At 38.6% G+C, this 144,179-nt stretch overlaps 2 protein-coding genes and 1 long non-coding RNA gene across 4 annotated transcripts; 1 reads left to right on the top strand and 2 right to left on the bottom strand.

The window, feature by feature from the left end:
- Window positions 1-46,501: 46,501 nt before the first annotated feature.
- NDUFS4 (NADH:ubiquinone oxidoreductase subunit S4) lies at window positions 46,502-93,858 on the bottom strand. Its single transcript, XM_084503804.1, has 5 exons — window positions 93,703-93,858; window positions 70,772-70,850; window positions 53,782-53,954; window positions 49,989-50,062; window positions 46,502-46,712 (listed from the first exon to the last, which is right to left on the bottom strand). Exons 1-5 carry the CDS (start codon window positions 93,768-93,770, stop codon window positions 46,609-46,611), a joined length of 498 nt encoding a protein of 165 aa, XP_084359930.1. The 5' UTR covers window positions 93,771-93,858; the 3' UTR covers window positions 46,502-46,608.
- A 6,672-nt stretch (window positions 93,859-100,530) lies between these two features.
- Window positions 100,531-109,688, top strand: LOC311427026. The gene is made up of 4 exons (XR_014687178.1): window positions 100,531-100,615; window positions 102,085-102,154; window positions 108,526-108,596; window positions 109,596-109,688. It is a non-coding gene; the product is annotated as an uncharacterized lncRNA (long non-coding RNA).
- An 11,059-nt stretch (window positions 109,689-120,747) lies between these two features.
- On the bottom strand, window positions 120,748-127,456 carry FST (follistatin). 2 transcript variants are annotated; one of them, XM_084503985.1, is made up of 6 exons: window positions 127,183-127,456; window positions 125,012-125,203; window positions 124,469-124,687; window positions 123,884-124,108; window positions 122,586-122,816; window positions 120,748-121,862 (listed from the first exon to the last, which is right to left on the bottom strand). In XM_084503985.1, exons 1-6 carry the CDS (start codon window positions 127,262-127,264, stop codon window positions 121,780-121,782), a joined length of 1,032 nt encoding a protein of 343 aa, XP_084360111.1. In that variant the 5' UTR covers window positions 127,265-127,456; the 3' UTR covers window positions 120,748-121,779. The 2 variants fall into 2 exon arrangements, with proteins under 2 accessions (XP_084360111.1, XP_084360112.1); XM_084503986.1 differs by having other exon boundaries at window positions 120,748-122,105; window positions 127,183-127,448.
- Window positions 127,457-144,179: the final 16,723 nt, after the last annotated feature.

Here is a 144,179-nt window from a genome sequence, read left to right as displayed (position 1 = left end):
GTCTACTTTTAAGACAGTGAAGAACTCTAATTCATTCAATAACTGATCTGTGATGACGGGTTCATCTTTTTGTAATGCAGGAGTTGTGATTGAAACTACAGCTTACAATGCAAATAGTAACTAGAAGATGCTACAGTTAATGGACTGGCTATCATTTCAACTAAAATGATCAGATATGCTTGGACCCAGCTGACTGATGCTGAAAATTGATTCTCATTTGCTAATCCTGGGATTAAATCAGAAAAAGTTGGCTATGCAACTAATGCAGAGGGGAAAGGTAGTTCTACACCACCAAATTGCTTGAACATTCATTCCATTTTCCATGTAGACAAGAGTCATAAATAGACATAGGCTAGTTGAGCAAGAGGGGTGCAGAAGGTTAGCCCAGTGTAATTGGTGACACAGGCCACAACCAGGCACTGACTTCTCTGGCTCTGTGGTGGGAAGTGGGGATAACCATCTGCCTGAGCCTAAGACCTGTAGACGATACGGTTTTTACTGTGTACACCACAGCACTGATGGCAGATGCTGGTTTGAGGAGATACTGGTAGTGATTCCACCTTGCCACCTCACTGAATCATACTGACAAGCTGTTCCTCCAGAGAGGGGCTCCAAAGTCCATGCTGCTCACCTGCAGCACAAGAACTTCTGCCACAAGAACCACACGTAAATTGTTGTGAACCTGTGGGGTTCAATAGCCTCAAGCCGGCCATGCTGGCTTCCCAAGATGAGCCCTTTACAAAACGATGAAAGAAATTATGAAGTGGGAAAAATGGTAATGGTTGCATGCCTCCACACCTGTCATGCTGTGTTACAATGTCAGTCTTTGACTGTTGGTCCCATAAAGGTGTCGTTTTTTTCATGTTATTAAAGCAATTACAGTTATTATACTAAATTTGTCCTTTCTGAAGGGAGCAAGAACAAATGAGGGAGGATTTGCATACAAATTGAGCCTGGGTGTGGGGGGAACTCACAGCAGGCCTGCTCAGCAGACAGGCAAGGCAGTGAGGAGGTATTACAGAGGAGCAGGGCCTGGGGCCACTCTCCCTCATGGCCCTTTGCTGGTGACCCTTTGAGGAATGTCTCCCAGCTGTCTGGTGGATTCATCTGAAGGAGAGGCGGTCTGGCGTACTGTCATCCCGTGCAGATCAAAGCCTGTTCCTCAGTCAGAGGAGATGGGAAGACCTTGTGCTGCCCCAGGGGAAGGCCTGTCCTCTGATGGGTGACTCAGGCTTCAGTGCTGCTTCTGACAGAGAAGTGCCGCCCTGTAGCAGGATAACTGGTACATAACTGTCCCCGTATGTTCTGGGGAGTACCGGCTTGCCTCAGTTATGACAGCAGCCGTGTTTGAGCATGCAGTACACCCCGGTGAGTTGCCAAGCCAGGCAGGTCTTCCACATGAGTTGTCTCCTGGGAATTGTGTCAGGAAGGGCGTCAGATCACCCATGTGAGTGTCTGTGGTTGTGAAGTGATGCTTCAAAGCTGTTTTAAATGGAAATGAGTTGGCTCTTGGGCATGGGAAACCATTTGGGATGTCCTGGTTTCCTGCTGTGCTGTCCCTTGTGACAGGAGGAGGGTGCTACTAACTCATCCAAATGTTAATGAAAACTTAGGAAACTTTTATTTTTCCCTGGGTGAAGTTTTATACCTCAAGTCACTGCTACACAAACTGTGCTGCCATTAAGATCAGTGGAGCAAATGTAATGCAAGCACTTGGTCCCCTTTAATGAACTGGTGATCTCAGAGACATGCCATGAGCATTGTCGCCTACAGCCTTTCTGTTTCTTCCTTGACTTGGAAAGCAAGCATTGATATGGAGGCAAAATACAGATGTGTCATGAATGACCTTTTTTTTAAATATTAGTGCTGTCCCCAGACATTTCTATAATAACAAATTGCTGCTTTGAACATAGGTAAGGTTCATTAACCTTTGTGAAGTGCTCAAATAGGGTTTTCTGGTGTCTATGGGCTCATGCCTTTATTGGCATGTAGAGAAATATGCTATACACTTTGTGCTGGCCATCTCCCACCCAGAGTTTGAGAAATTTTTAAGTACTTTGGATATTCCACAGCTGCTTCAGTACAAGAGCAACAGCTGGGTAACACAGAAACTAAAAGTTTTGCCACTTCAAGCAATCAAATTTGGAAAAGATTTTGATCTGGTTTAAATTGAACCCTTTGTTAAATTGTTACTGTTTTCAGCCCAACAGGCCTGGCAGTAACTAATTGATCTGTAAATTAGCTATCTGATACCACCAGTAACTGAATAATGTATCTGCAAAATACATAATGTGCAAATAAACCTCTGGATCACTAGGTTTTTCACACTGACACTGTTTGCTGTTTAATTACAAAGGATACTGTTGTGCTTTAAATAATGTCATTTACTGCTGAATAAGATGCTTTGAATTCCTATAGATGTAAAAATTGCAGTCTTTCTTTCTTTCTTTCTTTCTTTCTTTCTTTCTTTCTTTCTTTCTTTCTCTCTCTCTCTCTCTCTCTCTCTTTCTCTCTCTCTCTCTTTCTCTCTCTCTTTCTCTCTGTCTCTCTGTCTCTCTGTCTCTCTCTCTTTCTCTCTTTCTCTTTCTCTCTCTTTCTGTCTTTCTCTCTTTTTCTTTCTTTTTTCCTTTTTCTTTCTTTTTTTTTTCTTCTTAGGAAAAAATATTTTTACTTTTTTTTTTTTTTTTAAGTGGAAGAATGTTCTGAAGTGTTGCATCTTTGTTGGTCAGCATTTTCAGCTGTTATAGGGCAAGAAAAAGTTACTTTCCTGACTTAATTTTTACAACCCTTACAATGCCAAAACCACTAAAGGTATGTTGCATTTATTATTAAAATTAAACTTGCAAAAGTCCATCTGCTGGAAGGTACATGCTACTTTTTAAAAAGTATTTAACAGTAATACATGTAGCAAATACCCTAAATTAGAACATGCAGGTGATGTCGGATCATCTCCTTAACTATTTTGAAGAGTTCTTTGTGTTTCAATGCTAGATCTGTTTCAGAAGTAAGTGGTTAGAGTAGGAGTTAAGAGTCATGGCTGTTGCTGAGTACCTGCTCCTTAACCATGATAACTGTTCTGCCTTGCAGTTGTGGTTCAGGGTTGACCCAGAAATACTTATTTCCATGAATAAATAAATAAAGGTTTAGTTATAGTAAAACCAATAGTATAGAAGTTACTGGCTGAGCATTCAAATGCAGGATTTTTAACACGTGGATACCAGTTTTTTACTGCGTTATATTCCTCCATAGTGGAAGGAAGGGAGGGAGGGTAAGAAAGGAAGAAAAAAAATCCTTCACTGTATTATTCACATTTGAGAAACATAACTAAAACAGTAATGAGCCAAGAAAGCTAACTTTCCTCTTCCGGGCAATGAAAATAAAACAGTTGGCAGGTAAGACATCCTTCTTGAGAAATCATGTTGGATTTAATGATTTACAAAGATCTATTCAGTTCTCACTGTTATTAAACTAGAGGTATTAGGCCATCACCAATTGGTCTTAGTCACAGTGCAAGTTATCAGATTTCTCTAACAAACAAACAAACCTTTACTTCTGACCACTCCATGGGTCAGTGACCTAATAATTAAGAAAATAGCTGAGCCTTCTGAATCTCAGAGATGTTTGTGAATATATTTTTCCTTATACAGTATTTGATCTTCTAAGAATGCAGGCATATTTTTCTCTTTTTAAATCACTATTTTAAAATGTTTTACTTGCTATATTCATTGCTAATTTTGCCCCAGTAAGGATTTTTTCATAGATCATTTCCATAAATAGCAACAATGCTAATTTTTGGATTGCAACTGTATGGTCATGTTTAGAAAGCATTTTATGCCATGACCTGTTCCATCAGAAATCCGTTTTGTTTCTCTTTGTCTACATCTGTTGCCCAGTACAAACCCTTATATTATGCCCACTTAAGTATTCCCCTTGTATACAAGGTTCCACAATGCAAACACTTTGAACTATATTCCTGCATTCCTAGTGGAAAACAAACAAACAAACAAACAAAACAAACAAACAAACAAACAAAACAAACAAACAAACAAAAAAACCCATATCTCAGGATGTTCAAATAACATGCAGTATGTTTTCATTTAATGGAAATGCTAAAGTGTGATAGAAGGGAAAAAAAAAAAAAAAAAAAAAAAAAAAGAAACATGTTGACCTCTCTCCAGTAAGTTTTCTCAAGAACATTGCAAAATACATGTGAACTCCCTTGGCCTATTCAACCTTTCCAGATGCATTGTTCTCCTGGGTAGCTAGACAGATGCAGAGTTAAGTGGGAGTGCAGATAAGCATGTTGGATACCATCACTGTACTGAGACACGTAGGCCTCCATATGGTAAGGCAAATGCCATCATTTTTTTCTCCATTGTAGTATCCTTTGAGAAAAGTTTTCTGTTTAGCCATACCTGTGTTTACAGAATAAAGGAAATATTTTTTCTATATGCATTTTATGAAATAACTCATTCATTTAATCATTTATGGGACATAATAGCTAGAATACATAAAATATTACAATATTTATTTATCCTTTAGATTTTTTTCCTCCTCCATGGAAATTATTTATTCTCACTGAGCAGTGTCTAAACTACATGTCTGTATTCCATGGTTAATTAACACTACAATATATCATATTCAGTTTCTTAAACTAGTTAAGTATAGGAAATTCAGAGAAAAAAAAATATTACCAGACTATCTTCATTAAAGAGTTTTGTAGGGAAGGCCAATGTGGAAACTCAAAATGGCACTTGGAGAAAATGTTGTGTTGGAAAACAAAAAATATTACATTGACGTTTCAGAGGATAAAAATATGTGATTCTGCATTATGAGAATTGCTTTTGTGTCAGATATACTTACATATAGTCAATTTTATTTTGAAACTTTGTCATCTATCCTCATTTCTTTATCTGCCTTTGTAATACATCTTTCCCAAACAGTGCTTGGTCAGGATTTCATTCTCAGTGCAATTCTCCATCCTCCTGCAGTTATCCCCAGTGTCAGAGTTAGGACATAGATGTCCTGCTGTCATGCTGAAGTGGTTGATGGCCCTCTTATGGGGACTTACAGCTCTTGTTTTTCAGAGCTATGGGGACTGTGGTGCTGATGGTCTCAAAAAACATTGGGATTGCACCTTTTCCTCTCCATCTCTGAATTCTGTACGTCTGCAGCATTTACTGCAGCATGTAATGAGTCTCCAGTGACATTCAATGGATGAAAAGACAGTAGAAATATTTGGAGCAAGGGATCATTTCCACAGCAGGGAGACAGAGTGTGGGGTGAACTTGGCAAATCCATACAAACTGACTAGAGGGAATGATGGGTATCACCTTCCCTCACTTAGGGGAGGTGTGTTTGATAAACAAAGAATTGGTTTCTCATTCCAGCACTTGCAAAACAACCCTCTGATCCTTGGTCATCGTAACCTGGACTTGTTTCTTGAACCCAAATAGAAGGGGTGAAGTTCTCTCATTGCTGGGCCAGATCTTGCCTCTGTTCCCCAGAGTAGAGAGTTCTACTTTTGTTCTACTTTTTTTTTTTTTTTTTTGCTCATGCAGGACCCATCCGAAAACTTGGACAGGTTCAGAAGAACACTGATCCTCATCTTATCTCATCTGTTCTGCTGAAAATGTAGAAACCCAGTAAACTAACTTCTTCCCTGCTTCCTGGATGTCCTGGCATCCAAAGAACCTTACCCCCTTATCATACAGCCCCAGCAGCTCTGAGAGCTGGGAATGCCTTGAGTAGTGACCTCTGGGTGGCTGCAGATAGCATCTTCTGAATGTGGGGTGTCATTGGTGGCACAGTTCAGTGCAAGGGCTGACTAACATCACAGTTTAACGCACTCCTTTAACAACATGGCACAATGCCAGCAGCTCTGATCAGACCACTGCTGACAATGTCTCAAAATAATTCTGGGAAATGTTAATTTTGTTGGCTGCTTATCTCAGTTTCTCTCTCCCCCTTTCAAGCAATCAGAAAATCTTTCTGGGAAAAAAGGGCATTTTTTTGAGAATTTGACATTGAACTCAGTATTGAGAGTGTTAATAAAGTGCTGTTGTCTTACAAGGCTGCCAGTTATGTCTGGAGCTTCCACAGAATCTCCATTGCCTGTCTGATAGGAGCCGGGACCCATCACGCTGCTGACATCCAGGCCATCATCACACGAACAATTGTTTACGGCATATTAACACATTGAAGTATGCATGTTTTTAGAGGGTGACTGTGACATGACCTGTAGCTAAAATATTTTGCCATCCAGACAGAACAATGGTTAAAAGAGATGAAACCATGTCAATATTTCCCTGGTTTTGTCTAGGTTTTATGCAGTGCCCTTGAATGTGCTGTCTGGGCAGTACAAGCCGCTAGCTGTCTAGAGAAGAGGTTTTGTCTGATAGTTAATCTATTCTGGTAGTTAATCTATTTCTAGCACTTCTCCTCACATCAATACTTAATCAATTATGCCACAGTTTTGTGTGGATGGAACATCCTGACTTATTATAATTCTCCTGCAGCTCTTTCTCCTTTGTTTTCCAAATAGCTTTACAAACTCACCAAATTAAGCCTCACAAAATTCTCTCCTCAATTGAAGACTTCTTTTCCGTTCCATTTTGCAGAGATGGAGTTCAAATACACAGAAATGTTGGCTTGAAGTTCAGCCAGGCTATGAAGCAAAGCTGGTGTTTGAACATTGACTCTCACGGTAGTGCTTTCCCTTTGCAACTAAGGCCTTCCAAAGATGAGACCACCAAATAAAGGCTGTAATCATATAATATGAAGCTTCCCAAAGCACTTTCAGTTTGGTAACCCAGGCAAATTCATCTGGTAACAAGGGGCTCGATTTCACTAATCTCAAGTAGCACATGGTTTTGTGGTACCTTGTAAACAGTTACAGCTCTCTTCTGCAGCAGTTTCAGAGGAGACCTGGTGGAGTCCCAGCATGGCCTGGTTTTTATTTTTTCAGAGACTCCTTTGGGATAAAAGCTAAATTTTGCATCATAGTACTATGGTTTTATGAAGAAAATGTGTGTACAATAGAGCAGTTTCGCCTGATACAGGAATTGTACACTTATATCTTGGCTCACACTAAGAAGATGATTGAACAATGGCTTTCATGAAAGACTAATTTTAAAGAGTCTTTTGTCTAAGCATTTCATAGATCTTGGCATTGTCTTTTTGATGTATTCTATACAAGAAAGGATCTATTGGATATAGTTCGTTTCTTTCAGCTGTAGCTAAACATTCACATGTATCTTCTGAACAATGTGAACCCAAACCCAGACAGCCACAAAGAAAGGGTATCTTCACATTTTAGAGTCTGTTCTGTTACATGTTTCAAAGTCTTGCTATTGGATTAAATTATACTACCAGCTATTCCAGATTTATGGACAGTTCATGTTGTTATTTAAATGTATTATTCATCTTTACTATAATGCACATCAATTAGTTTCTAATTTTCAGACAATCTGAAGTTCAGATTTGCATATAAGCTGAGTTGTGTAATTGCATGCTGTAGTTTTCAAAGTTCAGACTGTTTCTATTTAAACCAAATGGGTCCATGTGGCTATTTCAGCCTCAAATACTCTGTACTGTGTTACATTTATTTAGTCTTAGTGAAAAATTAGTGACAGGGATTAAAAGTTTCTTTAACAATAAGTTATTTAAGACAAAATAACTTATTTTCAAATGGAAATATACTTGCAAATGAGCCACGCTGCCATTCTGTATCTCTTCTGACTGTGATATATCCATCTGTACAGTTATCCCTGACTCACTAGAGCTGAATAGCAATTGAGCAGTGGTAGGACCACACAGCGAATCACTAGTGCCACTTCTTGCGAACCATGCTTGGTTTTTCATTAGATCTCTCTCTACCTATTGGTCTTCAATATATGAAAGATTTGAAAGGCCAGCAGAAAGATCCTTGATTTAGGAAAACATGAGGAGTGTATAAGCCTAGTTTCTTTCTGGTTTCCTTCTGGATTCACTTTCTCCATACTACTTCATACAAGATTAATTTCCATCTGTCATATTTTCCCAGTCCTAATCCTTTCCAATGTAATGTTTTGGGATGACTAACACCCAGGTGAACCTTCATGCTCCATCTGGCTTCTTTGATAGGGGCTTACAGGGAGATATGTATTGCCCATATTGCCTTTCCTCATTTCATCTTCAGACCTTGGTGTTTGTACCCATGCTGCAGTTCCCACTCAGTTTCTGCTGTGGCAATGGGGAGCAGTACCAGGAAACATTAGTTTTGAGTAGTGTAACCCTTTCTCAGAGTAACTCACTCTAAATAACCTACCACACTCTGACATTTTATAAACTTTTGTCCTTCTTCACAGTTTTCAAGCCAAAATAAACTGGTTGACTGATTAAGTGTAGCTTTATTGTAAATCTTCTAGCAGTCATCTGTCTTCTACAGCCTGCACACACCAGGGCAACAGAGCTTCACCAAAAGCAGATATGTTTGCTGCAGATTCTAAACATATGACACAATTTTTGTGCTGTATCATTTCAATTTTGTGCTGCTATCCTTTCAGTTAAGAGACCGCTGTTTCTTTTGTTCCTAAGGACAAAAGGAGAAAAAGCCAATACATAACAGACAGTCTCTGGTCTGCAGTACTGAGACAGATGAAGCATGTTTCACTATCTTGACTGTATCACTGCACTCAAGCTGGATAAACGAACTGAAGAGGCCTATGACCCTAAATAATGATGTTAAAAATGTCTTCTTGAATTATATTGAATAAGAACCAACTCTATTTTTAAGAGGTTGTATCTATTCTCTGTCTCTGTGTTCAGTCCTGTCTTTCCCCCTCCCACCCCTGTCCCTCCCACCCCGCCCTCTGCCTTTCCTTCTTAATTCATTTAAAGAGGGTTTCTTTCAGTTCAATTTGCATTCAAATGACTGTCAGGGGAATTTATGGAAATAATATAAGTGCTTTTATCATTGTGTATTTAGTCACATGTGCTAATTTGCAAAAGACGAACTTGTCTAGCATCTTAGCCAAAAAGAAAAAAAGAGAGTCATGCACCATCCTTGTCATGGCTACAGAGCCAATAAAGCCCAGATCAGCACAGTTTAAAATTAAAAATAAAACTAAATGGCCCAACAAATGATTTCTTGTCTCAAATGATGCATCTTTGTCTGTTTTTATCTTCGTCTGATGTTTGGCCGATCCCATTTATGGCCTAGCAGATCTTTTCTGGTTCTTCTCATTAGTTGCAAGAGCTACCCATCACTAGGCCCACAATACAATGACTACTCTTCTTTGTATTCAGTAATGAAACATAAATTTTCTGATTTTTAGAAATTTCGCTATGATTTTTTTTTTCTTTAATTGGTGTCACGCAATGGTTTTCTCTTAATTAGCAGAAACTCCACAAAGACCATCACGAAATACTAGTGGTTACCTGTGTGTCATTGAGACACTGAAAGCTGACTCTGTTCTCTTTTATTCTCAAAGTGGCAGTCAGCAGGCTTCCCAGTCCTCACTGCATTTGGTAACATCTTCAGCAGTTTCACAGCCAAGATGAACTTGACTTTGACCAACCTGGCAGCAATGGCTTGTCAACTTGAGTATTTTGCTTAGGCAACATGAGGGACTTTTTGGTCTGGCTCATTTCAAAGTAACTTTGCCTGTTCTTTTTGGCACTTGAGTATTTTCTTCTTCCTTTTCATGAAAGCTGCAGAAACTAGCACAAAATAAACGTGTATGAAGCATTTAAGTCCTTAATAAAAAGAATTGGTCGCAGGAGAGTGGTGATTTCTCAGAAAATAGCCAGAGATTTCTTTTCTAAGATTCTTTACTAATCTGTCATCCTGGTACAAGGATGGCAAATTGTCCATAATACTTCTATATATATTCTAAAAGAAAGTGAGAAATTAAGCAGTGTAAGCATGAAAATGAAAACATTTCAAGCCTTTCAACCTAGTGAGCTGAGTTAGATTATATTTGTTACTCTGAACTGCTTATTTAATATTGAATAACTATTATATAATTTCAAAAGACAGCAATTAATTATGGGAGTGCTTGTTAATGATTTATTTGTGAAATTCCTAAAAGGGAGGAGGGGTCAAAGGGGGAGCCACAAATGCTATTGAATCCACATATCAAGAAAAATAATGCTATGTCCAAATATATTTAGTGAATGATAATGCAAACCACAGGAAAATATAGAGAAGAGGAGAAAATACATTCCCTGGCTCAAGCTGGGAATTTATTGAATGCTTAGAGCCAGAGAAACAATAATTTAGAGGGGAGTATTTCGCTGGATTCTGCACTACTAATAAATCATTGCTGGTCATGCAATTTTTAGTGGTCCCAACAATGATTACTTCTTGTATACATTGGTCACACTTAGAAACTAGATATTTTTCTTCCTTCTGCTCTCTGTATCACTAATGCTTTGTGTGCTTTCAGGTACTGAGGAAAAACATTTTCCATATACAAAGAAAGAGGTGTGTTTTTGTCTTTATGCACATATACATATGTTCACACCACCCCTCAGATCTAAGAAAAATATTATATATGATTTTTTTCAGAATTATTATCATAAAACATTATCAAATGTCATAAAAGGTAGAAATCCTAAAATTTAAATGAAATTTTATCTATGAGCATATTTCCCCTGTAAATAGGACTAGAAGCAACAATAACAAAACCTGCCAATCTACTGCAGCTGGTAAGAAAATGGGTTGCTTAAATACCTTGCTCATAAATACCTTAAGATTCTTAGGAGAAAGGCAGTTAACAAACAAAAAGTATTGTATCATTAGACTTTTGATATACGAAGCCTTTATTTTAAGCAATTGTGATTTCGTGGGGTGTCAATGTTGGTAAAGAAAGTGCTGTAGGAAAATGGGGAGAGCAGCTTCCAGAGGAGGTAGGTTACAGCTGGTATATTTCACTGGTATATTACCAGCTGTAAGAGCACAAAGCCTATGAAGTGATGGAGGAGGGAATGAGAGTATCTCACTTACTGAAAGGGAGTGAGGGTAAGTGTAATATAGGCAAGAAACAACTACAAAGCTATATACATCTTCCAAGCCTCCGGGAGAGCTATCAATAATGCAGTTATGGATGAAGTTCATGAAAGGTTGTGATTATTGTTTCTTGAGTCAGAAAACCTTTCTTCCAGAAAGGGCAAAATGTAAAACTACCTGGTATCTGATCAGGTCAAGAATGAAGGAAGTCACAAGAAATCGGGTAGTAGAAAGTTTTAGAAACATCCTTATGAACATCTGTGAAGGACACCAAGTACTTTCTGGAAGGCAGAGGTGTTCCTTCCTCCCTGGGGAGCTGGTGGAAGGACAGCCCAGAGACTGCAGATGAAAATCCTGGCACCAAGTGGTGAGACCGCCATTCAAAGAGAACCTGCCAAGAGGAACAGCAAACCTGCAGCCAAGCCCCAGCAGTGAAGGAGAAAATTTTCTGCAGATTACAGAAGACTGCCAGGTGTGCTGCTACTAGGGAAGCCACTGGATTGACTGGAACAAAGCCTGGAAGCAAGATTTGATCTTCCTTTGAAAATTCACCAAAATGAAAAGTCAAGTCACTTTTACTGCAAAACTGTATCTGACTTAGGTGTTGCCACTGTGTTGAAGAAGTATCATTGATTTAAGTTCCAGCAGAGTAGGTCATGAATGAAAGGAAAAAATATTTTTTCTTAAGTTTGTCTGGTAAGTGGCTCACTAATTTGCGTAAAACATAGACACGGATGAGTGACCTTTTAAGAGCTTCTTCCAGTATTAGCTTCTTCCAGTATAATAGCTATTGATAAGGGGAAAAAAAGGAGATAGTAAAAGTCTAGTAGTCTCCAAGATGAATTGACTAGGTGCAAATCACTAAAGAGTTGAGGAATGATAAATGATCTTTTAAGTCAGAACTGCCTGAGTATAGAGGAATTTCAGTGCCTTTGAGTGAAATGTCCAGTTTCCAGGTTTCTGTGGTACAGCTAAACTGGACTGAAGATTACTCCAGCCCACAATCACCCTATTTGCACCTTTCCCAGACACATGGAAGAATAATCAGGTCCTATGCTTGGATCATGTTTTGTTAAAATGGATAGCCTCATGCAGTTAGTTGAAATGAACTGACAAACGTTGTTCTGATGAATATCAAAATGCTTTTTCTTATAGAAGAAACCCTTAGCTAGGCCAGCTAATAAAGCCAAGTGGAAGATGTATCGTATTTGGGCATCTTGGTGTTAACTAGCTCCCTTGACAACACCCATTTCAGAAATACTGAAGGATTTAGTGTCTCTGAACATCTGGACTTTCTACTTGTTTCATAAGTCTCTAACAAAAAATATCTACACATCATCCATCAATCCATGGCCACATTCTTTTCTCACCCTATCATGATTAGATTCCTAGGGAGGTTTTAGGTTGTTTCTTTCTTTCTTTTTTTTTTTCTTTTTTTTTTTTCTTTTTTTTTTTTTTCCTAATGCTTTTCTCCCAGTTTTTCTTGGACATCTTTGTATTATTAATGGGCTCGATATGTGCTCACTTTGAGCCATTAGGAATTAAGTTAGTGTTCTTAGTAGTCATTATATAAACTGGAAACGGGGGGAGACATTTATCATAGAAAGGAATTATCATCATCTGGGGCCCTGACCTTTTTATTTATCAGCCACACCTGACCATTCTGGCAAAACTGAGACAAATCTCATTCACTGTTTGAGGAAAACCCCCCTTCTCTGGCAATGTGGAGAGCAGTGGTGTCGTGCCTTGTCCAAGGCAATTTTTTTGATAGGAACATCCAGGTCAGATGCTGTGTTGCTAGGGCTGTCCTGCAATTCCTGAACTCTTTCAAAACTCCTAAATAGTACATTTACTCTCTGAGCAAGTGGCTAGCTGCTTGCTGTAGACCAAAATTCTCACAGTCCAAGGATTGGAAAAGGAGCTGCTAAGGACAGCTGGGCCTTTCTTTCCTCACCACATGAGTGGACTGGGGAATGTGGCAAGGAGAGATCAGTGGAAGAAACTCAGTTCTGCCAGACATTTGTGACTAGCAGTGCAACAACAAAGATATCACACATTCAGCCTGGTGTGGGCCTGGTCTCAAGGAACATTAGGTTGGATATTAGGAAGAACTTCTTTACTGAGAGGGTTGTTAGGCATTGGAATGGGCTGCCCAGGAAAGTGGTTGAGTCACCATCCCTGGAGGTCTTTAAAAGATGTTTAGATGTAGAGCTTAGTGATATGGTTTAGTGGAGGACTGGTTAATGTTAGGTCAGAGGTTGGACTTGGTGATCTTGGAGGTCTCTTCCAACCTAGATGATTCTGTGATTCTGTGAACTCATCCTGTACAGCCAGCCGTCGGTATGTACCTGAGCCACTGCTCTCACCCTGCTGCAGCGCCTGTGGAAGTCTGCCCCATCCACACGGGTGTCCCTGGGCAGTATCTCCAGCAGGAGCAGAAGGGCAGCCAGGCAATCGGGTGGCTTTGAGCAGATGCTAGGCCCCGCAGGCCAGCACACCTTCCTCCTAAGCGTGTGCTGATGGGCACGCCACCTCCCTCCACCCCCTGCCCACTGGTGCCAAAGTCTCCTTTTTCCAAGAGAGTTTTCAGCCAGATTAGTTCTCTGACCCATCTCAGTAAGTAATTGCTTGAGTACGATCGGTGCAAGGTAGCTGTAAAATTAGTTAGCTGTAAAATTCCTGAATGGGGAGCAGAAGGGAAGGTGGGGGCAGAGTGATCCCGACTGAGACCACCCTGCTGTGGCAGGGTTTCTCATACCCTGCGCAACTCCTCTGAGCCAGCCAGTTTGCTGCCAGGTAACGTGAGGAGCGGGCTGATAGTGGAGCGTTGTGTGGGGATTGTTTCATCTGTCAGGCTGCCAGTGGATACAGAACAATTGCAATTTCCACCGCTCCTCCCTGCCACAAAGATTAAGGGAGTTAGTCATATAGAGCTGGGCTGGGAGACTGTTAAGAGAGATGATAACAATGCGCAAACATTGGACTGGTGTAAATAGAAGGAGAAAAAGGATGGTTCAAGGATGTGTGTAGTTGAGAATAATAGGTTGAAGAAAGAGCTTCTTTTTTTTCATGTGTCTATTTTTATACAACCTCTGTCTGGAACTCAGCAAATAAAACTAAAGAGGAATACACAGTCTCCTCAAACGATATTGCGAAGTGAGACCTTGCTCCTGAAAATAAATCAGTGTGCCAGACTTCAGCTCATTGATTTTATTTGTCTGAATCTCAGGCTAATTAAGAAAAAACAGTCTGCAGAGCAGACCCTGCTTTCTGATCAGCCTGTGAAATAGTCCTGTAGGGGGAAATTGAGAGATATTTTGTATGGTTAAAAACCCTAGAAACCCTGTTGTGTATCAGATATTTTGTCTATGTTCAGTAATAATCTTCATAATAAAAGTGATCTGAAAAATAGGGTTTGTCCGACAAATAGAGAGAATAATGTGAAATGGTATTTTCCCTTCTGATCTTTTTTTCTGCTAGGCAAGAAATTTCAGGAAAAAAAAAAAAAAGAACATTGGCAACAATACCTGGAGGGAAAAAAAAAAAACAAAAAAAAACAAACAAAAAAAAGCTTAAGCTTTTTATTTTACTATTAATCAATTAATCAGAGACACCTTGTGAGAGCCCAGACCACAGAACCACAGAACCTTGTACCTCTCCCTGACCACAGCCTAGAAGGTAAGAATGAACCCTCTCCATGTGACAGAAGTAAAAGGGGGGAAGATATTGTCGACTTAGGAGGACAGAAGTGTCCTAGGTGTGGCAGATGAGCTCCAGTGCTCCATCCAGGAGCTCTTAACTCATGATGCTGTCTGTTAGCACTCTCCACTGGAAAGCCAGTCTAGCTCTTTAATGAGACACTTGCCTGGTCTCTTGTTTTGTTGGGCACCAGAATGGTGAAATCACCATACACATGTGAAATCCAAATGTGTGCTTCTCCCCATATGTGGTTGCTCTTGGAGATCTGCAACATAGATCTGGGACGTAGGGTCTGAGACATTCTCTGAGGATGTTGGCCGGGGCACAAGGTGTGGAAAAGACAGGGAAAGGGAACAGAGAAGAGGAGGAAAGGTAAAAGAATTATGTAGGGCATGAGAGCAGTGGTCGTGTGTTAGCAAATAAAAAAGAAGGGTGGACAAAGAGAGAAACACATTATGCCAACAGCACACTTCAGGCATATGAGATACTCTCATCCATGCTTTCTACACCAAGTAACTGCTCCTAAGTGCCTTTACCAAGCAAACACTGCAAAGCAGTCAGCTCAGCATGCACTGGGCTTGTATTGCACCAAGGCAGCTGCAGCTACCCTTCCAGACTGCACTGAAAACTTGGGAAAAGGGGAAAAATAAAAAGAAATTGCATTCTGCAAGACCGGATGTTCCAAGTACTTAAGCCAGAAAATAGGTAAGTGTAATAGGGATTTAATATCTTGTCAACGCTAATTAAAGTGATGCCTTTGCCAGCAAAGCCATTACAGACCACCTTTTCAGACACATAGAACTTGGCTACAACAACTTGTTCTGGGAATAACAAATTTTCTTTAGTTATAGAATAAAAAGTCACTGTGGGGCTGTTGAAACAATGGAAGCTGGGAAGGATAAAATGTTAGCATCAGTGGGGGAAGATTTCAAGGTACAGGAAGAGGAATAGTCCCTTCTCACAACACTTTTAAGATATTGAATACTATGTGGAGCGGAGATAAAAAGTTAGGCTCAAACTTAGGCAACTATCTTAAACCGATAAACAATAGGGATTACAGTAAGATTTAGTTAAAAGATAGTATAAACAACTATGATTTTCACTGTCTTCTGAAACCTGATAACCACAGGCTTTGGCACATTACCAGAAGAACCAGTCTCATCAGTGGGGAGCCCAGAACTGCCTTGCTTCTACTTCTGAAAGATAAAACACCATGAACCTTGAAGAAAAACAAATGCAGCAGATTGTGGAAGCTGTGCAATGAGATATAGGAAAAGGGTCTTCCATCAGGTAGGTAACTCTAGGATTACTCAGTGATTGAGAAATGAATAGTCAATACCTTTTATTGTGCCACAAAAATACAGTAGCAAAGGGCTGAGCAAAGGATTTTCTCCTGCCTCAGGTTTTCTTAAACCAAGTTCTATAAGTGAGAGCAGGGAGCTTATCCTTCCAGATTTGTGGAATAGCATGTACTAAGCATAAAACTCATTAACTTCCCTCTGTCTACATCCCCCCTTGGGTAGGGTTGGATCTCAGCTGCTTTCACACTACTGAAAAGAGTCCCATTAAAAATCATATGCTCTAGTTGCAACCTGACACTGAAGTCTATCTAACCTCTGACTTAAAGCTACCTCTTTCTTTGGGGAAGGTGCTCTTTAACAGTAGGAACCTCTTTTTAAGCTGGATAAGACAGATGAGTGACTTGCCACAGAATAACTGAGAACTGACCAATGTGCAGCAGTTGCAGCTGTTTGTCTCAATGAAGAACAGAGTCATACCTTGACCATCGATGTGGGACACTTCAGAACACTTCTGTTGTATTAGTTATGCCACACTATATGAAATTCATGCTAGCCTTATGCTGGCTGCAGAAGGTAATATATACCTCATGTGGCACAAAGCCTGTAGTTACAGCATTAGCACAGTAGCACACTTTAGACAAACTGGACCCAGAAGCATGAGTTTCCACTGCGTCACAGCTTTGCAGCCAGCATGTGGCATTTCTGGTCCAGTATGAGTAGCAGCGCAGCTGGATCCAGGTGGGCCATCGCCTGATCTATCAGCAAAGCTCATGTAATGCTGAAGAAATACACCAGAATAATAAATATACTTATGCATTATATATGTATATGTATACAGGCAGAGAGAGAAAGAGGTTAATGAGTTAAGGATTTTAAAATTAGGCAAGATGTGAATCACTGGCAGATGGCCTCAGTATAGTGGCCAGCCTAATTGTATTATACTGTATCATCAATAATCCATTAAGAGAGTGGCAATAGTTTAAATGCAGCAACAGTTTGCTAAGAGAGTTCCATGTATTTCATAGCAATGGAATTCACGATTATGTTCAGAGGAGAAAACAAACAAACAACCCTTTTAGTTTTGAAGGAAAAAATTAAAAATGCATGGTGTAATCCAGTGCACTGTCATGTGCTTCACTCCAATGAGAATCTGAAACAGTACCCCTGACTTGTGTGAACCGTTCCAAATAATCTTAGTCTTGGTCCCCAGACTCGGCCCCTGTGCTCAGCAAGTAGCATTACAAGTGGCTATGTAATTTGGCATTTCGTCAGGATGCCACCAAATTCAGCATTCCCTCGTGGAATTCCCTATTTTGCTGCAGGCAGTTGCTCAATCTTTTCTTTTCTGTCTCTTGACCTGCCTCTTGCCTTCTCTCCTTTCCCCATGGGGAGGAGGTAATAGGATTACAACGCACGTTCCCTCCACTCTTCCATGGAGCCAGGCAGCAGGGGGTTGGAAAGCAACCATCCAAGCCCAGCCTGTGGCCACGGAGCACAGAGCCAAGTGTATAGGATGGCACACTGGGCCTTGCGGGGTGCTGAGCAGCCGTGGGGAGCTGGGGAAGGACTCCTGAAACTGGCTGCAGATCCCTGCTTCCCTGGCACACACAAGAAAAGAGGTTTGAGTTAGGTTTCCAAGACAACGTCATGGGAACTGAGACCTGGGGTATAGGCTGGGGCCATCAAAAGCACGATGGAAAAAATCCCACCCTTGGGAGTAATGGGGGTGAGGAGGGAGGGGATTTTGAAAAATAATCAAGTGTTGCCAAACCTTAAACCTAGCCAGTAGTCCTCCTCCCCCTCCTCCCAAATCTTGACACAGAATACTATATTTTAGGACACTTACATTGTTGTTTCTTTTTCCACATTTCTTTATCTTTAGAATATACATGCACATGTTTGTGTGTGTGGCAACCCATTAATCGTCTCACAGCTCTCCTGCATGTATGGAGCCAAGTAATTTTTTTGGCTTATGTTGCGAAAAACTTAAGGGCTGCCTGGTAATGCAGAGCCTCCTGTTCTGCCTGAGCCTCCTCCCTTCCAAGTTTTCACTCGTTCCTCCAGCTGACACACACTTGTCCATCCTCCATCTTAGCAGTTAAACAAACAATCCATGGCAACTGTTCTCCCCTCATCCCAGCTCCTCTGGTGCTGCCCACCTGGCTCCATGCAGTGCCGTGTCTTGGCTCCAACATCCATCTTCAGCTGGGGCTGCATCACTCCTCCTGGTCTTGTAACATTAGCCTTCACTTTCACATCAGGGAACAGTACTCTGCTTTGGAAATCCCAAAAACAGCTAGCACATTTTACACTATTCAGTGGATATAAACAGTACTGAGTTTGTGTGAGGATGGAGTACAAGGAAAAAGAATACTTCAGGGTTCTGAAAAGTGTCTAGAGATTGGTAAAATGGAATTTAGCCCCATTTTGCCAAAGGAAGGCTTTTTCTTCTGGAATTCTTGCAACAAAGCCATTCTGAGAAAGAAATTATGATTAACTTCTAGATTGTCATAGCTTTGTGAAACACCATGCTATGAATAGGCTCTTTATGCTCATGACTGTACATTCATATTAGAAAAAAAAAAAAATGTAGTTCTTGCACCACAGTCATTTTCTCTCCATCTCATTTCACTATGACCTAATAAAATTGGAATTGAAGGAATAGGATGGAATCCTGAGGGTCTTCTCATTTCTGCTGCTTCAAACTCAGGTTAATGACAGCTGTTTGCAACTGTATAAGTTTCACCTTTAGATTTACCAAGCACAGGGAGCTTTTAACAGATAGGTTTCAGAATAAACTTCTTAATAGAACTCCTGGACTGAAACAAAACAAAACAAAACAAAGCATATATATATTATACATTCAGAATGTTGTGTCTCTTCTGGGCAGTGGACTGAGGATGTACAGGGGCTGTGAGGTGTGTGTGGATGGTCCAACAAACAGCTCTGTTGTCTTTGCCTGTGTAGCTGTGAAGTCCAACTCAACCTTGAAAGTCTCTTGCTTTTCTGTAGTGATATAAAAGACTAAACAGTTCAAACATTGTTTTGTCTGACACTATAACTTACCGCCAGTCTTGTTCATCTAAGCATTCTTGGTTTGTGATTGCATTTTCATCAGGAATAGCAGCATTTACAACTTACAGAAGGAAAACAAAACTCTCTGGGTTTTGTTTTATGCACGTGTTTGTGTGGATGTTTGTACACGTGAATGGCTATTAGTGGGGTATTGACTCCTAACAAGACTCTAGCATGGCCAAGGCACAGTAAGAACAAATATCACACCTACCAGGGGACTGCGAGTTATGAGAGTGTATGAGAGTGTGCTGTGTCAGTCAGCTATGATATCAGGTGCTTTGAACTGGGCTGCAAATCAGTGCTTGCACTACGTTGCACAAAGCATCCCCAGATAAGAAATTCCCTTTAGTATCCTAATGCAACAGATAACAGTTGTTTTGTATAAATTGCCTAAGGTTTGGCTGCATCTCCTGCTTTGATAAAACGTTGGTATAATGTCAACGAACAATAATTACTCCAGGGAAAATGATATCCATTTAATTAGCAGAAATTGCCTGTTACTCCTAACCCTTAAAAAGAATGGGATCTCAGTGGGATCTCTCACATAGTTTAGGACATTTTACTTGTAAGATGTGGCTCTTGTGAACATGCTCACCTTCATTTGTGCCAAAGTCTCAGGAACTTAACGGACAAAGTTAAATGCGTGTGTAGAATTTGACCACTGCTCTTAAAAGCCTCAAGCAAGTTTAGCAAACAAAGCCAAATATAGAAAGATTAAGATTTATTCTGACAAGCACAATATATATTTAGTTGGACTGCATCAACAGAAAGAATTTTGTTTAAGTGGTTTCCACAAAATTTAGTAAATGTCTTTAAAGCCCTCTGTATCTTTTAACAGTGCAAATCTTTTGCTTTTGGGGGAGGGAGTGATGTGAGAACCCTTTAATTTCTGGGATGTGTTTTTTCATAATGCATAATATTATAAAAATGTCCTTAGAACATCTTTTTTATTATTAGTAGTAGTGTTTCTTTGTTTGTTTCTGATGTATTTCAACAGAGCATACATTGATAAAGGAATTCATTTCCCATAAATCATCTTACGAAGGCTTGCTTATTCTCTTTAACATTCCCTGCATTTTGCTATAGGAGTAATGTTGAGAAATACATGAAACAATTTTAAAGATCAAATGGGGAATTAACAATCTGAACTGTAAGAAATCTCATATGGTCTTTGTTGAAGTGTATACTTTTAATTACACTTCATTTATTAAAATACAGTTATGAGCCCAAGGCAAAAAAATAAATAAAAAATCAACAGTTGGAGTTTGTCAAGTTTATTAAATAAAGCAAATTTTAAAACATTCTGTAAATGACTTTTTTTAAACCATTAACATAAATTGTACACTCTGAGATTAAGTTGCTGGCCCTTCTCTGCAGCTTTCCTGAAACAAAAACCAATCAGAAAATAACAGCTGCTCATTTAAGAGCTGTAAGGTGTCTGAAAATTTCCTTATTAAAAATAGTAATAAATAAATAAAGTAACATAGCTCTGTGACACTTTCACAGAAGTGATTCATCGTTCAGGTTATGTCTTCTGTCTTCCTCCAAAAGCCATAGAAATTAGTTGGCTGAAAAAAAAAAAAACAGTGAAGTGGCTGCTATTCCCACAGCTTTTTACAAGTCTTTGTGTAAAATCACATTTTCTTCCTTTAAAGTGCCACTTAGATCTGAGAAAAAATGCTTTAAAAAATGCACAGAATGGAGTTTTTTTCCTTTTTTTTTTTTTTTCAAACTGAATAGGTCTACATAATTGGTGAGGGCACAGTCATCTCATAGTATCTGTTTTTTAGGTGTTAGCATTTAAGTATTTGGGTGACAAAATAGTAGTGTTGGTGTTTCGTCTGGGACATTTTTTCTTGCTAGAAGTTTGCATGATACAGTTTAAGCTTTTCAAACATGATTTTTTATTAGAAAAATAAAATATTAGAATACTTTGCAGTAGATACATCCTGTGTCAAGTTGGCTAAGTGTTATCTATTGTAGACAATTTTCTATCATGAGAGAGAAGCTAATCTGTATGGCATCAAAGCACACCTTATTATTTAGATGCTTCGAAGGTTCAAATGTTAATTTCCAGTGTTTTCAAATGTTAACTCCCAGACTGTTGGAGTTCTACTTGGGTTTTTGATTGTAGACTGATTAGCTGTGTTATGCCACCAGTATAGTTAGAAATTATCTTTTTCTTTTCTTTTCTTTTCTTTTCTTTTCTTTTCTTTTCTTTTCTTTTCTTTTCTTTTCTTTTCTTTTCTTTTCTTTTCTTTTCTTTTCTTTTCTTTTCTTTTCTTTTCTTTTCTTTTCTTTTCTTTTCTTTTCTTTTTAATAAAAAAGGGGAAACTCACATTTCATATTTCTAGCATTCAATTTGGGACATGAAGCAAATTTCACAAACTGTTGTGGACTGCTATTTCTGTTTGCTACTATCTCTAGGTTGCCGTAGATGGTACAGCATGGATGAAAGATAAGGAAGAACTCGACTTGAAATTCTGAGATTAAAAAAAGAATCAGATGTCTTTTCCAAGACAGTCACCATATGATTGCACTGCAGATGGAGAAAAAAGTCTTAAGTTTTTGTCTCCCATGCCCCCCTTTATATACTACAAGGGAAAATGTATCATGTTCGCTGAGTGGGAGATGTATTACATTTTTAAAGAGTACGTAAGTTTTTTTTTTCTGCTCAGCAGGGAAAGTATATAACACATAAATTGTTAACTCTCCAACGAATCTTCATCTTGCAAACAGAAATCAATCAATTCAGAGAAAAAAATCAACACAAGCGTCTCACAGACAGTGAGGTGATATTAAATGACAATATTATCTAGCGATGTTTCCATTGGAGTATAAACATGTCTCAGTTTCATGCTCTGGGAAGCAGCTGGAAGAGAGTAAGGGATACTTGCTCCTCCTCACTTTTGGTGTTTAAAGAGTATCCTAACCACGACGGGTTTCGTTGGATGGGGCTACTAATTATTTTGTAGTCAGAAAGTGCTCTATAAAAGGCATAAGAGAGTAATTCAATGCAGTTTCCTTTTATCTGCCTTCCCAATTGATGTCTATACAGAGCAAGCGGGGCTCCCCAAACACGTCAGTCTGTTTCAGATACACAAGATTAAGTAGCAAGTGACATTCAAGAGCAATCGGCCCACCCAGGAGGAGTGAAACCAGCGGAAAAGCTGTCAGATTCCGCCTTTTCTCCATTAATCTTGAAGCTTTTCAATGCTGCCAGGTCGCATCTCCATCAAACAAGCTGGGAAGAGTGTCGTGCTATTTTCTTTTGGCTCACCCCCTCCCCTCCCCATCGCCCCCATTAACCCCTGCAGTGCCAGGGTCGGGTTTGGGAACAGCTCTTGTCTTACCCCCAGTAGGTGGGGCAGCATGTAGGGCTGGGTGGAACCCAGGGTAGACCTTGTCTTAGCTGTAGGCTGATATTTAGGTGGCTGGAGAAGAGACGGGAAGGAATTTCTTCCAAGATGGAACAGTTTTGAACACATGTAAAAGAAGGAGGGAAACAGCAGGTGTGTTTATCTTCTATAGACAGACCATATAATAAAGTTCTCTCTTCCAGGTCTTCCAGGTTTGGGGAATGAGCTGTGTTTTCCATAATGCTAGCTTAGAAGAGAGAGCCAGTTATGCTTTCCTTCACTCAGGGGTAGATTTTTGCCAGTTACAGTTGAGTCAGTTGCATCAGGCAAGACTGAGCTTTTGACCATGACACAAAGGTATAATTCGTTCTTGCCCTGGGTGGTTCCCGCAGTGTGCAGTACACGTTGTGTAGCTGTCACAGAGGAGGCGTTCAGGCTGGCGGCAACCTTCAGAAGTTGAATCATAGAAGCAGAGGGTGGCTGAGTGGCCGGAAAGTGGCACAGATTGTGAAGTGCACATGGCAGGGATAAGTGATAATACACGTTGGAACAGGAGCCAAGTGACTGTGTTCCTCTGATATGAGGGGATGGGTCTGTTTGAAAGGAAAGAGGCCTCTTTCCTTTAGTTCCTAGGGATGGCAGCCTGAGGATGATACTGGAGAGGGTGTGGTGTTGAGAGGCAGGAAACTATGATGGAGGTAAGATCCAGCTCTGAGAAGCTACACACGTGAGCCTAACAGTTGGAGCTGTGAAGCCAATGATCCATGTACACTGTCTCTCAAATCAAGTATCTTGGGAAGATTATATGGATAGATACCATCACAGAGTGATAGCTCCTGGGACAGTCTTCTGTCTTGCAGCTTACAGATAAGGAATTTCCCTAGGCAGAGGTGGCATCTCTCTCTCTCCACCTCCCCCTTTTTCCTGTTTTGTGATTGTATTTGTGATGCTGATGTTTATCTTTTATTTTTGCTCAAGAAACCTCTTATGTTCCTCTTTCTACAAGTGATGTTTGGATTTCTGGTGATAGCAGACATAGAGATTGTGGATTAGTTCTACCCTAAATCAGAGAGTGAGAATTATGAAGAAAGGAAGTCCAATGTGTGCTCTGATACAATTAAGATATTGGTATTCCCTTCCTCATTTTCAGGCATGATCAAAGCCAGAAATGGTCAGAGGCTGCAAACTAAAATGATCTCAAATCTCCAACACCTGAGCTGATGCGCCCCAGGGTGATAGATTATCAGGAGATGATGACAATGGTTCATCTCCAGACCAGAGCCTGCAGCCTTGGATGTGCTTTGAGAGTTTCCACCAAATCTCACCTTGCAGGTTAGAGAAGGAAACCTGTTCTCAGCGATTCACTTGCAAACATACTTTTACCTTTTTTATTTTTTAAGCATTTTATGAAGAGTTCTTTTATTAATGTTATCTAAATCACTACTTTCTCCTTGTTAGCTACTGTCTTACCATATGTATTTTATTTAAACATGCAAAAACTGCGTTATAAAATACATTTTTCAATTTCTGCTTAAATATGCCAGCAGTTAATCTGCTTCAACCTGCATAGTTTCTTAGGCTAAGCTTGGACATAACAGGCCTTCATCATTTTTCTAGTAAGCTGCTTTTGGTGGCTAACTGTGCATAGTTCATCCTGCTCTGGCTCTTTATAAGTCCCATGGCTGAGTAGTTCCATTGAATTTTTACCAATATAAATAAATTGGTCACTCTCCCAATACTGTACAACACTGCCTGGTTAGCAGTCTGTGTAAATTTAGTTAATTTTGTATGCAGACAGCACAATCTTCAGCAAATGGGCTATTAACACCTTTAATGGTTGTGACAGAGGAAGCAGGTTATTGGAAAAGCAGTTGTGTCATTATCAAATGCGCATGCAGAAGAACAAATGGAGTGATGTACAGAATACTGGGGGAAAAAGCAGCCAAAGCTGAGAAAAGCCAAAATGGATACTTAAAAAAAAAGGTGTATTGCATGGAAGTAGTGAGAGCAACACCATCACCCTGACTTTGTTCAGACTGCACTGGGTGAAGGGAAAAGATGCTTCATAAAGCAATATATAAAACAATAAATACCCCTTAGCTACTGTGCTGGCTGCAAGAGCCAAATACCACTGTTCAGTATAACAGCAAAAGGGAGACCTGCTGTCCCATGAAAGAAGGAGACATGAAGAGTTTGGTACATCTAAGAGCACAAAGAGGTTTAAAGACTTAAGACTTTCATGAAGAAGGCTGAAGACTTCTAGATTTGGCAAGCCAACATTAACCTATTAAATACTGAATTTAGGTGGTGTGAATTTGTCTATGTCAGAAGAGATAAAGACCTTAATATTAAACCAGGTTTAATCTCTAATTGACTGCTTGGATCTGTTGTCTGCCTGTTGTCTGTTGTGAACTGGTGTGGTGCAGTTTTGTTAGCAGGTGTGATAACAGAGGTCTTTATGAACAATCATCTGATTAAAGTCAAGCCTCCTCCCCACCCCCTTCACCCCCCTCACTGTTTTGTTGAACATGCAGGCAGAAACATATGGACGTGCTGAGATAGTCACCAATGTACTTCATGTTTACTATTCTTTGGTTTGTACTCAGAAGTCAGAGCAGGAAAAAATAATGACATTACAGTGCCAGTGTAAGAGCTGAATAGCCCAGTTGAATAGGACACCCTTTCCCCATGCTCACTACTCACCCACGCACCTGGCATTCACCAGGCCCACACAGCCAGTATGTCCCACTCCTAATTTTACACAATGGCTAGACATGAAGTTTTTCCATTATGTTCATCTATAATTCAATGACATTTATCTTTACTAACAACTACAGTAGCTGTCTGTTCTCCACAATGGATTACTGCCAATATACAGAATTGAATGACCTTAAAATGTCTCCCTAAATATCTCTCTGCTGTTTCTTTTCCCATGCACAGTCTCCACCATACTCTCCCCTTTCAAACTGCCTCCCCACCCCATACTGAAAAATAACCTGATATCAATTTCTTCCTTCTAAAATAAAATTGTTCTCCCACCTTCCTCTTTCTTTCCATTTTCTAACTTCATAACTCATGTCCTTTTCTCACTCTTTTTTTATTTTTCCCCTCCTGTTGTATCTATTTATTTCTTGTTTTGACTGCCTGGTTCTGCATGCCCACTTAAGATAACTGATCTGTTCTGTAGCCCTTGCGGCATCTATACTCACTTTATGCCACACACCTTTCTGTAGTCATAAGTACTTCTGTACTGCTAATTGCTCAGTCTGCTCTTATTGCCATTTCCATTCAGATCTTTCATCATGTGCCAAGAGCTTTAAGCTCCAAAATGCTTCCTTTCAGTCATTGGAGTTATATTTCTTTGCTTCTTCAGCTTCATTTTTACAGCTATATGTTAAACACAGGGTTTGGGACATTTTGTTTGTGCCTGCTAGGCCATGCTAATTAAGGCCACAAGATCTTCATGATTTGTAACCTCGGTGGTACTTTTGGGTAATCCTATAGGATAGCAGTATATTTTGGAACCAAATTTGTTTCTGAATTTCCACGCAAAATCGCCCCTTAAAAAAGAAAAGAAGGTGGTAGAGGGGTGGCTTTGACATCATCTCCACATAAGTGTCAGTGCTCAGATGTGGTTATTGTCTTTGAAACAGCTCCTTTTCACAGAGTGTAATATGTTCCATTTCCACCAGTTTATCTTCCTGGATAGTCTCAGTGTTCTATAATGAAAAACAACCAGAAATTCCAACGGTCATGAAAAAAAAAGTTCATTACATTCCTGCCTCTGTTTAACTTTCTTCCACCCTTCTTTTTCTTCCTTCTTCTTTAATCTTTTTATTTACAGCATAGTTCATACATGTAGGTTAGCTATATATATATTCATTTAATCTAAAACTGCAATCTGTGAACTGAAAAAGATCTTGCTTTCATCAAAATAGTCTTTTGAAACCTGCACTATTTTTTCCAGAAGCACAAAAGCAGCCTGTAAAGAACCAGATTGCTAATTTATTCTCTGTCCTCTTCTAGTGTTTCCTAAAAGAATCAGACTTCACTGGACCAACAGATTCAGAAATGTGTTTTCCTGACAACATTATTAAGTTACTATCTAATGTATATGACTAGAATAAGTGATGTTCTAAATAATTGCCAGTAATCTCACCTTAGACCAGACTGACTCACAAATAAATATTAGTAGGGCCAATGTGGTATGTTTAACATCTTATCTTGCTATTTATTAAATTCAGCAATGTTTCCCTTGTCATTATCAGGAAAATGTAAGTAAACTTTTGGCAGAGGAAAATATTTAGGAACACTGTGACACTGTTAATAGTTATTTCTGGGGGGAATCATCATGTTCTCACAATGATACTTAGAGCAACATGTTCCAAGAACATTTATTTTCTTGTGGAGAAACTCAAAGGAAGTTCAGCCCTGACTTTCAGACACTTACAGTGTAAAGGAAGGTAAACTGAGCATACTTTGCAACTTCAAAATCAAATAGAAAAAATAGAAGTCGTGAGTCTACTTGAGCAAGTAATATATATATTTTTTTCTTTTTTCTTTTTTTTTTTTCTCATGTGACATAAAGTAACATAATAAACAACTGCACTAAAGCAGTTTTTATCTCTGTTTGGGTAGTAAGTCAGAAATGAACTCCGAGAAAGTGTGTGTAATTTTACTGAAAAAATCTAGATCTAGCAGACAAAAGCTAGGAAAATAAAGTGGAATGTCTGGTAGACTTCTAAATCTCTCCAACCTTATACTCAACAGGATTTAAAAATCATTTTATTATCAAATTTCAAAAATATTTGTGATTTTTTCATAAACTGTTTTATTGTTCTTAGCTCCATTCCAGTTATTGCAGCTGGTTTATATATATTCAGTTATAGTTTAGAGGTTTAAAATATTGTTTGTCAGCCTATATAGAAACGGTTACATTTTCTGTTATTCCACTATAATAGTGATGCAAACAGGAGCTGCCATGGACAACAGAATGTACAAAAAAAAAAGCATAGTCTGGCTGCTGTCTAATGCTGGGAGAAAAAAACTGAAGACTGGTTTTGAAAATGGGTTTTTCCATATAGGTATCATTGATCACTTTGTTTTATGTTTACATTTCTAACCCATCCTCCCTTCTCAGTTTTAAAAGAGAGCTTGTGCAAAGTAATAAAAGAAAGACAACTCAAAGCTACAGCCTCTGGGGTTTCAGAGCAACTGCCATATATTGCATTACAGGAGCCAGGAACCGTGAAAAAACCTCAATTTTTATGTTTGACATACTTTCTAATAGAAGAGTATATTGACACTACTCTCTTAGTAAAGTGGAATTCTCCATGTCACTCTAGCTGGGGACTTGTGATGTGTTCAAGCACCTGCACAGGATTCATATTCTACACACATAGCAAAAGTTTCAACGTCTGACTTTGAAATCATAACTTACTTACAGTAAAGTAGTAATGTAGTAGCAGAGTAGCAGAGTAGCTAAACTGGTAGACCTGAATTGTCTTTTCTTTTTTTTTTTTTTTTTTTTTTTTTTCAGAGGATGACAAAGAAATTCCCCTGGCACCCACTGCCAAAGATATTTTGTGTTCTGATCATGGTCCTTCTTCTTCATCAGTACACATGCTTGCTTTGTTACACACATACAGTCTGACCAAAGAATAAGCACATTTGCAAAGATGTTTTTGGCAGCAGGTTTGCTATTTTCTGAGAAAGTAGTTTTTAATACCAGAAAATGTGACAGGACCTTCACTGTAATGGTGCTGTGCAGTCTTGGGGAACTTAACACAAAATTTTATAGTTGAGGTGTGAGAGAGACTGCATGTGAGTGAGGCAATGGAGGGTTTAAAGAGCGATAATGTAAAAAACAAGAATAGTGCAAATTATTCATTATCAGGATAATAGTTACAAGATCAGTAATTTGTTATTATACATCGGAGCTTAATAAAAATGTCCATTACCTTGTAACTCCTTTCCAAGAGCAGTGCAAGCTGCTGCTTGCTCACTTCTGCAAGCCAAGGGACAGCCACTGAAATCCCCACAGACATCTACGGCACATCAGGATTCTTTCACATTAAGAATGAAACATGTCCAGATTGATCAGTTTATCATCCTGAGGTTCTGCCAGACCTTGAAAGACGGGTATCAGTGAGCAGCTCAGCACTAGATACACCCAACAGCGTAAGATACCAAGTGGGAAAGAACACAGAGGCAGGCAGAACTCAGTTAAGTTGACATCCTTTGGTTTGTTTGTTTGTTTGTGTTGTTTGTTTGCTTGTTTGTTTCTTTGCTTGATTTAAGATAAAATCTGTTGTTTGAGGTCTGGTTTAGTTTTCTAAATCAGCCAGAAAGCTTTACATTCTAGATCTTATTTGAAAAATAGCATCCACTGTGATAAGAGAATTCAGGCAATGGAGTCATGGAGTGATACCCTTACTTGCTTACCACATGGGGTTGAAAGGTTGTGCCTGTTCATAGGAGTGGAGAAGGCACTCACAAGGTGCATTCACTAGTATAATATTACACCATTTTTTCTGGTCTGTGATGTCCTGGCCCACTATCATGAGTTCACGGCACCAACAACTACATTTTTAATCCCACATAGAAAGAAATGCTTGCTGTTGTTGTGTTTTGAAAGGCAGACCTGCCTTGGCTGTTTAGGCCAGATGTTTTTTGAGAAAATGATGCAAGAGCAACAGAATTTACTGTGATGACTGCACTTGCTCCTCCAAGTTCACCAGCTATGGATGCTCTTCAAGATAGCATGTTCAAAAAACAACAGCAGCAACTTTATAATTCAGAAATGAATCAACCATGCAAAACCTGGTTTGGTGATTTCATCTATACTTTCTCTCACTTCTGGAGTCCTTCTGCTTGCTCTTCAGAGTGTCTAGTGTCAGTATGATGAGGCAAAGTTTAGTACCTCACAACCATGGTAACCAAACATTTAATTCCTTGATACAATTTTTTGATCATACACACACAAATGTGTTGCTAATACCATCTGATTGATCAGTAGTTTCCAAACCCACTTTAATGCTAGAACAGAATGGAATTTCTTGTGTCCATAGCCAAGCTTCAGCTCTTCACACACTTCCCTTGCCCCTTCCCTCATCTAAGATATATAAATACACTTGGATATATATGTATCATCTGGCATCTCCCCCTGTACAAAACTTCCTCTAGTCATTACACAGCAATGTATTTAAAGGACTTGTTCTTGAAAGCTGTCTTAGTAAAGCAACTGTCTAATTAAAATAGTTATGTGCTACTCAATAATCTATTCAGCACATCCCTGTTGCCAGTTTTTAAGAACCAGCAAACTCAAAGGATAAATTTTGCCATAGGACTTAGGAGTTTCATGTTAAAGCTCATATTCTGTTTGGCACCTGGACAAAAATTTTTTGCCTGAATAGTGTTGAAAATTTTATAAAAATGAACTTTGTTTACATTCTTTGCTTCTTTTAGAAGAAACTGTTGTTATCCCTGTTGCGGAAGAAAAGAAAATTTTGATCCCCTGGAAAAAGTTAGTCTAATGATTTAACTGAGTTGTTAATATTACTTTCATCCAATCCTACAAATTTATCTTTTTTTTTTTTTTTTTTTCTTTTTCTTTTTTTTTTTTTTAAATCTCTAAAGCTAAATTGCATTTCACTTAGCTTCATCATGAGGGAATATACTTTCAATGGAAGATTTTTGTTGTAAAATCTTAGTTTTTCAGTCCTTAAATGGGGAACAGAATAGAAAAGCTATCTAAAGAATATCTTAACACTTTGCCTTTCCTAAACAATTTGGGCTTAGCAAATCAGCATTTGTTTCAACAGTTGCAATCCTGATATACATTGACCATTGTCACATTCAGTCTGCAATCTTGATGAATAACTTCCCTTTCTCCTTCATCTATCTTATTTGTGACTACACACAAATAATCACCAGATTAGCAAGCTGTGTTGCAAATGGAAGGTAAATACTAGGAGTACAATCACCACCATGAGCACTGCCACTTTAGTAAGAAAACAACTCCCATTTGTTATTTGTTGACTATATTCAGCTGACTTTTCCTTGTTGTTTTAAAGTTTGTAAGTAAGACAAAGTATGTAGGGATAGGTGATAACATTTTTAGGCCACTTGATGATAGATTTCTCTTAAAAAGAAAAAAAAAAAAAAAGAAACTGAAAAGAGAGATTTATCCTCAGTATTTCTTATGCTTCACATTTCTCTGTTTTAAGGTAAGTTTCTATTAGTCTAATCTAGTTCCATGGAAATGTCTCATGTATCAAAATACATTGAAACTGAAAGAGTTTCAAAATTATCAGAAGAAGACAATTAAAAACTACTGGATTAATCAACGTCATGTTAGATTACAATCTACTTCTTAATGAATTAGATGTTATTTCCTTGAAAACACCACCAACAAAATTTAGAGCACAAATTTCTTTTTCCCCAGTGTTTATCTGAAATTTTCAGTGTTTCCATTTGATGAGACTGATATCACAGGTTCCTTACAAGCCAAGTTCAGAGTCTGACTGGTAAGTCACTGCCAACTTTTACACATTTCCTACTTCCAAGAAAATTATTTGACTGTGATGTCTCATACTTACATTATCAAATGCTGGTGTGAGTTAACTGCAATAACACATTTCCTCCACCTCCAGAGCACCATCAACTCTAATGACAACAATCAAATTTCCACTCCTATTTAGAATAATCTTTTTGGCTTTGCATTGGGCAGTATTTATATTTGGAAGCAAACTGGTTGAATAGAAACCTTCAGTTAAGCCTTCCCTTGTCTTCAGACTGAAATGTACTTTTAGTATTGGAAGAGGCTCATTCTTTATGTATGGCCCTGTAAAATAAAATATGTTTTATAGATACACTTATCTTCTAACAACACCTGGAGACAAAGCTATAGAGAATACTCTTGTCAAAAGAAATAGTGCCAGCGGTTAAAATTGGGTATGTTCAACTTGGTGCTGCTTATCTTGTAGCTCTCTGCTAGAGTAGCTGGTCTTAATAATATTGAAGAAAACTATACTCTCTGCCCTGAGATTATTAGTGCTCTGAAAGTGGACAGCATCCAAAGCAAGATAAAGCTTTGTTTAGAATATGTACATTGATTACCACTTATGTTACAAAAGGAATAATTTAAGACAGAAATGGCTATTGTAACTATTTGGGAAATGGAAAAACAGTGACATAGAAAGTGATCAATGTGTTTAGTAATCAAATGCTGAAAAGTAATCTGATAGTTTTATTATTATTGTTGTTAAAACAAAAAATACCAGGAGGAAGTATTGGCTAAATAGGTGTATGAACTGGTTATAGGCCAAATTAGTAAGGTAATTGGAATAGAAAAATCAGTACTTTAGAGGTAAGCCATTCTGGACTGGTATTTGAAATGTCATAAGGATCACAAAGAATATAATGTTTCATGCAAGCAACTCACAAGTGTGTAACTGGGATTTGATGACAGGATAGAAGTCATTCTGATGTTGAAAATTAAAACTTGTGATTTGTATCTTGGGGTGGTTAACTTCTTGTATCTGTAACGGAGGCTTGAAAGGAGACTGCATTTCCATATATGTATTTTGCACTGTATTTTAAATACTTTAATCCTGCCAGCTGTTTACCTGCAGGGGCCAGAGAGATTTACATTTTCCCTCAGTGCATAATTTGGCTTTTGGGGAATGAGGGTAGGCAGGGTTACTTTCTTTTGAAGCATCAGACAACGGCTGCAGAAAGTGATGGGATATTGGGACAGAATTTATTGGTATTTTTTTTAAGCTGGACAAAAACCTTTTCAGCCCTGCTCAGTTGTTTAGGAAAACCCTGACTGCCCAGGTCAATCAAGTTAAGTGCATTATTAAGTATAATACAATATGAAGCATGATCATTAAGTACAATACACATTCCTCTCCGAAGTTCAGCATGTGTTGTCTGACTGTTGACAGTCTTTTCTGTTTTCTGCCTTTCTTTGTGGTATCAAGTAGTGTTCATCTTCTAGGATCCCCTATGCCTTTTCTTAAAACAAATGCCCCATTACTACTAAGGCTGTGATAGGGACATTCGTGACATCTTTTTTTTTTTTTTCCTATTTTATTCTTGCATATTATCGTCCCTCACATTTTTTTGTCTTGATGCTGAAAATTTAGGGTTAGACACAGAGTGGCAGAAACTGTTATATAGGATTTTGAAGTTTCGTGGGGAAGTGCATAGTTACATATTTAGGGCAGTCAGAGTAGATAGTTTTGTAGACAGTTGTGGAATTTGTGGTTGGCTCATATTGTTCCTTAGCCCTTCGATCTCACCAAATAATTGTCAAACCTAAGATTTTTAATTTGCTTTGGGAAAGACTGAAAAAAGAACTGTGTCTGAAATCCAAAGACAGGACTGAATCTCCAAGCAGGCATTTCAGTTCAAGAAAGAATTTGACTGGAACATTAGTCAGAAAGAGTCCTCTTCTGATGGACTAGAGCTATTCCTGTGTGAAGCAGACTGAAGTTAAACATGCTCTGTGACGGTAGCTGTTTAGAATAGGTTTGCTGTCCTAAAAAACGTTAAGTATAGGCAATTGCTCCTTATGTCCTTTAATTGAACATACTGAGAATATACAGTTTACAATCGACACTTAATTTTTTACCTTTTATTATTATTATTATTATTTTATTTTATTTTTTAAAGTAGGCACTCCTATGCCCTTCTCTGTTTCACTGGTTCATCAGCCAGAAGAGTAAGTTCTAGCTTCTGATGATGCAGGAATATAATAATCACTTATCTGTGTTTCCATTCTGACTTCATGGTGTACACAGGTTGGCAGTATAGCAGGATTTTGTCTTTGGACAGTGATGTTAAGAGTCGCAACCTTCTATGCCAAACGACATAAAAAACATCACTGCAACTTACCAATCACTATTTTTGGTACTGTTCCAAAAGCAGCAGAGAAGATTGGACAGCCTATATTAGGTTCCTTGCTCAGTTTTGTAAGGTGTCACTCAACACCTGCTTGACACTTGGAGACTATAGGCCACTTCATTTATTTCTTCCAGATGCATAAAGCCAACTACTAGTTCTACAAGAAGTTTTGTGGTCAATGAGCTATTTTTGCAGGAGGAACTCCTACTGAACCACCTCGGTCTTACATCTACACCTTGATGGTGCAGCAAGGTGCACCCGGATTGCTGTGTATACAGCAATAGTAAACCCTATTCTTCCTAGAAGGGAAGAAATACTGGATAGGGCTAAAATAAAAGTGTTTATCCCATGAATTATGAATTCCCTGATAAACATGCTGACTGGCCAGAACAGATTAGTTATTCGGGAAAGGATCATTCTTGTAAAACCGCCATGATCCAACCTGCTGGAGCTAATTCTGTCTACTCCCTGAGCAGAATTGTGATGATCCCTTAAAAGAAGAAACACCTATATATCCTTAGTTGTTATTGAGTGAGTAAGATATATTTGGAATTACAGCTCAGCTGTAAAGACAGTATAGAATGTAAAGAGAATACCCAGCACTGGTTAACAGTGTGCAGACATCAAACCAGTTGGATGCCCTCAGGGAAACATTTGAACATAAGCTTATTTGATTAAGCAGCATTTCAATCTTTATTTAGCTGGATGGTGAGCATCTCTTTCCTATCACTGGATTAGCATTTGCAAGGGACCAACAGTGAAATACACAAATACTCACTCAAAGGAGACCAAATTGTTTCTTCTCCTACAGTTGCTGTATTATTAAATCTATTTGTGCAACAAATCTTTATCTGTTGTGCATAAGAATACTTAATCCAGAGCTGTTACATGTTCCTCATTTGAGTCTTAGGTATTCCCACATCACATTCAGGGATGTGTAAAGGGACAGATCAAAGCCAAAGGCCTTTTATTTCCTTCCCTTATAAATCTGTTAAAAGCTTTTTAATAGCAGGGCATGAAATATGTGTGTGTGTGTATACACACACACTCACAATACAAAGAACAGTTAATTTGTGGAAGTAATTCAAAGGAAGGAGAAAAAAGTATCATGTATTTTACTCTTGGACATGACTTCAGTGGCGGGAGGTAATTGCTGAGAGTCTGACTGAAGATTAAAGTACCACTCTATCAAAATAAGCATACATCCTAGACTTGTCCCGCAGGGAGCAGTGTTTCATAAATGCATAAACAGGTGGCATAGTGCATACTCCAAAGATGGGAGTATTTCCAAAAGAAGCTGCAGAAGCTTTTATGGAGTAAATCTTTATCTGTCTGGGGAGAAGATTCTCATTTAGCTATCTGTTAACACAGTGTAATTGAGTTAGCAATCCATATGGATTAGTTTGGGAAGAAAATGTGCGGCACTACTTGTAAAAATGGTTTCCTTTTTTACTTTTTCAATGAAACCAGTCACTTCAATTGGGTTATGAATGTTTTGGTAAGATGTAAGTCATCAAAAAGTCTTCTAACATATACAGTATTTGAAGCCTTTTTATAGTATTTAAGTGATTGACATGGAAGGCTTACAAATATTTGAAGAAGAAATTTTTGCTTGAGTATTAAGGTAAAATGGAATTTTATTGGTTTTCAAGAAGCAGAATTAAAATATTCATAAAAGTTCCTATAGCCACACAAAGGCAATTTAATAAACAAAATTAATGAGTCAAAAAACAGCCCCCATTCATTTCACCTCTGATGCTAGAAAGGAAGTGCTCAATAACTGCAAAGTAACCACACAACAATTCTTTTGAGCATCTAAGAAGCTGGATGGATTGCTGTCAAGTACAAAGAAAAGCTGATACTTGATCAGACTCCCTGGGTCTCAGGGAAATAGGAGGAGCACTTATTTGGATGAACATAAGATTGCAAATTTTTATCATCGGCATCACTATAGGTGAAGGTTGTGAGAACAGCCTTATACACAGTAACAGGATCCTTCCACCAGACATGACAGAATGTTTTAGTCTCTGAATCAGGATGTCAGGCCAGAAATTCTTGCATATAACAAAGACAAAATTTGGCTTCAAGAGAAAAGGATGTGCCCAATGGCACGTGACTAAGTAGTCTTAGATCCAGGGTTATTGCTGCCTACGGATTTCTCTAAAATTAAAGCTAGTTTTACTGATTCTTGTTGATGCTCTGAAATCCAGAGTTTGCAAATTCTATTCTGCAGGATGGCATTAGAAATTATATTATTTTTCATTCTAAGCCAAAATTTGGCAGAGATTTGAGAGACAGCATATTCTGCCTGTGATCTGGCAAAGAAGATACCCTAAATTAACTAGAAGTGGGTGGGGAAATATTATCCCTGAGGATCTTGCCTGGAAATAAAACATGGAGCTTTTGAAGTTCCTTGCACAGAAAAAAAAAAAAAAAAAAAAAAAAAAAAAAAAAAAAAAGTTCAACAGAGAAATAAACTAGAGCAACTAATAGTCACACCAGCTTCCTAGGATACATAAAATCTATCCTGAAATTCTGGCTCCAAATCAGACCTAGGTCATTCTCATAGGAGGCAAGTACCCTAACCATATTTAGAGTCATTGCCAGCTTCAGTCCCTTGATTGGAACAGTCCTATTCTATACAGATAACTAGGTATTAGTTGGGCCAGAAAAATGGAAAGGAATTCCTTAGAATTCCTCAGAGTTTGGGAATTCACCTGGGATGCAGCAGCAGCAGGTGCAAGTCCCTCGAGTGTGCCTTCCCAGATAGTATAATTTCCATCTATTGGCTCATCTCATGCAAGTTCACTGATTTGATCTGAAGTGCCTGGGATGCAAAATATTTCAAAACATGTTTACTTAAGCCAGAATTTCCTCATAAATCACAACGATTTCAATGAATCCACATTTCCCAACATTATTTCATTTTTTCAGAGAATATTTTGCAAGCTGCCAAGACTGAGAGCTGTTTATGTTGCTGACAACTCAAACAGCAGGCCTCTAATAGGTTAAAAAAAAATCAAAATGAAGCCTAAAAATAAAACCTTCTTGAGTTACCCTAGTAGTAGATTAATGATATGCCACAGATAAAGAGAGTTAAGTACCTAGACACTACTAGCAATTCTAATCGCAGATGAGACGGTTGGCTATACTGCCATTTTATGCCCTCAGGAGATGGAGAAGGTCATTCAAGTGCACAGATGTGGGATGCTGAGCCTACTGGCCAAAAAAGAAATTCCAAACTCCAAAAAACGTTGTGCCAGGCTGGAATATATATAACCACATCACTCAAAGAATGACTGTGTGTCTTTAAGGCAATGCCTATGGAAAGGAATAAAAGGCCCAACAGGCGCCGGTAAGAACTGGATTTTTGTGTGACACCATTTGTTTTCTATTATGGATATTTGCGTCTTAGGTTAACATTCCTCTGAGATAAGACTTCATACCTGATAACATTCATCCCCAGGCCAGGCCACAGATCTATGTCCCTGGCACCATACAACTATTTCTGTCTGGAATCCAAAATACTCCCAAGAACCACATCACTTTGTCTTTCAGTTTTTGTTGTTGTTGTTGTTGTTTCTTTCCCTCTCCTTTTTTGTTTTTGTTTTTGTTTTTGTTTTGATGTAGAGACCTGGTCAGAAAAATTGCCCGGGAATAGGAAAATGAATCGTGATCCTGGAAAGAGACCCTGAGCACATATGAAAGACCATATGGTAATGATCAAAGTTGAGGAAAAACAAAAAGCTGCCTTCCACCTGCAAAACAGAATTGTCTGAAGATAGTGAAATGGGAATGCTTTGAAGATAAGCCATCATGCAGTGTGGGAAAAGGAGGCAAGAAGTGAAACCTGGTTTTGAGACAATTTCCTAAGGTGCACTCTGTGATTGGTGAGTGGGGGAGCCAGGTGCTGATTATTTTCTACTCTGTTCTAACATGTAAAAGTCAGCAGCAGAAGTGCTAATTGCATTTGTTACCTGCTTTTCCTCATAACCTGCCTTCCAGTGGATAGAAAGCAGGCAAGGGAGAAACTGAAAATGATCTCAGCTCTTTCCCTGAAAAATATTTCAGGTAGTCTGTCATCTCCCCTTCCTGAAATGGGATTCCCATATTGCCTCCCATGTTCTTCTCCTGGAGCTCTTTGGGAAGATAGAGGTTTAAGTTCAAACATGGGCTTTGCATTTTCTCGCTCACATGTTTCTTAGTCTGAAATGTGAAGGTAGGCACTGGTGGGAAGTGAGGATGCTATTTCTGAGGTCACATCCAGAGGAGTATACCTAAATGCACTCCTGTTGCGTTCACTTGTAGCATCTATGCCTCCTTCAGAAAATATGTAGAATCTTCAGACATTGGCAGAACTTCATTACTGAACCAAACTACTAGTGTCAGATAAAAGAAAGGTAAAGAAGGCATTTCTTAGCCCATCTTTGTAGCAGGGGCAGCCGCCTCAGCCATCTTTTTTAAGGGCGGCAGAAAAATACCTGGAACTTGAGAAAATATGACAAAATGAAAATACATCTGTAATTCAGACTTAAGCTGTGCAAGGCAAGGAGAGTCAGATCTAGTGATGTCACTTTGACAGTTTCAACATCCCTCAGTTAGTTAGATAATATTTTACGGAGCAAAAATTAATCATCGCTCAGACAACGAAGAGTGGTACTGATGACTGATCTTGACATGCTTACAGTTGAGATAGCAGCAGCTTAACTAGTCTCTGTTTATAGACATATAAGTGGTTATAGGAACATAAAGGTGGTTACCGTGGCTCCATCTAGCCCACGTCCTGTTTCTGATGGGGAATGAATGTAGGCAGCCGTCTAGGTCTGCAGGGATGCCTGCTGAGTCGTATACCTTCAAGTATTCTCACAGCCTCCAGTCATTTATGCATAAGGGATTTCTAAGCTGGAGGTGGCTTCTATGTATTTAATAACCTTTAATGATCTTTCCCCTCCCCACCCCCCAATAGCTTGTTTAGTCTCTCTTTTGAGACATATAAACACTTAGCATTCACATCACGCCTATGGGAGTAGACAAAAACGTACATCTGAAGCTCAGTGCATCTCAGCTCTTCAGATTTCTACACTAGGCTAAATGGATCAAAACCTACCAGCTATTAAAGGAATACAGTTTAAGTGTGGATATCCGCATTGTGGACAGGTGGGTAGTTCTCACATCACCTCACATAGAAGCAGATACTTTACAAGTTACAGTGATGGGCTGCAGCAAAGTTGTTTCCAATTTACCTTTCTTTTTAAAATTTGGATTATATTGACAGTGGCAGGTTTTGCTTTTTATAGCTACTTAAAGCTTTTTTATAGATACCTAAAAAAAATATTGTTTAAATCATTTGATTTACATAGCTATTACACTTGCACAAGAGCAAAATGTGGAATCTAGTTACTGAATGCTTTCACTGATGTTATTCAGTACTACTCCCTGTTGAGCCAAATGAACCATACTCTCCTCTGAGTTGCTCTATGTATAGCTGCAAAGAGCGATTGCAAACCAGGGATCATGAAAGTGTTAAAGAAAACGTTTACTTGTAGTGGTAAAATATTTAGTAGTTTCTTTTATAGTGTTTTCCTCAGTTCTTTTTTTTTTTTTTTTTTTTTTTTTTTAAACAGATATTATGCCAGTTGTAATTTTGGGGTATTTTATATGTTTAAAGTCCACACTTCAGGATGTTGACTGGTGAAGGAACTTTGCTATCAGTACCCCTATGGTAAACTGGATATCTGTCTTGCCAAAAAGAAAGAAAAAGTGCACCATATAAAGCTAAAAACCTCATGACCTATGCAATATATTAATAAATGAGACAGTCTGCAATGCAAAGGCCATGCAACTGCAACATTTCCTCAGCCATGTCTAACACTCAAAAAGATTTTCTCAAGCACTGTGCAGACACCCCAGATGAGGCAATAAAAGCGGTCAGGTGGGGGTGAGGGGGAAGAAAGCAAAATTACATTTCATTTCTGAGCAGCTCTCTATGTAATTTTGACAAAACACCTACTTGGCAACAACTTATCAGATTGTCTGTAAACCAAAATGGTGAAACATCCAAGCACTGACCGGAGAATATATTAGGGACTGCTTGTGGTAAGTGTTCTGTTCAGATTTTACATTTACAGTATTTCTCAGTTTGATGTTTTACTTCCCTTAGCTGGTTAAAGCAGAAGGCAGCAATGACAAGCCTGCATTTGATTAGAAAAATCATCTCAATAGGCTGACTAGAACTTTGCATACATATTCCTGTAACAGACATCCAAGGCAGCCTAAAAGACAACTGCTTTACTTGATAGACATGCTAAGAATTTTCTCATCTTCTCTACATAATGCAGGAAAATTCAAATATCTTCCAGTATTTATATCTGCAATAGCTGGGTAAACAGTATCTTCAAGTCTTCCTTGCTATTTTTTATATAGTTTTACAGTGATACCTGTGAAGAATAATTGTAGTTACTGTATTGAATACTGTAAAGCCACTGTTTTACTGGGATATTTTAAGAGGGTAAGCTGTACATATATGAAAATACTTAATATTCATTTGAATATTTCTGCAATATCAAAAAATACTTTTGAATCTGGGAAGTTTAGCCACATATGAGTACATGAGTCTGATAACTGGCTTTTGAAAAGCTGATGATCACTACTGTGAAAAAAGAAACACCCTACTTTTTTTTTTTTTTTTTTCCCAAATATCCAGCAGTTCCAGCTCTCCAGAAAATGCACAAACTAGAACACAAGTTTCTTGCAAAGTGACATATGCATGGTTGATCCAGTAGTTCACACACACTAGCAAAATTCTAGGTGTAAATTACACCCCCACATCCAAGCAAGAACTTGACACAGTTTGTATGCAGAGTACACACACACATATATGTGTTTATATTTAACTCTCCACTTAGTAGTTAAGATAGACAAATTTTCTGTTGGTCTGTTGTTACCTTTTCTTGCCTTTTATTTTTAGGTGTTACGCTAATTCAATTCCACACATAATGTGATATTAAAGTATCCAGTGATGAGTTAGGAGTGTCTAGAGCTCCCACAGACATATTAACTGTATACCTCTGTACCTCTCCCAGGTGTCACCTCAGAATTTCAAGAACAATTTGGCAGGTGCAACACCCAAGCAATGTATACCACTGAATACATACTAGTTAAGTTAGTGTGGGAAGCCAAAAAGTTCTTTGCCACTGAATTCCAAAATTTGCTATGTGAAAACCCTCTGTAAAGCCAGACGGATTACTGGAGTCACTTTTTTCACTGACTCCCCTGAAGGACGTGAGAAAGTGGGCTATGAAGATGTTGAAGGGCCCACAGGGAAAGATGTATGAGGAGCAGCTGAAGTCACTGGGCCTGTTCAACGTGGAAAAGAGGAGGCTGAGGGGAGACCTCATTGCAGCCTACAGCTTCCTCACGAGGGGCAGGTGCCAATCTGTTCTCTTTAGTGACCAGCGACAGGACCAGAGGGAATGGAGTCAAGCTGCGACAAGGGAGGTTCACGCTGGAAAAGGTTCTTCACCAAGAGGGTGGTCGCGCACTGGAACAGGCTCCCCAGGGACATAGTCACCGCACCAAGCCTGTTGGAGTTTGAGAAGCGTTTGGATTGTGCTCGTAGTCATATGGTCTGAATTTTTGGGTAGACTTGTGTGGTGCCAGGAGTTGGACTCAGTGATCCTTGTGGGTGATCCTTGTGGGTCTCTTCCAACTCGGGATAGTCTACAATTCTACATGTGTAAAGTGAGTTAGTTTCTTAAACAGCCAAATTGACCCATCCTTTTTATATTGAATCTGTGCATGGCAGTATAGACAGAGACCACTGGAGGGGAATAAAACAAACAAACCTGACATCAGATTTGTCACGTTCTGTTATTCAGGTCAAGAAATAATTTTAAGCAAAATCTTTAAGCTACAGATAATAGTTCCACAATTTCAAGTTTCTGTAGGCCAGACAGCCTTCCTATTTAATCTAATCAACTTCTCCAAAAAGCTTTAATTTATATTTTCTGCACAGAAAAGCTTCAAGGCAGGGACATTTCTATGATCAGTCATGATAAATGTGAAGAATCCTTATTTTAAATCCAACTGAATTCCAGCTTTCAATACAATTTCAAAATATATTTTTTGTTTTTATTATTGTGTTGAGCTGTTGTAGGCACATTTACTTCAGAAATGTTCTGCTGTCGCTGATACTCTCTAGCATTAATCAAGTACTAAAAAAAAAAAAAAATCCTCCTCAGAATGTCAGGAGAAGATGACAAGGACTTACCAAAGAAAGCTACATTGCCAGACATACTGTAACTTATCACACAACTGTCTAAAATTATTTTGTAGGTTACTTCAGATTTATCTGTTGTTTTGTTCTTTTTGGAATAATAAAATATGCTCACATGCCCAGTAACCAAATGTAAGGTCAGATAACTCTATGTCTGGCAAAAACAAACTACACAAATTCCTGGTGTGAAATTACAGGTAAAAGCTAAAATTAGTCCAAATTAACTTTTCCATGACAAAACTTTGCAGATAAGGGTAATTAAATTTTCCATTTCATAATATCACTTAATAGTCTGATTTGTTTTAAATTATCCATCAAACTGCGTAGTTAAGGAATATACTACTAGAAATCTGAAACTGTGCTCTTAGTTTCCTGACAGTCTTTAGGTTCCATTACATCATTGTAATTTTAAGAGTTTTAAATATTTTTAATAAAAATATATTCATAGGAAATATGAATGCTACCCTATCTTCAAAATAATGTGTCCCATAAAAACCTTTAAATTACCTTTTTTTTTTTTTTTTTTTCACAACATAAACATGCAAAATATATCAAAGCATGTGCAGGTACACACCCACATTTAGTAGAGAATCTAATACTGCAAAGAGTATATTAAATGTTTGTATGTGAATTCAGCAACAGAATGGAGAACATTTACTGGCAGCATTTTAATTTTGTTTAGGTATGAGAAAAGACAGTACAGTATACAGATTAGGGTACTTCCGAGCATCCCAAAGACAGATAATGTTGGTTGGTAAGCTAAAATTTATCCAAAATATCCCTGTTTTTAAGCCGAAATTATAGTACTGGGGTGGCCAATCTTCCAAAAATCCATGCATTGAAATTTCCACATGGTCAAGAGGGATAAAATAGAAGAAATGTAAAGAAATGTACCACATACTTTGTAGACCTGATAGGAGTAAAAGTAGTAGCATATCGAAGAAAAAAAATTGACATCTTCCTACATGACCCAGCTTCTACAGACATTGTTGCTGGTTTGTGTCTGTACACGTCTTTGGGACCACTAATACCACATACAGCTCCACCAAGGTGCAGTGGAGATTACCCAACAGACACCAAGATTGATGTGGAAAATTTTGGGAAGTCCTCCCTATGTCCACAAAGTTGTGAATGTGTGAAGCCACACGCTACTCTACCAAGCTATAGTTACACAGAAGTGCATGTACACAAAGTAATGAATTCAAAACTTTCTTAAAAGCAAGCACGTTCACCCATATGTGATTCAAATACTCCACATCTCATTGTGACATGCAACTTCCCAAGAAACCAATCAAAGATAAGCCTTTTTTTTTTTTTTTTTCTCCAGAAAATTGGTGATACTGTAGAATGATTTGATAAAACTGAGACAGGATTAAGTCAAGTAGCAGATTTCTGCCTCCTTATTTGAAATCCTTCACATAACAAATATGCAGAAGTCTGAGTATAAAGTACTTCAGGTTAGGCCTTGATACTTTTTTGCGTAAGCCTTTCCATAATAATGGATTCTACTGAACTGCAAGAAAAATTTCCCAAATCTACACAGCTCAATGCAAAAGTAACACCTATGTAAGGCATCTCTACAATGTTGGCATGCAATCGTCTTGTGATACTTTAATATTTTATTTGTTGTTTCTGCTTAAGATTTGTCCTGGTTTCAGTTAGAACAGAGTTAATTTTCTTCCTAGCAGCTGGTAGAATGCTATGTTTTGGCTTAGGATGAGAAGAGTGCTGATAACAGCCCGATGTTTTAATTGTTGCAGAGCAGTGCAACAATTAAAGTTTTAAAGTAAATTAAGTCCAAGCCAAGGACGTCTCAGCTTCTTGCTCTGTCCTGCCAACGGGCAGGCTGGGGGTGCAGCAAGAGCTGGGAGGGGACAGACCCAGGACAGGTGACCCGAACTAGCCAAAGGGGTATTCTGTACCATATGGGGTCATGCTGAACAATATATAGGGGTGGCTAGCCGGGGGGAGGGGGCCGGACTGCTCGGGGTTAGGCTGGGCATCGGTCAGCAGGTGGTGAGCAATTGCATTGTGCATCACTTGTTTGTACACATTATTATTATTAGTACTATTATCATCATTGTACTATTATGATTATTGTTATTATTATTATTGTTATTATTATTTTCCTGTCTTATTAAACTGTCTTTATCTCAACTCACGGGCTTCACTTTCCCGTTTCTCTCCCCCGTCCCAGAGAGGGAGAGGGGAGAGTGAGCGAATGGCTGTATGGTGTAAATCTGCCGGGTTAAACCACGACAGATTGTAAGGTATCTTAGATGTATGTAAATTCTGCTGGGTAAATAATGTGTTTTATTTGTTGGGAACTTTGAAGTCTTCTTTTTTTTCATGAAGAATTTTGATGCTTCCAGAATTCTCAATTCATCACTACCAGGAAAAGATCTGATTAGTTATATGCAGCACAGCTACACTTACCACCATCAAGATGAATCACTAACCTCATTCAGCATTTACACTGGAGTCTTGAAAATCACTTTAGATTTCCAATGTCAGGATACTCAAAAGACTAATTATGGTACCTGTTTTTTTTTTTTTTTTTTTTTTTTTTTTTTTTTTGATATATTTTGTATTTGTGAACAATTTTACCTGTCATAACACACCATGGATAAAAGGTGGTGTTCAACAATGAAGCATTCACTTCTAAAGGAATGTAACTAAAGCTGGTCATATCATCTTGTACAATTTCAGCTTAAGCCTAGTTCTGGAGTACTCTGAGTACGTTAGTGAAAGGGGAATGAAGTTTAATATCTTTTTTTAAAATTGTTTTTAAATATATACATATATAATATAATCCCATTGGCACTAATCTTTTGTCTCTTGCAAACTGTTGCACTCAGTTTTACTCCTATGTTTCAAAAACTATAGCAACAATAATCAACTCTACCAGTGTCAGCATGCTCATTGTCAAGAACCCCTACATCCTAGATCAAAAAAACACCCAAGTCCTAGGAAAGTGGTTGGAGGAAAAGAAGGGCTTAGCTCAAACCTCACAAAGTAACTTCAAAGTGGCGTGCATGTTAGAGAACCATAACGAAGATGTGTGTGCATATAAATATATATATATATATGAATGTATGTATAAAATAAATGAACAGCAGCAACTTCCTCTAGCCTCTTTAAAAAGAAATTTAACAAATACTCTTTTGAATATTGCCATTATCTTAGCTGAAGAACCAAAGAAACTCTGCTCTATGTGAAACTGGTTCTAGTTACAAGTGGTATGGATTAACATAAAGCAGCTTCACAGATTAGGCTTCCAAAAATCATGACAGGTATTTAATGTTTATCAGTCATTACATTGGGCTACATAATTTCAAAAATCAAGTTGTGCATCTGCTGCATTAGATACTCAGGCACTTTTCTATTTTAATGCTGACAACTATCTCACAAAGCTTGAAGACAAAATAAGATCTTCCTGATCTTCACTTGCAAAACACAAAAGGAAGAAAAAAAAAGTCATCGAATAGCCTTTCTTGTTACCGCCTCATTAGTAAGGACTGCATACTTAGCTTTGCTGAAATACAAAGAGATGCAGGATACTGGACTGTTAAGATTCTAGTTTGGTGCACTTTGGTGTTCCTGGAGGAATGTAGGCTCCACTGCACAATGCAGCATTCAAAATTCAATAGGAAGATGAATTGAAGTAATAGTTCTTGTCTGTGGTAGGAAAACAGCAACATCAGCCAACTGGTTGATTACACTGAAACTGGGTCAAAAACAATGGTTTAAACAAATGTTAGCCAGCATATAGGGCAGCTGGTTAAAACTGAAACAAGTATATAAGCAAGTCCAGACAACATAAGGTAGTTTTATGCCTTCTTTTTGCTAAAATGCAGTGGATAGCACTTCCACCATTCTTGAGCTCTGTGTGAAGAGAGTTCAGCTGTTTCTTTTGTGAGAGTTGGTTAGGATAAAATTCTAAGTTGCATGTGAATAAGGTGTACCCTTCCCCCACTTTGTAATAAATTTCTCTGATCGTCTGTTGATACCACAATTTGTTAACTACAATTTAAAGGAAAAAATAAATAAATCAAAAGCTGCGGACATGTAACAGCAAGGATTCCAAACAATGTTGTACATTAATATAATTAATGATTTAATGTCTTGTAACACAAACTGAGTTTAGACTATATATTCAATATTAAGTCTGAGATGCTATCACAGCATCTTTTGTCAGGCAACAGGAAACTTCAATGCAGATAAATATGCAACCAGCAATAAAATATCTATCTATCTATCTATAGATATATATAGATATATATAGATATATAATTAGTGTATGCTGATGCTGTGTGAGGCACCTGACACTCTTTGGATTTAAATTTGTGAATATTTAACTGGTTTAGTTTCATGCTGGAAGAGCACCACAGAGAAATAATTATAATCTCAGTCTTTTGGAGTAAGCCTCCTGTATATTCAACACAAAACCACTGGTTTATATTGAAGTTATTCTATCCTCTTATTCTGGAACAATGTCAATATTGATTTGAGCAGAAAGGAGCTTATGTAATATATTTATGAAGAATTGTGTCAATTATAGTCAAATGTTAATTTTTGTATATCACACTGCTATTCATCCAATAGATTTATCTTGTATATAATGAGAAAAATACACTTATATTGAGAGTTTTTACATGCAGAGTTGATAAGTTTAAACAAGATATTGAATATAAAATTACCCTGAAAGATAAACCACAATCTTTCTTTAAAGTTGCAGCTGATTTTGAACATTCCTTCTGACAGATTCCTAATGCAGCAAATTTTTACAAGTATGAACACCCCAAATCTCTTCTCTATATAGGGAAGTTTGTAACAGGTTCAATTGGAGACATCAAAAACATTTTAAATAGACATCACAAGATGCATCTGTAGTTTAAAGGTCAAATTTATTAGGAGATTAAGAGATGTATTATACTTGGACTATAAATACAGCACAGCTGACTTTATTCACATTCAGAGACAGCCAATGCCAACTTATTTTGTAGACACCCTTGTTCTTTTGTTCCAAGAAAAGTTTGCCCCATAAGACTTGGATTTAGGTTTTGGAACCTTCTTCTCTTCAACATCATAGTTCCAGCCTGGAGGTTGTGGGGGAAATGGTCAGGGGCAGGGGTAAGGAAAAAAAAAGAGAGAATTTTAAATATTCACAGCATACAATATAGAGCAAATGCAACTTAAACCTTTTAACTTTAGTATCTTTTTCTCCAGATAGGCATCCACTAGGTTCTTCCTTTGTAGCTGGCAGCAGAGAATACAGAAATGCCATGCATGTGACACATGCTTGTTCTCAAAATTGAGATACTTCACCATACTGCATACCTCAACCTTCAATACTCCTCCAGAAACCTTGACAGTCATCAGTGAAAAGCTCAACAGGGAACACCAACCATTTCTGTATGCAGCCCTGCAAGATCATGACTTCACAAGCTTTATAGCATTTATGTTACTCTATACAAGCTCTATAACATCTACGTTACTCTATAGCATCACACGGGCAGTCTGTGTATGCTGGGACAGGAAATGAAATAGCTAGGAAAGAAAAAAAGGTGAAGTGATATAAAAAATAGCATACAGGAGACCAATACAATAACTTTGGGAGTGAATGGAGACATTGGAGATAATGGATATTGAAGAAAAAAACAGAAAGGTGGGAGGACCAAAGTAAGGAATAGCAAAGAAAAAAAAAGTCAACATTAAAAGGGAGTATAATACTTAACCTTTTTACAAGAACATAAAAAAATTAGTAGTAAAAGAGAAGGGAATGAAGTGATAGAAGACAAGTAAATTATGTGATAGTTAAGCCAGAGAAATGCTAAAAAATGTCAGAAAAGAAGAGGTGGAGATATTAGTGTTTATGTAAATCAAAATGCAAATTGGTTGCAGCCTCCAGGTGCCTGGAAAGTTGCCAGGGCAGCACTCAGTATTCCAAAGTTTGGTCTCTTTAACTGCAACATTTCACTCAAAGTTGAAATTCTTGAGTTGAAGCTAGAAGTGGATAAGAATCCAGTTTTAACTGCTACTAATAAGATGATGCATTTCTTCAGTTTTAAAACAAGAACTTGGTAAATCTGAAAAGGCTTAACATGTATCTGAAAATCTACATTTGTTAAGATATTCACAGAAAACACTCAAAATGCATCTACACATCAAAACATGTTTTTTTAGATGCACATGTTGCCTTGTCATTGTGCCTCAATTTTGTGTATTCACAAATGCCAAGATTTTCTTTGTTTATTAGGTTGAACCAATGTTAATTTCCAAGTTAACTATTCTCCATAAGAAATACTGGAATAGGGGTGAGGTTTTAAAAACATATTCTTTCCATGTGTGAGAGCACTGACTTTTGCCTACTACTCTGATTAACAAATTAAGATTGAGTGAGCAGCCAGGACTACATTCAGAGACAGACTGTGGTATTGCAACATTCGGCATTGTAACACCTAACACTGAAGCACTTGGTTGCTAGAATGGAATCTACAGCCCCAAGTTATTGCTTCATGTTTTTATACACTAGATAGAGAGGCACTGAATACCTCCAAAAGAGATTTGCAACTGCCAGCACAATGACTTGGCCTGCCATAGCTATCCAAAATCCACAAAGTTAGTTACATCTACCTTTGGATTGCAATAGACAGCCATATGTGATAAGGTTTCACACTCTGGAACATGCTCCTTGAGTTAGGAACTGTCAATTGTTCACAACAATGAGCAGAGGTCAGTTTTATAAAAATATTACAATGCTGTAAGAGATTATTTTTGCCCATAACTCTGCCATACAAACTAAGTGGATAGAAAGCAGATTTCACTGCCTGTGGAAGAACATCTTCTGGAAGAACATCCTCATCATGTGACGAAAGGTTACTCTGGAGTAGAAAAACTCTCTGTCCTTGTTACGAAAACTATGTTTATCAACAGTGATGTCAGACAGGACAAAAAAGAAATTTAGGTCTACAGGCTAACCTTTTAATTTCACCCAGTAATGAGTGCTCCCTCCTTATTTCAACTTCAGACCATCCTGAGCAGTCATATTTTGGACAGAGATCTCTCCTGTTACTGTATTCTGTGCTCTTATTCCTACTAAAGAAGATGCTTCAGAAAGGACAGGCACAAAGACAGCTTGCCTGAGGTTTCTTAAGTCCTTCAGTGAGAACTGTATCAAAATCATATCCCAATCTTATAAAAAATGTCTGCAATAATCCAGGATTTGCAGAAGCTAAACGTGAGGTTTTCAAGGAATTTTGTTAAGCAAAATTTGGGTAATTCTTACTGAAAGGACAGAAAAGTTAACTGTGTTCCCAGACTTAGACGTATTTCAACAATATCAGTTCAGAAGTTGTGCCATTCTAAAGGAGTGCCTATGTTCCTCTTTTCTTTCTAAAACCACATTTGTAAAATTTTTATTTCCAGCTGCATCTGATACTGAAGCTACTACTACAGAAAATATGATGCACATAACATACATATAATCCTATGCCACCTTAATTTAGGTAACACAGTACCTGCAGAAAATTTTCATATATCTCATGGTAAAATTATGGGTGCAAATTAAGTAAATATTGAACTACTATACATCACTGTAGTTTAGTTGGTAAAATTTCTTTGTAGCTTTCTGCACAATGGAGATTCATTACTAATTCAGTGAATGCATAGATTTCCTACACTGAACATATGGAGTATTTAACTTGAATATGCATACCAAAAGGGTAAAATATATCATGTCCAAAGAGATAACATAACTACCTCATTAACATAATGGCCAGGATTCAGTTTTTTTTCTTACAAACTGAATTTCCTAATAAATAGCATTAACAATACACAAGTGTAAGTAAAGCAACACCAGATTTTCTGTAATTTCTTATTATTTGCAAAACATTACAGAATACTATTAAGAAAATCACAATTTATATATCCAATGCAAATATGATGATCCTATTTATTTCTTAATGAATACGGTTTATTTTTCAATGCAGTTAAGACCATTAAGTGTAAAAATGATCCCCTCTAAGAGCAACAGGGAAATTACATGTACCAGACTTTAAGAAGCGCTAATAAACTGCACTGGTTTGAATGGTTTAGCTTTTTAACTGTGAAAGTTAATGGATTCCTATTTTTATGGGTGCATAGTAGAAATCAACTAACAACTTTATACAATTTAGTCCGATTAAGAAATTTTACTCTTTAATTACCCTCGACTAAATATAGATGAAAGCTGCACACCACTGGAAAAACTGCTGAAGAAGCTGTATTCCCCATGTGTGTTATTCCTGGCTTTAACTCAGTGCTACTAATTCATCACTTCCATGAGGACTAAGCATCAAGCTAAATCTATCATACATCATAAACGTAATACACACCATTTTTTTCAGCAAAGGCAATGGCATCTTCTTTAGTAGCGAAAGTAAGAACCATGTTGGATAACGGATCAGCTCTGTAAGAAATCAGATGACAAATTCTAAGAACAGTTGAAATAAAAAATACTTGTATATGTATCTCAAGTGCTAGCCAAAGGCTATATTACACAAGTCATTGTGGTATACCACCTCAAAAGCAGCCTGAATTTCAGCCATTCAAAATCCCTAACATTTTTAATTAGTTCCAGGATTAACATTTACATTGTGGACAATATTGTTTCCACTTTTCAGTTTGTTAAAATTCCCTCCTAACTTTCTGCTGAAATTAATGTTTTAAGGTTTTTTACTCAATAAATATGTCTAACTACCTGCTGAATTTATAATAAATGCACTGCAACAATCTTTTTGATTCTGAAATCTGTGTGCACATTTTCTTTTTGGGTGACTGGGAGGCTTACAGCAATTTTGAACAATTCATGGAGGCCAGAAGTCTGAGAGTAGCTAATGGGAGAATAATCTTATACAGAAGAGAGAATAATTTCAAACTGAACAGAGCAGGAATTAATCAAAGACTGAAAAGATGTGAACAAATTCATAGTTCAGATTTGGCTGAAGTCACATGGCCACCAAAAATTATTCCAGTACTTCACTTAGATCTCAGGCCACCACTGAAAACAAAGTTCAGAAACTCAAACTGCTAGCTAAGTAATTACACAGTGGTTATTTTCAAATTATCAGCCATTCTCAACCACATTTCTGAAAGGAAGGAAATAAGCAAAATGCTTTTGGAAACAAATTAAAATTTCAGTAAAAAACACTCCCTTATTTGTTGCTATAAAAGCTTAACTTAAAAGCAATGACAAAGGTTTAAAAAAGAAGGACTTTAAAAATTAATCCACAGGACTCTTGTAGACATAAGATAGGGGCCATAGGAGCGCAATGATTGCATAATGCTTCCAAGAGCCAGCCACCACACATGAGCCTGGGAGACAACTGCAAGACAAGACCAAATTGCAACGAACTATTGAAGGAGCTGCCTCTGACTGCTCTCTCTTTGAAGCTATATGGGTAAATGAAGAGAAAAAGCAACCAAAGGAACACTGAACTCTACAATAAAGGACAAAGCCTGTGACTGGCAGAGGGGGAAGGGAAGAGGGGGAATCTAGCTTCCAGCAAAGACAACAATGTAATTTTATCTGATGTACACATGGAAAAATGGAGTTCACTATACATCCAATATATTCCCCAAGAAAAAAAAAAGAATAACAGGATAAAGGCAGAAATTACACTTTGACATGCCACTGTGATGGGCTTTCTTAAAAACATGTAAAGATTTATCTTACAAAGGCAGTACAGAGAATTAGGGACTATGAATTAGTCCATTGTGTGATCAGAGGAGAATCATGCAACCAAGTAAATTGCAATATTGTGACAGCTTTTGCTTATTGGTCATCTCTTCTGTGATTGAGGTTGGAAAAATCTAGTCAACTCACTACTAAGTGGGAAACAAAGAAGTTTCATTTTGATGTGTAGCGAGGAACTTGTACCTCTTCAGTACTGAAAGTTTAGTGAAAAACTTCCACGACAGAGGCAGTTTGGAAATGAGGACTGTGCAGAATTGGTGTGTTCTGCTCTCTGGTAAGATCATCCATCATACAGCTTTTTGGTTTCTTTTACATGTGCAATCCATGTATTTAAATTTGAGACAATCTGTGAACAAATGCTAGAGTTCAGAACAGCCTGCTGGATGTCCTGGTGGTAGTAACAATGCCACAGCATTTCCTATGCTCTAGGCTATCTATCAGAGATTACAAATTGGGATTCTAAATTTTGTTCTTTTTCTGAGATTCTGTACAATGGAAACCATATGATTCCTGCGTTTCTTTGTTTATAGCTTCGTATTAGGGAGGTACTCAAGAACTACCCGTAAGTATTCTTGTAACCAAAGTTCCCAACTAAAAAAAAAAAAAAAGCCATTAATCTATTTTATTCAGATCTACAACTGGATAATTAGCATTGCAAAAACTACAACCAAGAAGAGATGACAATGACAAAAAAAAAAAAAGCACACAAAAAGAGAAATGAGATTGTAAAATCACAGAAATACAGAAAAGACCTATAGTAAATAAGCAAGTGTATGGAGTTCAGGAGAAAAGTACTCACCAATAATTATATCACATTATTCAAAAGGAAAGAGTAAATGCAGATTCCCACCCAAGAAATAACTTGTCTAGAGAAGTTAAAGTCAGATGAAAACTAAAGGGGAATTGAGGAAAAGTTCAATTCAACCTGAACTATAAAGCTGGTGTTACTGGCACCGGTTACAGTACTCTAATCTGTGCAGGGGTATAAATGGACTGGACACTGGTGGCTACACACTTTGGGAGCTCACAAGACAGAACACAAAAGTGCATTGCATGTCAACAGTCTATCAGTTAATTTAGGCCACTGTGAAACAACAGCCATTGCTTGCTAAACATGGTGGCTACTTGCAGTAGTGGAATCATCCAAGCCATAACTGTTTTAAAGCACTGAAATCTTATCTTGAACCAGGCATTTTAGTATGCTTAAGATGAGATGGTGAAAAACCCCACAAATTACTTAAGATGGGGTCATTGTTGTATGCAAGCTTGAAGTGTTAAAACAGGTATTTTAACAGGGTATTTCAATACAATTGATATCTTAATTCGTAATTAAGATTTCTTCCTCATCTAGTCACAGTTCATCTTTGCTTCCGTAACTCCTTTGCAATAACAATACAGCCAAGACGTTACAGGTTGTAAGCCTCAATATTTTACGGAAAACCAAAATAATAGGATGACTTGATTCCAGTTATTTTAAACTAATATTTCACAACATTTGTATTAAAAAAAAATAATAGATCAATCTGGTCATAGATGTATTTACTACACCTTAGGGAAAAAAATGTATTCCCAAATTACTTCATATGTATTTATTTATTTATTTATTTATTATCAGAATTTTGTGTTCTTTGATTGTAAATGCCATTATGATTGCAGCCACACACTTCCAGTACACATTGCATCCATTCTGCAGTTTGAAAGTTAATTTCCAGTGTTTAACTTTTGTTTATGGATAATAATTAACTTTCCTGATAATGCCTCTACAAGACAGCTTCATAACAAGATTCAGTATCATCAGAAAAATTGCTGTCCAGTTTACAGGAATTCTAACCACATTATAAAATGTAGGTAGTACATTTATTTAGAAAAAAAAAAGTACATCTAAGTTATACTTACATCTCTAAATTGTAGCATTACTCCTTTTCTGGATTTCAGTGTATTTAAGATTTTTTACTACTCCTAATGGCAACATTGAAACAAACTCATTTTTTTTTTTAATAATTTGTTAAAAATTAACTGTAGCTCTTCATTTCAGATCTTATGTAACTTAAAAAAAAATAGAGAAGCTAGATATCATTAGTTTATGTTTAAACAAATGTTAAATTTGGCATGCAACTGACAGTTGAGAAGGGATTCACTGTTTCAGGTACCTAATAGCCTTCTTTTCTTGATGCTGGCATACAGTAACATCAGCACAAATGTCATAGTTGAAATTTTTGTTTAACACTTACCAAACTCTTCCAAATGATTTCATGAGATAAAATCAGTTTTTACACAATCATTAATCATACAACCAACAAAGTCAATCACTGTAAGCAGTATTAAAGCTAGTATATTTACAGGTAGGAAGAAAATTTCAGACTTAAAATTTACATGACTAGTTAAGAGCCAAATATAGAAGAAAAGTATCTGAAAATTCAGTAACTACTCACGTAGATGCCCAACCCATCAGAGGGTTCTCCCAGCGCTCCCTGTTATCAAATTCCATCTTCCATTTCTTCGTGTTGTTAACTCCTGCCTGCATCGCATTACGCGCTGGAACAAAAATGTGAACTTTCCTGGTTTTGATGTGCTCATCTGGAACACCAGTTAAAGAAGTGATATCCTGTGAAAAACATAATTGGACTTGTTAAAAAGGAATTCATGTAAAAGACAAGACTTCTAAAATAATACTCCTTATGCTTTTTACACAATTACATTCCTTTTTTTTTTTTTTTTTTTTTAATATAATTACAATAAGAGAAGTTCTGCAGAAATGTATGAGTCTAGCTTTATAAAGCTGAAGCAGACTCACATTGGGACTGCTCTCATCCTACTTCCCCTGGCTGAATTCGATTTAACATGGATCAGCTACCTGAACCTGCTCTTCTCCTGGCTACACAACTGATAGTGCCAGACAATAGGCAGGAGACATTCCCTCCAACTCTCAGACTACAGCTGTGACGGTAGGACTGCTCCAGCTTGTACCAGCTAAAGCACCCATAGAAATGTATCATGAACTCTTCTTTCCCCCTTAAACAAAGAATTAGAGCATAAACTGAAGCATCAACAAATCTGGAAATTTTACATTAACATTAGGAGCCTACAGCTAATACAAACTGGTCTATTCACCAAGATCCTGGTCAGCCATCTATCTCATGTAGTACAAATGCATGTATATATATATATATATATATATACACACACACATACATTTCTATATATATATATATGCAAACTTAAGCCCAAGTGAACACATTCATATAATCAAGATATATAGATAATCAAGAGGCAGCAACACCCAAAATGAATCGAAAAGGTATGCTTAGTATGAAGAAGCAGCAGAAGTTATCTTTTCCACAATACTCTATTCACTGTAGAGAAGGTTACCAGAACTCAGCTCTCTTATTTCTCTAACCATTAATTATTACATAAAGTTGACCTCTCCTCTTTAAAAAATAAGGCCAAGTGTGTTTCTAGCTCTGAATATCTGCTTTGAGAGTCACATCTTCCTGAGATTACTAGTTGATATTCAAGATCAAAAGATCAGTCAGGGCTCTTCATCTGACTTACTAACCCCCTCTCAGAGTGCAGACCTACTTTTTTTTTTTTTCACTCAAATTCAACATATGCAGATTATAAGGCTACCTAGTTTAGCACTATTCATTCTAGGCCAACAGTAAGGGCTCAGTCTTTTAAACTGAGTAATAACAACGCTCAGCAACCATTGGTGTCAGTTTGAGTACACGTCTTTTAAACAGGTGTTATACAGTAATTTGACATTTTTAAAGGGATGTTCTTCACTTATTTGCACCATTTGACACTGGTAACACTCATAGGTATTTTTATGAAGGGTAAAAGTATTCAGGAGATTCCACCCTTCACAAAAATGGCTTATAATGTGTTACATTGTCAGAAGTAGGATGCCCTCCTCAACTAAGGTTTGGCTTGTAAGCTTTCTACAAATAAACCTAACAAAGATAAAAACTGAAGGATCACAAAAAACGCCTAATTTTTTTTTTTTTTTTTTTTTTTTTTTTATGTTGAAGCTGACTCCAACACAGAGTAAGAAGGAAAAACCTCACTAGAATTGCCACAAAAAAATTACTCTCAGCAGCATCTGATAAAGTGAACTTTCTCTTTAAAAACTAAACAGTAATTACATAAAATTAACCTGTCAGTTCACCCTAGTACAGTAAAGAGAGTGAAATCAAACATCAAATCCTGAACTACTCCTGTTCCTTACATACTTAAAAGGCCAGTGGGAGCTCCTTGGTCTCCCTCCCCTCCTCTCTCCAGGAACAAGCTGTAAAGTGGTTAAAGTCCAAAATTGAGTAGCAGAACTCTGGGCATATTGAATTCATCACACCAGCAGTGGCATGACTTGAATGAAAAGGCAAACAAGTTTAGACAAAATACTGTGGCTTTACATGTCTGTAGCTACTAACTTTATGGGCTTTTGCTTTGTGGCAAACTTAAAAGCTCTTGGTGCTGTCACCATATAATCCTTTGAAATATGGCAAGTCTCATTTTTTGTTTTACTTTAGAAAATAGACTTTGGGAGATCAATCCCTCAAAACTGCAGCAGGGAGCATGTTTAAAGTGTTTGACTTGTATTCGCAATTAGAACAGAAGGCGACACAAACATGTAAACTGATTTTCCAAATTTTATATTTTCTATCCAGACTACCAAAAGGCAACTGTCAAAATATCTTAACAATTCCATTATAAATGCTTTCATTAGGATCAAGTAATGTTTATTTTTAAAATGAGTCTAGCAATGATATGAAATACTACCAATTACTGAACTGTTGCAACACACACAAGAAACACCTCCTGACGGACTGGCATTTCTGACTGCTGAAGCTTGAACCACAGTTTCAGAAGGAAATAGCTTCAAGTCTTCTTATTTGAGCTGGCAAACTGCTTTGTTTAACCATTTTTTTTTTTTTTTTTTACATGCAGTAAAAGTTTGGTGGGACTTCAATGCCTTGTATGTAATGCCTCCAAGCTTGCCTTTTATAGACCTGTACAAGTGTATTATCCTTTACATCTGTATTTTAACAAACACGTTTCTATTGAGAAAATGTACGAATATTCCCCAATATTTAATTTTCCCTTCTGAAATAATCTGGATCCTGCTACACTGATAGATTCTGGTTTAGTTAGCAATCAAATACCTCTACATTTGCAAGCTTGAAAATATTACAAAAACTTTTTTTTTCTTTTTTAAAAAGATATTATTTAACACAGCAACTTGTATGTCCATTATGGATTTTATGCTTCAGATTTACAGGTTTGTGAATTGCTTATGAATTCTCTGTGATTAAATACTATACTAACTACCATTATAGACGTATTACATTTTCTCTTTTGAAGCCTCCACACCAAAAACCCATAAAAACACTACATATTAGTGCATACAGAACACTACTTAAAAAAAAAAAAAAAAAAAAAAAAAAACAACAAACATTATTAAAAACCAGCAAATGCTATATATATGAGGTAACTGTGGTAAAGAAATGCCTAGACTTGTTCACCTAGATGAAAACAAAACCAATAACCCAGATAAATCCCAAGCTCCTTCAAGCCATGGTTTTTTGGGAACTTGTTTGGCTCCAAATCAAAGTTATTTTACTACTAATAATAGGATTCATCCCATAAAAAATCTTTTCAAGGTGAAAACTAAAACCTGCCTACTTTCAGAAACTAAAATATCTACATGATGTTGCTAGCTCTTCACACTTTGATTCATTATAGCTAAAGTTTCCATGCCTTCTGGGAATCTAGCAATTGTTTATTGATATCTTCCCCATTTTAAAGCTGGCAATTGAACAGACAGTTGTTAGGACAATGAGTTTCTGGTTTCTGAAGCCCAAGTTGTCCTGACATAAAATCACTGTTTTTGCTTGCTGTAGACATGTAAGGTACTGTAGCATAGCTGAGCTGTTGCCAAAGATATGGAATAAAAAGGCTTGGCATCTATCACATACTTGACACCTAAAGAGCACAGAAGCTCTAAAATTCCTATTCCCTGTAGGCGCACTCTTAGTCTAGACAAACTGATTTCTCACACTTTTAAAATGCATTACAACACTCTATTGTGATCATTTCATCCACACAGCTCCAGCTAGTGACAGAAGAACCTGTCCTTTAAGCGACATTTCAATGGGCTAAAGCTCCCGCTCCAAGATTCCATTAAAACAATATAATACTTGAAAAGAACTGTGCTGCACTGGGTTGAACTCTCTACTGTGTCTTCAGAGCTTTGTTCTGAGTTCAAGTTTTCATTGAAACTACCTGTGAACCAACTTTCCAAAACAATGATGTTTTTGACAGCTAGTTTCACACTACTATCTTTTCCTCCTTTTTAAGTGTTCTTTACTGAATTTTGCTCCATTAGCATATAAAAATATTAGTGAGGTGTTCAGCATTACAAATTCTAAATAATAAGGTGATAACATAAAAGACTTTGGATTTGAACTGTATAACTTTGCAGTACTAAAAATTAACAATTCTGCTTCATGTTTTTAATGCATGCTATCATCTAGAAGATGAATTCTGACCGTTTCGTTTTTGGATTATTTATCTATACGGTGTTTCTTTTTTAATAGTAATTTCAATTTTTTTAATAACCATTTGTGGAAATTTGGTTCTTGAAATAAGCTCAGAGAGACGAAGCATTTATTTAAGCAGCAGAAATAACATCAGATTGCTTACAAACCAAGAAGAGTTTGTGTCTTTATTACAACTTACACTACTTAAGAACACTTGTCATGCTGGAAAGGCTGGTAAAGCTGTCCTGGAAGAAGTAATAAAAATGATGGAAGTGCTACATAGGGGGGGAGAAAAACTCATACACAGGCAGAGTCAATGAAAGCAGGATTCAGCATAAAGATAACTTTTAAAGGAAAGGAAAATTTCTTGTAGTGCTCCACTAATAACACAAACTCCAAAGGAGACAAGGAACTGAACTCTGTAATTCCAGGCAAAGACAGAAACGATAGAAAATATCTCTGAAAATAAGTATTTTTGAATGGATGAGTCAGGTGTTCGTAAAGGTATCATATTTCAGCTCTGACATTTCTCCCCATGCATAGGCAAAAACTGTACATAACTCCTATCAACTATACTGTTTAGCATCCCCCTCTTTTTTTTTTTTTTTTTTTTTTTTTTTTAAATAAAGGAAACCGGGAACAAGCAATGGGAAGTTGATGTCAAAACACAGAAAAACCTCCCAGCAAGCTTCCCGCAACCACCCAGGATTTAGAGTCTTGCTAGCCGCTCTCTTTTCAATACGAGAATTTCACACATTTCAATGACCATTATGACTTCAAAGAATCAAATTTTCATCATTGTCCGTCATCTGCCGGTTGATTTGTATAAAGGAGTTCTTCTGCATGCACTCCGGACAAAGGGCTCCTTACTTTCGTGGCTATATATCAAGTTTAAAAGTTCTGTTTGTGACAGTTGTGTCTGTGGTAAATTAGGGTAACACTGAAGGAGTGCAGCTGCTCGGCAGGAACCTCCTTTTTGGCATCATTTCACTTAAATAAAAACTGAATAATTAGCTTCTGCCTTTATTAAACCGCAAAAATGCCACTGGCCTTAGTAATTACTTCCGGTTGCCCCACCTACTTAACCTCAAGAGTTTACACTTGTTAGAAAGGAGGGAAAGGAGAAGTTTTCTGTACTTTACAGGAGTTCACAGCAGCTTGCTTACTTCCGCACCCCCAACCTGTTTTACCAGCCTAAGTTCATGAAGTTTTGCTATAAATTCACGTTTCACATCGCAATACACTTTCTGTACGAGCTGCTGTATCAAAGCACGAACCGGCTTGCACAATACCCACCAAATAGCAGCTGTGAAAGAGGCTTTTTATTTGGTGGGCTCAGCTGCTTAGGCTGGAAAACCTCAGGATGAGGATATTTACATTTTTACATTTCACTACATTGTTTTTGAAATACGTGCAAGAGAACAAAGTCTACTATGCAAATCATGAATGGAAAAATGGAGCAGAATGAACTCAACATGGTCAGACAACATTTATCTAACAGCTACAGACATAACAAGGGAAAAAAGCATATTTGCCCTTAGGAAAGTCTGTATCACACAGAATACAGCTTTCTTTCAGGCTTCACAATCTTTCTGCATTATCACAGTAATCTGTAAACATGTGTTACCCGTACTATGTTCTCCCATCTAACCACACTGCAGAACAATTAATAAAAAAGTTGAAAAGCAGTGAAAGAACCACATGAAAACAAACAAATAGAAAACCAAACACCGTAAACATGAGGCAGAATTCAATAATAACAAAGATGGCAAGAATGCTTTTAAAGAAAATCTCTTTACATAGACAGTTTTGCAGAAAACACGGAAGAAAAACTGGGTATAGAGAGAAGAACATGCCAAGAAGTGGGTCTAACAGAAGCAGAAATTGTCACACTGCTGGAATCATCATAAGTTCGTTTAATACTTTTAAATCTACACACTGACATTATGGAAAGGAGGAGTCAGTTTCCAAAACAGTTCCACAGGTGATGGGACTTCTGAAAATCCCACGTGTGTTGTACAAATTTGAATGTGACTTCATAACAATGAGTAGAAAACTTCCCCCTCACCAACCCATCTTTCAATTCTTGAAGCACTTTATTTATAAGCTCTGTTACATTCCCAAACTGTGTATTCACATTTTGTGTCCTGCCAGAGTAATAGAAAAATTGTATTTATAGACGTGATTAATGCTAAAATTTACGTTAAAAGCTGCTGAGTTGTACTTTTGTGAGTTTAAACCATAATGCTTAAAATAAAGACAGAAGTATGACATTTAGCATGTCATGGTACCCTGAAAAACCTCAAAGCAGAGTGGAATTTTTCTTGACAAACCATAATGCATGACAAAAATGCAGAAAATACCCACCATTCAGCCTGTACTTTTTTGATGGACAGGTAAACAACATTTCAGAAACTTAAAAATAAAGTATTCAAAACAAAGTCCCACTTCCAGCATAAACTGCTATTTCATGCTTAGCATAGGTTTCTCGGCCAAGAAAGAATCAAAGGGCAAGACAAAAGCTATTATTTAATTATTAAGAATGCATTTTTTTCCTGTAACAGTACCTCTTAGTTTTACAAATGTTGTCTGAGTAAATGTCAAGAAACTAAAGAAAACAGAAATCAAGTATCTGATTTTACATTTCACAGTTAGTCTATAACATACACGACTGTAATTAAGAAAATCATTATTAGACAGAAGGAGTACAGGTGATCAGGGGAGGAAAACTGGAAAAAGAATATATTTCTATGAAATATATTGATATTGTTACTGTTAGCCCTCTAAGAGGCTTCAGAGTGTCATGACATTCTTTAGATTGAGGAAATTATAAACCACGTGCTTATCTTTAATGAGGCAGGAAAAAAGCCTCTTGAGTTATTTATAGCATATATTGTAAACTACTTTTTCTCACAACAAAGTAAGATTTAGATAGCACGTATTACCTAGAACTCATTCAAAGCATATGTAAAAGCAAACCTTACGCTTCCACACACACAAGTGGCTGGCTCCTTTACTGTCACTACCTGTAAGGCATTTAAAAATACATGTGTTCCTAGAGTCAATCCTCAGATTAATAAAAGGGCAAAAAAATAAGAAAACAGAGGAGTTTTTAGACCATAAACCTTCAAATAAAAGGAAAGGCACTTTTAGTTTACCTGCATTTAAAAAAGCTTCCAGTGTGTAAGTAGTTTTGACAATGGACAACCAAATCCCCAGTCAGCAGCTCAGTGACATTAGGAATACTTTCTGTACTTTTTGTGTGTTTCTGATGCTATTTTAGTGAAGTCCTTATTTTTAACATTCATTAAAAGTTACCTGTATTTATGTGTGTGTATTTACAAAATAAATCGTAAGCATATGACCTAAGTATATTTCATAAAGTTTCTGTTTTCTAGAAATTCCATGATGAACAGGGAAATGAATGGTTCTGCCTGCTTTGGGCCTATCTGAAAACCCTACAAAACCTCACATTAAGAAATTTTCCAAATAAGGCCCTGGTAGATTTCCAAATAAGGCCCTGGTAGAGCCCCCAGATACTCACACCGCTTGTTTTATCATCTCCAGCCTTTGGAAGGGACAGGGTCCATCTAGTATGTGTAAGATGTGTGGTCAGTGTACCTTCTCCAGTTTTTTTGTGGAAAAGCTCACAGTTCAAGCTGCAAAAGACTCAAGGGAACACAGCATTCAGAGGCTGACAGTGAACTGGGACACTACTTACACATAAGCTGTGCAATTGCTGCAGTGATGCAGAACACCTGTACTTTTATTGAGACAATTCATAATCTAGACAGCAAAAACCTGAGCTGTTGAGTTCAAATTTGGATACATGGCAAAATTTTAAGACTTGGTAACTCTAGTAAGATTTCTTATGATGAAGTTGTAAGTAACATCATCACTACAGTATATGAAACAGCTACTGTGGATTCAGTTTAAGTAGCTATCAATCAGCCAAAGCTGGTAGCTAGAGCACAGAATGCTACAATATTTTGAAAGAACTCCACTACTGTGCATTCCAGTGTTCTTTTCCTTTCACCTCCCAACTACCTATTTACTCTGTCATTAGGGGTAATTGTGGAACGCTGTTTAACTTGAAGGGTTAAAATCTTACAAGCTATTTAGGCTTTTATTAAAAAAATATCTTCATCAAAGATGGGGGAAGGGTGGAGCAAAAAGTATCATTTTCAAGTTTAATTTGACAATACTGCCACAGTACTGCATGGTCTGCTACTAAGAACAATATCCTGAAATTCTGAGTTCATGTAAACCGATGCCTGCCTCCATTGTGATGCATGTTCTCTATTCTCTACATCTCCTTTATAATTAAAGTGATTTCTTTAACAGATCTTTGTCACAAAGTAGCCAGTGGTATGAGGCACACGGGAGAAAAACAGAAAGCACAAATCCCCAATCAAGAAATGCAAATTTAGAGCAAGATCACTGCCGGTGCATGCTTTTTAGAAGTTGCATTTAAGAAGTTACAAGGAAGAGGGACTGTTAAAAGCTGTCCCTAATGCGAGATGCAATGCTTCTATGTAATATGCACGGACTTGAAAGCGGGTGCTAAATAGTGTACACGATTTCCATACACAGCAGGTAGTGAAGCAAGAAAAGAAGAGACACAGTTACCCTCGTTAAAGAGATGCACAATAGAGAACTGTTATGCAGTGTTAGCATACTGAAGGTCTATGCATCAGGGATGCTGTGGCTATTAACAGCTTAAATGTTCACTGTATTTTGTTAATTAGTGCAAACAGCTTTTAAGCCTTCCATGTGTTTTAGGAGGATCTTTTCTAACAGTAACACATTCATTATTCCCTGGTAGGTTCATTAGGCCTCAACTGTTTAATCATAATCCATAAATACGTGGCTGCATTCCACTGGACAAAAGCTATTTCTTTAAATTTACCTATATGGCTAAAATGGAAGCTTTCTACTATCTCTGTAAAAAGCAGAATCACAAATAGAATGTGTTAAGTGTTATTTTACAAGCTGTTTTTAGCTTGCTCTATCTAGACGTTTGTTGCTGCAATTTGTGCTTTGGCTTTTATATACTTGGCCTTAAAGGTTACTTACAGGACAGAAACCATGGTCTTGTACTTTCTAATATAATAGAGAGACCTGTCATGAAGATAAAAAACTAGGTATTCAAATTCAGTAATTCAACTTGATCCACTACAGCTTTCCTTTTCGGTTTTCTATTACTGTGGGGAAAAAAATCAAAGGAGACTACAATGCACTATTATGTTTACTAAACAGTGATAAAATAGTAAGAAATTGTTTTGGAAACAGACATTACAGAAGATGTTATTCAACTTCTGACTTATCAGACAGCTAGAATTATTTGACCCAAGAATGCTTTCAAATGGAGTAGGCACGGTGGCAAAAATGTGGTCACTTAAGAAAGAATAAAAAACAGAAGAATAAAGAATAAAATTATATAAGCTAATAGTTAACAGGATGAAAATTATTTCCCCATCAAGCAAAGATTTTCCTTTACACAAAATATAAATGGATGGGCTTTATGGATTGAATAGCACTGAGTATGTCAAGACCAAACAAGAGATTGAGAACTTCCCTACAATGCATGCAAGACTTCACAACACAAGAACTAAAAAACGCTGTGGTCTGAACATCGGTTGCTCTCTCCATGGTCCATGTCCTCACTTAACACAGTTTAACATTCCTGATTTGAGAAAGCAACCCCTGAAGTAATTCAAAGGCACACAACAAGCTGTTCTGGAAGAACATCGTTTTCCATTTCATCATTGATCATCTTAGTAGAAATTTGTAGTTGTCAAAAAGCACCAAGCTCTTCTGCAGTATGCCCAATCCTATGGGATTACTGGGCTGCAACTTTCCCTTTCAGACAAGGAAAGCTTTTTCTTTCTGACTAATAAGACAATTCAGCTTGAACTTCAAGACTAGAAACCGCTTTCAAGTCTGTACATAGAATTTTCTCAGACAGTAAGCAGAATATGTGTCTTATCTATCTGAATTTGGATTTACTACATAAACGAGGAAAGAGACATTTTAGTGGACAGAAAAACAAGGTCTCTACAAGGACTTGTTTATTCACTACTCCTCACAAGACAAAAAGAATTCATGTCATCTACAGAAATATTCAATAACAGGGGATACTAACTTTAGCATTCTAGACAAGGCCAGGATAACGGCATTGTTTATGAGAACATGAAAGTATGACCTAGTCTTTAAAAATCAGAAATACAAAACAAAACTGTTCCAAAAATGAAGTTAGTTCTTACTCCTCTTGATTACTAGACTGTATCAACAGCTTACTTTTATTCTTTCTAGCAGATTAGAAACACTGCTTACAAAACCAAACAAGTATTTGCATGTTGAATAACCCCTTGGAAACCAGACAAACTAAACATGATATACTCCTTTTATTTTTCTGAACAGCCACTGTAGCAAGCACTTCAGAACAAGTATTCCTTGATAGAAAATAAAAATACTGTGCAATGAAACAAAAAAATCGCCTGCATACTCTTCAAGCTGACATATTCTTTGACCCAGTGCTTGCAGACTAAAGCCTTGAAATTTTTGCACAAGAATGCTGCATGAAGGAAGTCCAGACAAAACAGACACTCGAGATGTTAGGAGGTTGTGTAAGCTCAATCTCAGTCACTCCTCCTTCCAATACCCAGCAGAGACAGCACTACCATCCACCAGAAGAAAAGGCTCTCAGAGGAAGAAATCCAAATCATTTACCCTATCCTAAAACTAAATGAACATATACAGGGATAAGCGTGCAACTGCAGCTCATTGATAGAACTATGCAGCACTTCACATACGGTTCAGGGTCATGTGCAAAATGTAAAGTTTTCTGTATTTTAAAAAAAATAAATATATATATATATATACACACACATCCTGAGCTTTTGTTTACTTAAAAGCTCTTAAAAGAGGCTAAGTGTGAGGACAATTCCTGTAGTTTCTATAAGTGTTCAGAAGGAACAGGAGGCTGCTTCATCTTGAGGAGTAACTTGTTGCCTGCAGACATTCTTACAGAAAGCTGTCTATCAGTATCCAGCCAGCCAGGTTTTCCAAACCATTGCAAGCTTCATCAAACTACAATTGCTTACAAAAACAAGTTGTAGCAAGCAGTACAGGCAAAACTAAGATAGGATATTCCAATTATTTAATTACAAAACATACTGAATTAGCAGTGCTGAAAATGTGTAAGTGGCTAGATAATCTGTAGCTCCACACACACCCCCTACACCTGAGCTTGTACTGTACTGAAGACCAAATGCAACTACCAGTCAAAACTACAAAAGAAACTGACATGTGATTTAAACTGAGTATCACTGTTTAGAAATAAACAGTGCTCTGGTAGACACACCAGCATGGTGTAAGCAAAGTGAGAAGGATTATCACCATCCCCAAAACCATTAAAACCTTTAAATATTAAACATCACATCAACAGCTTGACAAAATCATCCAAGACAGTCTTTTTCTCCCCAGGGCAGAATTTGTTAAATCTTCACTGAAAAAAAAGGAAATAGAAAAATGTTTTTAAAGATAAAGTTTTCCAGTAAAAAATGCACACACACAATTTTTAGTGATCCTAAAAAGAGTAAAAGTGTTTAACTCAGCTTAAGTCCACACTTAAATTAGACATAATTCAAGTAGATGAGTACGTATTTTTACTTGCAAACACGTAAAGTTTTGAATATTTCATTTATATTGAAAGAATTTATTTAATTTTGAAGTACTTCTAGAATGTGACTTAATATCTTAAACATCTTCTGCAATGGCAACTAATACCATTCAAGTGTCAAACATCACAGCTACAGATGACTAAATGTAAACTAAACACAATGCATTGAATATGAAACGAAACAAGACAAAACACACCGTATTAAACATTTTCTATACCAGCACCAAACCACTCTTCATCCATCCTGAATCCCGAGTACAATATAGAATTCAAATAACCTGCCCACCTGCTTATGTGACACAACTGTGATGGAATAAAGTACCTCTTCAAGCTACGGGACATACACAAGGCCATTTTGGCCAAAGTATAAGGCATACAAAATTTATTGAAGTTACATTCTTCATCTAAAGAGGAACACTATCCTAAACTGAGTTCTTTATGGTAACCAGTTGAATAAATATTGCAGTTAGAGAGGATTAAATGAAGAAAAGATTATTCTAAATTTTTTCATCCTGTTAAAATGCTTTATGAACAGCTTCAACTAACCCTCAAGGAATCACCCACAAGGGGTTAACAGAATTTTGGAAAATCAAAACATAGAATATCCATGATACCCTTATTATCTAACACAGTGGTAATGCTTGGAGAATTCTTGGCTGAATAGTAGTTTCAAGAAAAGGAAATCTAGTAAGCCTGTCTTTAATAAATGGATGCTTTGCCAAGTATTTCTCTTCACTGAGTTGCAAAAACAGCTCCTATAAGCAGTCCTCAAATGCAATGTCTCACTGTCTTGCACGTAACTTTATGACACATTACTGCCTTGTTTTTCAGAGTGCAGTATATTGTATACTCTTGGTTCTTGGGAAAGGCTGATAGGAACAATCACACTTCAAAGAGCATGTTAAAGCTTGATTTGCTGTGTCCTTTGTTTCACAGCACTGTAGACTATCAGATTGATATCCAAAGAAGTTTCATCATTCCAGGCTATTTTTCACTTGTTTGTATATTTTATTTTGAGCTGCAGTATTATCCCTGTTTATTATAATATACATACAGTCCACACTTCACTCTTCAAACTGAGATCATACAATTTCACTACATCCCAAGCCTCGCCAAAACTGGGATTTGGATGAAGGTGAACAAACTATGACTCAATCCTGAAAACACCGTGTGATGTTTGCTAATACTGCAGTCTTGTAGAAAAAATGGACTGGAGTGTTTCCTCAATTAGTTATTGAAAGTCCATGCATACTTTTTTTCCCCGAAGAGGTTTGTGTTCCGAGAACCCTACTAATACTGCTACTCCTGGATTATCCCGTAGTAAACACTTACAACAGACACTAACTGTTGTTACCTATGGACAGCCAAGAGGAAGCTGCTAAGACTCTTGATCCCCATTTCACAATAGTTACTAAACAGTTTTGGCCTAGGCTGATGCAGAATGCAGCACTGACTGCTAGTCATGAACATGATCTGAAAAGTATGAACTACTCATCTCCAAAAAAGGGTCAGATTTTCTGTGCCAAATTCAACATATACTGCAGCATGCAAGGTATTGTCAATGACAGCTACATGCAAGTTTGTCTACAGTCAGAAGAAAACTGTCCCTCTATTGATTTTCAGAACTGAGACTTCTAAACTACTGCTGAAAAAGCTTAATTAACAGTATTGACAAAGTTTAGCAGTTTCAGGACAGCAGCTGAAGTGTCAATAGCATTATTGTGGTTAGCCTGCCATGCTTGTGATATAGCCTACACGTTCCCACATGCTGCAAAAATCACTTTAGTACCATGTCAAATGCACTTGATACTGCTGTTCTCAAATGCTTAATTCTGTGTAGCAACCCATCCTATTTCATCTTGGCCTAATGCAGAATAAAAACATCTGTGAGATGGCTGCAACTAATATCTGATGCTTAACCACTGTTCCAATGTTTCTAGCATCTCCCCAGTGATCAAACTCTACAACTGTGCTTGCATTCATTTTTGCTTTGTGTCACTACATATGTGTTACTTACTGGTGGAGTATCCTACTTTTGAGATGCATGAGATATCTTCTGCCACTTACTCTAATTTCAAAATACTCTTGCAACACTTAACCATTACAGAAAAGTTATTTTAGTGGCAAATATTTGGGGAGAATTTGGTATGGCACCTGCCCTATGCAGACAGCTACTCCACAAGTGTGTCTAGCCTCTACAGACTCCATGCTAGACAACCACAATGCAGCGTCACCTGTGCTGACTGGGAACCTGCTTAAAGCACATACGCTGGACTTCTTCTAGCTAAAACCAATAGCGCCGTAATTATAACGACTGAAACAAATCATGGTAATTTTGAAGAGTTTTATCCCAGTTTTAGGCAAAACCACCGAAGCCTGATGTAACAATCATGAACACTAAGTTATTCCATACACACAAACAGTTAAGCTGTTTGTAACATTACCTGAGGGAGATATGCTGCCAGCAGCCTTTGTCCTCTATAGCCCAAATTTCCTAACACAAGCAGGGTCTTGAGAGACTACTTTTCACCCAGCTATTTGTCCAGACTCTTGGAATATGACCTAATCGGTGGCCAGAGATTCAAAATATGATGCAAGAACTGTATTTTTGTTTAGCTTTGTTCAATTTGTATTACTTTCTTTGGATTTAAGTGTCCATAAAATAAGTTTTACTCAACATTCACAGAAAACGACTAATACTTGTGACAAAAACATCATTTCTTGCATTAGTTATATACAAGTGGAGCATTTAACTCCTTTTACATTTAAAAGTCCCACTTTCTTCTGACATCCACAATATAGTGTTTAGACCACCTTCATTTTTCACTATTTCATTAGAGCTCATTCTTCTGTTGTATTCAACACATGCTGGGCTGTAGCAAGAAGGCAACTGACTACTGCTTAATAATTCAGTGTTACAATACTCTTCCCCCTCCTCATTTGAGTTTACCAAGACAAGGAATGTTTTAGTACTTTCAGATTCAAACTGGACTTCAGGTAATTCAAAGGAATCCACATTGATCAAGTTCTAGCAAGTGTACACACACATAGGAATACAAGGCCCATAGAAGTACTGAGAACTCAATTACAACAGGCAATTAGACTCTTTTAATAACCATAATAATGTTACTATATATATTAACCTTGCAAGCATCTACTCATGAAGGAGTTCAGTTTCAAAATAAAGAGTTTTAAAAGGAATACAGAAAATAGATAACCCCAACCCATTTTCCACCTGTTCTTGCTGCTCCTTTCTGATGTGCACAGAAAAGCCACCTGTAAGGTGATGTCAGACTATATCTAAATATACACATTAAACCGTATAAATGTTATTCTAATTTGACATCATTTTGTTTCAGGCCTCATGAGAGTCTGGGGAAAAGGATTTGTGCATCTAGAATGCGTGCCTACATGCACAGTACTGTAGGAAAATACTATTCAGTCTGACATTTAACTTAATGCTGGAAAGAACTGAGAATAAAAAGATCATTTAGTTTATATGTACCAAAAGCTGACAAGCAAACAGTAGTATTGAGCAAAATGATTCAATGGCTGCTAGTATCAGATCTGAAAAAAAAAAAAAAGAAAGCAAACCAACAACTACATAAACAGTGCCTTCAACTTGATCAGAACACATAATGACATTAGAAATAGCCACCTCATTTACGATTCATTTACATTAGCACTGAGAGAACAGAACAGTTGTATTTTGAATTAGCATCACTAACTCAACTGAAGGGATAAACTCTCATAGTTAGACAGGGAAATGAAAAACCCTGACTTAGAATAATGTACATTTAAATACAAAACAGAAGATAGAAGAGTGTTTATTTTGCAGGTCTGTCTTTGCACTGCAGTCTCTTTCAGACCTATGTATCTATCCATCACCTGAGGTTACATTAGGGAAGTGTGACACTGTAAATTCAGGCATTATCAAAATGTTATTTAGACATTTTTTTTTAGTATTACAGAACAGTGCTAGAATAAACAAACACAACTCATAATATGTTTAGGGAAATGTGGGTCTATTGAGTTGGTGCATCTTATTTATGTAGTGACTCATGAACTCTTATACATTAAATGAAATTTCCTGAATCCCAAACTATGAAATTAGGTAAGCAAATAACCACCCTCACTGAAATACAGTATTATTTTTCTTCCCTTATTTGTGAACCTGACATGGTATTACTAATTTTTAAATTAAAAAAAAAATAAAAAAAAGTATATAAGAAAGCTGAATGCACAGGCAGGTAAAAAAAAAAAATCTCTCTACATCTGTGTTAGAAAACGTTAGAAATAAAAGCCCTAAAGAGTTGCTATAATAGGTGCATTTTTTCCTAATAATCTGTTAAAGTTGAGCTGTCTCCACCAGTAGTTATCATTACAAATGTTCAATTTATAAATACAAATCCCAAATATTTCCTCTTGTTCTTAAGTAGTTAACATAGTTTCAGGGATACAAGAGAGCAGATAAATATGAACTGTCTGGTACATATGATGGGATTTTTTTTTTTTCCTGAGGATTCAAAAGCAGTATGAAAACCAATGAAAAGCATGCTTTTGCTGTGACGCATTCCCTCCAGAAGTCTTACAAAAATTATACTATTGAATAATGTAAACATAAGTGTCAGGTTGCATCTAGAGTAACAGACCACACATTATGGAAGAACTTACAAGAAAAGATTGCCAAATTTCTGATCTGCTACTGATTAGCAGAAGAATGTTATGCATTTGTTCCTAGTTGTAATATAACCTTCATGCATATTCAAAAGCTAGAGTATATGTACATAGTAACAATAACCTTGCATGCTTCTTTACACACTCTCTTTAGTAATATGGGTCCTAATGATGATAATTTTAGGAAGCTGGCAAATCCTGTATGATTTCACTACAGAGAAAAATATCCAGATTTCAAAAACAGCAAATTTGTTATAAGTTACAGCTCATACTAGTCCTTGACCACAATGCAATAATAAACAAGGTACTCATCATTTTATATTGCTTAATACTTGGAATGCCATATTTCCTTCACATACTTGTTTTACTAATTTTGCTTTTTAAAAAATGTATGAAGGATTTTTGCTTTGTAGTTCACATTTGTATGGCTTTCCTAGAAGAGTGGAGAATACCATACTGAATGCCTATTGTGCAGAAATAACCCTGAAGGCTGTATCATAGCAGTATGCAGTAGAAAACCCTTACCAATTTTTCATCAACTGTGATGAGTTGCGTGTCTCGAGTTTGGTTCTGTGCCAGCCGCCATGTGGAAGTGCTCAGTGACCTGCAGTGCAAGACTTGAAGTTAAAAAATGATTCATGCAATGAGAAAATAGAGGCAGACAAATCTTACATAAACAAGTTACTTTAACAATATCCGTCTTGTAAAAAAAATGGAAGAGGGAGAGATGAGGGCACAAAAATCCTTTTTCTCCCCAATTAGTTCTGTCTGCTGAGTTTTTGGCAGACTCCCACTTAGCAGTTCACAACAGGCTGCACTTTATGTCAGCCTACAGGCTCTCTGTCACAGAGAGACTGCCAGTGGCAAGGACTGTACTGCTCTATATGAATGTACAGTAGCTGGTTTGTCACGAACAGACAGAAAAATACAAGGCTGCTGCAAGCATTCTGGAACTCTGATCCTTAAAATGATGGCATCAGAGGAAAAAAATCTTAAACCTCTTTGTAATGGGAAAGCTCCAGTTCTAGGCTTCAACAACAGAATATTAACTTTTTTTTTTTTTTTTTAAGGAAAAAAAACAATAAACTGATAATTCAAACACATTTTTTTTTTTATCTCTGAGTGGGCAAAGCTCACAATTATTTTGCTGCACTCCTGAATCAGTACGGGCCAGCTTATTAGCTTCCAAGAAATATGATTAATCTTTCTGCATAATTGCTAAACCTGCGAAGTGAAGATGGAAATATGGAACCCAATCCCCCATCACTGAATTGAGAAACAAAATTTGTCATCAATTTGCATTATGTCACTGATGTCAGGATAAGGCCTTTTGAGTGCAAATCATCTTTTAGCAAAATAACTCAACAGCAAGTGAAACAAGCTAGAAAGCACAATTCTCTGAGCTAGTAGTGTGCTTCACATTTAATTAAGGTCACTTTAAACAAATGAGGTACAATAGTGCAAGAATACAAATAACTGAACAGTAAAAGGGGCTAAGTCACTTTAGTTTCAACTGTTCTTCAGATTACCAGGCTTGGGAAACAAGACATACTTGCAAATGCAAATGAACTTTCTCTATGGGATGCTTACAACTGTACTTCTAGTAATTTAATACTACTGATAACATTTACATCTCTTTTGAGGAAACCATCCACAATTGCCTCCACAAAAAACCCCACAGCTTTTGAAGCAGAATTCCAAGACACTAAAAAAATCTGCAATACTATCAAAATTCAATGTCCCCCCACTTCACATTCAATAATTTGAAGGGCATATTGGGATGAGGTAACTTGCACGCAGTCATTCAAAACCTGAAAAATTACAACCGTGTACTTTACATAGCATTTTACAAGGCCAATGAGAACACGGAAGGTGTAGCCAGGGGAAAAGTCCCTATAATGTATGCATCCACCCGCATCTTCTAGTCTTAAATCCCTCTCCAATTTTTGTGGATTCTGGTGAAAATGCACTTCATAGACTCACAGAACCACAGAATGATCTAGGTTGGAAAAGACCTTCAGGATTATCAAGTCTAGCCATCAACCAGAACTACTGAGTCCCATCACTAAACCATGTCCCTCAGTGTCCCCACATCTGTGTCCCATCCCTAAACCATGTCCCTCTGTGCCACATTTGAAGATACTAAGTTGATCTCTTGGAAAAAGCCAGTCATAATTCCACATAACAAAAGAATAGCTGTACTGGATTTAACACATTAACTAAGTGAGCATTCAATTTTCAGACAATACTGGCATGGTAAAGTTTTGAGGATGTAAAACCTACACTAGAAAGAAATTCAAAGTCGGTGACTATCAAGTAAGCCACAAAAATCTTACAGATCTACACAAATGGAAGAAAGTTCAGTCCAGTAATATCTCAAATGCAGATTCCCACCAATCTATACCTCTAACATAGAATACATGCTATTAAATTATCTTTGATTTGAAAATAGCAACAACAAAAAGCCTCCATGTCAGGAAAAATGAACTCAAAGCACAAAGTTTATAGAATCACTCCACTTTCTGATATGGACAGACACGTATCTGAAATGACAAAATTTGCCTGCAAGTGTACTTTGAAGTAATAGTTCTGGCAGAAGCCAGGGAGTGCAAGAATTTCACATCTAAATGATAACTACTTTGTTAGCTCAAAAGCTCTGTTTCAGAGAACAACACAGCTGTCATTTTTTAATTTGGACATATCGAACAAGTATGTCATGCAAACAGGATACAACTATAACTGCAACATACTATAAAGATGCTTTTAGATAGTCCTTCTTCAAAACCATGCCCAATATGAAGTTATCCTAAAAGTTTCTTAACAGGAGTATTACGTGAGTTCCAGTGGGAAGCAGCTGAAAGCGCACAACATTAAACAAGGCAAAACACCGTGATGGGAAAATAAGTTTCTTCCTCCATCCCAGGAATTTTAGTATCAAAATAGTATTCCACAGTTATTCTAGAACACCATGTGATATGGTATTCACTATGTTATTTAATGTATGGCCAAAGAATATTGGCCCATACAATCAAATCGGTCCTTTCCGGATAGAAAATAATCTGATATAAATCAAGAAGTTCTCAGAACCTTGCTCTGTGAAAAGGTCTGATGAACATGTGAAGGGTTTATGGAAGCCAGGACTGGAGTAATTAGGCTGATCAGAATCACACATTATCCTTGTAATATAGATGCAACTTGAACAAAATGTAATGTATTTCATGCCATGCCCTTCCAAACTTATTTCCACTCGGCGTTATGTCACCTGACATCCTTATTATTCAGGTGATTGTTCATTTTGGAAATTTCTGCCTTTTTGGAAAAAAATAAACGTTAACAGGAAACTACTGATACTGGTAAAAATCCCATCAGATTAAAGGTGGGCAAAACCACATACAGAAGGAGCTAATTTATTTGCACAAGGTGTCTCCGTCAGATGGGATGAATTGGAAGGCTGTCTGTGATGTTTTAGCTCTTCTTCTTCAAAAGCAGACAGACAGTTTGCTAGCCTAAGTCAATTTCTGCTCCTCTTCATCATTTTTCAAAGGCCATTTCACTTGACTACAGGATTTTTGAAAAAGCTCACCTGCCACTGGAATTTGCAACCTTTTTTCCTTAAATACGCAGACTTCTGTCCAGCCCCAGCTTACAGTGAGTTGGAACTTTCTGTAAGTACTCCATGTTTGAAAACTGGTTGAAAATGGGCATTTGGACTAGACTAAGAATCTGGAGTCCATGGAGGTCTCTCCGTGTAAGACAACATAAAATAGTAGCTTTGCTTTAATGATGACACACTATTGACACTGCCATTTGTTGCATCTCTCATAGGGAAGTACCCTGGAGCTTTCCTATGTAGCAGCAACTTTGAAATATCATGTGATCTGAAATATTATTATTTGAAAGTTAATAGAAAGCGTTACTTGACTCCCAGAGCACTTGTTTCATTTTCAACAAGTTTCATTCATTGCATGCTTGTCCCTAGTGTCAGACACTTAATCACAAAATCACAGAATATCCTGAGCTTGAAGGAGACCCACAAGGATCATCAAGTCCCACTCCTGGCTCTGCACAGGACCACCCAAAAACCAGGCCATGTGCCTGAGAGTGTTGTCCAAATGCTTCTTGATCTCCAGCAGCTTGGTGCTGTGACCACTGCCTTGGGGAGCCTGTCCCAGTGCCCGACCGCCCTCTGGGTGCAGACCCTTTCCCTAACCCCCAGCCTGACCCTCCCCTGTCCCAGCTCCATGCCATTCCCTCGGGTCCTGTCGCTGTCCCCAGAGAGCAGAGCTCAGCGCCTGCCCCTCCGCTCCCCTTGTGAAGGAGCTGCAGGCTGCCATGAGGCCTCCCCTCAGCCTGCTCTGCTCTCGGCTGAACAAAGGGACCTCAGCTGCTCCTCATACATCTTGCCATGTAGACCCTTTGCCATGTTTGTAGCCCTCCTTTGGATACTCTATAATAATATAATACCCTTTTTATATTGTAGTGCCATAAACTGCACACAGTGCTGGAGGTGAGGCAGCAGCAGCACAAAGCAGAGTGGGACAATCCCTTCCCTCGACCGGCTAGCCGTGCTGTGCCCGACGCACCCTAGGGTGTGACTGGCTCTCCTGGCTGCCAGGGTTGTGTTCAACTTGCTGTCAACCGAGACCCCATTCCATAGAGCTGCTCTCCAGCCTCTCAACCCCCAGTCTGTACATATAGCCAGGCTTGCCTCTTCCCAGGTACAGTATCTGGCATGTACTCTTGTTAAATTTCATATTGTTGGTGATTGCCCAGCCCTCTAATTGGTTAAGATCCCTCCGCAAGGCCTCTCTATCCCCAGTAGAGTCAACACCTCCTCCCCATTCAGTGACACAAACTTAGAGCACTTTCAAGTCCTAACTTCACTGAGGAGATAACCATGAAACAAACCTCATTCACGGTATCTTCTCTTTTCAAACTCCCATGACAAGAAATATCATTTCATCACTCATATCTCCCCTTAATCTTGACAACACTTATTTAACCTTCAAATTAAATGAACATAAAATCTAAATCACTTAGGTGACTACTCTGTTTCAACCTTTTTTTCTGTCCCCAACAATAAAGTAACTCATACAAAATTCCCAATTAATACTTGCCTCTGCCCACGTACACCATGGACCTTTAGGTGGCTTTTTGTGACAGACCGAATTGCAAAAGTATAAAATACACTTTTTACTGTTCCATTCTCATACGATTCTCCTTTCTTTGACCTCTGGAACAGGAATGTTTTCTTCCTTTCTCTTTCTAAGCAATATGGCTTCATGTTACAACATCATGCCTTTCTTGACTGCTTATGCTTTTTTTTTTTTCCCCCATGTTGGTATCTTCGAGTCCTATTTTCTACCATTCTATGACAAACCAAGCTCTGTTTTAAAATTACCATAAACAAAATATTTTAAATAAATAGACCTTTAATTCTAATGTAATTTAATTCTAATGTTCAGAAACTCTGTAGAAAGTTTTAGATATAGCAACAATACACCCTGCTATCTTCCAGGCTTATTCATCTCCTATTCAAAATACAGATCAAACTTCCTTCAAACTTAACTATCTAATAAACAGTGTGATGAGATTCCAAGCTGGCCAGATCCATTGTGAATCTGCCCAAGCATTTTTCTTACAGTGAGATACTGAAGAAGAAAACAAGCTTTTAAATGCAAAAGCCTGGTTTCATAGAATCGCAAAATGTTTGGAAGGGACCTTAAAGATCATCTAATTCCAATCCCCCTGCCACGGGCAGGGACAACTCCCACTAAACCAGGTTGCTCAAAGCCCCATCCAAGCTGGCCTTCAGGATGGGGCATCCACAACTTCTCTGGGCAACCTCCTCTACTCTCTTAGTAAAAACAAAAAATAATCTTCTTTATATCTAATCTAAATATCCTATCCTTTCACCTAAAGTCATCATTCTTTGTCCTGTCACGCCACTCCCTGGCAAAGAGTCCCTTCCCAGCTTTGCTGTAGGACCCTTTTGGGTACTGGAAGGCCGCTGTAAGGTCTCCCCAGAGCCTTCTCTTCTCCAGGCTGAAAAAAAAATATACAACTTGCTCAACTTGTCATTGTAGGAGAGCTGCTCCAGCCCTCAGACCATTCTCATGGCCTCCCTCAGGACTCAATCCAACAGCTCCATGTCCTTGTGCTGGGGAACCAGAGCTGAACACAGGACTCCAGGTGGGGTATCATGAGAGCAGAGCAGAGGGGGAGAATCACCACCCACCCCGCTGCCCATGCTTCTTTTGATGCAGCCCGGGATACGGCTGGCTTTCTGGGCTGCAAGCACACATTGCCAGGTTATATCAAGCTTCTCATCAACCAACACCCCCAGGTCCTTCTCCTTAAGGCTGTTCTCAATCCATTCTCCACCCAACCTGTATTGGTGGTTGGGATTGTCCTGACCCAGGACCTTGAACTTGGCCTCATTAAACTCCACGAGGCTTGCACAGGCCCACCTCTTAAGCTTGCCCGTGTCCCTCTGGACCCTTCCCTCCCTTCCTTCCAGCATGTATACAGCACCACAAAGCTTTGTGTCATTGGCAAATTCGCTGAGGGTGCACTCAATACCACTGTCCATGTCCCCAACAAAGATGCTAAACAGCACTGGTCCCAATGCCAACCCCTGAGAAACACCACTTGTTACTAATCTTGTTCCTGAACACTGAGCTGTTGACTGCGACTCTTTGAGTGTTACCATCCAGCCAATTCCTTACTCACTATTGTCCATCTGTCAAATCCATGTCTCTACAATTTAGAGCCAAGTATATCACGTAGGACAGCGTCAAATACTTTGCACAAATCCTTATAGATTATGTCAGATGCTCTCCCCCCATCCACCAATGCTGAAACACCATCACAGAAAGCCACCAGATTTGTCAGGCACAACCTGCCTTTAGTGAAGCCATGTTGGCTGTCACCAATCACCTCCTTATTTTCCACGTACTTTAGGAGAATTTCTGTGAGGATGTGACACATGACCTTGCCACAAACAGAGGTGTGACTGACTTTTAATAGAATTAGTCTTCTAAAACAAAAGATACAAAAAAAAAACTCAAAATCACTTAGAAGTAAAATTAATATTTTATAAAAAAAGTCACTCATGTCCTCTATAATCTTCCTGGTACTTTCTCACATACCCATTATGCAGCTAATCAACTCTGCAGCTTCTTGGATTGTAGCAAACCAAGGTCTCCTAGCCTCTAGTTTTATTTCTGCCATTAAAGAGGACTGGCTACAGCTGGTTAAGATGCCTCTAGGGATGCATCTAAGATCCCTTCGCCCCAAGGATACTTTCTCTCTTAAATCTCCTAGCCATTGTCTTAATGGAAGATACCTTTTGTGTGCTTTACACATTAGTCTGTCACACAAACGAGGTATACTTGTCTTTCCACAAACATGACTAACTTTGAATGAACCTATAACAAGTTCTTTTGCTCCAAAAAAACACAAAAACAAGAACAATTCAAAATGTCATTTGGTTTACAATTACAAAAGTGGTATTTTCTCCCTTCCCACCCCCAGAGTATTGTGTTGGGCATTTAAATTCCTTAAACTTGATCTATATGATCCTGCATAATCATTTCCAAAATTATCATTATGTAATCCTATCATTTATTATCATTTTATTATATTACTTTCTGCTTTTCCCTTAAAAAATAACTATTTATAATACTTTTTTAAAGCATGAGTTTAATCATGGCCCAGCACAGCATGAGCTCAGCTTTAAGATCTGCTATAAAACAATACATGTTAATGACATTTCTGGGTTTTGGTGTTAGGAATTAAAAAAAAAAAAAAGCTAAGGTCACTTTTTCTTTCATAATGCACTGTTCTTGAGAATGGCGTTACAGGCTGGAACATTACATCCAGACTGGGCTAAGGCTACAGTTGTTTTATTGTTTTAGAGTCCCATAGTAAATTCAAAGTTATACTCAACAGAAAGAGTAGAAACATAGAAACTTGACAAAGAGTACACTAAATAGTCTTTTTGTTAAATACTTGTAAAAAGACTCACACACTAGCTCAGTAACAGTGAATGAATTAATGATGAATACTAGAGAAAATGTGAATTTGCAGAATTCAAAAAATTATATAAGTTTCACTTATTTTGGAAAAACAAATTCTGTGATCAACTAACCACATGCATGTCTTCTGTGAGAAGACATTACTCCCCACCTACAGTCAGTGAAGTCACAAATACATTCTGCATCTCAGCTACACAAATGGAGAGGTCCATTACGAAGCCATTTGAAGTTCTTTAGTCTTCACCACAATATATGTCAGGTATTAGTCTCTCAACCATCTTATCCTGCCATAGAATAAGGACATAGCAGAGCTCCTTGCTTTCAGGGACATGTCTTCTCCCTTCTGACAATTAAGAGGTCATTGCTCTGTTGATGGCATTAATTAACCAGTTCTGATGAAGTGAAGAAACCAAACAGTCAAAAACTGAAGTCTTCCGTGATATTTGGATGACGGCAACTAAGGCGTCTGGCTTAAACATTTATCTCGGTAACTATAGATATCCAAAGTTAACTTGTAAAAATCACCAAATTTGAAGTTCTCAAATATCTGCCAATGTTTAACACTTACATGCTTTTGTTTATTTAACCACATATGCAGCAAAACACATTGAAGTCTTGCAGAAGAGAACACCAGAAAGTGTCAAAAGGAAGTCCCACAAGCCTAGCAAAAGATGACAAGCAGCCATATTCTCAACGCATGAATCTGCTTTCCACAAAAAGCACCACTGCCACTAGCGTGTTATATATGACACCCAGATGCAAAAACTTATAATTACCTGTACTAATCTAGTAGTTAAGATTGAATTAGTTGCAGGAAAAAAAGGCTCCTTAACCTCTTCATGCAACACATCTGACTGTTTGATCTATTAGCACCCCCTTTTGGTCAACTGTTGGAGATATATTAAAGAAAACCAGATATCATGGCACATGTAACCAGATCACAACAGAGATGAAACAACGTCCTAGAGAAAACTTCATGCACCTCATAAAAAAATGCAGGCACTCATTAAGAAGTAAGTCTAAATGGAGTTTTAAGTATTCTGATAATGAATGACCAGAGCACCAGAAGATGTGTGTATGTAGAAGCAGAACTGAATCCTTTGATGCACAAATGAGATAACCATTTTCAGAAAAGCAAAATTTTTTTACATATATTAAGGCATTTATGAAGAATAAAAGCTTCACAGCATATAGCCACCCTGAAATTCTCAACGAGAATATGGAAAAACTGTCAGCTCAGAACTTTTCACAACATCTAACCTAGTCACACACTACAATTAAGTAGACTAAAAACAAATTAGCATAATGTTCGTTCATGTAAAATGCAGACATTAATGACTGCCTGTTACATCATGTCAGATACAGTACAGATCATGGTATTCAGGCCCAATATACTGCATTTTTATACAGATAGCTTGTAAAGTTGAACTTGTGAGAGACAAACTTAAGTACAGCGGGATAATGCTTCCTCGGTAGTAAATTTATTACCGTTATACTGTTACTAAAGTGAAAATGCCTTATCAGAGTCACTGATATTTTATTTTTTTTTCCAGGATACTATTATTATTTTTATAACATCCCAACATAAACAAAATATGGGATAGTTTATAATGCCAAACAGTACATGTGGAGACCATGAAGGTCTATTTTGCAGTATGAACCCACATGAATAACTTTGGGATTTGGAAGAGAAGCAAGTTCCCCATTTATAACTTTTCAGACAATAATGGCATATCATAATTTTTACTTAGCCTGCAAAATGATATTGAATTATAAACACTGTAAGTTCTATTTCTGAATGAATGAAAGGAATACTGACTTACTTAATCTAAAGTAATGAAATTTCTATATTGTGTTCCAAAAAAAAAAAAAGGCCGAAATTGAAATAGGAATATATAAATACTGCATAAGAACATAAACATAGAAGGTCATATGAAAAAACATGTATTTCTGGAAGTGGGTTTGGAAATTAGGGCAGGAACTGATTGCGCTTTATTGTTAGAAAAATCTGCTTGTGAAAAGAAGCACTGGGCATCTAATTGTACAAGGAAATAACTTCTAGCATTCTAGTTGTGGTTTGTAACTTAATGTGTATTACCAAAGCAAAACGTTAAGTTGGTTTGCTTTTGGAAATTGAAATAATATAATACTTCTAAGCACTAAATATTTTATTAAGAAGGAAACAGACAGATCTTAGTTCTTCGGGATTCTACTTTAATTTCCCCATGGATAAAGAAATGTTACTGACTGCCATGGTACCAGTCAAATCACAGCACTATGCAATCACAGCTCCAGTTCCCAACACTGCCCTAGGACCAGAGCATTACAGCCACTTGTGGCAACCCAGTGAAGTCCCCAGGACAAACGCCAGCTCTGTGAGCTGCCACCAGCAGGAACACAACGAAGAGCAGTGCAGCCCTTCCTGTGGCTCAGCAAAAGCCTGGCAGAAAACACACACAGGCTCAAACTATTCCTGCAGTTACACAAGTGTCTCTACCATGCTCCTGAGCACTGCCAAACAGCAGCATGCATGGCAAAAGCATTTACACATTGAAAACTGCTTGATCTGAGGAATATTTGGGGCAAAAATCCACACTAGTTCCAGTTCATGTCAGCACCCAGGCAAACAAGGGCTCCAAGTCCTGAAACAGTTCTGAGCCAGCCCCAGGCTGATACCAGACTCTTTTCTCAAACCTCTAGGATGTAAACTCCGTCTTTGTTTGCAAATAAACGTCAGAACAAAGTCATGCAAGTGCTTCTAGTTCTCTATATGCACGTAATTCAAAGTATCCTAGCCAACAGTGGTGAAAAGACTGGAAACACTTTTGACAGAGGAGATTTACATGCTAAGAATGACCCAAAAATATTTAAGTATTTTTGTAGTAGAAATCACAAAACTCACTAGGAAAGAAAGGAGATTTTGGCTAATACTTTTTCAGAAATAGAATATATCATCTATAAGATGTCCATTTGCTGTCAGGTGGCAGAGGAGCTCTAAACTGTACAGCTGCTGATCAGCAATTCCATTACATGCTAGTCTAAAGAATAAGACCTAATCTTAGAAATTTCATTGCAGATCACAATTTGAAAATCACAGCTTGCTGAGGACCAGTAAACCTTCTGTAGGCAAGTCATCTGAAAGGCAAGTAATACTAGAAATGCTGCACAGCCTATTATCAACTATCAACTGAATTTTACGTTATCTAGTTAGAAAACCTAATAAAGTTAAGAAGGAAGAGGGAAAAAATTCTGTTGGGAGTAAACACAAAACACACAGGTGACATATTTGCTTTGTTTGTGCTTACTAAATGTCAAATTTCTCCCCACACATACACATTCAGGCATTCACATAACTGGAGAGTAACTAAAAACTGTGCTCTCTTTATAGCAAGAACAACAAAAGTCAAAGGGTTTAATTCCAAAACTGTGAGGAATGAAACTAATGTTCCACAGCCCACCTCTGTGTTAGGGAAGCCTAAGCATTTCGAACAAGAGCCTTTGAATTATGTAAAACTAAACAAAAAATGCAAACATGCAAGAATCTTTACTCAAAATGTTTTATGGCATAGTGTAGTCTTGTATTTTGTCCTCTTGATTTTGCCTTCCTATTTGACTGAGCATACAGGTTTATGTAATAGATATTCTAACAATCTTACGCTAATCTCAATCTATAAAATATAGCATACAAATTAAGGCAAATTCTTTCTTATTTTGATGTCACCAAACATTTAAACTGTAAACTATTGAAATGTAGTAAAAAAGAGAACCAATCCCTTGAAGTGCTAATGCAAAACTACAGGTTGTAACAGTTCACAAAAGTCAACGAATCTATGTGGCTAGTATGCCTAAACTGTTGGGCAGCTATTAAAAAAAAAATGTATTCCAGAGCTTTTTATTCATTTTTGTTTGTAGTACTTCATAAACATCACAGCCAAATGTCTCACAAATGGAACATGACATACAGAAGGTCACTTTTGGAACTATATGCTCTCAGCAGTTGTTCTAGATGGCAATGGGATAATCTAGTTAACATTGTGGATAATTTTATTTCACCCCTGCTTTGTCCAATTTACCTCATCTCAGCCACCTTACTTTTCCATTTCCTTCCTGAGGTCAAATTATTGTCCTCAATTCCTCCTCGAACTGTCACCATTCCACAATTACCATCTGCTTTTGCTACTTTCCACAATACCACACAGCTTAATTAACCACAGCCCATTTTTTCTTCTTCTGCCTGTACAAATTATTCCTCCATTGAAATAATTCCAACTCATCTATTCCATACACCTCTGAGTGGAAAAAACAAGTTATTTGTTATTGTCAGCTCTTTGGAGACCTCCCCCCATGGTGTGGGGGATGTGAACTGGGTGATCTTCATGTCGCTTCCAACCCAAACTACTCTGATTCTATGATGATACTTCAGTAACTCTTTGCCTACTGAGTTATATGCAGAGAAGAAAACCAATGGTGCCATCTAATACTGCAGAATAATTATGATTTGAGTTTTCACATCAGCTTGTTCTCTAACATTAACAGCATGAAGACCAAGGCTGCCAGACCATGTGTCAGGGCCCCGAGGGCACTAACAGGCCATAGTAATTCAGATCAGTTTCACTCACAGCCTCTGTGAACACCAGAAGCTCCATTTAAGCTCAGCTCTGGGTCTTTGTTCCCTACCCAAGTGACATGACTAGCTCTACCGATCCTTACTTAGCGTTTTGTCTCAATCCCTCAATCCCCAAACCTGCAGCATGGCTCCAACCACGTTTCTACTCTGTTGCCTGGATGGACTTGAGACAAACATTGTAGCTTGTCTTCAAACCGGTCTCTTGTCTCCTTTTGCTCCTGACTGGACACTCTGGATGGACGCTGGACCTTGCTTTTATCACTTAGCTGTGTCTGGAACTGTTGACAGACTTTATCAATTGCACCTAGCTCTGCTCATGCTGAGATACTGTAGGACTGTGTCCTGGTCAGTGAAAGCCCTGTTGTTGGTGAGATAACCTTTGCTTTCCAACTTGCCTTCCCTTCAGGCAAGAAGGGAAGACTCTGCCAGACTCTGCAGCTTCCTGCTACTCATTAATTTCTATTAAACTGAGATTCATCAACTGCATGCAATATATTTGCATGTGTTTTTCAGCCTCATTACTTTGCAGTCAAACCAAAGGGCTTAATTTTTATCTAGTTTCTCTGTAATGACCGATTTTATATCTTACCACTTTCTCGTAAGGTACTAACCACACATTTTTTTCCTGTGTGGGAACCAGTGTGATTAATTAGCTTCTACAAAACCCATCCATCCTTAGGTTAAAACAAATGGTTGGCTGCAACCTACATGGCCTATGTAAGTCTCCAAATTAAGTTTTACAGAAGTTATCACATCAGAACTTCAAATGCTATTCTACACTTAAGTGCAAGTAGTGATTACATAGCTCTAGTTCATAAACAGAAGTATTTCCTTCTACAGCATATAATACAAACATTTGCAGTCCTCAGACAATTACTGATGAGGGATAAACTATGCTTTGGTACGAGGGTAATGTGAAACTGTCAAGTTTCTTAAATTAAGTCTGCTTTAAAAGAATGGATGACTACACTGTTGTTCCAGAATTATCTTACTGCGTTTTCTTTCCATTTAAAGCTATTACAATCTTACAATCAATTTTTGAGAATTCACCTTTGAGATAAAAATAATAATTGGCTACCATACTTGTGTGTTTCCTTGTACTCTTATTTATACATTGACTCTTTTCTCCTCCACTGGTACTGTTCTTTCCTTTTGCTAGTCTCTTTTCATAGTCCTACTATATGAGTAGCTATTAGCTCCCTGAAAGGAGACTACTAGCCTTGCTATTACTCACTCTGTTCTCAAATGGAATAAACCCTTAAGGCAAAACTGGTGCTTCAAATGCAAACCTTATTCTTGAATTGCAGTTCAGACAACAAAATTCAGATTATTTGTCTCTTTCTCTGGTAGGTACAATCAACATTGACGTATGACAAAACATCACTGCTGCAGAATTCCCCTTGATAACTTATGCAGCACATACAAATATGCCTTGAATACATGACAGAACAGTCAAAACTACTGCATGAAGAGCTGTTTCTTTCCTTAATTTAAAACACAGTATTTCTAACCAAAGGTAGTAAGACACTTGTTTATTGTTGGGTCTTTAAATAGCTACAAAATACACCTCTAGTTTTGTAAAGAAAAAATGGTACTTCTGAAGATTACTGAATTCAGATACAATATTCATAAAAATCTCTAACTAAAACTACTGAAATACACAGAAAAAATGAAAAATTAAATAGTTATTCTATAGCTCAAGAATTTCTTTTGCACTTTATGGCATCACTAACATTAGTAGGACATGACCTCGTTAGATTTATAGCAAATGACAATATCAGAATAATTATATTTGTACTGTACACATTCAAAAAAGATCACACTTCAAATATTTTATATAAAATACATCAAATATGATTTTTAAATATAAGTAGAAGCTGTTAATGAGATCTTTCATGTTAACACTGCAAGAATAAACAGCTGCAAGAAATGTTTGCCCACACACATTCTGGAACTGCCTACAGTCTGTCTAGTCAAGTCAGAAGTTAATTTACTTCCTCAACATCAGTCACGGGTCAAGGGAAGATTAAGTCATACACAGATTACTGCTGCTTAAAAGTGGCTTGTTAATAAAACAGTACCAAAACATACTTTTATACTGGGCAGTAGGGAGCAACTGCACTTAAAAATTCAGACAAAAGTGTGTGATTCATTTCTTAGGACTCGTGCATTATAAAGAAGGCAACGGTAAATTTTCAGCTTGCCTCCTGCTAGCTTAACAGTATTTTTATTAGAAACAATAATGCACATAATCTTAAAACAGCTTGGGTGTATACTTTGTGACATACTCAGAATCCAATTCTTACAAAAATTTTAAAAAGCTTATCAAAACCCACTGTATTGTTGTGAGAATGAAAACGTACATGGATGAAACTATACAAATAACCTCTGGTGGATTATAAAATTTTCTGAAACTGTTAGTATAAAATAATTTTTTTTTAAACTTGTTCTAATTTTTTTTAAATCCTATTTATAATAGGTTTTATCTTCCCTGCTTAGCATTTCAATACAAATAACTTTTCTCTTACGACGGCCAATTTTTTGTACAACAGCCAATTTGCTCAATAGCATAAAAATCAATAGCTGTTGCAGGAGTTAGAATATCTTTCAATTCCAGATTTTCTTTGAATACTATGAGTTTAATTTCTTATGGTAACAAAAAAAAATGCAGACAGAGTTTGCTTTTAAATACTCAAAAATGCGCAAGTTTTCTGCATCGCTAAGATAAAATGTAACTACGAATGAGACTACCTGTTACTCCCAGACAGAAATGAATACTGATTTTGCTTTTGTATTCCCAGAAACTTATCTTATGCCTAACACTGTTTTCAAACATGTTTAATGTCCACAGATTCCCCAGATTCTGGGTAGTGTCAGACACTACCGCAGATTGCAGATGATTAGAAATTATTACTATTCTAACTAGGCGATTTGTCACTAAGAAGGTGTCAGCAAAAGCAATACTGAAAATTGAGAACACGACCAAAACTTTAAAATGTCAGTCATATTAACTAATTAGTGTTTCTATCCTCACCATTTGTCAACATGGGCTTAATAGGTGAAATTACCAACAGTGCCACAGAGGAGACTTAGTATACTGGTCTAACATACTGAGACCTATACATTGGTCTAACAATTCCTACTGCACTTGCTTCCTTGCAAAACAGAAATGCTACATATATAGCATGAATGCTAGATACATTATAAATAATTTGGCTGTAGCTAGTTGCAAGTGAAAGGCCAGAGTAGCATGCTATTGGGATAGATGGCATTTAAATTCTTGAGTTACTTCATTTTTGGAACTTAAGTTCTTCTGAATCTCACTTGTACATTTTGCTAGTACCTGCTTTTGTGAAGAACAGCTTTAAAGGTGATAGCTCCTACCAGTCAGAAATACGAACCCGAAACAATCATCTTCTGGGCAACCATATATAGATACTGCACTGAGTTTAGATTTACAGTGGAAAAAGATAGGTAACTGAATCATAAATATCAAACCTACTTTATGGGAGTAGGTTATTTTGCAACCCAAGAAGTTTTTCCCAGTCTATAGATAATGAACAGTATATATTAAACCACTACAACTAAAGCAAATTTTATTATTTTGTTCACATAGATTTGAAATGCTATCTATTGACAGCTGGCATTCAAATTCCCTTTCTTCTTGTATCCATATGGCATTTCTTCATCTATAAATTTCATGTTTGAAGTCACTGTAACATGTTGTACAAAAACACTTCTCTTAAACTTAGAGACACCAAATATTTGGTATTAGGAAATACCACCATAAAAGCCTTTTCCATGAAAGAATTTGTTTATTTTTGTTTTTGTATTTTAAACCAAAATAGGCATCATTTTCAAACACAGTATCAAAACCTATTTTAAACTGTTTAGTCCCTAAGGAAAATATTATGTCCTTCTGTCTTAGGATATTAGTGCCAACAAACTTCACCTCTGCCCCCTTCTTTTCTTTTCTTTTTTTTTTTTTTTCCTCTCATTCTCCACTCCTCTTCAAATCTTCAAAGTAGAAGGAAGACCACTAGGTGGACAGATCAGTAAACATAGGAAAAAACATATTTTAGAATGAAATAATGTTTTCTTAAAGATATGCAGTGACCCACAGTTCTAAACTCAAACGGAATTGTTGCACTGCTTTCAACTATTTTACTGCAAAAGCAAACCCACACCTCATTTACTTGCTATCTTTCCATACAAACATACCTTAAAGGTCTTCCTTCTTTTCTCTATTAAACCTGCTCTTGCTAAAGAGGTTGTCATTCCTTCTATCTTCCTCTTTGGGGCTCTAATTCCAAAAGTGAAGGAAACAATAAAATTAAAATAAGTCATTCTAAGTTATATGCTCAACTATGAGTAGCAATTTAAGAAGTCTCATCAGGTATGCTTTGCTACCATCATCTCCTGCACTATTTACTTTTCTCCAATTACAATAGAAAAACAGTCATTTCCAGAGCAGCACTTCTCACCCTTTCCCCCTATTCTCAAACTTTGGCCTTCCCCACCTCTTTTCCCCATCTGACCCTCCTGTTTCCACATATTTCTGATGATCCTCTTCCTCACCTGGACCAACACCGAAGCTATCTAAAATTTAAGAAACATTATCGGAGTCCCATAGAACATTAAGGATATGGACAAGAACTAGAAGAAGGCTAAATAATATGAAATGGTATTTTTCTGTTGTGTGTTTCTCTCATCTCTGACAGAATTCTTCATTTTGAAAGCAACATTATAATGTTCCGAATGTTTCATTACATTTCCTGTTCCCTGTGTGGTCTTTCCAAAGCATCCTCTTTCCATCCTAATGGAAGCAGGGAACAGTCCTTCACCTTGCTCCCCGTACTGCCAAAAGCAGGAGATTTAAAACACTACTCTGGTTCACCAGAGCTGCTCTGGCCTTGTGCAGATACGCATGATTCTAGGTTCATGTATATCCATGAACCAGTCATGAATAACACAGTACGCTGTTTGCCTGTCAAATACTGCAGGACAGAAGCAAGTAAGGATTATCGATTTTGACATCCTACATAACGTACTGCAAAAGGACTTGAATTATCCTACTTGTCAGAAATCTCCCTGTCAAAGCATGAAAAATTGATGCAGGAAAAGGTTCTTCCTTCACGTGAAAGAGAGACCAGATGATGATTCAAGAGGCATGTGACAATAAAAAATAACCACTGATGATGCTTTCAGACACAGTGAATACTCAAGATGTAACTGCTAGACTCTCTTATCCACACAATCATTGTTTGAACACTGTGGACAGAGTCAAAAAGAATGTATTTTAAATTAACTATACACTTAAATATATGTAACACCTACTTCTTCCAAACTGCTTCTTGAGGCTGTCTGCAAGATCAGATGAAGATTCACTGCTGCCTGGAGTCTTGTTTTTAAACTTATCTTCATTATCTGTACAAGCTGCAGTGTTTTTCATTTTTTTCTCCCCTCGCTGTGTCCATTTGTCTCTCCACATCTTTCACCTTGAGTGTGCTCCAAACCTCCACGTCACTGTAATCTTATGACTAAGAAACTCCCTGGAGCTTTGTTCTGCATTTCAGTCTGCAGTTGTACTGCTGTGGTAGTGTAGTTTGATTCACCATAATTTCTCTGATATGCATTAAAAACAAAACAGAAATTAAAGTAATTAAATAAAATTGTAAAATCCAAGTTAATTATGTATTTCAAAGGTCTTTTTCTCCCATAAACAACCAAAAGAAACTTATACCACAAGGTTAAGATGTCTGTGAACTTTATCCCCTGATCTTATTTTGAAATTTTAACCATACAGTGTATGCAGATGTGGTTAGTCACTGGTATCAATTTTGGTTAAGTTAAATGCCGCAGAACTAATGTCTGTTAAAGAAAAATCAGAGTTTCTGGTTTGTCTGAACCTGACAACACCACATGTACACTATCTTGTACAGCATATGACAGTACATGGCTGGCATGCACAACAGGTGATTGAAATAATAATAATAAAAAAGAATTGCTGCCAAATGTTACTTATTCAAAGTCTGAAAAAAAGTCACACTGGCTAGCACTAATGTTAGCTAAACAGTGCTTCTATTAGCCAGGAACAGGAACAGCTTTGTGAATTATTGTGCAGCTCTCTGGTCAATGCAGAGCTATCTCTGGGAAGTCTGAAGTCTGCCTACTAAGGCATACTTTAAGAACGTGCAACAAAAGCTAACGCTATTTTGAAGAAAATAAATAATAATTAAAAAAAGACAGCAATATGTAAAAGTTAGTTATTCTGAGGAAAAAAATAATAAATCTATTACTGATGAAAGAACAAGGTAGTAATTGAACAATTTGATAGGCTTCTTTTGCATTTAGAAGTTCTTTATTTTCCCACGAAAACAGCTTCCTGTCTCATTCTGTTCTGATCAAACCCTCTTGCTAATGTAAATGCCAACTCAAGAATAAGATTTAAATGGATTTAAATCCAAGTTGCCGGATTCTCCTCAGCATACATCATGAACTGAGTAACTGACTTCCTACTACACAGATGTCCTTATCTCTTCACTCTCATAACCTCAGGTGTCCATGATGATAAACTAGCAAAACACTTCTGATCATCCTCAGTCTTTACAACACCATTACAAGAGGCAGGGAATACACTCTGAAGAACCATCATCTATCACTGAAAAGTGACAAGAAAAATCCATTATTAAATTAACGTAATTAACATATTTAATGTATGGACAGTATAGCCAGGTATTACACCTCCATACACAAAATATTCCACTTCTGCAACAGAAATGAGAATCTTTGTATCTTGACTACAATACATTGTGAAACAACGAGACTCTCAAATGCTAAGCGGCTTTGGCATGAATAGCTCCAAAGTTCACTAGAAATTGGTTTGTTGTCAAACACAGAGCACAGAATCACAGAATTGTTTGGATTGGAAGGGACCTTGAAGACCACCAAATTCCAATCCCCTGCCATGGGCAGGGACACCTCCCACTAGCCCAGGTTGCCCAAAGCTCCATCCAGCACCCTTGAGCACTTCCAGGGATGGGGCATCCACAGCTTCTCTGCACAACCTGTGCCATGGCCTCACCACTCTCTGAGTGAAGAATGCCCTCTCAACATCTAATGTAAATATCCCCTCTTTCAGTTTAAAACCATTCCTCCTTGTCCTATCTGCTCATATAAAAAGTTTTATAAGCCCCAATAAGGTCTCCCCAGAGCCTTCTCTTCTCCAGGCTGCACAATCCCAACCTCATCAGCTTGTCTTCGAGGAGAGGCGCTCTAGCCCTTTGATCATCTTTGTGGCACTCCTTTGGACTCAGTTGAATAGGCCTGAGTCCTTCTTGTGCTACAGGCCCCACAGCTGAACACAGGACTCCAGGTGGGGAATCATGAGAGCAGAGCAGATGGGGAGAATCCCCTCCCTCGCCCTGCTGGCCATGCTCCTCTTAAGGTATTAAACAGCACCAGTCCCAGGACAGAACCCTGAGAGACACCACTCGTCACCAACCTGCACTTGGGCACAGAGCCATTGACCACCACTCTCTAGCTGCAGCCATCCAGACAATTTCTGTATCACTGACGAGCCCACCTTCAAATCCATCTCTCTTTATTCAGAGATAAAGATGTTGTGTGGGACCATGTCAAAGGCCTTGCAGAATTCCAGGTAGATGACACTGGTCGGTCTTCCCTTGTCAACGGATGCAGTCACTCCATCACAGAAGTTCAAGTGTTCTGTTCCCAGTTCAGCCTACCCACATTCTCTAATGCATGACAAAACTGCAGTCTTTCCCAAGACAGTCCCTCCTTTGTTTTCCTTCTATTGTTTTTCTTTCTATTTCTGTTCACATGAAACTTGAAGACCTGTGCTATTTAAATTATACCCTTAAATCAAATTTTGGCTGAGCTTAACTTAGAGGTCAAAATTGAAGTAATTCAGTAAGACAGACAAGCTAGGTATACCCTTCTTCCCAAAGAGGTCAAACTCTGAACACATTCAACATAATTTTAAGATCACTAAACTTGATAGATCTCACAGTATAAAAGTTTCAAAACTGATCTAAGCAAAAAGGTACTTCTACTTTGTGTAACAGCTCAAGCCACCTGTTAATAGTCACCACTAGAGAGAAGAGTGATGGACTCAGTAACTGCTGCTTCAGTGATTTAAACGAGGCATACACTATTTCCTAAAGGTATCAGGAATATTGTTGTATGTGCTCCTAACTTATGACTGAACACTTACTTCCCCGTTGTGTTAGTAGTCAACACTTCAGAAACACCAAGCAACTTAGGCATGTGTATTCTGAAGTGCTTAAATATGCACTGATAAATTCAATTTTTGCATTACAGGAAGACATACATGTAGTACTTGTAAGAGTCAAATATAACTCACAGAAATCAGAATATAATGTTTTCTGACTACTGGAAAATGATTTTGGGAACTGTTTTCAAAATCAGAAAGAAACTACTATTCTGTTCCAAAAACTGGAGAACTTGTTGGAGAAACTTGTTTTGCATGAAAAACAAACAAACAAACATAACAAAAAAAAAAAAAAAAAAAAAAGAAACCCTCAAATAGAACTGCAAAACAAACCCATTGCAAATAGAACTGTTGCTTGAAGGTTTTAACTTTAATCCTACAGTGGTCAAACAATAAACCATATCACTCCCGTAATTTCAGCAAAAAACATGAATATGTAATTCAGTGGTTTCACAGAATCCCCGAAGGGCTGAGGCTGGCAGGGGCCTCTGGGTCCATCTGGCCCAACCCCTGCCCAAGCAGGGACACCCAGAGCAGGCAGCTCAAGGACATGTCCTGGAGTTTTTGGATATCCCCACGGAGGAGACCCCACAGCCTGTCTGGGCAGCCTGTGCCAGGGCTCCCTCACCCGCACAGCACAGAAGGGCCCCTGGTGCTCAGATGGAGCCTCCTGTGTGCAGGGTTGTGCCCACTGCCTCCCATCCCATCACTGAACACTCCTGGGTAGAGGCTGGCCCATCTCATCCTCCCTTCAGATAGTTATATAATGGTAATATCCCACCAAGCTAGACTCTCTTTTCGTGAGCAGTCCTGTTCCACACAGCACAGAGGTTGCAGTTCCTTTCTCATCCTCACGACCTTTCACTGAACTCTCTCTGGTAGCTCCATGTCTCTCCTATACCAGGCAGCCCAGAATTTGACACAGTACTCCAGGTTTCCCAATTCCAAGGAAAATTTAATTCTCACTTGTCTAACATGCAATGATTGCAAAAATGTGTTAAATTCGACATAAGAGAGACTCATGGTACTTCTCCCTGCATCTTCTCCAAGCCACCTGAAGATTTATGATTGGGTGACGTTCCTAAGGAACGTGAAACACAAGTTCAACTTCCTCCGAGACGAGCATCTCCAATTTCTCTTTTACTGAGAAAAAATAAGGACACTAACACTTCTGTGGCAGGGAAGGAACCTGGGGCATGATTTCAGAGGTCCTGTTCCTGGAAGAAACACCAACCTGAGGGCCCATACCTCACACCTCCATGCTGCTCCCTTCCTACCCCTGCTACATCCTACTGTTTGTTTTGGAATAAATGCTTATGAGGTAGGGTGGTAAAACTTCCAAACAAACAAAGCTATTTTTAGCCTGGATCAGTTGACTGACACAGTTTACAGGGTACAGGGAACAGTTGTATCGGCACCACAGAGGACCAAACAGAGGGCAGAAACAAGCAAACATGAACAGTAAGTTTCTGCATTATCACAGAGGAATTCCTAAATTTATATCTGGGTTCCAGTGTTTTTATGAGACTGAAGATTAATTTCCAGCACTGTAAAACAGGTGTCATTTTAAGGAATAAGCAGAAGCAACTAAAGGGACTGTCAGTATAAAATTCATAAAAAAAAATTGTGTGGTTGTAGTCCTTTTTTTTCTCTGTCTGTATGTACAGTTCCTGGTGTGTATGTTTACATACGTATATGTAAACATACACAGATTTAAGAGCCACTGTAACTTTCTACAACCCACTTTTATATTTAAAAATTTACGTAGCACCGGAGGCCCTCAAAATCGTAGGGCAGTGGCTCGAACTACGTCTTTCTGCCTGACCAGAGGCGCTCTCACAAACCCTTGTCTCGTGCGCGCACACCGTCAGCTACAGCTCGGGCCACACACTGGACTTTCGGTAGAGGTCTCTCTACTGAAGAAAAATAATAATAACAATAATAATGATAATAACAATAACAAAACAATAACAACAATAATAATTATAAATATATTTTTAAAAATAAAAAAAAATAAAAAGAATGCAGCAGCAGCAAAAATTATACGGTGATTTCCAGTGTTATTTCGAGGCGAATGGGGAGGCAGTGGAAGAGCAGACACGCGCCCTCTAAAAAATTAACAGGAAATTAAGAGCCGCCGGCGGGGGGGAGGGGGGAGGAAGGGGGCAGCGCCACGGTGCCCGTACGGGGGCAGGGATCCCCGGGAAGGCGGCGCCGCGAGGAGCCGAGGCGGCCGCCCGCAGGCCGGGCAGGACCACCCCCGACCCCCCCCCCCCCCCCCTCCTGGAGGCCCGGCGGCGGTCGTGAGGCCGAGCCGGGACGGACACACGGACGGACGGACACACGGACACGCGGCCCGGCCGTGCCCTCACGGCGGCCCCGGGCAGGCCTCAGGCCCCGCGGCCCCCCCCCCGCGGGCCGCCTCCACCTCCGCCTCCGCCTCCACCTCCACCTCCGCCGCCGGTGCCGCCGGTGCCGGGCGCTGCGTGGCGGCGGGCAGGGGGCGGGGGCGGGGCCCAGGGCGCGGTGCCGTTACCTGGCGGGCGGCAGGCGGGCCGCCGCGCGGAGCCTCGCAGCCGCTGACATTGAGAGGGACGCCGCCATGACGCTCGGCGCAGCCGCTGGGGGGACGGACGGCGGCGGCGCTGGGACAAACCTCCTCCGCCCGGACACAGGAAACGCGAGGGCGGGCGGGGAGGGAGGGAGGGAGGGGGCGGGCAGGCAGGCAGCGGGGGGGGGGGGGGGCGAGCACCCTCCTCACACCGCCCTCCTGCTGTCCTCAGCGAAGGACGTGGGGCCTGAAGGGCTTCAGAAGGGCCCTGTCAGGCCTCACAGCACCCTTGGGTGCGGGGCACCCCGGGGTGGCAGAGCTCTGCTGTGTCTTCTTGCACGTCTTGACCTATTTCTTAGTTTTTCTGCTTAAAATACGCTCAAGTGCTTGTTGCACTACAATAAACATGTATCTAACATGCTGTGCGTGTAGGAGCCCTGCTTTGACTTTACACCAATTCTGGACTTACTTCCCGTAGTCGGACAAGGAAGATAAACCAATTCTAGACTTGTTTCCTATAGTCAACGAAGGAAGACAGGCAAGGCCTCTGTTCTCTTAAAGTTGAGTCATATTTTTAATGCACTAACTGTAAAAAGGCAAGGAAATAACAGTGCTCACGTCCTGGAATATGACGCTTCACTCACAGTTAAAGAAGATAGATTGCTGTAAAAGAAGAGTCAAGCACTGTGGTACTCGGTGCCAAAACCTCAAATGACCTACACTGTCCGGAAACGCATGGTGCGAAAGCACAGGGTTAGAGAGGGATCTGCAACGCTGTGAAGGACTGAAAAGTTTCTGGTTCTGGGGAAGAAAGTTCCACAATCTTAACACCATTTTATTTATTTTGAATTCTTTTGCCATTTTTGAACACAAACAAACTTACCTCAAGTTTCATTTTTACTGAAAAACTGGAAAAATACTAAGAAGCGTTAAACGTTAAACAAAAAGTTGTGAAACTCCTACAGGAGGAAAAATTAGTTTTGTCTACTGGTTTGTGAGTTGCTCCAAGAGAAGCCTGACTTTTTCTATCTTGCGCAGTTTCACAAGATAAGATACAAAAATTCTACACAAGCAAGTTAATCCAGTGCTTTCTTGTCCCAAATAAAAGACAGAAGAATAATAGTTCTAATGAAAAGTTAAACAAACTTTGAACAAATGTTTTCTGCAGTTATCAAATCAACAGAACATTAATTTCCAATGAGAACAAACAAACAACACCCTTTTGTATTATATAATGCTAATTAAACGTCAGACCTGGAGCCACTATTTCATAGTCTTTGTATTAGGCAAAGGTTGCAAAACAGTTTCTGTTGTAAATCATCCTGTTAGAGTGTTCCACTCACATACGTAATTTTCTACACTTTTTTCCCGTCAACCATTTCAGAAATGAAAAGTATACTAATTTTCTTTTTCAAAACAGCAGCTATGCAGAAAAAGAGGAAAAATGAAAAATCATTCTGGGCAGCATAGCACAAAGACAGTAAGGACAGTGCTTTACAAATTGGGTGCTTTTATGGATAGGAGTATTTAAAAGGAATTTTTCCATCATTAGTAAATATGGTCAAAGTCAGATGTAATAAGACAGACAGCAGGGGTAATCCTGTAGCAATGATTAATTGAACATGGCCTATATGGAAAGGTGACAGCTTGTGTTAAATGTCAGTGGGAAAATACACCGAACCTTTGCGCTTACTAGTTTTTCTTCAAGTGTTTTGAGAGAAGGGCTTGAAAAACTCTGTTCCCTGAAGTTCTATGATTTTTTTTCAATGTATCAGCTACCAACCTAATAATGCATGTTCTCTCTCATACCGAACGTTCATTCACATTCAGATAGACAGAGTAGGAATATCTGCCTCTCAGAAAACTCAAGAACTTTTATTCCCCTCTTCCAAAATCTTTTTCTAGTGGCCTCAGTGATGGTAGGTTATAGGAGGCCTTCACACCAGCTCACGTTTGATTCAGTTAATCTAAACTTGTACCTTCTGTGATGCCTCAGCAAGGAGAAGTCTGTTGTTCCCTGGAAGCAGGAAAAGATTAAAACTGTTCTAAGGCATCAGCTGGTGAAGAGTCGTTTGCTGAGGCCAGTTGCTCTTGAAGGTCCAAATGTAAACTGAGGCAAGCTGTTTGATTCTGTCTATTTTCCATCAGTTGTCAGATAATCACAGCTCATCTGAAGACCTCTGGAGTGGACCCAGCTTTCAGGGTTTTTTCATCTGCTGTCTTCTTTCACTGTCAGAGGTGGAAACAGCAGTTTGGGCAGCATGCAAGTGCATCACATGGCTCTCTTTGAACTCCTGCTCTTCCTGGTACCTTTCCAGTGGGTGATGGGGAAAGGACAGGGAAATACCATGGGGCAGCTGGAGCTTGGAGCTGCCACTTTATTAACTGCATCCATAAAAGGAAGGTGCCAAAATCAGGAGCTGCCTTTGGCAGCTGGGGGAACAGGACTGTCTTGTGCTAGATCACAGCGACTGATGGGTGTGAGCATGTGCGCAAGTGAACGTGCTGCTAATTGCTAGCACAGTCCCTGGAAAGGTTTTGGCCCAGGCCAATTAGCACCGTCCCAAACAATGTCTGAGCACAGTCTGGGAACCAGCGTGAGCCTGGGACTGTTCCTAATAAGCAGTGTGGATGAGGCCATTCTGGGTTTTGGATTGTGTTTTTGGAGCTGGGGAGAAGAGCAGAAAGAGTTTAGTTCTACGGATGTGAGCTGTGCCACGTAAGCTGAGCTGTATCAGGGGTACAAAAGGGTCCTTGGACTGTTTATTTACTAATATAAATGTAACCATAGCATTTGTTGCTGAAGTATTATTGTATAGTAGTCACAAACACGAGAGACTATTTCTAGACAAATAACCATAGTTCTCCAGAGACAGCATGTGTGGCAATTCCAAGCACACAGTTTACCGTGAAATTAATATGCACCAACAGTCCCTTGCAGTCTGGTGCCTCAGAAAGGGCAAGAGATACGAGTTTTTCTCTTTCCCACTATAGGAAATAGACCTTAGAAATAGACCTCTAAGATATTCCTGTAAAGTTGTAAATTAGGTATATACTGTTTTATGTGACTGGCTTAACTTTGTGTAAATGTATTCTTATATATGATATAAGACCTTCTTAATCATTGCGTCTTAGGTCAAACTAATCAATTTGTGTGCGTATACACAGTCTTAGAAAATAAAGCTTTACATGCAGTATTCCCCCAAATAATACAGTAAGTTAGTTTTTGAGGTGACTGCAAAAGAATCATTCGACATCCATACTTTCATGAAGGCTTAAACTTTTCATTCATAATTCTGGCTGCAAGCTGGTCTTCTGTCACTGATATACTGTGAAACACTGTCCCTCAAGACTGAAACAGTTTATGTGCCAGCACTTATTGTGCTGTACAGTATGCTCACAGTTTCTATTGTCTCTCTCTATGAGAAAGCTTATTAGCTTAACTATGCAGGGTTAGAGTCATATTTTCTCTTCACATATGTGAACAGCACACATTGTGAGAATCTGAGAGGAAAATCTAACCTTTTGCTTTTTTTCTGTACGAATAAGGTTGCACAATTTTACTCTATGCCCAAGGAAATCGAGTCAGATGCAAATAATTTCATAGTCTCAAATAAACTGCAGTTAGAAGTGAGAAATCTAGAGATATTCCTTAGTGAATTGTTTTGAATTGTTACATTTTATCCTGGGTGGCTTGTAGGAACTATTCAGGAAACAAAGTCATCATTCTCAAAGATCTTGACAGCCCTGTGTGGCAGAGCAGTGGTAGAAAAGGGGTACAAGACACAAGCAAACTGATTATACTGGTTACAGCTACATGTATTCTCACTCAGTTCCATGTTGTGTGTTGGCTGTATTGCTTTTATGTACAGAATCGATCATTTAAGTGTTGGATAACTCTCAGATTCTGACCCTTTGTATATCTAAGCATGGCGGTAGCTTAACATGTACTTAGTTATTAACATTACCTTTTACAGGACTGGAACTTAGTCTTTCAAATACCAATTTTTATTTTGAAAAGCATGTTTTGGCTTTGTAAGAGCTCACTCTGTAAGTAGTGCTTCTGTTGGCTCCGTTTTACCCACAGTAATTTCTTTTGCTGGTGAAATATCAGCTGCGGTTACCCTTAGAAGTTTTTTTGTTTGTTTGTTTGTTTTTCCAAGCATTTGCAGTCGGACAAAGACTATTTCTCTTATATAGTTATTTACAAACCTTACCATGCTTTCAGTGCCAGGATAAATTTGATGGAAGATTGTGTCCCAAATGTCAATTTCTGCGTTAAAAGATGAGTGATCATAAGAACATGATGTTTGGGGATTTCAGTATTTATTTACATTCTCTACATGGCAGCCAGGTTGGTAAGGAAGATGACAATATTCTCAAAGTCTGATTGCAAATGAAATTTAAAATGCAGTCGGAGCTGTCTGGATTTAATTTCTCTCTCTCTCTCCCCCCCCTCTCTCCTCCTCCCCCCCCCCCCCCCCCATATGGGAGAATAAAACATCTCAGCTCATACAGGAGAAAAAAATTAAAACCAGGCAACGCCAGCTCCATTGTAAGCTTCACATGCAATCAAACGGTCTCGCAGGGAAACTCCCCTTCCTGACTGCACTGCTGCCACTTGTGAACTACAATTAAAAAAAAAAAAAATCACTTTTTATACTCCCTGCTTTCAAGCTAGACATTGACATGTGAACCAAAATCTTTTTAACTATTGCCCGGGAGGCCACCAAAGAATCCCAGCTGACCCCCTGCCATCAGAGTGAGTGATGGTAGGCTGCTGGTGTTGCAGCTCACTTCCCTCGGGCTGCCACCCTGAGAGATCCCACCATCCACCCTCGGTGTGAGTGACATTAGCCCACTGGGCTTTGAAAACACTTTTCAGGTCGGTCATCGCGGAGAGATAGCTTCCTTCACACACAGCATCAGGGTGAGTGACGTCAGGCCGCTGGGGTTTAAAATACAGACCCTCAGGCTTGCTAAGCTGACACTGCTGAGAAAACTGCTTTTATTGTTTTACATCAGCAGGGACCTCTTTGTCTTTTTTTGTATTGTTTACTTAGAAGCCAGCCTCCCCCTTCCCTGTCTCCCACCCCAGACAATTATTAACATCTGTAGGGTAATTTCTAGTGTTTTTTTTTTTTTTTTTTTTTTTTGTTTGTTTGTTTGTTTGTTTTTTGTTTTGTTTTGTTTTGTTGTTTTTTTGTTTGTTTGTTTTTTAACTGGAGGTGAAGCAGATTTTAGTCTTTGAATTTTTATAGCCATCTGCTTTCTCACATGATTTTTGAAAGATCCTGGGTGTGCCTGAGTACTTGTTAGTGGGAGTGTCTTAGCATAATAAAAGGAGAGTAGTTCTTAGAGATTCTGTTCCTTTTAGCCATCCTGGATGGATAATGCTAATATTAATCATTCTTCCATCAGAATTTTTCCTGAGGTTCGTGGACTTCAGGAAATGTTCCTCCCTAGTCTTGACTGAATATAAGTCTGGCTGGTCCTTGGTCTTTCGATTCGTGATACAAAAATTAAAAGCTTCCTCTGTAGCCAACCACCATAGGAAACCTGATCAGGTTTCATTAGGAAACCTGGTGTTTCTGATATTATTTTATCAGCTCTAAATTGTGGTGATGAGATTTTAGGGTCTTTGTGAAGTTATGTATAGGAATTAGGATAAGCCCCCCTAAACTGGTTAATGTGAAAGATAAAGGTTTAAAACTGTAATTATATAATACTGCCGAACAGACTAAGTCATAGAATGGTAAGTAGTGCGTTGGAACTGCCATTTTTCTAAACTCTATTTCCATTTCATTCAAAATCAGAAACTGTTTCTTAATGTATTACTGAAAAGAAGTAATAAAAAAATACATATATTTTAAAGTTTCTAATTCTTTATGAAAACAGCAGCCAGGTGAGCTAAAATAAACATAACTATTTGAGAATTTATATACATATATTTTTTTTACTGTTTGCCATTTGAAGCTCACTTTATCAGTGATCTCATCGTCACTTAGATGCATAAACACATTTTGTAGTCAGATTTTACAAGAAGTACCATCACTCTGTAAGAGAAATTTAAGTTTTTTTAAAAGTAGTTTTAAAGTATTCTCTCTCTCATTCAGTTTACCTAATTTTAAGGAATAGCATCTACTATGATACTAAATGTCACCAGTTTCATTGAACTAAGAGGCTTTTTAGTGGTTTTGGTAGATTAACAGAGAATTATTAAAATATGTAGTAACAATTAATTTTTATGAAGCAGCCAGGCTGTCCAATAAGAAACGTGAAAATAATTTGCTTTAGCTTTATGAGAACTGAATTAGAAAGCTTCTAAGGTGCTTCTAATGATAGGAATGCAGGAGAGAATGTCATCAAGTCCTCTAAGCTGAAGTTCTCATCCTGAATAATATCCTTAAATTTAAGTTTGTTTTTTTTTTTCAACTCAGAAATGTTCTCTGAAAGACACAGTTTTGATGAGCTTGATGATATTCAGTGGTAGGAAACACCATAAGACAGTTATGAGTTGTATGGCATTTTTTGAAATTGTATTCCTAATGTTTTCATTATCTCCACATCACTTTCATATAAACAGGACTTTCAAGGGTGGCTGCTTTTTTATGGCCCATACGAAATGAAGCAGGAGCTGGATCCTGGGCTTCCCCAGTTCAGAACCAGAGTCTGAACACCTACTGTGCTGCAAAATTAACAAGAGTTTTTTTTCTTTCTCCTGCTGTGACACTCCGCCATTCGCCATTGTGCTCCTGTTTTCTTGACCAGACTGAAGAAAACCCTATTTCTTGCTCTTTCCAGGTGTTGGTGTGTTGCTCAGAGCTCACTGATGAGCAGGCTTTCATGCTGGCAACATATCCCAACAACTTCCATGGCTCAGTTCTTCTGGGAAAGGGTAAGTGTTCAGATCTCTACAGTTCAGTGGTTCCCCTCCCATGGAAATCCCCATGTCTCCATCTGCTGAGAAGATTGACTGTATACGTTATATGGGGATGGAGTCATCTATCACAGACCTGGTGTTACAAACCCTTCTGTTCAGAAATGTGAAGGTGGGCTTAGAGTATCATGAGTTTTTTATTTATTTATTTATTTATTATTTTTCAATAATAAAAATATGGGTTACCTCCAGATTTTAGGGCCTTTTTGTTTTACTCAGTTTGCATATTCAAATTATCCTACAGAACCATGAATGTTATTTTGGATCTTTGTTGTAAAATGAAAATTACATTTTCTCTTAAACACACAGTTTGACAGTCTAAGAGTCACAAGAGTTGCCAAAAAGTCTGTAATATCTGTGACTGTCCATATAGAAATGAGGGGTGGATGTCCCTGTAGTAACTGGAATCTGAAATCAAGAGACAGCAAAAAGAGGAAGGCATTATCCCAATTGGGTTATGCTTGCTTTGTCTCTGAGTGCTTTGCATAAGGAATTACAGATTCTGTAATTGTCTTAAGCAGTGGCGTGCTGGTGTAGAAAAGGCCATACATGCACTTCTGCACCTTCTGTATTTGGATGGAAGTGATCAAAATCTGACACTGTAGTACAGCCCGCTGTATTGTACTTCAATTGTGACCATCACTGTATTAACTGTACAGGGTATGTGGTTTTGGTGACACAATGAGTTTCTACAGAAAGGATTGTGGTGCCAGGAAAATAATATGATTTCTGTAAAGCAGCTGTTGGAATTCTTAAGGATTAATGATTCTGTTTCCATGGAAGTAAATGACGAAAGTATATATTGGCAGAATATTTTCTAAATAGAATATTTAGAAAAATTCCAGGAGAAAAGAAATTCTGGCTCATTTGTAAGAGAAGATAATGAAGAATGTCCTGGTTTTACTTACTACACTGGTAGAAGACCATTATACCCTCTTCAGAATAACTACTGGACAGATTACATGCTGAGGAATACATTTTTAATACAGATTCTTGGCAGTGGCAGCTTTAGCTTGAATGCCACATCTTTCCCAAAATGTGTTGTTATTTTTATAAATTAAGATACCTGATTGCTTAATTAATTTTCTCAATTAATTTTCCCTTCTCTAAATGGCTTTCTTTAAACACTTGTTTAGTGATTGAATCACAATGACACCTGTGATGCGCATCATGTTTCCTACCTGCTAAGATACTATAGCTTGTATAAAACTAATCACAAAAACATTCAGAAAAAGGATGTCTACTTACATATATAGTTTTGTACTAACGCCTGAGCTGTACTTTGTCATTAGTAGTGTACGTATCTGATTATGGGATTATCATTGTGGTAGTCATGTAATTTCTATTGGATACTATAATTTGTCTTCATGATGGAAAAAAGTGCTATAAATTAGTTATTTCACCCCATTTGTTTTTTTCTTTTTGAGGTAATAGCACATAATCTAACAATAACAGTAGGACTATGAATGCCACAAGGTTTTGACTTACAAGAAATAGGTAAGTTATTAATTTTGGAGAGTATAGTTTACCAAATCAAACTTCAGAGTCTTAACATGAAATGATAAATTGTAGGCCTGTTTCAGCATTGGGGTAAAATGGGATGGTTCAGTCCTTTGCCTAAAAGGTTTAACATATTAATTGGTCCTATCTGCCATTCAGCTGCAGGACACTGTTATATTGAGGAAGAGGATACTTACATGTATATCCATCAGGAAGCAGTGGCAAAGCAGAAGTGATATTAATTCCCTGAAAAATAAAACGGAACTTTTATTTTGAGATAAAATAAATCATTTAAAATATATTTTAAAATCCCTAATCATATAATTAATTAGTTCTTTTAATTTGGGGTCATTTTTATTTTATTTTCTATGACATTTTCTTGATAAAATTGTTGTCTTGGTTTTGTATCAGATTTAGTTTTCACCAAAGGCAGTTCTATTTAAACACCTATATATACGTATATTTATTATATATTATATATATATATTTCATCTGAAACAGAAAGTGTTAGACACAATAGTTCTTTTCCATCAAGTTCAGTATTACTGGTGAGTTTAATTTTAGCTAATACAGTAAAGTTATTCAAATATGTGCCTTTTGATGCTGATACTACCATGTCAGGATCGAGTAGGGGAGAACCTAATTCACCCATGTGTTGTTTCACATGAACGGTTTATATCAATGGTCATATAGATCATCACTTTTTCTCTTCCTGCTCTTCAGTGAAACAGTTAAGCATTTGCTAGATTAATTGGCTTGTGAAATTACCTCATCCTGGACCTTTCCTAATTTTATTTGTATATTTATTATTCCTCTCCTTTTTTCACACATTTGTTCTGACCTCTAAGCCATACATTAGCAATTACCTTTTGAGTCACTTCAGAGAATATATTTTTGGAGAGATTAGCTCATTCCAGGAAGAAAGCAGAAACAGGTTTAAATAGAGACTTTATCAAAGAGACCTGTAATCCCTTTTGTGTCTGTGTATTATTCTTGTCAATTCAGAAAGCATAAAAAAAAAAAATTAACACTACTTGTCTCATATATTTTTTGTTATATATCCTTGAAGTTTACAGTTTATTCCCTTTTTATAAACAACAGGCTAAATATTGCTATAGTTCTCATATTCCTTTCTTTACTCTTTATTTGCCATGTGAGACTTTGGAGACCCTTCCTCTTTCTCATTTTCTATTTCCCTCATAAGAAGGTGAAGGGTAGTAATACCACAACAGGGTAATAAATTCCCTGTACACGTGTACATGTCAGCAGTCACAGAAATTGTGACTAAAATGACAGATACAATAAGTATTCTTCAGGGTCTTTTGTTAGTTTGGATTTAGGTCACAAAGTGTATTTCCCAGGCTGTCATTCTACGATGAGCCAGTCTGACGACATAAATGTTGTTTTAGCTTTTTCAGAGCCTCAGCTATGTAACAGCATTGAATTAATAGTTTTCAGAACTTTTTAAGTGTTCCTAACAATCCACATTAAGCCATAAAGATTAATTTTTAAACAGTACTTTTCCTGCTTAAATCCTCAGCCCATGTTTCCATATGGTTTCATTTTAATGCCCATGATTCCATACTTCTATTATTGCTTGCCCCCTTTTACTGGAATTCACTGGAGGAAAGTGCTATTAGGGTTTTCCTTTTGCAGAAGGGAATAGTTGTTCTGAAAAGAGAGAGCAAGATGAAATAAAAGGGTACATTTATGAACAAAATGGACATAATAGTCAAGGTTTTCTATTGAATCTTTGTGGTCTAGAGAGGATCACTGGCATTCTGAATGAGAACAAAGGCTCTCAGAAACAAAAATAAATTCCAACATTTTCTGGAAGTCTAAATTTTATCTTATGCCTCATGCTTCTTTCTAGTTTTGATGAATCTTAGACATGGTAAATATATATATTCACAAAGATTATTTTTGTTAAGCTACACGACAACTGTGTAAGTAAGGTTCAGAGAGTTTAGAGAGCTTTTACCTTCATATTTGGATACTAGAGGTACCACTAATTTATATTACCTCATTAGAAATGCATATTAAAAAATAGACACATTTTGAACACATTTTAGCCTGAAAGACTTTGTAAAGTCTCATCAGGTGTGTTTCAAACCCAACTGTATTTCTCACATTCACGTAATATAAGTCCTGTGTATGTTCAGTGGAGATATTCATGGCCCTAAATAAATTTGAAACATACTAAAATGCATTGCTGAATTGACCTATCTGATTCCAGTGAAATTAAATGTAAACCAAAACTAAGATCCTCAAATGACAAGGAATGAATACAAAAAAGTACAACTTCCAAAAGATAATGATTAAAAAATAAAATAAAATAAAATAAAATAAAATAAGCTTGTCACAATTTTCTGCTTGGATTTAAAAAAAAATGCAAAATTTTGCAATGACTTGAAATACTCTTTATTTACAAATTTGGAAATTGCACTTCAGAAGGATTATTAGTATCTCCTTCACAGAGGAGTTTTCCCTTTCCTTAGTTTTTTGTGTTTAAAATCACTGACAAAAGTGTTGAAACTTGTTCTTAAATGTTTCTGATCTTCAATTTCTAGAGATAATTCTTGAAAAATGTCCAAGTTACAAAGTCCATACACAGCATTCACCATTTCTGTATTTAAATAGTGATCACTATGTGACTTGTTAGCAGGGAAAATTAGATACTCAGAAAAAAAAAAAAAAAAGACTGACATTCAACTGTGTTTAGCTGCCAATTATTTACTACAAAATAAAAGTGAATTTGAGGAATTCTTATGTAAGAATTACTTGTATATATATATAATATATTGTATAAGTTACTTTGAGCTTTGCCTTGAATAATTATCTTTATGGCCCTTTCCATCACCACAGCCTTCAGCTGTAAGGGTCTCCCAAAGAAGGAAAAGCCTATGTTTTCCTTCCCTCATTCTTTCCTAAATCCTCTAGTGGCAGGTGTCCCTGCCCATGTTGGGGGGTTGAAACTAGATGATCTGTAGAATCATAGAATCACTTAGGTTGGAAAAGACCTCTAAGATCATCAAGTCCAACTGTTAACCTAGGACTCCCAAGTCTACCACTAAACCACATCCCTAAACACCTTATCTATGTCTTTTGAATACGTCCAGGGCTGGTGACTCAACCACTCCCCTGGGCAGCCTGGTTCAATGCTTCACAACATTTCCAGTGAAGAAATTTTTCCTAATATCCAACCTAAACCTCTCCTGTCACAACTTGAGGCCATTTCCTCTGATCCTATCACTTACTCCCTGGGAGAAGAGACTGACCCCCGCCCCACTACAGCTTCCTTTGAGGCAGTCATAGAGAGCAGTAAGGTCTCCCCTGAGCCTCCTTTTCTCCAGGCTAAATAACCACAGTTCCATCAGCTGCTTCTCATAAGTCTTGTTCTCTAGACCCTTCACCAGCTTTGTTGCCCTGCTCCAGCACCTCCATGTTCTTCTTGTAGTGAGGGGCCAAAACTGAACACAGCATTTGAGGTACAGCCTCACCAGAGCCAAGTATAGTGGGACAATCACTCCCCTTGCCCTGCTGGCCACACTGCTTCTGATAGGGGCCGTGATGCCATTGGTCTTCTTGGCCACCTGGGCACACTGCTGGCTCACGTTCAGACAGCTGTCAACCAATATCTCTAGGTCCTTTTCTTCCAGGCAGCTGTAAAGTCTATTCCAACTCAAAACATTCTATGATTCTGTGATTTATTATGGTTTAACTGTTGCCTTAAAAGGTTAAAAGTTTTCCATAGCAACTCAGATTTCTGTATTCAGATTTTCCTTTTATCAAATGGCTAAAGAGTTTTGCATTTATAGCTTTTCATTTTGAAGAACTGGAATAAGAAAATTAACTGCAATAGAAAATTGTTGAATACAGGTTACTGTGCTTTTAAGTCATATTTCTAGAAATAGTGGCAAGGTGTTATGGTCTTTTAAAACATATGTAGGGACTGAAAGGGATCTTCTAGCTCATCCAATCTCCTCCTATTTTAGGAAACTACATTATGTAATCTTTTTAATAAATTGTTGGAATTCTGTTTTAAGTTTATCTAGGCTATTTTTGCCCCAGTGCTCCTTCTGGAAGACTGCTGAAGAACTTTGTGCTCTTTGTATCCTGTCCTGGGGTTGTGCTTGACTTGTAGGATGCTGAAATCACACATTTGTCTTGTATTGTTGTTAGTAGTCCCTCAGTCTAGAGTCTCATTCTTTTTTTTTTTTTTTTTTTTTCTCTTGTAAATGTACTGGTCCAGTTCTTTGTAGGTGCTATCTGTGGTGTCTTCTGTACGGGTTATACAAGTATATCCTAACTTTGGTTATGAACATATGTACGCATGGACTTTTGTCATATCTTTACAAATATTTTAAGCATGATTTTTGAGGAACACTCTGGTTTGATACTTACTTTCTCAGGAATACTTGTGATCATCTCCTTTTTTGTCTTTCTGTACATTTTTCTTTACCTGCCTTACTGTTCTAATAATCCTCACCTTCCTCCACCATAACTTAAACTTTCCTTTATGGTATCATACCACATTTTATTTTTCTGATGACCAAGTGGGTTATTGCTATTGCATTTCCATTCTCTGAAAATATATTATCTCATCAAAGAATGACAGTATCTGACCACTCAATATCAGTGTGACAAGATGTTTGTCTAGCATTTTACCCATCTCTTCTTGGTTTCCTTTTTAATTAATTAGTTAATTTAATTATTGCCTTCTCTGTGACCTTTTGCACATTGGTAGGGTAATTCTAGCAAACCCATAGAAACCATCTGAAATGTGTAAGACAGAAATTAAACTTTGCTTACTGATGGAAAAAGACCATGTTGGGATGTAAATATCAGTGAAAGTTTAAGTACCTTCAGATGAAAATAAGCTCCAAACTCAGATTTCCTAGGGAATGTTTTTTATTTTGAGTTGATTCTAGCCTAGTCCAATTCTGTGCTTGTTTTTATATTATTCATTCCCTTTTTGACAAGGCACCAAGTCCTGCTTTTCTTTTCTTCCTTTTTTTTTTTTCTTTTTTTTTTTTTTTTCAGCATAGGTCATCCTCCTTTGTTTATAGCAAAAATAGGTGGAAAGGAGCCATCAGAAGTATATAACACAAGGTCCTTTTTATTTCCACATCATTCCACCTAAATATATGGAAGAAGGTTGTATTTCTTTCTAGTATCCTGGGCCCTGATTTCCCTATCACCAGTGTCTGACAATAGAATTACAGTTAGAATACAATTACTATGCAGCCTGTCAAAAGATGTCTTGAAGACCTTTTGCAGAAGTGTCTCATGATGACTGAAAAGGTAGTCTATTTTCAACAAAATATGTGAAGAGAATATATTTCTATTTGTTTATTTTCAGTGTTTTTTATATGAAAGGGCTTTTTTGTAAGATTAATCACAACAACCTAAACACTTAATGACTCTTGTTTTCTAACATCTAAGACCCCATAGTTTTGTGGATTTTGATTGTAAAATGCTACAAAAAAGATCCCTGGTGTTTTGCAGGATGGTTATAGTCAGTTTTCAAAACTCCCTTCTTTTTCATCTTATTTTTATTTAGACAGCAAAAAGTTACAGCTTTTGAAAATATGGGTGGCATTTTCTTTTATTTAAAGAGCATAATTTTTAGGGATGAATGTAATTTCCTTAGTAAAAAGCTTCTTGACTGAATCTTTTAATGGTGTGCAAGCAGTCTAGATTCCTTGATGGCAAAAAAGACATCTTTCCCTAAAATCATGTCAATAGAAAAATAGAACAGTCTTTTCTTCCACCATGCAAGGACCACTAATACGTGAGACCAAGACTTAATTTTCAGATGATATCAAGAGAATTTTACGGCAGATGTCTTCATTGGCAATTAGGGCTGCTGAAATAATTAATGAATCTAAGCAAATCACACTGCTAAAATTAGCCCGAGAAATGCAACAGTCGCTATTTTGTAGTTTTCCCTTGCCTTTCTTAGCGCTTACCTTTATATTGCTAGAGCCTGGATGTCATTTTTAGCAAGGCTGGTTGCCTATGTCCTTTGCAGTGAAAAGCTAATCTAAGATCATCAGCATGCCAGTAGCTAATACTTTCAAGTGGTTCTGCCCAGGACAGAAAGTTCTCCCACTGGAAGAATTTAGAGAACAACTCATCTTATTGCAGGAAAAAAATACATGATCTTCCTAAGAACACCACACTTCACATGCACAAAGCTCTCATGAGTAGAGGAGTAATACTGCACTGTGGCTCACTGGGCTTGGGCTAAGGTGGGTGCTCAAAATTGACTGTAGATACTGTAGATTTCTCCAGTTAGCAATACAGTAAAGTTTCAGAAGCTGTGTTTTCACTTCTTTCTCTTTTGCTCTTTTTTTCCCCTCCAGTCAATCAGCTACTATGTCTGTGAAATCCTGATGGAGACAAAGCAGCTCTTTTGTTGCTCTGTAGTATGAAGGTAATAGCATAGTCTCTGCTTAGTTAATTCTGGAAAACTAGCTTTCTCTCCAGTGGGGAGTTCCAAGACTGTACCTTTTAATTACTTGCTGTAAAACCAACTTTCTGGAATAAAAACAAAGCCACATAAGCCTTGTTTATGTGTTTTAACTCCCCTTGTTTGCAAGGACTAGTAGTCCATCTGGCTATTTTAATACGATTTATTGTCATACATTTTTCCTTTTTTTCATTCTTTTACTGATATATTTTGGTATTTTTCTTAACCTTGTAAAAATTGCTGTGATCCTTTCTAAAGCAAAGCTTCTTGATGTGTTTATGTTTAGTAGGTCAGATAAATTGTTCTCATGCAGACAGATCAGTGACACACAAGAAAGGAAATGTGAATTATCTGCCCACATCCCATAGTTTAGATAGCATCTCAGACTGAACTATGCACCTGGGATATTCCTAGTGATATCAGGAACCCACGAGGTGTGTCCAATAGTGCTTCATTCCTTCTTATTCTTTGTTTCAGTCCTCCTAGCTATGTTTGTGCATACAGCAGCTCTTTAATTTCAGCATGAAAGAAATTATTCCAAACAATTATTTACTAAGAGTGTCTCCACTCTTGAAGTAACATGTTGATTCCATGTACCATTGAGACTGTGTTTTGCAGTTCATTACTCAGAGTATCAAGACAGAATTGCCTAATAAGAGAAGCATAAGACAGGATGATTTGCATAGCTCACTTGAACTTCACAGTTTGCATTTCTGAACAGGAGAAAACGCCAAGACTCCATAAGGCAACTACTTATTCCAAATCTGGCACTTCTCCTATTCGGAAACACAGCTTGTGAAGTTCATTCGAGTTATTCAAATCAATCAATTTTTTTTTTTCCTGAGTACTTTAATAACAAGAACGTTTTCTGTTATTAGTATATTACTTGTATAATATTTGCATATTAAGATACTAATTGAATATATTCACTTACCTGCTATCTCTTTTTTCTGATTCTCCAAGAAAAATCTCGGCAGTGCTGTTAAAGGAGTGAGGAACATGGACAGGTTGATACATGTGTGCCTCTGCTAGAGAATTAAGATGAGTATCATGCACAACTCATTTGTGGCTTTGTCTTATGTCATTCCATCACTTGCAAGTTATACAAGTAACTCCTAGACCTTATAAGTGAGAGGTTTCACACATGCAGCATGTAAATCTGACTTGAAGGCTCTGTATGTATTAGTGAACAAAATGGACTGAGGACTATGCTTTGATCCCAAAGCTAACAGGAATGGCAAGGCCTCTGTCTGTGTGATTAGCATGTCTGCCCCTTACTCTGTGTGAGGTGTATTTGAGCTGCCTGTTGGGGATGACCCCTGGCCCGGGTGAATCTCTGGAATATGACTTTGAGTTGTGGGAGAGCAGTATCTGGCCTAACAGTTATATAACAAAATACAACAATTTCATGCTGCACTTGCTCACCCATCCTCTAGCAGTTTAGCTTATCAGTGCAGCGTTCTCAGAAGATTTTCACTGCACGCTCACCTGCCTCCGAGTACCACCTAGGGTCCCTTTCCAACTCAGTAACCTAAGACCCACACAGTTCTCTGTACTGAGCATAGCAGCTTAGGGCTACTTGCCTTCACAGAAGGCATGGAAGGGTGAAAAACACCACCTCCTTCCTCAAGCCAGGTTTCTTTAGTGGCAGCAGCGCTCCTTCTTAACCTGGGGTTGAGGGAAGAAAAACTGCACATAACAGTAAGTCTGTTTCACCTCCCTCACAAAAATAAACAACAGTTGGTTGAGAAACTGTCCCCCTTGAAGATTTTAAACAAAGATGTCATCTACGGTTTTCAGTTTCTGTGAAACCCAAGGAAATTCAAAGAATGCTGTGAACAGGATAGTGCAGCCAATTTGCCTGAGACAGACATCAAAGTGACTGTATGTGCAAGAAAATGACAGTTATTTGGTCTGAATATGCAAATAATATGTGCAAGCTTTTTTCCATGAGTTGTTGAAAAATTGACCTTAAATATTTTGCTGTTCATTAAAGAAGATGAGGATTTCATAATGACAGGCATATTCAACTGTTCCTTTTTTCTGTACCAGATATGTCAAAATATTACGTTGTGGGGTTTTTATTTTGCATGTTTTTTGTTTGTTTGTTTGTTTGTTTGTTTGTTTTTTTCTTCCCTTTATTAACATAATCAGAACAAAGACTGAGAATGTAGGTTCTGGGCTTGATAGATGCTGTTGACTATTTTACAAGACTACTATAAAAGCTTATTTGATATTTTCCTATATGATTTGCTACGGTAGTGAAAAACATAGCTATTAAAACTTTATAAGCAGCTGTGGCTACTTGCTCCTGTGAAAAAAGCAAATCCCAAATGTCAGCTTGGTTTCTGTGGTTCTTCAGAAAATAGTGTATTCAAGTCTGGTCTATACTTAATAATTTTACTAGCATGATTATGTTTGCTAGCGGTGCAATTTTTTTTCAACATCGTAACTGTGCTTCACACTGCCCTAGTGCAGATGTAAGTATGCTGACACTTGTGCTGAAGATTCAGCTCTTGCTACGGCCAGACGTAAGATATACCTTTAAAATCATGTTTCAGCTAGAATTACCACTTCTGGATAGGGAGAATGATTGCCCAATGCGGGACCAATAAAAAGAGATGTTCTTAAGTGCAGACAAGGCTTCAGTTTCATAGACACTGAACAGTTCTGAATAAATAAAATCCTTTCTGCTTGGCAGTCAGCCCTGCTGACTCTTACGACTTTATTGTGTTTTTCGATATTTGTTTTTGTTTAGTTTCTTAAAATCCTCAAGTTCTTGCATAACATGAATACATAGAAGCCTGTGCTTCATATTAAAATGTCTTTCTAGCCTTAATATTAGTGGAGAAAAAACTTGGAAACACAACAAATACAAGTATCTCAAATTTGCAGCATTATAAAAATTTTGTAAGTTTTCAATTGAGTTTCTTCATTCTCAGACTTCCCCTTTTTAACACTATGTTTTTGATAATAATGACTTCTACAAATTTTATTTACCTAAAGTGACTTGAAATGTGTTGGATCTCATGTATCAAAGTGTTCCGGCAAGAATGTAAATAAGATTTACTTTTTAATAGGATTGCATATATTATAAAAGTATGTTTTGGAGTTTTAGAAGCTTCTGTTCAAAATTGTGGCTATTTTGGTTTTGGATCCATATTACAGTATGTACACTTATCCTCTTTCAGATGTGCTTTATGAACTAAAATTTAGAAGTTGAGCTCACTGTAGAACACTGGTTAATAACATTTTGAAATGAGTAGATTTGGACCAAATTTCACAAGCACAAGATATCCCACAATTTAGTTAAAATAAACAGTGCTCACGTGCCTCCTCAGATGTTGCATCAAGAAGGAGCTTTCTGCCTGTATGTGACTGTACACATCTGTTAATTCAGAAATCTAAATGTGAAATCCAGCACTAAGGGACACCAGGTGGATATCTGATACCCTCAGAGGAATTTGGGCTTCATAAACCATTGTATGGATTATTCACAGCCATGCATTTTTTCCCCTGCTTGTGACAGAAAAAATATGGGTGAAATATTTGCATCAATAATTAATCCTGGTATAAATCAATACAATTTACTAATAAATGAGAAATAGACACATGTCACTGCCAAAAATCAGCTGTTAATGTCTCTTCGCTTACTGAAATGGCATGCTACAGATCACAATTGTTCTATTAATAGCTACAAAATATTTCATTAGATGAAAGTCAGGAATACTCTCCAGTTCTACCATGAAATATACTCTTTCCATGCCCCAAAATAATGCAGGTTGTGTGGGAGGGACAACCCCCACCTCCTCTGGTCACACTGCAGAGTTAGGTAAAAATCTGTAAGTTTAGCTGCATCCCACAGTGATACTCTGGTGGTGATCACCCTTCTGAAAAATGGCAGATTTTGGTGTGATGGGTGTGATTTCTTCAAGCCAGGGATTGTCAGGGAAATGCTCTGATCAGTAGACTACTGCGACCAATGGATGTTTTAAAGGAAACGGTGGGTCTGTACTTACCGGCCTGATCTTTTCAAGGTGTAGCACGTACAATTCTGAATTTAATTCTCAAATCATTCTTAAGGTACCTGAGACCTGTACTTGAATCCGGCAGTAAATCAGTCAGAAAGTCTGTGAGAAATATAGGCATTGTTAAAAACTTTATCCCTCGTCAGTGATTAAACTCACCATCCACATAGGGGTCTCACCTAGTAGCACAACATCAGGGCTTCCCAAAGTTTTCCCTTAGCAACCCTACTTCCAGGGTCACAACCCCACTTTCATTTTCACTTCCAGGCTTGTGGGCCCCAAGTGGGGTCATGACCCTAACTTGGGAACTGCTCTATAACACATTGAAAAAATTAACATACCAGCCAGTAAATACATCAGCAAAACAAACCCATCCAGGCTACCCAAGACCCTGCACAGTCTGCCATCCCTGGAGGCCTTACCTATTAAACATGGGTCAGATTTTCAAAAATGTGTATCTACTTGCAAGCTCACACACTGCTTTGGGTATGGGTTACCATTGTCTTGTAGTCTTCCTTTGTGCTATTTAGCTGAATTGGGTGTTGACAAATATGTGCTAACACTTCTGAAAATAAGACCTTCTTTTTCTTTCTCATTCATATGTTGGAGGTGCTGCTTAGATTTATTATTGCACATAATGGAGTTCACAGTTATTGCGTGTCAGAAACAAGATCTGGAGAGTCTGTTGTTCCCACAGCTGGAACAACACATACACATCTGCTAAAACTGCAGTGTAAATTGTATTGTCCTTACCAATTAATCACTTACAGTGTGTTCTATCAACTCTCCTCCTGCTTAACTCCTACTGGTCTTTACCCTCTTCTCCCTTCATCTTCCTCTGATGTATTCTGTTCTCCTTTCCTTCTGTGTCTCCCACTTCATTTTTTAACCTTTTCTACAGGTGTGCCATGTTTGGACAAGGAGATGGTTCTATAGGAGTTCCTACTTCTCTTGCAGAACTTTCTACCATTATATCTCAAAAAGCTTTGCATGGGATGTGAAATCCCACAACTTATGAAATCTTAATATCCTTTTTTCACAGTGGGGAGACTAGCACACTGTTCTGGCAAGAGCTATTACTCACAATTACCAAAAAGCCAGTGGCAGCAAAAAAGATGAAGCTTCAGTTTCATGTGTCCCATGGTGGGCTCCAAGGAATGTCGTTAGTTAATACAGGACATACCAGTAGATGGCACTTCAGCATTCACAGCATTACTTATACATCTGAGGGGCTGATAAATTGGCTTTTTTTGTGCAGTTATTCAAGTACAACTTTTAGCGTTGTTGGCATTTAGAGAGAAATAACTCTTCAGTCTTATGCTGTTTTCCTGGGATCTTTACTCTGCCCTTCTTATTATTTTTTTTTTTTCCTTTTTCTTTTTCCCCTTGCTATGACATTTTTCTGTTTCTCCCAGTTTTCCATATGGAATATCTTATTCTCCAGAAAAAAAAAAAAGAAAAAGAAAAAAGAAAAAAAAAATCTTATCAAGCAGGAAACTCTCATATATATATATATACATATATATGTATATTGTTTATTTATTTTTCAGAAAAGAGTTATCTGGATCCTGAGTGACTGAGTAATGAGGAGACCTCAGGTAGTGAGTAAGACCTATTTCCAAATGTATATAAGGCCCTAAGTATGTATTTGAATACCTGGGTCCACAATGGCACTGCAATCACCTAGTCTGCATTTACAGACAAAATGGTAATAATACCAAGAGCAGTGCATACTGCTAAGCACATATTTTTTGAAGTGTAAGATAACCAGTTATTTACTAACTTGCAGCATGTTTGTGAAATATATCCAAATGAAGACATTGTATGTCCCCAAGCCTAGCTGTTGTGCTACCTTTGCTGTACACTGGCTGCAACTAAACACTTCAGATCCTGGCCAGGACTTTCTTCCAGATAGGAAATGAGGGCTTCTGCTGTGGGCCCTGGCTGGGTTTCACCCCGTCAGCACATGTGGTGCTGCTTGCTAGGTTGCTGACAGTGGCAAGTGCCTTTCAATTAAGGCTGAAGTTCCATCAGAGCCCGTAAATGGAGACTGCCGGGGAGATTAATAAATGAATTGTCACAGCTTCCAGGCATGCTGGGTTGGGAAGTGCGACTCTCAAGTTTGTGGGCTGCTTAAATTTGGAGCTCCATGTCTGTATCGTTAGAAAGATAGACTGAGTCCATTTTCGTTTCCCATAAAATGAATGAAAAATAATTTCTCTGAAGTTTGAGTCCAAATGTGGAAGTACTCAATATTTGTGTATCTTTATGCCAAGCATTTTAGACTTTTTGCAGTTTTTTTGGTGGAGTCACCATTTGAAACAAGGATTTGAATTGCTCCAACTAAACCATCTGTATGTGGGAAAAGATTATGGGAAACTTCCCTGCAGGGCTCTTTTTAGTTGCTCCAGTGGGCATTATCCATTATTTTTCCAAGTGTCTTGCCTTAGGGTTTTTTTTGCTTTCCTTGCTGTCTTGACCAATCTAGCTTGTACTTGTTATTGTCTCTTTGAGAATTATTGTCAATCCTAAAAAAATATTGCAATCTGAACAATACAATAGTTTAAAGTCACATTTTAACTACTTCACTCTTTCATCTTATTTACTTTTTTTTCACTGAGAAATACAGAGAGAAACTTTTATGCATTTGCTTGCCTTTTCTCCGCTATGTATTCTACTCCATATAGAATGAACATTCTAGTGAATAGGTACTGCACTCCTTGCACAGCAAAAAGTTTCACCAAAATCAATGGGAAAATAGCATTTATGAGGAATTTTAGGATCACTTAAGGATTGTGTAAGGGAAAGACATATTAAAGAAGGAACACTCTATGTTCCTCCTGACGATTGCATTCAGCAGCTGTGGTGATATGGTCCCATAAATGTTTCTTTAGGGAATTGTTTAAACTGGACATTCCTTTCTGGCTCTGGAATCTGTAATACTTAAAAATGGATGGACTTATCTCTTCATAGGATCAGAGGATAATTCAGGTTGGAAGGGGTGTCAGGAGATCATCTGCTGGATTGTCCTCATGGGGAAAAAAGCTTCCTTTATACCCAGTATGAACTTCTCTTGTTTCATCTTGTTCCTGTTGTCTCTTGTCCTGCCACCATGCACTGCTGTGGAGATCTTCCCTCCATCTTCTCCATGACCTTCTTGCAGGTAGAAGGCTGCCCCCAAGCCCTTCCTTTCTCCAGGCAGAAGCAGCCCCATCTGCCAGGCTTCCCTCTTAGAGCAGGTGCTCCAGTTCCTGAGCATCCTGGTGGGCCTCTGCTGAGCTCTCTTGTCCTCAGTCACGCTTTCTTCCATGTTGGCTAAGGATTTGCATAACTACCTATCTTCTTTATCTATGTGTCTTGCCATATGACTTCTTTCAGCAATGCTTAGGGATCTTATCAATGTGTATAAATACCTGAAGTATTGGAGACAGAGGGATTTGGCCAACCTCTTTTCAGTGGTTTGTGGGGACAGGATAAGGGACAATGGCCACAAAATGGATCACGGGAAGTTCCTCACCAACATGCAAAAGAATTTCTTCATGGTGAGGGTGACGGAGCACTGGAACAGGCTGCCCAGGGAGGTTGTGGAGTATCCTTCTCTGGAGATACTCAAGGTTCATCTGGACACCTACCTGGGCAGCCTGCTCTAGGGAACCTGCATTGGCAGGGGGGTTGGACCCGATGGTCTCTCAAGGTCCGTTCTAACCCCTACAATTCTGTGATTCTGTGATTCTAATTCAAAAAATCAAATGGTAGCTCATATTAGTACCTTCTACGAGTTTCTAACAATGGCCATTTATCAACATCATCCTTGTAGTTCCAGGTGACTCTTAAAATTAGAAGTGCTTAAGAAAAAAAAACTTAAGAGTAAAAAACTTAAAAAAAAAAATAAGAGTAAATAACATGAAGCTCACCAAAAGACTGATAGGAATGTTGTTATCTGAATAACAGCATTCCAAGCTGCTAAGGGATCTTGAAAAATATATTAGAACTTATGTAAAACTGTATTTTGGCATACAATCCTGCTACAGAGGAAAATATTGTTTTGTTTTGTTTTTAAATGTTTTTGTTGTGTACATCTAACATACCATCAAGAAAGGTTTCAACATTAATTTAAAAATATTTCAAAAATCTTTAAAAGCAGGTTAGTAAAATTTAACTCTTCCATGGGAATGCAGTGATTTCAGTTTTGGGGAGTTCCAACTATCTATAGACCTCACGGGAAGCACTGAGAGGCTCTCATGCTGTTGCTGATTTGCACAGGTGGAAATCCAGCAGCCTTCAGGCATTCTGATCTACAGTGGACCACTTTGGTAAATTCCTTATCCTGTAACTGCATCTAGTAAGTCTGATAAGCTGTTATCACCGTCCAGAGTTTCTTTTCAGTTTTCTGACACAATAGTGCTCTTCAATCCAAAAGCAAAGTTGAACAAATCCATTTAAAGTTTAAGAGATCATAAGAAGGTACCTATAAATCAGAGGAAAATGAACTGTACATGTTTCAACTCCAAATCAGTCTCTAAGCTGAATACAATGGCTCTCATCTTCATTTCAAATTATATTATATTATATTGCTCCACTGCATGATAATTTCATTGGCCATATTTCTTAAGAGTAATCTAACTGAATTATACAGATAATCCCAAATGAGCATCAGCAAAATTCAGACCCTAAAGTCCATTATTTATTTACACCTATCTTAAATAAATACATAGTTAACTTCTGAGTTAACTATTTTTCACATACCTCTACCTGCAAAATTCATGCTGCTGCAATGGGTCAGGCAGGCCTTGGAATTACAGAAATATCAAACAAATGAAGAAAAGGAGTAATTGCCTTATGTTCAGGGAGTTATGAATTTAAAATCTGATAGCTTGTGAACCTCTTGGTCTATGTACAAATGCTTTGCTTCACCAGAAAGCATGGAATCCTAGTTCTTCAAAAGGATAAGATACAGATGTTTCTGTGCTGATGATTCATTATATAGTAAAATGTCACTGCCTAGAGAACAGCACTGCATACTGAAATTTAATTTCACCTGATTCCCATTTGGAGGGAAAGAAGGAAACATTTTTATGTAATAAAAAAAAAAAAAAAAAAAAGGCAGCTGTTTGAAATTTGCTGAGGGGCTTGGAATGTGGTTTTAGGTGAGGTACATTAGCAGGCAGAAAGCAAGCAAAGAGGTAAAAGGTGCAAAAGAGATCCGTTATATTGTTCTTAAGTCTATCGTATGAACATAGCTATCAGGAATGCTTTTGAGTGTGATCAAAATTGTCTACACTCGCTTGCATATATTGCATGGATGAATAGGTTTGGGAACCAGGGCTTTAGAAGCAATATTCTTATCATTCAAATGCCTCAAACCGAGTCTCTTGGAATTAAGCTGATTTTGCTTAAGAGCCAGAGCATGGGTTTCTGTTTTCAAACATATACTCTTTGACATTTAAGCGCCTGCATTTGTGAATGTAGTTCGAGGCCTGACATTAGTACATGCCATAGTGAACTAAGAGTTCACTAGGAGTTTCAGCAATATGATTTACAGCAAGGGGAATACATATGCCAGCTGATAGAAAACACTGAAGAGAAAGATATTCCTGAAAATTTATTTCTCGTCTGGATTTAGGAGCTTGTGCAAGACGGTTTCAGAGCTGGAAACCACCTTCTTGAAACCCTCAGAAAGGAAAGGAATTAGAAAAAAAAAAAAAAAAATACAGATTCAGCACCTTCCTTAGCATGAGGGAATTAAGATCACATTTCCACTTCCCAGGAAGTTCCTTACATACAAGTCTGGAGGAGAGAAAAGGAAAAACCAAAGCCTCTCATGCTGTAACTATGACTCAGTGTAGAAAGAGATGTGATATTTGTAATCTTGATTTATACAGAGGGTTAAACATGATTTCATAGCTCAAGGACGGAGGCACTTACATACTAGGGGAAGGAAAAGGGGAGGCAACCTGGATTCTGTCCCCTGCTCCAAGCATTATTTATGTATGTTACTCAATTACAAATGCAAAACGTGTAGGCAGCCCCTGGGGCAAGAACCCAAGACTTCCTCTTCAAAAGAAGCACCTATTAGGGTTGCAAATTATCCTCTCTCAAATAATCTTGTTTCCTCTCTGACACAGAAGCATGGCTTCAGGAGGCATGACAGACAGTTCTCTGAGCTTCACCTTGAGCTGCTGGTGGATGTGCTCTTGGGAGATGTGGGAAAGATCTCCTCAGGATGAGACTGGCGATGAACCTGCATCTCCCACTTCATCAGCAAGCACCTTATCTCCAAGTATGATATTATGTAAAATGTTGGCAGCTGTGCTGCCACTACCTCTGGATGTGTTTCTAGGAGAAAGGCTCTGGGGCCATCATGCCTGATGCTGAGGTTGGTGTCTGTTAGATATGCTCAAAAGGCACCTACCTCATGAAGCCTCTTGGGAGATGCCTCACCTGTACACCACAGGAAGGCTTTGGTGCAAGGTAGGTTTTGAGGTTTTCAGCTGCATGGAAATAGCAGTAGTGATGGGAAAAGCCATGGCAGAACTTTTAGATAATTTTATCAGCAAAACCCTGATGTAGTTTTATTTATTTATTTATTTTGTGTGACTGTTTCGTGTACATGTACATACATAAGTGTATGTACATTTCCTGGCATTTTTGATGCTTTTTTGAATTTGGCTGTGACTTTGTGAAGCAGGACGCAAAATTAGAACCCAGAAATCCTGCTCTGCTACAGTAAGACATGTAAATATATTTACAATTAAAAGCAGCCTTTTAATGTTGTCGTTTTGTTGGAAATGAGGTAGCTGGCACCTATCTTAAGTTGAGAAAACTCTCCCCTTGTACTCGCCACATCTATTAAACATTTCCTCTCTATTTCATTGTCATGTGTTTATTAGTTCATCAGGAGATTTTCCGATAGGGTCTGTTTCCATCCCTCTATTTTCCCAGCCCCCATTCTCCTTTATTCTGGGTTGTTGCCCTCAGGAGACTAAAATCCTGCTCACTTTGCTCCTTTCACTGTGCACTTCCTTCCAAAGAGATTACTTGTCTAAACGAAGCAACGGAAGGAGGAAGGGAAGAATTTTTTTGCTATTATTTTGAATACAATATTATAAATGCACGCCTGTAGTCTTTATGTGTTCATAGATGAATAAATTATATTTGCTTTGGATAATGCTAAACAATCCATAACAAATTACAGTTTACTGTATAGTAAGAAATACACAGAAGACTATAGCAGGAACAGGCTTTAAATACGATTTGTATTCAAACAAACCGGGTAAGTCAATTTCCGCTCTGAAACCTCAACTCAGCAAACTGCTTAAATGCTACTGAAGAAGGTGCTTGGTACCTTTTTAAGCTTTGTGCAGTACAGTGGAGAATTTTTGATAAGTAGAGCCTTGTTTGGGAGAACAGCATAACCCCGGTAGCATAAAACAAGATTTTGATCCCTACTGTGCCTATGGCTGGCTGATACCTTTCCTCTGAGTTCACTGGACACTGAGTCTTGGACAATAAAAGTGTCCAATCTGAAGATTGGTTCAGAATTAAACAGTTTATGAATTAACCCTCCTCTTGGGAGCAAAGAATTTCCAAGTGACAATGTGCTGTTTGATGCATCTTTTTTTTTTTTTCTTCGTCTGTTGCACTGTTACCTGTCTTGCATTTGAGCAATAAGTTCATCATTTGCCCTTTCTATTATTCATCTAAAATTATGATACAATAACCTCACTAACATGGATCTGAAGCTTAACATAAACTCAAATGTGTGTTCGAAACGTCCTAGAAATGTGCAAATTAAAGATGTCCAAGAAATGACAGACGTTTTATTCTCAGGATGGAGAGGGAAACAAAAATGCTGAATCTCTTCCCATCCGTCAGAGTACTTGGATTTAAAATGAAGTAACATCAACAGACTGGAGATGTTGCTTCTGTCTGAAAAGAACGGTTTCTTGAATTAATGTCAGCTGAAAGCTTTTGCCTTAACCAGTGTGTTTCAGTGCGAAGTCAGACACAAGCCTCCTTTCCCCTGACTACCAGTACATCTCCTCCGCACCAGAACCCTTTAGAAGCAAAAAAACAAGGACTGCATCTAGGGAAAATTCCATTTTTTATTTTTTCACTCATCATTTATTTACAAATACACATTATAACTTTTATATACATTGCACATTTACATGGTAGAAAAGTACAAAACTATATATTTAAATGAATTTATATTTAACTCGCCATGTTTGAAAATATAAAATTGCATCAGAAAAAAAGTATTATGAAAAGCAAGAAACTTGAACTGATAAAGCTTTGATAAAACTTTTAGTGACACACTGATTGGGAAACAAAACTTTGAAAGTGGTACTGCAAGACCATCTTAAAGGAAACACCTGGTAAAACATTTATGCATGTTACAAAAAGTAAAACAATAAAAATAAAATAAAACTTTATTCTTATTACAGTTAGCCCTGTAGCTATTAACAACCTTCATAATCCGATTTCTTTGGGTCCGGAATTCTTATAGTACAGTATAAATGCTCAGCGCATTGAGATCACGTCAGTACGTGATCTGATCAGAAGCAGAGAAAAGTGAAGTGGAAGAGGTTTCCTTAAAGACCGCCTCACTGCACCCTGGAAGTATATTTAAGTCAGTTACAATGCCTTTTGGTCAGTCAAGATTCCTTGTAAACAAAAACCCGAGGGATCTTTTATGTACAGGACCGGCAAGAAGAAAATCCAATAAATAAACATAACAGAAACCGACATGCAAGTTTGTTAAAGTGGAAAAAAGTTAACTTCAGTGAAACAAAGAGATGAGATCATGTGGGTAAGCTCTAAGGAATGGACTTTTATAGTTTACAAGAAAAAAAGAAAAGCTTTACTTTACAAGCAAGAGACCTCACAATAAATAACACTGCTCTTCCCGTAACGAATAAATTTCTTCAAAAAACAAGGTGTACAGTCAACCAGACATTTTATGTATAAATTATAAAACATGACACAGTATAAATAAATGTCTACGAGACTCAACTATATGTATACTTTTTTTCTCCCCAAAATAAATAAGCATACACTTATTTACAGTATGGACATTGATTTCGTGCCCAATGGCTGTTCCAATAGTGATGGAGGTTTTACCACTCTAGAATGGAAGATATAGGAAAGCTGTAGTCCTGGTCTTCATCTTCCTCTTCTTCCTCTGGGTCTTCATTAATGGCTAGATGGGGGAATACAGGGGAGCTGTTGTTTAAATAAGGACAACAACAGCGCAGAAGCAGCTCAGTGCATGTTTTCAAAGCCCTCTGAACAGCCATAATACAGCGTTGCATTTTATGCGACTTGTAGTGAGATGCTCTTTGGCATCTGCTGTTATGCAATAAGGTTTTTTATACATAATCTATGAAGTCATAACTGCAGAAAGTTCTGAAGAATCAATGGCTCAGGTTTTATTGGCAGACTCCTGAAATCAAATAAAAAGCGCTCTTGTGTTCTAGGTTTAACTGCTTTGTGTCCTTCATTCAGAGTTAGTAGAGGCAACTGTGCCAAGCCAGGTGCCCATGTGCTACCATCAGGCTCGTTCATTTGGACAGAGTTAAGAGTTTATCCGAGTGTTAATAAAGCAATCAGCGAAGCACACGAGAGCAGACAAATCAGGAAAAATTGCTAAAAGTATGCTCCTAGGGCAACCCGTTTCTGAGAAAACAATTTGTTCTCAGAATATCCCCAAAACCCCAACTTGAAAGTCAGCTGGTTGCTGGACATCTATTGCATTTCATCAGTAACCAAAGCGTGTGCGTGATACATACATACTTGTATGGCACATGTGCCGTATCTTGAATCTCTAAATTAAGCTTTCTTAGGTTTAAAGGCGTAAGTCTTTGTTACCTAGGGATTGCCTTCAGAAGCCTTAAGTGTCTGCAGAGTTAAAAATCTCACTTACAATTGCAAGATCCAGAGTGCTTTACTTCTAGAAGCACACCCATGGAGCAGGCTGCCTCTTTCATGGCACACTCGCTTGGGTAAGTTGTGTTATCGCTGGCACAGACTGCCTCGTCTGACTTGCTTTCAGGGCAGAGCTCATCACAGAGGGCGCACCGACCTCTGCCAACCTTAAAATCCCACAAGCACTTCTTCCCAGCACTGCACTGAATGTCTTCACAGGACTTTGCTTCTAAAAATATACACAAGATACTAGAGGTAAGTGAAAAGACAAAGGAGAAAAAAAAAAAAAAAAAAGCAAACCCAAACAACCCCAAACTCCTTTTCTTCCCAATGAACTGTGAATAGACAGAGCTCAGATGCTGTAGATGGGGTGATGTTTGCTGTTTTTAAGCAAGTAGTCCCTTGGACATGTTTGCCTGTCTGTACGTGGGGGAGGAAAGACAGCCGTGCCAGTAGAGCTTGGCCCTGGGAATACATAATTACATTTGCCTATATCGCACATGACCTTCCTGCTCCGTTTGATGTCAGTGGCAATTCAGCTCCCCAAATTAGTGGTAAGTGGAGAATTTGCCAACACATTCAGCATTTCTAAATCAATTATTTTTACACTAACTCTCATAGAGCTGTTTCCTACAAGATTGGAGGGGGAATTCACCTCAACCTATGCCAACTAAAATCTGTCTGAGATTCCCCGGCATCCCTCCAGCAGTTTGGGGGAGCAGAGGCTGCAAGGTGCTTCCTCGTAACATGCTTCACTACCGCTCCTTTCTGGGAATTACAACACAAAATGTCAGGATGCACTGAGATTATTTTCCTATCTTCACCCACCAACTGTCTCCAAACTCTGCAATATTTTTGAAGAGGAAAAAGTGATCAGATGTTTCCAATTAAGTTAACGCAAGCTTTGCCAAGACAATTGTTTCCAGGAATCCAGATCCACTGAATATCGAGACCTTGTTATGCCTTAACCATGTCATCATTTATTTAATGGTGGGTACTTCTCCCTTGGACACTAATGTCAGCACCCACAGTGACAGCAAGAGGAGCAGGATCACACCCTTTACTCCCTCACCCCTTTTACAATCTTTGCTGGTGCAAAGCACGCTCTAGCTCTGCTTTGTCCTGGAGGGGAACACAAACCCAGGGTGCTTGGAATCTCTCCTGCTTCCCAGCACAAACCCCATCCATCCATTCACGCACTCACGCACCCACCGATACACATCCACAATACCCCCAAGCAGCTGAGACTGCAAGTTCTGTTCCCTCCATTCTTATCAGTCCGGCTGAGATACTTACTGATGCATTTTCCTTCGTAGGCTAATCCAATGGATCTGCCCAGCAAGCAGGTGGCTTTCCTCAGGTGGCAGGCACTGGCGTAAGTTATGCCGTCATTCCCGCAGAGATATTGCTCAGGGGAGGTAGGCTCAGGGCAAATTCGATTACACGTCACACAGTAGGCGTTGTTAGTTTGATCCACCACGCATGTGGAACTGCCCGGACATAAGACATCCCTACAGGTCTCTGAAATAAAGACAGAAACAGAGTGATTAATTAGGGGAGCCCAGCACCCCAGTGAGAAGCAAATGCGTGACACAATGAAACAAATGATCAGTTAAAGCATTCAGCAGCAATCCTCATTTAAGGGCTGCTGTAGGGGACTTTCCCATCTTAGGGGAGCTGGTGGGACGTAAGTGCTGCTAGACCCTGGGGAACTCTCAGTCCAGCTAGGTCCTGGTCTGCTGAGCATGGGTTAGTTACTGTCTCCCAGCACTTGCAACATCACTCTGGTTACACTGGGGAAGTACGTCAGCTCCTCCTCCCTACACTCAGAAACACACCCTTTGGCATTTGAGGGAGATCAGATGAGATTTGCAAACCTACTTTTGCATTTGCCCTGATACTGGACTTCAAGTTCGGGCTGTTCTTTACATCTGGCTTTGAGAAGGGCACACTCGTTCCTGTAGGTTTTCCCATCTAAGCCACACACGGGGCCCTTCCAAGTGATATTAGAGCAATCCGGAGCACAAACACACCGAGGTTTGTTCTTCTTGTTCATTTTACATTTCTTCCCGGGTCCACAGTCCACATTCTCACACGTTTCTGACGGAAGGAAAGAGGCACCCCTTCAGTAACCAGCATGCGGGACAGACTTGGTGCCAAAATCGCTCAGAGAACAAAAACACGCTGTGACCCCAGGGCACACAGCGAACACACCTCCCCACACCCCCACACCCACGTGGGGAAGGGAAGGCAAGGGAAATCCCCCAGCCTGCAAGGATAGGGACGTGGGGGACTCCCTCCCCTCAACCCCTCTGCATGGTCGAGGAAAAAGGGGGTCCCCCTGGGGCAGCATGGTTTTCCTGGAGCCCCCTGCCTCCCCCAACCCACTGTGCAGGCCTATGTGCCTGGCAGGGCCCTCCTCACCTTTGCAGGGGATGCAGTTTGGGGCTCCCCCATTAAAAATCATCCACTTGAAGAGCGTGTTGTCGTTGACATCCTCCTCCGTCCACGAGGTTGTCAGGCGGCCGCTCTTGCAGCACTCCTCCTTGCTGAGGTCGGTCTTGTAGAGGACCTGGCAGCGGCCGTTCCTCGCCTGCCGGAGCCAGCAGTTCCCAGCTGCGGAGGGACAGGGGGGGGGGACACCCGCACGCCTTCAGTGACCGCCACCCCCGGGGCACAACGCGTGCTGCGCCCCGGGCGCCCCCGACTTTGGCCGCTGCGGCTGCTTTAATTTGCCCCCTTTCGTAACCTGCAGCTACCCCGGCCCGCTTGGGACCGCGGTTAAATATAATAACAATAATAATACTACTAATAACAATAATAATAAAATAATAATTAAAGGAGACTGAAAGAAAAAGACCGGATCAAAACAGGACGAGGCAGTTTTCCGAGATATTTATTCCATATGTAGAGCAGAAGGAGCCCTGCCGGCACGTGACAGAGGCTTGAAAAGGATGTGCATTTAAAAGGGAATAAAAAGAAAATCGCGCTTGCAAATTCCTCCCTCCTCCCCCTGCCCTCTCCTCCTGACGGCGGCTGCCCAGCAGCATTGTTTTAGTGCCGCACGCAGTTGCAGCCCCAGCCCATTTTGCAATCCGCACGGACTGGGAACATTCGCTGTTAGCGAAGTCTTTCGAAATCTCCACATTTCGCTGCTGCTATTAACAAACGTCTTCCCTTTACTAAAATAAGTCAGCAGAGCTCAAAAAAAAAAAAAAAAAAAAAAAAAAAAAGTGAGCAAAGTACACACAACGCAAGGGCACACAGAGGAGGAGGTCCCTACGGAGTTTTCAAAATCGATCCAACTGGAAAAGTTGGAGGTGTCGTCTCTCCGGCAAGGATTGCAGAGGAAAGTACACTGTCCTTAAACCGGATAGAGTTTGTTTTTTTTTTTTTTTTTTTTTTTTTTTTTTTACTAGTATCCCTGTTATTCGTGGAGTCACGCCAAGAACATTAGTCCAAGCAACTCCCCCTACTTTAGCTGGAGAGTTTTGGTTGTGATGAGCCTCTCGTGAATAACCAGTGTGACTTCTCCAGCGACTCGATACCAATTGATTCTGGTGCTCATCCAGCGAGGGCTCGATCCTGCCTCCTTACTCCGATGGGAACGTACCGGAGCGAGGGGTCAGGATCGGCCAGCCGGGATGTCGCGGGGTGGGGGGGGACGTGTCGTGTCGTGTCCCCCTCCCCACCCCTCTGCCAAAAATCACAGAACAAACAACGCCCTAAAAAAAAAAAAAAAAAAAAAAAAAAAGTTTTGCGTCTTACAGTTGCCTACGTTAGATTAACTTCTGCTCTAGCTCAGGGGCGTGGGGGAAAAAATGGAAGAAAAATGGTAAAACAAGCAACGGTAAGACATCCAGGTTGTGGGTGTCACACGGTCAAGATAAGGGGTAAAAAGCCCCCAAACTAAAAATCAATATTCCCTTGTGTCGAAAGAGGGCTCTTAAGAGATGTCAATACCAGGTTCGGGGCTGTTTTGTTCGCGAGAAGAAAAAAAAAAAAATCAAATTCACTGAAGCATACTGCTCAGCGCAGGAGAATTTACAGCACGTTAACATTCACTCACATACACACACACTCACTATGGGAGGGAGGGGGGTAAGGAGGAAATCCTAATATTAAAGGAATGTCCGGAAAATGACCACTATTGGTTTCTGAAAGTGTCAGCTGTAATTGTGGGGCTCCCCATCATCACCTCTCCTTCTGTCAGGCGGGCGAGATAAGAATCTGAGCTAAATTACCAACAAACTTTGAGCACTCATTCGGGATCCGAGCCTAGGAAAAGTTCCCCCACGATGCTGCTCTTCATTCATGCTGCATAATAACAAAAATACCAAGAAACATCCTCATCTGTCCTCTGTGCCTGTGCAGAGCGGGGTGAAGATCCGATCAAAAAGCAACCTAAATGACACCTCTGTGCCTCGGTACAAAGCAGCCCCATGCCCACAGTTAACTTCTTTCCTGTTGGACCTTGGAGAGAGGCGTTTAACACCGCAGCGAACTAAACAGCGCCCGAAAGACGGAAAATTACAGTAATAATAACAACAACAACAGCAATAAAACGCATCTACGAATAAACAATCCGGTCTTACCCTGCGCTGTGTGGTCTTCCATGAAGTGGCAGAGAAACATCAGGAGTAAGAGCATGCCCGGGTGGATCCTCTGATTTAACATCCTCAGCGTAGCACGGAGTGAGAGAGACACAGAAACAGAGTGAGGGGGAGTAGGGAGAGGGAGCGAGCACTAGCCAGCCTGCTTATGATCGCTCTATTGAATGAACGTCAGGCTCTGAATGCAGTCTCTCTTTAAATCTATACGGGGGTCTTAGCTGTCTGCGGTGGGCGGTCTCCTAATGTGTGTGTGTGTCTGCTCGGGGGTGGGGAGATTTAAAAAGTTCAGTGTGAATCAGGTGACATTTTCCACCTTCTGGAAACCCTCTCCAATTATCTGCTTTAGGTGCACGCACACACACGGGCGCGCACCCCCCCGGGCGCGCACCCCCACGCCCCGGGCGCGCACCCGCGCAAACTCCGCACCCGCGGGGGGCAGCGCAAAGCCCTGGGGACCCGCGCCGCGCACCCGGGGGGTTTTGGCGACCCACGGGGCTCGCGGCGCAGGGAGCGGGGCTGGGGGTCCAGGGGGCTGCGCTGATCCCCCGAGGGGGCTCCGCTGCCCGGGGGTGCTCCGCTCCGCGCCCTGCTCCGCGGAGCTTCCCCCCGCCGCGCTGCTTTCCCCAGCCTTCCCCATCCGCGCTCCGCAGCCCCCGGTGCCCGCAGCGGCGCGCACACACTGCTCGGCCCCCGAAGAAAAGCCCCGGCCAACCAAGCGACCAACCCCGGACCAAAAAAAAAAATAAATAAATAAAGAGGAAAAAAAAAAAAACCAGCAAGGAACCGAATAAAAGTTTAATACCTAGGGCTCTGCCCAAGTGACAGCCTTTTTCACTGGGAGCCCGGGAGGACGAGACGGGAATGGGGGCGACGTAGGCGGTCTCCTTTCAGAATCAGAAAGGATTGCAACATCGATAATGAACTTCTAGGGCACTAGTTTATTAAGCACAGTCTGGCATTATTCTCCCCTTAGAAAAGTTGGCGGTCTCTCATTTATAACATTTTTTGGCACCGTTGAATGAAACTGAGTAGGCGATATTTCCTTTTATACAAAACGATTACTTAACGGAAAATGGCATTGTTTATTCAAAAGCTGCCTTTTTAATTTCGATTCTTTCGCTTTTCTGAGCCACCAAAGCACAACAGACTGCGAAGTATGCAGACAGGAATGCCCGGACAGTGCCGGGTCAGGGGCCGGTGCACCGCGGCCGCCCGCGCCCTCCGCCGGCCCTCCCCGCAGCCCTCCTTCCGCGCCCGCCCCTCGGCCCCCCCCACCGCCCGCCCCCTCCCCACAACTGCAAATAACTCAGCGATAACAGATTTTTTTCCACCAACTGCAGGAGATAGTGCTAATCTTTTAATAAAAGATCCCATTACAATGGGATCTGTCTGGACAGACTATAATAGATCCAGAAATACAGCCGTGCTAATATTAGAAGACAGTTGTTTGGGTGCCTCAGCCCGGGCCCGGGTCCCGCTTTGAAAGTGGGCATGAATCACAATGTCCCCCGGTACCACCTGCAGTCACACGCATTAAGAAGCAGACTGGTAAATGATTGACCTCGCTGCATTTTTTTTTTTTTTTTTTTTGTTATTATTATGATCATCGTCCTGAGCAGCGCCCGGGCATTTTGAGTACTTCAGAAGCTCCGGGACTCCACATCCTTTTTAATCTTTTTCCCAAATTGGTGCCACTCTTCCCCCCACACGCCCCCCCGCCCCGCCTTTCCCTCCTCTCTCGCCGGAGCAGCTTGAATGCAGGGTTGCTTAGTGCCCTCTAATGGCAGACGGCATCAACAATTAATACCAAAACACCCCTCAGCCCGCGGAAAAGGGCAGCTTTCCAAAGCCGCCTCTCCTCCTGCAGGAGACGGACCCCAGGCGCAAGGTGCCTACAGGGGGCCGGACCCCAAAACCCTCTCCATCCCCGGGCAACGCCCCCTGGGGAGCTGGGGTAAAGGGGCTTGTCCCGGTCTCCGGCGGGGGTCCGAAAAGGCTGGGGGGCAGCGGCGGGGCTGCCTCGGCTCGCCCCCGCACCGAGCGCCCCGCTCCCGGCACCGCGCCGCTGGGGCGCAGGTTCCCCGCTCTGCTCCTGCTCTCTCTCGCTCTCTCTCTTTTTTTTTTTTTTTTTTTTTTTTTCCCCAAGTTTGTCTGTGTTTTTTTCATAATTGGCCAATGCGGTGTTTATCCTGATAATGTTTTCAATTATAAAGGGGCATTTTCAGGCCGTATTCCTGGAAATGAGATGCCGGATGGGTCGATAACGTTTGCACATGTGCTTCATGCGTGCATCATCGGGAGATCAATATGATTGCGCTGGTATGGAGATTTGTATCACACCTGTTCCCTGACATCACACAGAAACAGCTGCTCTTTCTTTTATTGTTTTTTTTTTTTTTTTTTTTTTTTTTTTTTTTTTTTTAGATGCTAAATATTGGGTTTGTGTGTAACAACATTGTATAATCAGAAATGCTTTCTTCTCTTTCACTGTGTGCCTCCCTGTACTACTCCCCCACCCCTTTCTGCTTTGCCAACAATCACATTTAAATTACCAAAAAAACAATAGGGTCGATCTGTAACTGAATTGTCAAGCAGCACACAAAAAGAGTGTTGTTCTCAGCCTGACAGGTTTTAAAACTTCTTTCTACCAAGAAGTGTATGCATTTTAATATATGTTTTTGGATGTGAGTCCAATCTTTGCAGCTGGCCCTGAACTTGGAATAATAAAGCCTTTTAAAACACCCCTATATCCTAACATCTCAGACTTCCTGAAAGTTCAGTTTTAGCTCTCAATTTACATAAAATATGTGGCTTTTCCCTATCTCTAATACAGCTCTAGCTACAACAAACTTCATAACCCAATATATTAAGTGGCTGTTCTCTGAGGAAATTTCTGCAAAACACTGAGTAAGAGGAAAAGTAATCCTAGAGTGTAACCTTGTACTAACCATGTACTATTAACACACGTACATATATACACATGTACATATGTGTGTGGAATATTTATTTTGTGGTGTCAATATTGTGCTAGCATAAGCTTTTTTTTTTTTTTTAATTATTATTTTACTATTCCATCCTCGTTGTACTGTCTCTTAATGCAGGAGCTGTTGCCTGTGTCAAGGATGGCCACCTCAGGACCATCAATTTGGTAAAGAGCATGTTTTTATAATGTTTTCTCGGGTGTGAACAGAACTGCAAGCAAAAGCTGATTATTTGGAAGAGATCTTGATTTGGGTCGAGAAAATTTGGAAACCTATCTTGACACATCCCTGCCTAAAATTCAGGAGAGGTGAAGAAGCTTCTAGCATCCTCCCGTTGTCCTGGATGCACGCATCATCTAATCTGGTTTCTCACACAGCTGGCTTCTCCCACGGAGCAAGAGCTCAAATAAAGGTAGAACGTCCTCTTCTGGTAGCAGAGAAACCTTGCTAGCTTCACGTAATTGTCCTGGTTACCACAAAAATTAGGGCCCTTTTTTGGAAAATGGCACTTTTAAGAAAGCTCTCCTATTTTACATTTCTGATACCAAATTTAAGGACTTTTCTGACCACCATTGCATTATTGCAGTTTATAAGCTTTTCTTTCAGCTGTTTGTTTTGTTTTGTTTTCCCCAGTGTGGGCAATTCAATCCTTTTCCTGCTGTACAAATGTCAAGTACTGCTTTTCAGAGTAGCACAAGAACTTGGAATGCAAAGGTTCATTTTGTAATTTAGCCAAGACTTTTTCATGAAAAACAAGCAAACCAGTTCTGATAAAACTAAGCCCCTCAAATGTACTAAGTAAATTCTGGTGTTATGCTCTTCAGGTGTTACATATGTGTGCTATTACAGTGAAGTTATACCTACACATAAGTGAGATGGTTAAATACAGAGCTTATATTGTATGATATTGGTAAAAGTTGTGCTTATGAGAGGAATACAAATACATTCAATTATTATTATTATGTTTTAAATTGACCAAAGGGTTTTCAGGTAGTGTACAATGGACTGAATTAAGAGGTAAAAGGGATTTTACCTAATAAATATCACTGGGGGGGGGGGGGGGGGTAATGCAAAGGGAGTGTAAGTTTGCTCATCAGTCAATATTTTGTACGTCACATCTAAAAAGCTGTCATCACCTTTGACCAAGACAGCTGGAAACACTCTATTTGTAACTTCTTCTTGTACTCTATTTGGAACTTCTTCCTGTGGTTGAATTGAAATAAGGAGTTGAACATGGTCAACTACTCCTCTTGTAGGAGAGAAATCTGCACTTTTAATAATCAACCCTATGATGGGTGCTCAGACCTTCTGGAAGGCACTTTAAAGGTTTACTTTGATTCATTGCGGTTCATGGGAAGAGCAGGAGGGTGGTGTGACAAGTGTTACTGTGGTCTTAAATATGGGAGTTTCTGGTAGCCCATGGAGGTTTTGCCACTCTCTCTGTGCCTTTGTTCAGACTAGAAAAAAGGCATGTAGACAGGTGTCCTTCATGTTTTAGGTCAGATAAAATAGACCTGTGTGGGGTATGAGACAAATTGGCCCCCTTCCTACCTTTCACTGGTGACTCAGGTAGTAGTAACCAAATTGTCCCTGTGCACTTTGGTGGATACTTTCACCTTGTTGAAGGCCAGGTGGGACAAGCTGCCTTAGATACTCCAAACCCATTGTCTTCTCTTGTGTAGGTGGCACTGTGAACCAGCACTGAGGAAGTGAGGCAGGCCTTACTATTCAGTACCCACTGCTAACAGGATGTGATTTGGTGAGGTGAGGTTTAATGCATGAGCAGAATGAAAACTATGACATGTTGATAAACTAGTTACAAAAGGTTTCCAAGTTATTGAAAAACTGGACATGAGTAGAAAATTCAAATGGAAAAAAAAAAAATAAAATTAAGGGAAGCATTAAAGTCATTGACTTTCCGTGGAAGTTAAATGCAAAACTGTAAAATACCGATCCAGTCCTACACTGATCTGATATATTGATTGGATACTTTTCTTTGTAATTGCAGAGAACAGAAAACAACTAGAAGCACAGACCATGGAATTGCTAGGGCAGAAGACTCTCCAGTTTCTGAGATTGCAATGTGTTCAGTAGCAGGAATTCCAACCTTGACTCTAAATGAAATTTCGAGAATGTAGGAAAAAGAAAATGTAGTAATTGCTGGCAACCTACTCTGAACAGCCATTTAGGCTGCTGCTGTTTTGAAGAAATGCCTAAATGCCAGAAAGGCATCACCACCATACCTAGACAACCCATTTTCCATGTAAAGGATTAAGAATTGTCATAGAGGAATGGAGCATGGAAAGAGCAAAGATGTCAGATATAACAGTTCCTGGAAGACCAGTATTAAGTGAATCTTCAGTGGTCCTTAGTCGTGTACTAAGTGCAAAATGGCTCTTGCCCAGCTTCATGACTGGCAAATTGCCTTTCCTACTTCCATAACTCTGCCAAGAGGAGCTATGTCACAATTGGTGATATAACATCAAATTTTTAAGTTAAAATAATAGATGAGGCACATGGTGCTTTGGGAATGGTAGGGTTATATGTGGTTATTGTACTTTTAAGGTCTGGAACATTTAGTGTGGCAGACTTTAAAAGACATGTCAGTTGGCAATCAGTTGCAGCTGGAACAGGATTGGAGACAAATCTCAAGATTAAAGTGAGGACGGACGTAGTTTGTAAATAACTACTGTGAAAATTCAATTAATTTTTGCTATTACATTATTTTTCTTCTTGTTATTTTGATTCTACTAAAGATAATGCAGAGGGCATATCTGATTCATTGGATATGTGGAGTCACATCATTTTCTAATCCAAAAAAGGATTTGTTTTACTGAAGGTCCCAGCCTGAAGCTTAAATGGAATAAAAATCATTGTTGAGAGTGCTACCCATAGCCAACTGTGAAAAACTTAATATAGCATGGCCAAAAGGGTAACAAATGGACAGTTTCTGGCTCAGTGCATATATGTGGTGACATACTGGATCCTCTTACTAGACTGAGAGAGTAGGTGCTTGAGCACATCAAACTTACAGCCTCGTTAGGAATAGATCATTAACTATTGTAAGGTTTGTATTTACTGCCCATCAAGGAATAGGATCAGTTTTAATGGCTTACTTTCAGAGATTAATGGAACCAAATTGATTTTAGAATGCTGTTCAGTCAGTTGCAGCTTACTGGAATGTTATCAAAACTGTCCTGCGCAGTACTTGTGTTAAACTCCAAATGTCACCTCCTAGAACGGTGGGATATTTTGGTGAATATATAGCATGTGAGAGGAGAAATGAGTTAGAAAGATCCCCCAGCAAAAACAGTGATCTAAACAAGACTAATTGCGACAAAGAATTTTAGAAAAGTTAAGGTCATGGCTATGACAGAAGCAAAGAAAAGCTTTTTGCCAACTGTGATGAGCTTTTTTTATGAGCAGAAAAGGGGTATCTTGTGACTACCCTGATTCTTTCATTTATATTTTTTTATAACAAAATATATGCATAAAAAGCAGTTAGTGTTAAAAATGTTTTTATTTCAAGATCTGCTACAACATCAGATGTAGTACAACTCTTCATAGACCATCAAAATTTTCTTTTCAGTTCATTAAAGAACATTTGTGCTATTGCATAAATAACAGTGACTTTCCAGAAAGACTTTTAGTACAAATTAAATGTGTTATGTCATATTGTATTATAAATGTCATTGCAAGTAGCTCTGTAGACTTATCATAACACAAAACACAAAAAATCTGTGGACCTCCTAAATTGTTATTTTGTAGTCAGGGCTTTATGGGATAAGTAAGACTGTAAATATTAGCTAATAGAATGAGAAGGAAGAATTAGTCCATGGTAATTTTTTTTTCTTTTCTTTTTGAGCAGGGGCCATGCATAGACTGCTGAAGGTCTGTTGACTCCACAGCATGTACTGTGAAAGCTGTCATCCTCCTGTACCTCAATAACTGGCTTATGCCCTGTTCATGTCCAAGGAGGGGGGTCTAGGAGGAATCCTTGTATCTCGGGTCCACTAGCTTTGTTGGTTCATACTTGCTTTCTTCTACTCTTGATCAAGAGTTGACTTGAGGAGCCACAAATCTGAATAGAAGGACTGATTTACAGACTGCTAATGTTTAGGTTACAGTAAGCTTCTGCTTTCTTGTCTCTGCTCTGGCTCTTACCTCTTTTAAGGATCAACCAAATCCTTTGTTCCCCAACTTCTCAGAACGGGACTGATGACTGGGGAGCCTCCAGCTCTGAAAACCTGCTAATCCTTAATGGTTTTGTTGTTCAGCAACACTGTGAGAGCAAGAAGGGTAAGAACAGAGATTATCTGGAGAGGGACTGAGGTACAGGCAGGAGAAGAGCTTTAACCATTTTCCCATGCAATGTGCCTAAACTACTGGGACTCCAGCTGCTTCTCCGGAAGTGTGTATGACTGGCACAGATGTGTCATCACATCTGTTAGCCTTGTATGTTCTAGGGTACCCAGGTGACAAATGACATTAAATTTCTGTGTTTATGCAACTGAATCAAGCAAAAAATTATGTCCCCAGAAGTGTATGAATAGGCTGTAAAGTAGCAGGAAAAAACTCCATATCCCATCTAATTCTGTCTCCTGTGGCTATCCTTTCTTGCTGCTATTTTACTTTATCTCATTCATTTTTGCAAACATCCATAGCATGGCTCCATGCATTAAAGTGTGAAATGATAAAGAAGATTATTAAAAGAAAAATTGTTTTACAAATCATAAAGTCCTGACATGCAGGATTTGGTCTGTATTAGGTGGCTCATTTATATATTACAATAATGATTACTATTGAATCTTTTTTTTTTTTTTTTTTTTTTTTTTTTTTTTGTAAATAAATCTTGCATGCAGATGCTCGATAATCCTGGAGACCCAGATGAGTTGTCTCAGGTTTGCTCATGAAGTTTGTTCAACCTTCTTTCATTATGGGCATTGGAAGGAAACCACTGTTTGGCCCAGGCTCCATGTGTTCCTTATTTCTAACCTTATAGTTCCATCTTTTCTGCACAAATGCAAAAAGTCTGTGTTTTCAATTCTGAACTCTTTTCCTAAACCCTCATCAAACTCATTGTTGACCTAACTGAGCTTTTTGATCATTGTTTATAAGATCGAAAAGGAGGATGAAATTCTGTGGTGGTGATGATGAGAAGATCATAGAATGATAGACTCATTAAGTTTGGGAAAGACTTCTAAGATGAGCTAGTCCAACCTTTAACCTAGCACTGCCAAGTCCACTACTAAACCATGTCACTAAGCACTATATCTGCGTGTTTTTTGAAGACATCCAGGGATGGTGACTCAATCACTTCCCTGGGGAGCCTGTTCCAATGCTTCACAACCCTTTCAGTGAAGATACAACTTAATCCTCCCCTGGTGCAACTTGAGGCCGTTTCCTCTTGTCTTATCACTTGGTGCTTGGGAGAAGAGACCGAACCCCACCTTTCTATAGCCTCACTATAGATTCTGTATTCTCCTTTCCAGCTGTGATAACACATGTTTGTATGTACAGGAGGCCATATCTTCAAATGGGAAAGGCACAGAGTAGTCCAAAACTGAACAATCAGCTCATTCAAATGCCTTCTAAGCAGAATGCTGTAGCAGTGCTGTCCACTGTATATGAGCAAACCCAGCAAATCTGACTGAGCCTTGGCATGAGCTTGTTTCTCTCTAGCAATAGCAGTAATGGTTAGCTAAAGAATACCTCAGGTCTCATTCCTCTCACCAGTGATTCTTCTGAGCCTTTGTCTTTAATAGCAGCTCGCCTCAGTGAGCTGTAGTATTACCAAGGTCAAGTGTACTGAAGGTATGAGTATCATGAGGTTTGACTCAAACAAGTTAGATTAAATAGCTTGTGTTCTAATTAAATAGCTATTGTGTTCTAAGATTAAATAGCTATTGTGTTCTTTTTCTTTCCTATCTTCTGTTTTCTGAGATGGCAATCGCATTTTCAGGTCTCTCTGAAGAACAATTAGTTTTGGCATAATTTTTGAAAAATGGGAGCTGAACTTATATGATGTCCAGGTTCCAGTAGCTATCATCATCAAATATCTCCTTGGTAGAAACACTAGAAATTCTAACTAGGATTTTTAGGCCTGCAACATAGGAGGCTGTGCTGGCCTTGGAAGATGGGAAGGCAGAATAGTAAAAGCATCATACTTTATAAAAATATGGTTGTCAGAGAAAGACCTTTTCCTTCATTTACAGAAATTCAAGAGCTTTTGGTGGAGGGACAGGGTAGGAGGAAGAGAAAGGAAAGTGTAGGGGTAAATAATTGAATAATTGGAACCTCCAGAGTGGACTCTAAAGTAGATAATCAAAACAAGCTCGTGCCTTTAGATTTCCATTAGTTTTCAGAATATTTTGGTGGAGAAAAAAATATTAAAAAGGTATCTTAGCTGGGAGGTTTTAAAGAAGAACTTGAATATATGAAAATATATTAATTTCAAATAACTACCACAAACTGACTTATATCTACAAGGAATTCATAAAATAAGAGAGACCTCTTGAGGACTAAGGATGAATTCCCTTAGTTCTGTTCTTAGATGTCTGTGTAACTTGCTCAACTATTCGTAAAACAAAGGAGAAGAGAATAATGGAAAGCATTCATGAGGAGACCTAGGCAAAAACTGTTTTGACATCTATAAACTGGAGATAAAATATATGAGTATCTAAAGCCAAGTGAGTGCTTTATCCACAAAATTTTGAAGAAAGGTTTAGTAACCTGCTACTAGTAAAACACAAATCCTTAAAAGAATTAATTCTGATATACCTCAGAGATGAAGACATAACAAATCTAGACAACAGAGACATTTAAGCATCAGACTCTGTGTGTTATTTGGCTCAAATTGCCATATACTGAAGTTCAATGCTGCAACTGAAGTAACTGTTTTCTGAGGAAAATAACAGCATATCAACAACATAACTTGCAATGTCTGGAACCACTTATAAATGAAATGAAAGTAGTATTTTTATCCTTATTTACCCTTGTCTTGTTTAAAGATACACAACATTTTTGAGATCTTTAAGCCTCCTAAAAACTTGGTTTGTACATGCTTGTTGTCTTTATGCTTCAGCAGGATAAATGCAGGTAATTTTTGGCACTTTGTAGGATATTCTACTGAGTGTAGTATGAGAGTGTTGGTTTTATTCATCTTAGTTAAAAAAAATAAATAAAAAAAAGAGAGAGAGAGAGAGAAAAATTCCAAAATGTACTTGGTACTTCTCAGAAATAAAATCATATTCTTTTCATGGAAAAGGGAAGTCAAATCCTGGGCAGGATCCAACACCAAGTTAAAAAAAGAAACAACTTGACACAAAGATGAATGCTCACAGATAAGAGTATGTCTGCATGATAGGAGAGGAGGTAGATGATATGGGTTTATTTGTCATTAATTTTTTTTTTTTTTTTTTTTTTTTTTTTTTTTTTTTGTGACTTAACAGTTTGTTTAAAGAGATAGGATGTTTGTGATTCAATTTCAGCAATGTCATTTTTAGTGGCAGAATTAGGATTACCTTCAAATCTGATATATCTTTTCTTGATCATTCCAGTTCAGACAAGATAAGGGTGCTGTCTATTACCAGGCTGAGACCCATCTTTCTGCTAAAAGGTTATTAGGACTGGCCTGTTGTTTTAGTAGAAGTGTTCTGCAATTTACTTTTTTTATTTTTTTATTTTTTTTTGTGCTGTGAACTTTCTTTATCATCAAAAAAATAGTTTTTCTGTATGGTAGAGGAGAAGAGACATCATTTAAGCAGCAATTTTTTTTATCTTAATATCTTACAATCAGACAAGCTTTCTTGTTCTGTAGTCAGCAAAGTCAGACCAAGAAGGAGGTGTCATGGGAGCTTTGAAGGCTCAGAAGCTGGGGAAAGGACAACATTTCAGGGCTTTATGCTTCACAGATTGCTCCTGCAAGAAGAACCAGTGGTCGAAAGTAAAGGCTATATTCAGAAAATGAAAATTATCACAACACTGAGGCAGATCACACCAGCCTGCCTGTTAGTGCCGCTGCTTAGGCTTGTCCTTTAGCCACAACCCTCTAGTGGAACAGGCTGGGATTTCAGTCGCATGTGGGAAATATCTCCAGTGTCTTTCAAACAATGTGCCACAAGGGATGCTTCCCTTGAGACCACTCTGATCATACCCAAGCTCTGATGCTCTGAAAGGCATATAGAAACACAGATGTGCAGAAGGCAGCTGTTCAGAAGGACATTTATTCCGTGTTCCTTGAGGAGTATTCCCACCAAGTCTATGGGATCCCCTGAGTCTGGGGTCTATGAGGTGTGCTGCTCTCTTGGATGTCCTGCCTTTGCCCATTGCCTTCATGTCGCATTGAGGACTATGTGTAGCTGCTCCCTCCTGAAGCCTCAACTGTTTTGCTCTTGGTTTCAGAGCTTTGGTGGCCATTCCACTTTTTATGGAAAAAAACAGAAATAGCAAACTTCTATTAATATGGATTTCTTGTAAAAGAAGACAGAAAATAATAATAGTAATAAAAAAGATGCCAAGGTGAAAGGAGAATTGTTTTAATTATCAATTCTATTATTACTATTAAATATTTATTTCATTTCATTTTATGTTAGGGAGGCGGGTGGAGGGACATCTTCAGGATCATGAAATTGGCTCCTTTTAAACTGAGATTGTCAGTATCTACTTCTCTGACTCCCTTTGCATGTGTATTTCACCAGATGACTTTTTCAAACACTTGATGATATCTTACTTTATTTCTGGAGTTGCTTCTTCTCGCCAGCTATCTGCTCTAAGAAAGAAGAAGTAATGGTTACCGCCAATGGGATGTGTTAGCTGCTGCCAGATTTAAAGGGTTTATTGATGCCATCAAAGGCAGTTGGGAACCAAAGGAATGCTTTACTTTTTTTCTGAGACCTATTAAGCATTTCGCAAGAATACCTTCAGTAATTTGCTGCTAAGGAATAAGTCATTGGATATGAATGGGCTTACAAGTGTGGTGATAAGGTTACTTTGCAAGGGAGAAAAACAGATGAGGGGTTAAAATAGTACATAGTAATTGGAAAATCATAAATGATCTTTCCTTTGTCATTCTGAGAAATTAATTTCATTTGCTTTGTCCTAGGTCACTATTAACTTATGGTAATGGTAATAAACCTGCATGTTGCACTCTGAGTGTAATTATAAATTAAATATATGTTCCTGGGCTATTCTGAAACTCTACTATCAAAAGCAGAATGCATCCAAGGTAGCTGCCTTGTCCAGAGCTCTTGTTGTCCACCTGATAACCCAGGTGAGGGACACCAAACCATGTCCTGCATGGGTAGTGGGAGGGGAGGAATCCCTAAACAGTGTTTCATCTCTTCCAGCACATCCCAGCAGGCCTGCCAGCACATGCTGAACAGGGCACAAAAGGCTTCTGCCTCCTGACTGTTTCATTCCACTATCTACCAAGCATGGATCAGAGGGGAAGGTGAGAAGAAAAGGTCTGTGCAGGGTACCAGACAAATAAGTGGAGTTATTTCTCTTGCTGGCCCTGAAATCAAGATAGTCTGTGGCTGTGCAAAAAGTTGTGCCTCTGTTACTGATACTCCTAAACAGCTCACTGCAGTAGCCAATTGCTGTCTATCCCCTGCTGTTTGATGCTGCACTCATTTATTCTTCAGGTAGGATACCTCTTCCTGGGTTGCGCAGAGCTCTGTCCCTCAGTCAGAGGGCACTTAAGTCAGTGTATTTAGATTTCCAGGAAAGATATTTTCCATAGCAAAGTAGCTATGCAGTTTGTTCTTCAAGCTGCAGGGGAACGACTGACTCCCAGGACCTGGTCTGTCATCCATACTGAGGCTTAACAGTGAAATTTGTGACATAATCCGCCAATTTTATGGGTAGGTCCACAATTAAAAAATTGCAAGAAACTTGGTCAATGAACAGACTTTACAGGTGCAATACACAGCAATGCATGACAGCTAAACTTAACATTTCACCAGGACCTAGCCACCTATATATTTCATTAAGCAGAACTTGTAAAGGGCCTTGTGGAAGCACCATCTGCTGATTTCCAATAAAACTGCAAATGCTGTGGAAACTTTCTGCTGTTTGTTCTGTGTTGAAATGATTTCAGTGCTAAATGCTAAACCCAAGGTGCTTCCAGCTTGGATCCAGATTTGAATCGGAATGAGTTGTTTATGTTGCTCTGTAGTTTATGGAATGCTTTTCTTTCCTATGCAAGTCAGTGGAGAAAAACTACTACAACCTGAACTTCTCCTCTCTGCTTTCCAGACCATGTGACGTATCTTCTACAGGATTGTTCCTGGTACTTTTAATAATGACTCTTCATGATATTTATAAACATTCTAGGAGATTCCACTTCCTGATTACTTAGATGATAATTATACAAAAACAAACCACCTAGGTCTAGTAGACGGCCAGGATACAGTATGCCAACTGAATACACTAGAGTCAAAAGCAATGACTCATTTACAGACCTGTTCTCCGCAGTCATTTATAAACAAAAGAAAAAAACATTGTCAAGGAAATAGTGGTTGAATGGATTTTCATAATTATTTCTATGTAGTACAAAAAGGGCTACATTAAACCCATAAAACGTAAAGAGGATATGATATTTTACTATATTGAACCATATGTGAGAAGAAACAGGGCATCCAATTGCTTTGTCAGATTTCTTTTTACATGTGGACAACTCTCCTTTATCTTACAGGATTTAGTCTGAACAGCTCAAGAGAGGGACATTCATTGTGCTTCAGACTTAAGAATGCTGTGAGGTATGGTGAGGGCTACTTCATAACGATGCAGTGTAATTTTACAGAGAAGGTAAACCATGACTGTCTTGCTCAGGCTAGTTGTATAAATAAAGTTTGTGGGACTACTCACACGAGTAAAGTGAGAAATATTTGACCCATGATCTTACATATCAAATATCTTTACATATTATTAACAATCTATAAAGTTGGACATAAAAATGTGACTTGTTAATGCCAAACTTATGTCATGTGGAACAGGAAGAGAAAGAACAGAGTCTTTCCTATATGGCTTCTCAAGACCTTATTCAATAAACTTGTAAGTGGCCCATGGCCATAGGTACAGATTATAAATTAGCTTGGAGGCAGGTGTTTCCGTGGCTGTAAAGGAACTAGTGCCAACATGTATTCACAGACTGTATCCACAATATGCATTCTAGACGTATGTGCCAGTGCTTGCAATAGACAACAAATGGAAGGAAGCTTATGATGCTGGAACAAATTTCTTATCTACTGGAACTAAAACTGGAACCATAAGTACTACAGCTGGAAGATTATTTTTGATCTCTGCCACCATTAAGATTCCCATCTCAGATATTTTGCTTGCAATAGTTCTGTTTCAGAATGTAAAAACATTTTTTTTTTTTTTTTTCCCTCTTCTATTTGTTCCTTTTTCTCTTCTATTGTTCCTATCAAACGCACAGAGATAAATGGTAAAAGAAAACAGATCAATTTTAGTTCTTTACCTGGGATGCAGATTTACTATAGTAAGTTGGTTAGTGCCTCAGTGCAGTATACTATGTTTGAGAGAGATCACCTCCTCAAGAACCCCTGAAAAGGTCCAAGAAGCCCCAGAATAGACAAGCAATGGGAAAATGTGACCAGAGGGAAGATTCTTCCAACTTAGAAATTCTGTGATTCTGTGATTCTGTGATTTAGTCAGTTCTATGACTGAAACATGCGTCTGTACTCTCACTCTTACGGAAAAGGAGCCTGTCTTATGTAACTGCAGGAGTTTTGACCTGTCACAACTCCTAAGCCTTTCGAATCCTGTTAAGTTCTTTGCCTTGGTTTTTATCTTGTAGCAATGAGTTTAACACTTGAGTAATACAAGTCTTTTCATCACTGCTAAAAATAACTCCTATTTTGATGGAAATGTGAATTAGAAACATATAATTCTGGACTGCAGCCGTCTAGATTCTTATCTCCAATCATTTGCAGTATTGAATTCTCCAGAAAGGAGCATGGGGAAATATGTGATGTACAGCACCTAAGGTTTGGTGTATGAGTGGGAAACACTTGGAGCTCCTTCCTTTGGTGCTGCTGCTGTGTCCCAGTGGTGACACACAGCATGGTAACTGTGTGCCAGCGGAGGGAGAATGGGATGGAGGGTGGGAGTGGAGGAACTTTGTCCCTGCTTCCAGAACCAGCAGTCCTTTGCAGCATTCCAAGCTGTCTGGTGGCATGTGAGAAAGGTTGTTTTCAGCACACGTGTTGTCCTCCTTGCCCACACCTTGCCCCCAGATCTGTTGCTTCTTAGGGCCACATGAGCCTCTGCAATGTCTCACATGGGGCTATGTTATAGGAGGGTACCCTTTTTAACATTAAAAATGTGTTGCCTTTTAAGTGTAATTGTCTCCTTGTTGTTTTACGAGGACAAAGGGTAAATAAGATTATTCTTGTTTGTTGTTAGATCGCCTAGTGACCATCTGCGGGCCTCACTGTTGTAGCCATGGTTCAAATTTAGAGTAATAGACAGTCCCTAACTCTAATATCCTAACATTGAAATAGACCAGACAGATGAAATGTAAGAAAAGTGGCAGAAAATGCAAACAAAATAGGAGTATTCAATTTACATCCTTCATACCATTTTATTTCATGATGTATACTTGCACTGTGGCTGATGGTTTTATTTATTTCTAAGCTAAATAGTCCTAACATTTTAAGACTATGGAATCCTTCTCATGGCTGCAACATGCTTATCAGCTGTCTCCAGTCACTTTCTATTTCTGTTAAATCCTTGCTTAGGTGGAGTAATCAGAACAGAACATAATATTCAACATGAGGGCATACCACTGATTTGCATAACAACATTCAGATATTTTCAGTATTATTCCTATTACTTGCTGACCAATGCATTTGAAACAGTTGTTTCCCCTGAGCTATACACAATGACATCTAGCTGTTTTTCTTGAGTATATGGGCAGCACAGAAGGAGTTCAAATTATGCTTGCCATTGTACATTGCTTCCTGAATTAGTGTAGTAATATTATTTATTATCTGCTCATGCTCTGCAGAAAAATAAGGCATGTATTTTTTTTTATTTTTTTTCCACTGTGGACTATGTAAATGGGGATGGTAGAAAGCCTCCCCTCTCTAAGACTGCAAAAATCATGCCTTTTTGACAAATACATTATTAAAACTGTTCTTTGATGATTTTTTTTTATTTATTTATTTATTTATTTATTTTGTGTATGGAGAAGTTTCCAATTGCTAGGAATGGCTGCAGAGAGTCAAGACTTGGGAGGCTGCGTAATGACTGAACACTCTGTGTCTTTCATAAGGGCAGCCTTATCCACAGGCTGTGATCCTGCATGCACCAAACACTTAGGCTTGGTAGCTGACTTTTTCCCTTTCCCTTTTCTGGAGCTCTGCCTGAAGGGCAGTCAGCCACACTTTCTGTGGTGACTGCTAACAGTGACTTTCTTCCGACCCTTTTTAAACAGACACTTTGGGTAGTTTTCAATGTAAATAATGTAATAGGCTTTAGACAGCAGTTTCTAAGGCTAGTGCAGCTACAAGCATCTTTTATTATAAAATAACAATCTAGCCAAATACATTCAGTCCTGAGGCTTCTGCCATGATTCAACAATGCTCCCCTCTCAACCCCCACCCCTCAAAAAAAAACACATCAAAAACCAACACCGTGGAACAAAACAATAGGTAACACATAGCTGTGGAATAGTTGTATCTGCAAATATCTAGAATACACTTTCTCAAGTAATACAGCATGAGTAATATTTATTTATTTATTTTGTCATGAAATTTGTGCTTTTAATTTCTTTTTAAAAGTAGTTTTGTCAGAAGGCTTTATCAAGTAAGTGGATATTATATTTTGTCTTATGCCTTATGCCTTACTATCAAACAACAGAATCACATGTCTACCAGTGCACCTGCACATACCCTTTTTTATGTTTAGAAGCATGAAAAGGAACAATTCTGCAGTATCCCATATTGAGACGTATGGAGCTGGCTTCAAGGC

This window comes from Aythya ferina (assembly GCF_964211825.1).
Source record: "Aythya ferina genome assembly, chromosome: Z".
NCBI lineage: Eukaryota > Metazoa > Chordata > Aves > Anseriformes > Anatidae > Aythya > Aythya ferina.
This window is presented reverse-complemented; position numbering and strand designations above follow the sequence as displayed.

What these genes read in the sequence shown, in the direction of transcription:
- FST (XM_084503985.1), bottom strand. Translation starts at nt 127,264, where the DNA reads ATGTTAAATCAGAGGATCCACCCGGGCATGCTCTTACTCCTGATGTTT. An exon ending in GTATCAGGGCAAATGCAAAA is followed by an intron (nt 124,109 to 124,468) that starts GTAGGTTTGCAA and finishes TCTTTATTTCAG; the next exon opens with AGACCTGTAGGGATGTCTTA. An exon ending in GCACTCTGGATCTTGCAATT is followed by an intron (nt 121,863 to 122,585) that starts GTAAGTGAGATT and finishes TCCCCCATCTAG; the next exon opens with CCATTAATGAAGACCCAGAG.
- NDUFS4 (XM_084503804.1), bottom strand. Translation starts at nt 93,770, where the DNA reads ATGGCGGCGTCCCTCTCAATGTCAGCGGCTGCGAGGCTCCGCGCGGCG. An exon ending in GCCCGCCTGCCGCCCGCCAG is followed by an intron (nt 70,851 to 93,702) that starts GTAACGGCACCG and finishes CTTGCACTGCAG; the next exon opens with GTCACTGAGCACTTCCACAT. An exon ending in CTGATGGGTTGGGCATCTAC is followed by an intron (nt 50,063 to 53,781) that starts GTGAGTAGTTAC and finishes GATTTCTTACAG; the next exon opens with AGCTGATCCGTTATCCAACA.